At 34.7% G+C, this 108,265-nt stretch overlaps 17 protein-coding genes across 26 annotated transcripts in view; 9 read left to right on the forward strand and 8 right to left on the reverse strand.

Moving 5' to 3' along the window:
* Positions 1-2,511, reverse strand: part of PAB4 (poly(A) binding protein 4) — a 4,929-nt gene extending 2,418 nt beyond the window's left edge. Inside the window, exons 1-3 of the mRNA XM_022041805.2 lie at positions 1,946-2,511; positions 836-954; positions 80-736 (exon numbers count right to left, since the gene is read on the reverse strand). Coding sequence (XP_021897497.1) covers positions 80-736; positions 836-954; positions 1,946-2,201 — 1,032 coding nt within the window. The 5' untranslated portion in view covers positions 2,202-2,511. The remainder of the gene's footprint in view (positions 1-79; positions 737-835; positions 955-1,945) is intronic.
* A 1,881-nt stretch (positions 2,512-4,392) lies between these two features.
* On the forward strand, positions 4,393-10,824 carry LEJ2 (Cystathionine beta-synthase (CBS) family protein). Its single transcript, XM_022041864.2, has 8 exons — positions 4,393-4,755; positions 5,693-5,780; positions 5,867-5,931; positions 6,233-6,281; positions 7,666-7,718; positions 9,666-9,781; positions 9,944-10,001; positions 10,493-10,824. The coding sequence occupies exons 1-8, from the start codon at positions 4,534-4,536 to the stop codon at positions 10,565-10,567; spliced, it is 726 nt and encodes a 241-aa protein (XP_021897556.1). The 5' UTR covers positions 4,393-4,533; the 3' UTR covers positions 10,568-10,824.
* A 1,661-nt stretch (positions 10,825-12,485) lies between these two features.
* On the reverse strand, positions 12,486-13,774 carry LOC110814373 (ethylene-responsive transcription factor RAP2-10). The gene has a single exon (XM_022041804.2). It carries the CDS (start codon positions 13,330-13,332, stop codon positions 12,787-12,789), a length of 546 nt encoding a protein of 181 aa, XP_021897496.1. The 5' UTR covers positions 13,333-13,774; the 3' UTR covers positions 12,486-12,786.
* A 9,948-nt stretch (positions 13,775-23,722) lies between these two features.
* Positions 23,723-35,081, forward strand: LOC110814338 (kinesin-like protein KIN-4A). Of its 3 annotated transcripts, XM_088217090.1 has the most exons (27): positions 24,105-24,234; positions 25,147-25,448; positions 25,525-25,671; positions 25,759-25,908; positions 26,155-26,408; positions 27,087-27,274; positions 27,357-27,481; positions 27,915-27,951; positions 28,084-28,175; positions 28,320-28,430; positions 28,515-28,628; positions 28,843-28,936; positions 29,263-29,375; positions 29,971-30,069; positions 30,146-30,259; positions 30,348-30,464; positions 30,537-30,617; positions 31,067-31,138; positions 31,595-31,688; positions 31,760-31,791; positions 32,063-32,160; positions 32,256-32,354; positions 32,545-32,766; positions 33,357-33,519; positions 33,913-34,071; positions 34,141-34,455; positions 34,684-35,081. In XM_088217090.1, exons 2-26 carry the CDS (start codon positions 25,362-25,364, stop codon positions 34,360-34,362), a joined length of 3,084 nt encoding a protein of 1,027 aa, XP_088073216.1. In that variant the 5' UTR covers positions 24,105-24,234; positions 25,147-25,361; the 3' UTR covers positions 34,363-34,455; positions 34,684-35,081. The 3 variants fall into 3 exon arrangements, with proteins under 3 accessions (XP_088073214.1, XP_088073215.1, XP_088073216.1); XM_088217088.1 differs by lacking the exon at positions 25,147-25,448 and having other exon boundaries at positions 23,723-24,234; XM_088217089.1 differs by lacking the exon at positions 25,147-25,448 and having other exon boundaries at positions 23,724-24,234; positions 34,150-34,455.
* A 499-nt stretch (positions 35,082-35,580) lies between these two features.
* On the reverse strand, positions 35,581-38,865 carry LOC110814449 (Leucine-rich repeat protein kinase family protein). The gene is made up of 2 exons (XM_088217091.1): positions 37,290-38,865; positions 35,581-36,381 (listed from the first exon to the last, which is right to left on the reverse strand). The coding sequence occupies exons 1-2, from the start codon at positions 38,749-38,751 to the stop codon at positions 35,822-35,824; spliced, it is 2,022 nt and encodes a 673-aa protein (XP_088073217.1). The 5' UTR covers positions 38,752-38,865; the 3' UTR covers positions 35,581-35,821.
* Positions 38,866-41,857: 2,992 nt separating this feature from the next.
* On the forward strand, positions 41,858-43,291 carry IRX15-L (IRREGULAR XYLEM protein (DUF579)). The gene has a single exon (XM_022041909.2). The coding sequence runs from the start codon at positions 42,163-42,165 to the stop codon at positions 43,102-43,104; it is 942 nt and encodes a 313-aa protein (XP_021897601.1). The 5' UTR covers positions 41,858-42,162; the 3' UTR covers positions 43,105-43,291.
* A 347-nt stretch (positions 43,292-43,638) lies between these two features.
* Positions 43,639-47,642, forward strand: LOC110814364 (2-oxoglutarate (2OG) and Fe(II)-dependent oxygenase superfamily protein). Of its 3 annotated transcripts, none has more exons than XM_088217094.1 (12): positions 43,639-43,794; positions 44,089-44,204; positions 44,397-44,515; positions 44,612-44,675; positions 45,218-45,285; positions 45,812-45,870; positions 45,963-46,128; positions 46,239-46,267; positions 46,351-46,397; positions 47,004-47,084; positions 47,158-47,247; positions 47,341-47,642. In XM_088217094.1, exons 1-12 carry the CDS (start codon positions 43,761-43,763, stop codon positions 47,467-47,469), a joined length of 1,002 nt encoding a protein of 333 aa, XP_088073220.1. In that variant the 5' UTR covers positions 43,639-43,760; the 3' UTR covers positions 47,470-47,642. The 3 variants fall into 3 exon arrangements, with proteins under 3 accessions (XP_088073220.1, XP_021897487.2, XP_088073221.1); XM_022041795.2 differs by having other exon boundaries at positions 46,248-46,267; XM_088217095.1 differs by having other exon boundaries at positions 43,665-43,794; positions 44,111-44,204.
* A 228-nt stretch (positions 47,643-47,870) lies between these two features.
* On the reverse strand, positions 47,871-50,360 carry LOC110814363 (FMN-linked oxidoreductases superfamily protein). Of its 2 annotated transcripts, none has more exons than XM_088217093.1 (3): positions 49,833-50,360; positions 49,632-49,714; positions 47,871-48,997 (listed from the first exon to the last, which is right to left on the reverse strand). In XM_088217093.1, the coding sequence occupies exons 1-3, from the start codon at positions 50,271-50,273 to the stop codon at positions 48,259-48,261; spliced, it is 1,263 nt and encodes a 420-aa protein (XP_088073219.1). In that variant the 5' UTR covers positions 50,274-50,360; the 3' UTR covers positions 47,871-48,258. The 2 variants fall into 2 exon arrangements, with proteins under 2 accessions (XP_088073219.1, XP_088073218.1); XM_088217092.1 differs by having other exon boundaries at positions 49,632-49,738.
* On the forward strand, positions 50,356-52,376 carry LOC110814337 (HXXXD-type acyl-transferase family protein). Its single transcript, XM_022041759.2, has 2 exons — positions 50,356-51,009; positions 51,089-52,376. Exons 1-2 carry the CDS (start codon positions 50,578-50,580, stop codon positions 52,001-52,003), a joined length of 1,347 nt encoding a protein of 448 aa, XP_021897451.2. The 5' UTR covers positions 50,356-50,577; the 3' UTR covers positions 52,004-52,376.
* An 8,555-nt stretch (positions 52,377-60,931) lies between these two features.
* WRKY15 (WRKY DNA-binding protein 15) lies at positions 60,932-62,722 on the reverse strand. Of its 2 annotated transcripts, none has more exons than XM_022041926.2 (3): positions 61,829-62,722; positions 61,592-61,717; positions 60,932-61,391 (listed from the first exon to the last, which is right to left on the reverse strand). In XM_022041926.2, exons 1-3 carry the CDS (start codon positions 62,629-62,631, stop codon positions 61,232-61,234), a joined length of 1,089 nt encoding a protein of 362 aa, XP_021897618.2. In that variant the 5' UTR covers positions 62,632-62,722; the 3' UTR covers positions 60,932-61,231. The 2 variants fall into 2 exon arrangements, with proteins under 2 accessions (XP_021897618.2, XP_021897617.2); XM_022041925.2 differs by having other exon boundaries at positions 61,592-61,720; positions 61,829-62,718.
* A 3,370-nt stretch (positions 62,723-66,092) lies between these two features.
* LOC110814314 (beta-1,4-xylosyltransferase IRX14-like) lies at positions 66,093-73,364 on the forward strand. Its single transcript, XM_022041735.2, has 3 exons — positions 66,093-67,186; positions 67,377-67,928; positions 72,727-73,364. The coding sequence occupies exons 1-3, from the start codon at positions 66,450-66,452 to the stop codon at positions 72,968-72,970; spliced, it is 1,533 nt and encodes a 510-aa protein (XP_021897427.1). The 5' UTR covers positions 66,093-66,449; the 3' UTR covers positions 72,971-73,364.
* A 2,422-nt stretch (positions 73,365-75,786) lies between these two features.
* Positions 75,787-77,835, forward strand: LOC110814316 (cysteine proteinase1). Its single transcript, XM_022041736.2, has 4 exons — positions 75,787-76,346; positions 76,656-76,891; positions 76,977-77,117; positions 77,210-77,835. Exons 1-4 carry the CDS (start codon positions 75,851-75,853, stop codon positions 77,492-77,494), a joined length of 1,158 nt encoding a protein of 385 aa, XP_021897428.2. The 5' UTR covers positions 75,787-75,850; the 3' UTR covers positions 77,495-77,835.
* Positions 77,836-79,167: 1,332 nt separating this feature from the next.
* LOC110814313 (transmembrane protein, putative (DUF247)) lies at positions 79,168-81,090 on the forward strand. Its single transcript, XM_022041734.2, has one exon. The coding sequence runs from the start codon at positions 79,223-79,225 to the stop codon at positions 80,837-80,839; it is 1,617 nt and encodes a 538-aa protein (XP_021897426.2). The 5' UTR covers positions 79,168-79,222; the 3' UTR covers positions 80,840-81,090.
* A 587-nt stretch (positions 81,091-81,677) lies between these two features.
* LOC110814459 (protein RER1A-like) lies at positions 81,678-84,426 on the reverse strand. Its single transcript, XM_022041939.2, has 4 exons — positions 83,920-84,426; positions 82,392-82,572; positions 82,221-82,286; positions 81,678-82,121 (listed from the first exon to the last, which is right to left on the reverse strand). Exons 1-3 carry the CDS (start codon positions 84,294-84,296, stop codon positions 82,230-82,232), a joined length of 615 nt encoding a protein of 204 aa, XP_021897631.1. The 5' UTR covers positions 84,297-84,426; the 3' UTR covers positions 81,678-82,121; positions 82,221-82,229.
* Positions 84,427-84,888: 462 nt separating this feature from the next.
* PEN3 (PTEN 3) lies at positions 84,889-93,968 on the forward strand. 3 transcript variants are annotated; one of them, XM_088217096.1, is made up of 14 exons: positions 84,889-85,202; positions 85,706-86,336; positions 86,807-86,908; positions 86,996-87,052; positions 87,329-87,394; positions 90,840-91,016; positions 91,127-91,213; positions 91,302-91,366; positions 91,447-91,523; positions 92,148-92,194; positions 92,275-92,405; positions 92,629-92,698; positions 92,874-93,473; positions 93,616-93,968. In XM_088217096.1, the coding sequence occupies exons 2-13, from the start codon at positions 85,761-85,763 to the stop codon at positions 93,390-93,392; spliced, it is 1,974 nt and encodes a 657-aa protein (XP_088073222.1). In that variant the 5' UTR covers positions 84,889-85,202; positions 85,706-85,760; the 3' UTR covers positions 93,393-93,473; positions 93,616-93,968. The 3 variants fall into 3 exon arrangements, with proteins under 3 accessions (XP_088073222.1, XP_021897470.1, XP_088073223.1); XM_022041778.2 differs by having other exon boundaries at positions 84,889-85,131; XM_088217097.1 differs by lacking the exons at positions 84,889-85,202; positions 85,706-86,336; positions 86,807-86,908; positions 86,996-87,052; positions 87,329-87,394 and adding an exon at positions 87,418-87,440.
* Positions 93,969-94,051: 83 nt separating this feature from the next.
* On the reverse strand, positions 94,052-99,653 carry SDN3 (small RNA degrading nuclease 3). Of its 2 annotated transcripts, XM_022041779.2 has the most exons (12): positions 99,490-99,652; positions 99,019-99,201; positions 98,829-98,918; positions 98,022-98,090; positions 96,870-97,010; positions 96,455-96,571; positions 96,304-96,373; positions 96,111-96,211; positions 95,606-95,737; positions 95,417-95,524; positions 95,143-95,247; positions 94,052-94,922 (listed from the first exon to the last, which is right to left on the reverse strand). In XM_022041779.2, the coding sequence occupies exons 1-12, from the start codon at positions 99,538-99,540 to the stop codon at positions 94,479-94,481; spliced, it is 1,611 nt and encodes a 536-aa protein (XP_021897471.2). In that variant the 5' UTR covers positions 99,541-99,652; the 3' UTR covers positions 94,052-94,478. The 2 variants fall into 2 exon arrangements, with proteins under 2 accessions (XP_021897471.2, XP_088073224.1); XM_088217098.1 differs by lacking the exon at positions 98,022-98,090 and having other exon boundaries at positions 99,490-99,653.
* A 3,521-nt stretch (positions 99,654-103,174) lies between these two features.
* SKIP2 (SKP1/ASK1-interacting protein 2) lies at positions 103,175-105,238 on the reverse strand. Its single transcript, XM_022041884.2, has one exon. It carries the CDS (start codon positions 104,952-104,954, stop codon positions 103,416-103,418), a length of 1,539 nt encoding a protein of 512 aa, XP_021897576.2. The 5' UTR covers positions 104,955-105,238; the 3' UTR covers positions 103,175-103,415.
* Positions 105,239-108,265: the final 3,027 nt, after the last annotated feature.

Below are 108,265 nucleotides of genomic sequence, written 5' to 3' on the forward strand. Positions count from 1 at the left end.
AGCGCAAGATGAGCTACAACATATAACCAAAACTGCTGGCAGGAAATAAGGGTCCACTTGGAATAACCATGATACTGACCTTGCATGAAGTAATTGTACCGAATTCCGTGAACAATTCTCTTAACTTATCGTCAGTGATGCTATCATCTAGGTTTTTAACATATAAGTTCAATCCTTCAAATTTTTCCACAGCCTCCTTTGAAGTCTGCTCAAACCGCCCTTTCAGTTCAAGCTCCCTTTCTGATTTCTTCTGTGCTTTTCCAACATACCACTCTTTATCATCAATCTTCTTCCCATTGAGAGCCTCGACAGCTTGAGCAGCATCTTCGGGGTTCTCAAAGTTGACAAACCCAAAGCATTTGGACTTCCCATCTCCATCTCTCATAACTACAGCACTAGTAATAGTTCCATATTCTCCAAAAATTTTGTTCAAGTCTTCATCAGTGGTTGATTCTGACAGATTCTTCACATATACATTGTTAAATTTTACCTTATCACTAGCAGATTCTCTTTCCTGCTTACGAAGAAATGGTCCAACAAAAACCTGCTTCTCATTCAGTAACATTCCATTCAGCTTATCAATTGCATTTTTAGCAGACTCCTCATTATCAAATTGCACAAAGCCATAACCTTTAGACTGACCCGAAGGGTCAGTAGCTACTTTGCAAGACAAAATATTCCCAAATGTAGAAAATGTGTCATGTAGTGCCTTGTTATCAATTGCTTTGTCCAAGTTCTGCCGCAATAAACAGAGAGGAAAAGACAAACACTAGGATAAGTGGAAGGAAGATCAACCAAGTCCATGCAAATAATCAGTCACAAACTGTGCAAGTACCTTGATAAATATGTTTCCGGCCCCACTTTTACGAATAGTAGGGTCACGATAAGAATACATTATCCTGATTGGCTTCCCATGTAGAGGGGTAAAATTTAGAAGATCTAATGCCCGTGCCGCTGCCAGGTTGAAAAAACAATAAAAATAATAAAAAGAACATGTCAGCAAAGGTTGAGGTTTAAAATACTTGATTTCAAGTCAAATAATAGAAATTAGAACTATAATGCAACTGAAAGATAGAAATATGGATACCATACGTCATAAAGACATCCTGCATGATCATATGCCATCATATATGCTAACACAAAGAAAGACAACTACCCTTATTTCAGGTGCCAATCATATAATTTTTTTTCCAAAAGGACGGCATAAGCTTGCCAGGCTTAGTTTGATTTATGTCACTTCTTGGTTAACACAGTTCCAAATCCATATAAATCTCTTTCATTGGTTTCATTTTCTCCTTCTAGCAGGTACAGTGAAGTAAAGATACTATCAATTGTCTGACCATAAATGTTTCTATAAAAAAAAAATTTATGTGGGCGAAGCAACTCTCACATACTTTCTTTTCTTATAAGAAAAAACGAAAAAATTCAGATGATAACTGCACTAGCTAAGATCTGCCACCACCAGTGTATATCGTACTGCAAGGAGAGCAAGATGAAAAGCTGGAAACAGAGCACGCCAATGCAGCAACTATTCAACTAAGCCAGTGTTTGGATTCCATTGGATGGAGATAGCATCCGGTACCATCTAAGTTACCCACAAGTCCAGTTAATACCGAATAATCTTCACCAAATTAATCCAAATTTAATATATGGATCAGCACAAACAAGACAAATTTACTGTTGCCTACAGTGTAATTTCCTCAGTAAAGTACATAACAATAGTGAACAATAAGAACTATACACCATGCTATCAAACTAATTTTAGTCTCCATAAAACCAACTTTATGTTATATAATGCTTCCAGCATCCGATAAAAAATAACAAATATGTAAATACTACGCAATAGAAAAATGCCATAGAAACATAAGTCCGAAACCTAAAATCGCAAATAAGCAAGCACAAGAGATGTGAATACGTCTGTGTATTGAGGGAAAATGGAACTAACCATCATGGGTATTGCTATAATTGACATAACCGTAGCCAAGGGACCTCCGGGTAGTCAAATCCCGGCAGACCCGAACCGACACGACCTGTCCAACCTGATTGAAGAAATCGTAGAGCTGAGAATCGGTCACATTGACCTCAAGATCCCCAACGTACAGCGAAGTGGACATGAACTGGTTCATTCCATTGCTGGTGGGCACCCCATTTGCAGCAGCGACAACTGAAGGAGCCTGTGGCTGTACCTGTACCTGTGCCATCTTCAACGCGATAAGAAAACCCCCACGAAGGATAAAGACTCGCACCAACGACGATGACAAGAAAAAACAGACAGAGGAACAAACAAACACAAAACCCTAATTTCTCTTCGGAAAACCTATCAAGTGAAGAGAGAAGACGCCTATATGATAAATGATTGCTCTTTTGGTTTTGGGTTTTTTCAGTTTTTTTGTTTTTGAGAGATAAAGAGATAAGAGAGATAGATAGGGTGGCCGGAGATAAGAAACCGGTGATCGACGACGAGAACTAGTTTGGGCAGCACGGGCGGCACCGCAAAGAAGAAAGAAGAGGAAGATGGTTTATATAGTAGGGGGCTATGGTGGTGGAGACAACTGCCAAACCCTAGGTCTCCTCTTTTTGGTGATTGATGGATTTTTAACCGTTCGATCTGTTCCTCTAATCATTTGCTTCGATCGTACGCGTGAAAGCATACACTGTTAAGGATGTGAATAAAGATTAATTTTGAGATATTTATTAGTTTCTAATTGAAATTATGTTTCTCGTATTAAAATTTTACATAGCATATTATATGTATTTTACCTAAAATCCCCTTAAATTTTCAATTAACTTAGTAAATTTATATGAATTAAAAATATTTTAAATGTTTATATAAATGTTGAAAAAATAATTACGATGTATGTTCCTAATAAATAAAAAATACATAAATAATATTAAAAATTATTTTAAATAATTATTTTATTAAAAATTAAGAAGACATCTAGTAAGAACCAATTCCACCATTTTTCGGGTGTAGACTGATTTTATGACGTGCAATGTTTATGAATATAATAGCACATAAAAATATCAAAAATAAAATTATACAATATTTAATATCGTCACTCGTAGACCTTATATTATTAAATGTGTATAATTTATAAAATAAGATCACTTGTAGAGTAAGATAATTGATAGTTTATTTATGTGATTCACGTATTTATTATTATTTTTTTTAGTAATTATTTACATATATAGTATTATAATTGTATCTCGTACTCAAATAATTTGTATAATTCATTTAAAAGTAAAATAAATAGGAAGTTGATAAATTAATAAATTGTTTCGCCCATAACTATTAGTGATATAAAGGAAAAATTCGTATTTTTGCATAAGTGTTAATAGTAAATTGATAAAATCAATAATGATTATCATTTTATAAGAAAATATTTATCAGTTTAAATATTAATTTGCTTTAAATTTTCAAATATTAATCAATTTACATCTTAAAATTTAATTACGATTTACTTAGCATATATAGAAATTTAATTTATTTGTACATTTATTTTTAAAAAAATACAATAATATAAACTATTTATATTTATTACGAATACATATAAACTATTAGTCGTGTGCTCATAGAGAGCAACGTTGTCATTTAATATTTTTCAACCAAAATATTTTGAACACCAATATATTTTATCGTCGACTTGATGAATTAATTTAAAAATGTAAGACTTCCCTGTTAAAATAGATTGTTCACAAGGATATTTCGTCATTTTATAAAATAAATAATTTTTTTTTTACTATTCCAATTCAAATATTCGTAAGTTCACAATTATTTAATGACTTCATATAATGTAGAAAATACTAATTTTTTCGTTATCAGCTAATTATTCATAACTTTTTATAAAAAAACGACATTCGATAATGTCTATCTAATAAATTATTACTAATTCATATATTAATTCATGATGACACTTCCAGTGATATTCAAAATATTTTTTTTAAAAAAATTTTGTAATTTTAAACATATAAAATATATCCAACAAACATTTTATATTTGATGCATATAACATTATAAGTTAAATGCTCAAACTTTAGTAAAATATGATAATAAAATATTATTTAATAATTAATAATAAATTTAGTAAATTATAAAATTAACGTGTAAAAAATATATTAAAATTAAAAATATAAGAAATCAATTTATTTTTGTATAATTTATAAAAATATTAGATATTTTTTTATTATATTTTATACATTTATATTTAAAATAAAAAATATTAATACGTTTTTCATTTTTTTATTAGAAAATTAAATTTAAATGACTATCGAAATCCAAATTTTAAAAACTAAATTGATGGCGTAATTTATGAATTAAATTTAATAATTTTTCAAATTATAATATCTGCGACCGTGCAGTTTAAGAGGAAGATGATATCAGCAGCCGGGGCCTTTTAATCATTTCCAGAGCGAAATATCACAGTCGTATTCGTATTTCGCACGGCTTGCGAGGTTCTTCTCGCTGCACCGTACGCAAAAATCCTTCGCGTCTTCTCTGTCCCTCCTTCAACCGCCAAAAGAAAGCTGAAAACAATGGACTCTCTCCTCCACCGTTACCCGCTCTCCCTCACGCGCCAACGCTCCGTCACCTCTGCAACTGCCTCGCCGGCACTCCATCTACCGTGTCTTCTCATCCGCCGTCCCGGTCATCCTCGTTTCCTTGCCGTCTCCGCGGCCGCTGTCTCTCGAGTTTCCGCTTCCCGCAGGTCTTCCGCTATGGCTACTAGTGCTACCTTGACGGCAAATTCCGTTTCGGTTAGTTTCCTGTTATCTTATCGGCTTATCGTCTCCTCCTTTCATTTGTAGTCTTATTATTTTTGTTATTTTTTTTTTCCTGAACAAGTTTAGTGGCTTGTTCATAGATATGAAGTTTGTCCTGTTGCTAATTTAGGGTTTAACGTGCTCTGGGAAACAGAGAAAGTTCACCTTTAGTGGCATCCATTACAGATTCATGTCTATAATTTGATAAATTGTGACGAAGTGCTGACTGTAGGGGGTCTTATTTGATTGGATTGGAATTTTTAAATTTATTGATTTAGACACAAGTCAGTTGTATTATTAAAAATCACAAACGTCTATCGTGAATTTTTATCGAAAAATCCAGTGGCCAGTGTTTACGTGACGCTGAAGCTGTTCGTTTAACAGTTTTTAATCAAAATAATTTTCTCTATTTATGCTTTTATATATGGATGTGTATATTATAAGCAATTTTTTGGCGAGGCAAAGTCTCTTTCAGAGCAAAGGAAAGCAGTAGACCATCCGACTGGTCTAATAGGGAGATATTTTATTTTGAGAAAGTTGTGTGTCAAATGATGTTTTTCAGCATAGGTGTTGCCGAAAGACTGTTTTTATAATATGTCATGAGGAATTAGAAAGTACAGAAACCATAGCATTTGAAAAAGTGAAGAGAGTTCTGCTGAATTTCAACTTGGTCGGTCTGCATTTTCTTTCCCTGCATGCTTTTGCTTCTTAGGTCCGTCTATAGCGGCTTTAAGTGATAGGTACATTTCCTCTATTGCCGTGTTTCATTATTTGCATAATGAATTTCATTTCGAATACTCTGCCTTATGCATTTTGGAAAAATTATGCATTTATTATATCTACCAATTAGGCAAATGTCATATCAGCAATCGTAACTGATATTACTTAAAATGACTCAGACATGGGCTTATTACATTTGTTTCCTTTGCAGCCAAGAAGTGGAATATATACAGTTGGCGAGTTCATGACAAGAAAAGAAGACTTGCATGTGGTAAAGCCTACAACAACTGTAGATGAAGGTATTTATCATGCTCAATTTCTATCTCTGACTGTCTGGTTCCATTTGTTTTTTTCCTTTTCTGATGCTTAAACCGTGTATCAACAGCACTGGAAGCCCTTGTGGAACATAGGATCACCGGTTTTCCTGTAATTGATGATGACTGGAAAATAGTAAGTTTTTCCTACTCATCTTAGTGAATTAATATTTTTTTATTGCATTGCTTGATAGTTTGCAGGTCACATGACTGTTTAAGTGTGTTTTTCTGTAGTTCTCAGTATCTTTTGTACCCCCTTTTCTCGATGTTGTTATTTTGTGTGTGTATGTTTCTTTTGGTTGTGGTGATGATTGGGGGCGAGACTGTTTGTTGTTTCTTCTTGTTTAGTTAAGCAATTCTGCATTATTTATGTGATCTGCTATCAGGTTAACATTTATATAATGTGGAGATCTTAGAATTGATTTTGGCTATTGCAGGTTGGTCTTGTTTCAGATTATGATTTGTTAGCATTGGACTCCATATCTGGTAAATTAACATCATCAAGCACATCTACCTTTTAATTCTGGTAATTTTTATATTGGTTATTTAATTGTCTTATCTATGGCGACTAAAGACCTTAATTTTGGAGATAATATACAAATAGATCTGAATATTTCCAATATTTTCTCTTCATTTAAGAACTAGATCAGGTTTTGTATTTTCATCATGTACGTCCTATATGTACCTAGACTGTTCTTTTATCCTTGTCTCCAGTCTGGTATTTGCGATTATTCTTCTGTAGTTGACGGGCATTGAAAAAAATGTTGAAATTGGTGCTTTTAGCATGTTAATATGGGTCTTTAGAGAACCATAATCATATGCTATTGATGTGGGCTTGAAGTCCTGTATTTTGGAATAGCACATAAAAAATCCACCATGCTCCTTAACCTTCATGCGCAGATTGGCTGGTTTAAAACTAGATCTCTCAACTAGCTGCACATGAAAACTGCTGTTCCGGGGCCACGATCAAGCCCAGCCAATTATAGCCAGGAGATATGCCGATTGACTTGGGATACCAGTTATTTACTACTGGCTTTGGTGGCATTGTTTATGTCAAACAATTAGGTGCTGGAGTTGGTTGATAAATATAAAGGTTATCTTTTTCATTTCCTGTGGATTCGGAGACAGAAGATCTTCCACATATTGGGTGTTGATAGATGTAGAGGTATGGGACGTTAACGGGAGTTTGATGATTGGAACCATTAGAGGAGCTTACTGCCCAAGTTTATGAAAGGCTATTAGGAGAAGCTGGACTGACTTGTCAGGATTCATAAAAGCAGGCAATTGGAAAATGATTAGTTTCTGATATGATGTGTGGTATGGAGATCTAGCCCTGAAATTCAGGGCCCTCATTATCTTTTTCTGTAGCTCATAATAAGGAGGCAAAGTAGGGGAGTGTTTCATTCGGAATGGGAGCATTGTTGCTTGACACATTATTCTCACTCAGAATTTGAACAACAGAGAGATTGAGGAGTATGAAAATATGCTGGTTAGCCCTGAAACGTCCTCAGTGAATTATCTAGTCGAGGACACCTATTTTTGGAAGCTCAGTGAAAGTGGCAACTTTTCTGTGAAATCATGTTTCTTCACTATGTTTAATAATCAAATTCTCAAATGCTTCGCTTTGAAGCAAATATGGTGTTCCACAAATGGAAGATTAAGCAAAAGCTATAGAAAATCTGCAGTGTCTCTCCTTCAAGGGAGTCAGTGATGATAGCAGTCAAATTTTTGTTTATACCTAGTTTAGTTTCTGATTTCTCTTCTATGAAACTGGAAAAGTTGACATGTGTATGATGATATTCATTCTTATGTTAAAAAAAGATGACATTCATTTCTTATACAATGTGGGCTCTCTTCATTTTGCAAATAGGTGGTGGGCGAACAGATAACGGCATGTTTCCTGAAGTTGACAGCACTTGGAAAGTATGTGACAACTGTCCCCCCCATCATTTATTCTTGCTATCGTTGTCTTCTAACTGTTTTTCTAGTATGGGTATCATAGTAACTTGCGTTATAATGACACATGCCAAAAGAGGCAGGTAAGTTAGGATTGAGACAGTGGAATGTTATTTAATCAATAGAAGCCCATAAAAAGGACTGACACTGCTTGATGAGGCAATTGATATGAAAGTATTTACTGTCCAAGGTAATGTGTCCTAGAAAGGGAAGTGTTTTACCGAGGGAGAGATGATGTTGGCTGAGAAACTCAATCCCTCATCTGTTACAGGCCAACAGTTTCTGTCTCTTGATCGCTACTCGGTAGTGAGCTTAAGATCCCTGTTGATTTTGTTTAAAGATTGTGTTAATACGGAGTTTAGGATAGAGGGTTAGTATTGTGAGAAGTCTTGATTGGATTTCGATGAACTGGGATTTTCCAAGTATGCATTCTAGTCAACTAAACATGGGTTCAAACATCAATGATCTGCGCATGTGTTTGTGGTGGCCCTGAATTGAACTGATTCCTTGTTTGCTTTATTTCTGCATGATTCATCCATTTTAGGAATTCGTTTTTTTGTTTGGAAATTTGTTCCCCCAAAATTTTTCAGGGTTTTTGAATTGATAATATGTTTGGGTAAAAATTTGTAAAAGATTTGAGAGAAAAAGAAAGGAAAGAAAAATAATGATCCTAAAGGAATTGAAAGGAAGGAAAAAGAAAATTCTTCTTTTTGTTTAGATTTAAAATCTCTTTTGGCTATCTTTGTAAAGTAGAAGGAATTACTAGTTATGAGAAAATCTTCAGTAATATCTCTTGTCAATACAATGATAAGTTAGCTAGTAAAAAATTTTTTTAAAAAAATTCTTTAAAATTTTTGGAGTAATTTTCTTTTAATCATTTTCCTCAAATTTGGAGGGGAAAAATTAAAATTTTAAAGGAAGTGAGTGGATGCTCATCATCTCTCCATTTCCTTTACTAATTATTGCTTCAATCCAAAAGTAAAGACAGAGTGAGCATCCCCTTTTTTCATTTTTCTTTTTTCACTTTTCTCAGTCAAAGCATAGTAAAAAGTTGGTGAGTTACCCATTACGTAACCTAATTTGAACCAACCCAATCAGTTTGGCGATTGTTTTTTTTGGGAATGAAAATGGGGACAAGATAGCCTTGCCTGCTCGGCTTCTGTCTGTCTTGACGCATATTTACATAAGAACTCTTAGTTTCTTACTTTGTACTAAATTTCCTTTCATATGTGATTGCATGTGAATATATCCTAACATATTCGCTCTTAGTTGACTCGGGATGTTTGATAAATAAATGGAAAGTTTTTTAAAGTGTTGAAGCTGAAAAAAGTTGAACTGGCCCTACTTTTGGTAGTTGTTGGTGTGGCAAAGATTTGGGTGCTCATGGTACTGAGTTAGTTGAATGGCACAAAGTTTTTCTTCACACCTGTTTAAGGTTGAACCTTTTTCCTATGTGGCTATCAATTTAGCTTCCCCTGATTATTGATCTAGGGATTCTTAGCTCTTCAATAGTTTAAAATGGGATTCCTTCTCTTTAAGTCTGTTCAATAGGAATAATCACAATCCAGAAAGGAAATTGTTACTTCTCCTTGGGCATTGTTATTGCTGACTGCTACTATGCAAATCAATCAGGATTTATAAGTTAAACTAATCTGTTGAAAGGGAACTCTTATCCTGACTGGCATAACTGTCAGAGTATTTGGTAAAACCCTGATAGACTCTCGAATGCACTCCTTTCTGTCTTTTGATAAAGTGGATATAAAGAAGACACACAGCATCCTCAGGAAATTGTTTGCATGACATCCATGCTAATGACTAACCTAGATGGCGCTTAAGGAAAACAAAAAAGTAAATTGACCTACAAGCATCTACAGATTGTCCAAGTGCTTTCTTAATGTTGACTACTTGGTGCAGACTTTTAACGAAGTACAGAAGTTGCTAAGTAAAACAAACGGGAAAGTTGTTGGTGATTTAATGACACCAGCGCCAGTTGTTGTTCGGCAAACCACTAATCTTGAGGATGCTGCCAGGTTTGACATGATATTTTTGATGTTTGTGGTTTCTAAGCTTTTTTTTTTTTTTTTCCCTTTATTCACCCTACCCCAGTGCCCCACATTTCCCTTCCCCCATTGTTCTGCCTGCCTGGTGGGAAGCAAAAGCATTGAACTTCATTGCGCTTTTGTGAATAACAGATTATTGCTTGAGACAAAATACAGGCGGCTTCCTGTGGTAGATGCTGATGGTAAACTGGTAAGACATCCATTATTGTTATATTGACTTGTCTTTCCCCATGGCAACAAATAAAGACTAGTTTTTAGCTCCTATTCTTTGAATTGATTGCAATTTAATTCTGTAAATTTTTTTTTTTTTTTCCGTCAATTCCATATTATTTGAGTCAGTCATTTTTACGTAGAAATATTAGTTTTTTTTTTTTAATTAGCCTGTAATTTTGGTTTGTGATTTAGTTTTTATTTGTTTGGCTTCAAAATGTTCATTCGTATTTAGAAGCTTACAACTGTGCATTTTTAAGTAATTAATGGCTTTATGCAAAATGACAAAAGATTTCATAGTATCAAGTTTTTCAAAAAAAAAAAAAAAAAATCACCAATATAAAAAACTGTTATAAGACCAAACCACATAGGTCGGATCTATACTTTATAATTCATAAAACTAGTGCACATATGATAATTATATTGGGAGTGATTACTACTGAGCTGCTGGTGCCTGTACTTGATAATAAGGTGGGGATAATCACAAGAGGAAATGTTGTAAGAGCTGCACTCCAAATAAAACGAGATATCGAAAGGAAAGCGTAACAGGTAAACACTACATCGCGAGGAATTCAAGGCGGTCCAACATGCGGCAGGGAATCTGCTTGTTCTGCAAAGCTGTCGCCGGTCACATGAATGAAAAGAGCCAAGAAAAAGAGGAGCTGCTTTTAATGTACAATTTTGTCTTCGTGTTTGTACGGCAAACCATTACTGTCGTTTACAAATTCTAAGCCCATAACAAATACTTTTTTTACGGGGATGAAAAACAGTTAGGACGCAGTAATTATTGTCAGTTGCCGGTCTCCCTTTTTCTCCAAGCAGAGAAAAAAAAAAAAAAAAAAAAAGACTGGTCATTTCTAGTAGTTCTTGTTTTTCTCAAACGGGTGTACACTAGAAATTCATGGTTGTTTGAGATCCTTACTTTTCTCCTTTTATATTGATTCTGATGTATTTGAATAGTGTTTCACTCTTAAAACTTTTGTGTGTGTGTGTGTTTTTATTATTATTATTTTCTAAACATTACTTACTATTACAGTATTAAATAAAAGTGATATAATGTAAACCCTTTGAAACTGAGCTTGATGCTGGCCTATAAATGTGATAGCGTAATTGTGCAGTTTAAGATTGACAGTGAAGGAAAGCAACCATTTTTTTTGGGGGGGTTTGCTTCGAAACATTGCAAATGACGCAAAGCGGTTAGTTTGTCAATAGAAGAAATGAATCCACCATTTTTCATACTTGACCGTGAAGATTGTAAGAGTCGGAACAAGTAGAAATGGGTTTTTAGTGCTTTTCTAGTTTCCCCCATTTTTTTTTCCCCCCACTTCCTCTAAATATTCCCCCCTCCATTACACATTTGTTTCCCATCAAATGTCGATGTCTACCTACATTTAGATAGCCCGTCAAAGTTCATTTTATAAATGAATTATTTAAAATCTTATATATTTTGATTAAAAAGATTGAATTGTAAATTTAAGCATCCATCATCTTTGAACAAGACTTAATGAAACATATATATATATATATATATTTTCACCAAAAAATTACTTTTAATTTATTAAATCTCGATTAATACCTTATTACACCTTCCTAAATTGAAAATATTCATTACCCAACTCGTAAAATTCACATTAAATCATTAATGTTATTACCCTAATTATCCCCCGCCAATCAAGGAAGAACCAACGTCGTGTCATCGGTAATTTAACATGGTGGTGGTGATAAAAAGGTAAAGTCAACAACTTTTAACGTAGGAATTGTGATTAATAGCTTTTAAAAGTCAAACATATTAACCTTAAAAGCTCGCTTTGTTATAATCAAATATAAATTTATATACTATTTCTTCGAATCACATTATATATATATATATATATATATTTTTTTTTTATTTATTTATTTAGAGATTGTATTTCTACAAGAGCAATTTGATTTTCACCAAAATAAACAAACTGAATTTGTTCATAGTGAGGGAGGAACGGCGATTTGACAGTTGAACGAAAATTCCATATTTGAACAAAAACCAAAAAAAAAAAAAAAAGAGCATCAAAATCTCCTCCCCACCACCCCCACCAAGTTGGACCATTTCAATTGATCATAGGGTAGGCCTACGACCCTGACCTCACCTGCATTTCCTCTCTCTGTCCCCGATTTATATGTATATATGCATATGTATACGACCCTTTCTCAGGGCTCCTACCCCACAAAAAAAAAAAAAAAAAAAAAAAAAACCTAACTCCCATAATCTTATCTCTTGGTAGTTACCATTTCCTCCAACTGCTTCCGGTCTTAATCCCTTCAAAATACCCACTTTTTATAACCCATTTATTCATTTTTTATCACTCGTTTCCAAACTTGACAAAACCCTAATTCTTGACCCTTTTCTCTTAATCTCCAAAAGGTTTCTGAATTACCATGTTTAGTTTCTTTCCAGGCATAAAATCTTATTCCATCATACTCCTGACCATATCAATAACATCAGTGTCCCATTAATGATAGAATTAGAAGATAATAAGAACCAAATTAAGCTAATAATATACAATTTAACCCCTTTTTTTTTTTTTTTTTTTACAACCCCAAAATTTTTCCATCAAAGCCCAAAGTTATATATTAAAGAGGGAAAAGAAAACTACCAAAAAGGGCAAAGGAGAAGAAGAAGAAGAAGAAGAAGAAGAAGAGAAATAAAAGATTCCATGACACTAAAAGGTAAAAATCAAGAGACAATTCTTGCACTTTGTCTCTAATTCCATGCCTTCGCTAATTAATAATCACTCGCCATCCGAACTATCTGGGTCTGGTATCTTATTCAAGTCAACCCGCTCCAATAACCCGCGGCAAGTGCTCTTGCCATCCACTGACCTATTTTCACCTTCCCGGCTGTGATTATGATCTCGGCCATCGCCGGCGTAATCGTGGCTGTGATTAAGGTTACGGTGGTGATGGAGAGCAGTTTCCAGCGCGTCGACTTGCGCGCCGACCTCGGTGGCTTTTTTCCTTATGGAAGCGGCTGACATATCGCCGCCTAACGAGCCTGAGCCAGATCCCCCGCCGATGCCTCCTCCGCTGACTTTCTCCCCCGTGAGGAGCTCTGGGAAGTTGAGCCTGGCGGTGGGTCCCCTAAGGTAGAAGACGGCCGTGTCATACGCCCGAGCCGCCGCGACAGGGGTTGAATATGAGCCGAGCCAAATCCTTGATCGTTTATTCGGCTCCCGAATCTCAGCCACCCACTTTCCCCACTTTCTCATCCTTATCCCCTTGTACGGCCGCTCCATCGTCCTCTTCCTCGAACTCGCGACCTCCGCTCCACCCTCCATATTTTTCCTCTTCCCTAATTCTCTCTAGATTCCGTCACTTTCCCTTCAAAAAACCATAGTACCACACGCAAAAAAACCCTAGAAAGAAAAATTGGGTATAGAAAAAAAAAAAAACGCCTTGATCTGTGCAAATAGTAAAAAACAGAGAGAGAGAGAGAAAGAAAGAGCTGGGTCTGTCTGGTGTCTCTGAGTTTGTTTAGAGTTTTTTGGGGTTGTGGAAGAAGAAGATGATGAAGAAGAAGATGAAGAAGAAGAAGAACAAGGGGTGGGGGCTTAGTCTTACATGCTAGATGGGCAATGAGGTTGTCAACAGGGCGAGCTTACACGTATGTTGATAAGAGAGAAAGCAATTGAGCTCTGAAAAAATTTAAAAGACAAAATCCAAACTCACCGACACAAATCTTTCTGATTTTTTCCCTTATTTTTTTTTAAAAATTATCAATTCTATTCATTTATCTAATAAATATATATACATATATATATATATACACACACACACACACACACACGCACAGAGAATGAAGTGAACCGCCATGTTGCCCTATTGTTGGGGTCGCGAGGAGGTAGACGTACGTGTGTAACATACTCTTGTTGGCTTCCTCTAGGCATTTTCTTAGGCCGTGTTTGGCAGATTCGCAAAGCAACCACAAATAACCTCCTTTTTTTTTTTAATTTTCATTAATTCAATTTTTTATTCTTTATATAAGTGGTGTCGACCACGACGGATGTGCCTTCTTTAGGTAATTTCTTATAAAAATCTAGCCTTTTTTTTTAACACATTTTCTAATATTTATAGTAATTTAATAACATTAATTTAATTTACGAAAATTAATTTGTAAATTATGAAAAGCGGTAAATTAATTTAATTTAATTTACTTTTATTATGGTGATTTTTTTTTTTAAAAAAAAATTAATAATAATAATAATAATAATATGGAAGGAGGTAAAAAGTAGGTCGGTGGTCGGTGGATAGATACCGTTAGGAATTGACTTTCCCTCCACGCAATAACGATACAAGTGGATGTCCCTTTTTGTCCTTGTACAGTTCTGTTTGGGTCGTGAGATAAAAAGAAAAAAAAAAAAGGGTCAAGACGGGCACTTCCGTTTATCCTGGCCCACCCCAAATAAAAATTGATCGGGGCAACCCCCCTTTTTTTTTTTTAATTAGGGGCGGCCTTATTATTATTATTAATTAACTAACAATTAAATTAATAATTATAAATACAGATTGTATGTTTGTTTTCTTGTTTAAGAATATTCTAGACAGGCTCATGACATGGTATGTTGAATAAATATTTTATTTTTAATTCACCAACAATTATTATTATGAATTTTAATCTTATTATTTTATTATTGTCGTGCGTTGTTCGCCACCACCCCAGGAGTTTCTTCATTATAATTTTTGTTTCTTCGGTTCGGTCTGTTTGTCTACCGGTATATACATATTCCATCCTAATTTTTATCCAAACAAAATACTAAGATAATTAATTAATATTTAATTTAAGTTTATGGTGAATTATATCTTGACTTAATTATCTTTATTATTTTCTTAATTTTCAGTTTTGTTTTGAATGAATTTGTAGCACGTTAAAAAAAAAAATTATTTCTACCAACTATTTAACTAAATTATAATTAATTAATTACATCATTAACTTAATTAATATTTAAAACCAAGAAATTTATAGTGGAGATTAGCTGTAAACTAGTTGGCTCCCGAACATTATACCCAACAAATTAGGGTATGTAGAGTAAAATACAAAGCTCCTTAATCGAAAAGGGACCACAGTTTAATCTGTGCAAATTTGAGATTTACAATTTTATTATTAAATAATTATTTATTTTTAATCCTCGAATCAAACTTGTATTATACTAAATGTCATAGATTAAAAATTAATCAAATCCTAATTACATATCTTAACAATATTTGAAAGGTGATTACATAAAAAAAAAGAGAAAATTAGAAAAGTATGTAGCTTTTTTTTTTTTATGGGGAAATGGTGAAATTAATTATAAAAAATTATTAAATGTCTAAATATTATTATTATTATATTATATTAAATGTATTGATGTCAGAGTTTGGTTTGATCCATAATGAGATGAAGATAATTCACGTGCCCTTCTCAAGATCAGCTGATTGGAGGATTTTGTTCGTCTTAATTTGCATACGTACACACACATGTATATATCTATATGTACGTGTGTATATAAACACACACACACACACACCAGAATATATATATATATATATATATAATATGCAAAAGAAATAATATATATACATATATCATGATTTTGTCCTTAATAAGGTAGGTCTCTCGCGTGGAAGAATTTGATCACCTTTCTTCTTTACTTAAACTAATAAACTTTACAACTTTAATTTTTTTGGTAAAAAGAAACCCTAATAACATTAATTGATGCAAGCTGGATCTCTATGTGTAATATCTTAATATATATATATATATTTGCATATATAATAAGATCGTGGAGATATTATTCACAAGATTAAAGTTTTTTTTAATAAAAAAAAAACTGGGTTTTACCATAAAATCATGTCACAATAATTATCGAATACGATATACTTAATTAAAAAATGGGTAATTTAAATAGGAAAAAATAAAATTGAATCCGACATGAAATTAAATATCTCGTAATAATTATAATACGGTATTTTTTATTTTTATTTTTTTTACATATTTTATTTTTTTACCACACCCACCTACATGTTTTAATAAAAAAAAATACAAAGAAATTAATCCAAAACGTGACTTGAAATTCAAACCACCCTTTACCGTATTTGGAGTGTAGTGAATAACTTAATCGTGGAAAAGGTATTTTAATTACATTAATTTGCATGCAACGGTTGAAGCTGTGGGAGTAAAAAGACAAATTACGAAGAAAAAAATTGGGACCTTACAATAATTTGATAATAGTAATATAATAATATAATAATATAATAATGTAATAATATAATAATACGAATTTTAACCTAAAGTTTTAGAAACACGAACCAATTAATATGGGATGCTGTCTGTTAATGACCTCGGGATTTTTTTTTAGGGTCGAGTCCTAAAGGTTTGACTTTTAAGTCGATTTTGACTTTTTCAACGGTGATTTAATTGGGTTCGTGAGTCATCAGCAGCAATGCATGCACCTGATGATTAGTTCCTTCTACTGCGACCAGGAAGAATGGAAAATTTAAGTCAACAGAAAATGCTGAATAATGACGTCATATTTAAATATATTATTATTATTTTTCTTTTTTTTTAATAATTAAAAAAAAAAAAAAGAAGGAAGAAGCAGTGAAATTAAGTAAATCAATAATTTGGGGGAGGAAGTCAAAATTTTAGGTGAAGGAAACAGGAGTTTGTAGTTGTAGTTATGGACTTTCTTTTTCAAGGTTGACTCATCAACCATAAATTACAATGACATGCATGGTTTCAATTTCATAATAATAAATATATATATATATATATATTTACTTTCACTCTCTCTAATGCGGTGTGGTACAATTTGTCCTATACGCACTGCAATAAAATATTATTTTATAATATATATATATATATTTTTAAAAAAAAAGTAAAGAGATTTTTGGATTTAATAATTATTCTTATTTTTGTTTTATGTGATTTAATTTTATTCAATAATTATTAATATAATAAGACATGGGTATTGGGGCAGGTAACCTACTAACTCACTCTATTATAAATCTGAAATATATATATTTAGCAAATATGAATTTAATGATTTTATTTGTGTGACATTCTACTATACATATAATTAATAATTTTTAAAATTTATTTATAATTTCACTTAAATTTTGATTAATAAGCACTTAATGTTGTAGATTTATAATATTAATTATTATATTTAATTCGAAAAAATCGTTTCGGATTTGCCGGTTTGACTTTAGGACGGGTCAAAATCTTGTTAATGGGCCACTCGAGCCTTTTATTGTTCCATTTTGGTGGGTCAACTATAATGGGCCACAAGCCCATAAGATAAATTAGACCAAAAATGAAATTTTAATATCAATTTCAACTTTTTTTTTTTGTTATTTGCTACATAATTTCCTTTTTTTTTAATTTACAATAAATAAATATGATATTATGCCACATTTTAATACCGTTTTACCGTGTTAAATAATTTTTAAAATTATATTATATTTGATTTGAATAGAAAATCAAAATATAACACGCATATATATATATATATAGTTTTAATTATTGTTTAAATACAAAATATCCTACTTTAAATTTATTTAAAAGTATGACATGATATTAATGTGCCACTCAACATTATATTTAAAGTTGTTAGTTCGAATGTTGAATTAAACACTTAATAAAAATAATTTAAAATTTTAAACATTTAATTGCTTAAAATTAAAATTTGAAAACTCGATTCAATATATATATATAAAAGTTTGTATAATTGTTCGAAATCGAAATTTATACACTTAATTAAATAAAATATGTTAGATCCAAGCACTTATAGATATGTAGGCAATTCATTATTAGTTATCTATATGATGGTTGAGACCCATCAAACCAAAGATTAAGGTACTAATTTAAAGCTCCAATTAGTGGCTAAAAAACCCTCAATTTATTTTTGAACATTTACAAAATACTATATATTAAAAATAATATAATTATATATATATATAAAAGATTTACCTCATAGTTTTAGTGAATGTGATAATAATAATATATTTTATTTTTAAGATATTAAATATTAAAATTCACTTAATTGTGTCATTAATGTAATAGTTAGATGACCAAAAAAAAAAAAGCAATAATATGAAAATAATATATATATATATATATATATAATGATGTGATGTTCTTGTGAGAAGTACAAAAGGATTGGTGCCTCTTGAGCATTTAACTTGGAGAAATCTTTTATTTTTTTTGGGGTACAAAAAGGAAAAAATTCCATGTCCCCCCTCTTCCTCCTACCTTTTCCCAACATCACCACAAATGCTTATACCCTACCCTCTTTTCCAAAAGTGCCATTGATGATCTTAAGAAATTATGATATTAGTTTCTTTTATATCTCGAAGATTATTTTCATTATATAATAATAATACGTTAGATTTTTATCGACAAGTGAATTTAATATGAGTATTGGTGTACGTAACATACTATCAATTTATTGAGTTCGTTTAAAAGTAATCAATTACGATTAAATAATTGTGAACATTAGTGCATCGGATTCGTGATATATACAAATATCATACTTGTAATTTATCGTTTTATGTTAGATAAAAATCGACAACATAAAATACAGTAATAGTTTACAAATCACACACATGCATTTTATTTTATTTATTGTTATTTCGTCAGTAACTAAAATTAATTTTTATAGTTCCATATTAATTTAGAATATTTACATTATTATGAAAAAATATATTTCGTTATGGATATAGGTTCGCTTATGTATTCATTCTTTTTGATTAAATACAATTTACTTATAATATTCTATATCTGATTTGATTTTATTTATATCGTAATACTTTAAAGTATAAAAATATATATATATATATTGTTATTATTTTTCGTGTTATTAATTATCCATTACCATATTCAAGGAAGAATGCAACATTATAATATTTATGCATATTTTACGATTTTTTTTATATTTAGGGAAAAAGAAAATTAAGATATAAACAGAACATTTGTTTATAAATTTTTATGTAATTTAGTTTGAAAAAAGTAAAAATTATATTAAAAAATGACATTATTAATTCAGTATAGTTTTTTATATATATAAATTTTAGAATTTAATATGTAAATTACTTTTACCATTAACTGTTTTTCTTTTTTGCCTTTTATAAATAAAATATCAAAAGATACTATCTTTGTAGTTCTATATATATATATATATATAACTCTTTTGATAAAATATTAATTTAAACTATTTATTATTTACTATGATAAATAATTGAAATATTAACCATAATAATAAGAATATAATGTTTTATAAATTAATTTTTTTTTATTATTTTATTGTTATCAATTGAGTAGTAACATTCCATTTTATTTTTATATTATAAAAAAATTATTACAGTAAAATTTTGGACTTCCAAATTTTAAATGGACTTTAAGATATAAAATTAAAATATGAGTAGGATAATGGGCTCATGGGCCCTTAGGGAGCAATACTATAAATAAATAAAAATGATATATAAATTTAAGTTAAAATAATGTTAATGACATCAATTATATTTTTACTCAATTAAATAGAAAAAAAATATTTATTAGAACCTAAAATGTAAACGAAGTTGATTTAATTACATTCGAATATAAAAATTATGATTAAATTACATATAGCATAATTTAAAATATAATAGAAATAAAAAAAAATGAATTAAACACAATCGCTCTTGAAGTACATTATCGTCTAATCCACTTCACAACTATGTTCGGTCTTGAAGCCGACATTTGCCTACAATCTTTCACGATGAAATCATATTCAGAGTTATCTGGAGAGCGTCGTCCGTCTTATTCTTTGTTAAATTTTAAAAATTTATTTTTGGTCGAATATCATAAAATAGAACGCTACTTTATTTGAATTTGTGCATTGATCACGCAAATCCAAATCCGTGAGTGTTTTAATTCAATAATTAATTATATTCTTTTTTAAATTTCAATTATTATATATATATATTTTTTGTATATGATATTATGTTATTTTTCTTTAAACAAAAACCCTAATCAAGATATTGTATGGCGTGGTTTGTAGCATTGGATTTCCAAAAAAGTAAAAGAGGTAAAGTTTTGGTCACGACTAAAAATGTCACAGAAGGTCCACAATGAGATCAAAATAAAATTAATTAATACTACAGTCAATCATATACTATATTTATTTATTTAATATGTCGAGCTTATGTTTGAGAATAATCTAAAATTTATATGAAATTTTTATGTAAAATTAGTGTAACATATTTTTAATAATTGAAAATTAAAATTAAAATTAAAATAATGGGATTTGAAAGTTATTTTGTGCATTGAAGTTGTATACTTTTGTTAATTTTTTAACATTTAAATATAATATAATATAATATAACACGTTACTAAATTTTTATAATTAGCAAAAGTATTGCATGTGCATTGGATTCTTATTATATTATTATTTTTACAATTTTAATGAAAAAGAAACTATAATTAATTATTACTTTTAAATTTTCTAAAGACTATATTATGTCATGTATCCCAATGGCATGAACAAATTTTGTTGACCAAACATAATATTTTTTAATTGGCAGCAATAATTACACAGTAAATCCCACCAGTGTCAAATATTTTGTGAATTTTTCGGATAATAAATTGTATTTAGTATGAAAATTTAATATATAATCTTATATTTAATTCAAATTAAATAATTTTATCGATAAGCTTAATACAAATATATAATTATAAATTGTATATTTTTTAAAAAATAATTATCTCACTTGTAAGATTAAATTAAACCAAATTTAAAAATAATTGTAAATAAATTTCGTACTGAATAACAAAAAATAAATACAAAGCATACCTGAATCTATAATAGAAATAATTTTTGTATAGTACGTTAGATCTTCCAAATCGACACGCAGTCTTTCAACTTTTTTTTTTTCTGTTGATGGAATAATAAGAAAATAAAATCATGCGTGCGAGTTTGAGACTAAAATCGTTTTTTTATATTATCAAGTTTTGTTATTTTATATTTTATCTATCATAAAATAATAATTACAGATATTATATATGCATATATTAAGACTTATAACTGTTTAACTGTAATTGATTACTTATAAACAGGCCTAATAAATTGATAACTTGTTACGCACATCAAATTCTACATTAAGCTCATTTGCGTATAAAAAATCAAACATCATTTTTAAAAATACCGAATAAAAAATAAAACGTAATAATCAAGCTTCAAAGAGTAATAATAATAATAATTTGTCGTTTGTTAGTTCTAAAAAAAGTGATTAATCATTGATTATGAAATATTTTCTCGTAAACAAATTAAAGTGGGTTAGGTTCGTTGTATACCGAAAGCATGTTGATAACTTATATCATGGTTATCTACTTTAAATCATGATTAACAACTTAATTAAGTTTAACATCAAATCAATCCAAATTAATTAATTTTTATTATAAAAAATCAATTCAATTTAAATAATGGTCGACTAAGAGAATCCAACAACTTAGAGTTAGGAGCACAATCTTTATTTATGGTACTTTAGGTCCGCTATTTATCTTCTTCTCTAAGTTTTTATAGGTATTTATGTGGTGGGTTAAAGGCAAAAAAAATTAGTAGCATACATATATATATATGTATATATGATTAGCTTGTGATTTACTTTACTACAATTATCAAATTTGTTAAACTTCAATTTCCAATCTTTTATCATATGAGGTTCTATGTACATATATATATAATTATCAAATTTTAAAATATTTATTTCTTTATATTTTTTTACTAACTTTTGTTACCAAAATTAATTATGTTACACTAAGTTAAGTAGGAAATGTTTCACATTGGTATAAAATAAGGTTCGAGCTCAAATTATTATCTTATATTACGTTTTTAAAATAAGATATTTTTAATTAAAATTAAAAAAATAAATATTTTTCAGTTTACTCGAAAAAATAAAAAATAAAATAAATGCACGGGAGAATCGATTATTACCATAAATGAAAAAAAAGGGAAGAGTACTGGTAGTGGGGACCACGTATTCTGTAGATAGATCATGCGATGTGGGACCCGAAATCCAGCTTCTTACTTTTGCTCCGTTTTCACTGTGCCTATCGCTTTCGCTTCTTCAATTTTTACCACCTCCTTTTTTCCCCCACCCCTCCCAAAAGCACTTTTGCTCGCTTTGGCTTCTCTGCTTACGGCTTATTGTCTAAATAAATTAATTTAAGGAGATTAATTATAAAAGTCTGATAATAATTTGTTAATTAATCATGTCATAATTAGGTGCATTAACTTAATAATCCCTTCAAAAACAACATAAGTAGTCAAAGATCTAACAAATGAAGTAGCATTAATGAAGAGCTTTTGTTTTAATCATGATTTACTTTTATTATTGGACCATGAATATTAAAAAAAAAAATACGAGCAATTGAAAAAAAAAAATATTCATAATAAAATTAGCAATTAAAGAAAATATAGTGGTTCGATTTGAAAATAATTTGTTCGGAATTGTAAAAACTTTGATGAGAAAGACTAATTAAGATTGAAAATATTTTTATTAAGAAATTTCAACACTACTTTTAAAATCATCATCGATGTTAAAGTTTGAAATCACGCATAAATTAAAAGAAAAATAATGAATATTTTTTTTGATAAATAAAAAAAAAATTTAACCAATAATGAGTACGAGAAAAATGATAAATATTGAGAGTTTGAAAAATGAACAACTTATTTTTATTAATGAAAAATTTAGTATTTATAAACGAGATTTAATCTTGATTAACTATTATAAACTGATTAATTAAAAAACTAACATAAATAAATTCAACCATCTCATTACAACTATTTTAACAGTCGCTAACTATGCATGTTTGATATGAGTTTTAATTTACTATTAATTATTTTAAATTTTAAGATATATTTTACACGATGTTTAAATTTAAGATTATAAATTCAAACACATTTATTATTTACCCATTTGCATGAAAAAATAATTTTAAATACTAAAAAAAATTGAGTAGTTCGTCGTAAATTTAAAATTTTTAAGGTGAAATTATAAGTTTAGTTAAATTATTATAAGTTTAGTTAAATTTTATCTCATTTAAATTTCACAATTTTATTTTTTAGCTACACAAAATTGGAAAGTGATTTTTTATTCTTTGGGGAATGTTTATTAGAGATGTTGACACTCCTTAATTGCTTTTTTTTTTTTTATTAAATTAAGTCGAGATGTGGACACTTTATTAATATAATATTATAAGATACTAGTTATTATAATTAAAAAAAATGTAAATGTAGAGATTAACAAATAATTACATGTAACGAATATTATAAAGTATTTATAAGTTGAAGTTATATTATGTTATTGTGTATATTTCACTTGTAACACTAATTTAATAAATATATTTTTAATTAATTATTATGATGATATATGTTACCTAATTTATTTAGTAATTATAGTTTAAATTGAACTTAATTATGAACAATAATTAACATTTACGCGAGGCAAATAATTAATTTTTGTTGGTTGGATTTTAATAGTAAATTGTCTTAGTCATTAAATTGTTAGTAAAAATGTAAATATTATTCCAATATAAAAAGATGCACATTTAAAAAATTGACAGAAAATATTTAATTTAAATATTTTTAAACATGAAAAAAAAGAGCGAGGTTGGCGGAAGAAGTGTAAGACAGATACCTAGTTATATCAAAACGCCACCGTTGTGGTCATTTTTTGGGCAATGCCCTTCTCCCTCTCTCTCCATCTGTCTCTCTCTGCAAACAGTAGCTGCCGTATGACCTGTGAGCAGTGAAAAAGAAGGAAAGTGATGGCGGTGGTTGTCGCTGCAGTTACATTCTATTCCCTTCTGGTACTCTTCTTTTCAAACTAACTAATCTAATCATCCGAACACACCGTTATACATTACCGAACACCAAACTCTCTCTCTCTCTCTCTCTCCACCTAGCTTCCGTTGCTGCGTCATTTTCTTCATCATCATAATCCTCCTCAACTGATCCGATAATGAGGCGCTGATCTTCTTCTCTCCACGACTTACTATCACTCTCTTTCTTCTCTTTTTCTCTCCGTTTGCTATTTGCTTCATGGAGTCGTTTTCCTCGGAGAATTGTTGTGTGAAAGTTGCACTTCACATACGGCCATTAATCGCCGACGAGCGTGCTCAAGGGTGTAAAGAATGCGTAACGGTTACACCTGGGAAACCTCAGGTAAGCTCCTCTACGTTTCTTACAATTCAGTCCTTGATGACATGCTAAAACGGTTAGTGTGTTTCTTATTCTGATTTTTCTGGTCGGTTCGTATCTAGGATTTTGTTCACCGAGCTGAAAGTATGTGTTTATTTCTGTTTTTGGTTCATATAGAACTGATTGAATAGATTTGTCGGGGATTAATTACTACTGGTACTTTGTTTGGCAGTCTCTTCATTTTTTTAGTGTCTCGTAAAAACTGTAGAACTGTTTGCCTCAACGTGTATTTTATTTTATTTGCTTTGGTTTTTACGAAATTGAACTTCCATGAGAGAACAATATTATGTACTTTCGATTTGATAGGCTGTGTTTTATTTTGATTCGACTTCATATTATATACTTGCTTACCATTTTTCAATACCCAGTTAATTCTTTTCCCTACATATTCTGATCAATTCATGAAAAAGTTTCTGTATCTGTCAGAAATGGAGCGTTCTTTATTGCGATTCGATTTTTTGACTTGGTTTTTGATCTTTCTGTCACTGAGCTGGATTGGTGAAAAACTACTGATGAGGGAGCTGGATTCTAGACTTTCATTGGGTGCAAAGAATTTTTGTGTTTTGCAAATACCTCTAGTCTATAAGAAGACTGTCTCTTATTTAAAATATGACCAGAGATGTGAAGACTAATGTTTGCTTCCTCCTTAAAAGGGATATATATCTACTGATATGTAACTGATGTACAATTCTATGGTTATATGTACACAATCTTTTGTATTGTTCTACACATCCACTATACACGAGAGAATTTATTCATGAATTGTACATGGTATAGAACTTAAACTTTATACAACTAAGCTCCTTACAATATTTTGAACGTCTGCTACTATGGCTTTGTTCTTGTGTCACTGTCACCCCTTCTTTGCCATGAAAGCATGGTGGACGAGAACTGTCAGAGTGTGTAGCAACATTTGCTACAATGCGTTTGTCCTTGTGTCACACCTTTCTTCACTTGTAACGAAAGCATGGTGGATGAAAAATGGGGGATCTGATTCTGGCGTGTGTGAGTAACTGGCTACAAGATTAAAGGGGAAAAAATATTTTCCTCAAGACAGATGCAAGATATAGAATCTAAATTCATGTATACACATGCCCCCCACCCCTTCACGTACATCACCAACACCCCCGCCCCTCTTCCCTCGGCCCCCCAGCCAACCCCCTTCCGCACACACATTGGTGAGAACTAAGATGTTTTCTTTTTGAACTTTTGGCTTCCATAAGATCTTTTCAAAACCTTATTTACTATGTGCAGGTACAAATTGGTACACATTCCTTCACATTTGATTATGTGTATGGAAATGATGGTTCCCGGTCATCTGGAATGTTTGAAGAATGTGTCCTTCCCCTTGTCGATGGTTTGGTCCAAGGTTACAATGCTACTGTACTCGCTTATGGTCAGGTAATGTTTATATTGTGCAAAATCTACACTAACCAGTTTCATTTAGTCATCATTTCAATTAGCAATTGATATATTCAAGTGCTGCAGACAGGATCTGGGAAGACATATACTATGGGGACTGGATTGAGAGATGGTTGCCAAACAGGACTGATTCCTCAAGTTATGAGTGCACTATTCAACAAAATTGAAACATTGAAGAATCAAACAGAATTTCAGTTACATGTTTCTTTTATAGAGGTATTCTACTGCTATCTGACAGATTTGGTTCAAACTCAGAATTCTGTACTTGTATCCAATGAACCCAAAAGGTGGGAGGAATGCTGGACAGCTTACATGATACACTGAAGGGATCATTTGAATCAGGCCAATCTTAAGAATATTATCAGGAATTGGCAACATAACAAGATGTTCTCATAATTTGTTATTTCTAAAGATTTCTCTTTCTTCATTTCATATATTTAATTAAGAGTTTTTGGTTTCAAGATTTTTAAAGAAGAAGTGAGGGACTTGCTTGATTCTGTATCTGTAAACAAATCCTCAACTGCTAATGGACATGCTGGAAAAGTTTCTGTTCCTGGAAGGCCACCGATTCAAATTCGTGAATCATCAAATGGAGTAATAACATTAGCAGGGACAACTGACGTTGCTGTTGCTACACTGCAAGAAATGGTGGCTTGCTTGGAGCAAGGATCCTTAAGTAGGGCAACTGGGAGTACAAATATGAACAACCAGTCAAGGTAAACCTTGAAATTACCACCTTTAATCTCTGCCTAAATGCAACTAGGAGAGTTAGAATTTGGATGATGTAGCAGTTCTATCCCAGAGGTTTTTCACTGTCTAACTTATAATTTTGAGATTTTTGGGCTAGAAAACTTTGTAAGGCTGGTCTGAATTCTAGTACTGTAATAATTGGCTAAGTTTCAGAGATCATTTCTAAACATCTTATGTTATTTTTTACGCTTTCTGAAGTTTTAAAGCAGCTCCATTATGTTTCTTTTTAACAGAAACCTATGGTATAATAGAAAATGTGAGAATAATCTTCGGTGAAAAAATGTGAAAAACCTTTTACCCCGTGAAAGGAAGCATAACTAACTTTAGGAGATCGATGTACATGTAGTGGTTCTACTTCTAATTGTTGAATTTTGTACAGTACATAGATTTTCTGTTTTTGCATTAGCTTAACTTCCTTTTTCTTCTGGTACATGTAATTTCAAGCATGAATAGCTGTATATTTGGGCATACTGAGCTTAATAGTGGGATTATATGCTAAGGCTGTGATGTGCTTGGTCACTAATTTGCTTGACATTTAAATTGAAGTGATAAATTATATGCTAAGAGCTTATTTCATGTTTGTAACTTACTGCTAAATCTTCCTAACCTAGTGGCATGTGATTCCTTCTGCATGATTGCAAAAGTCGCTCCCATGCCATCTTCACGATCACATTGGAACAGATGCGCAAGATCCATTCAGCTTCCTCAGTTGATGACACTCCAGATGAGGACATGGGGGAGGAATACTTTTGTGCTAAGCTCCATTTAGTAGATCTTGCTGGATCAGAACGAGCTAAAAGAACTGGGTCAGATGGTCTTCGTCTGAAAGAAGGTTGGTAAATGCTTCTCACTTAATATATACCTGAGTCAATGATACCAATGGTTACAAATATCCTGCTTATCATGATGAACAGGAATTCACATTAATAGGGGGCTTCTTGCACTTGGTAATGTTATAAGTGCACTTGGGGATGAGAAAAAGCGGAAAGAAGGTGCACATGTTCCATACCGCGACAGCAAACTGACTCGACTCCTGCAGGTTAGAGGCTTGATAGTGCACCATGAAGTTGTGCATCTAAGTTTCTTCCTGATTTCTTCCTGAAATTTGCATTGGCTATTGATATGGTGACCTTACGACATTTTTTTTTTCTTTTTATTCTGTGGCTTTGTCAATCATAAGTATTTTTTGCCATCTATTTTTTAGATTTTTTTTTCAAAATATTTCACTAAGGAAAGAACAACAGTTTCTAGCTTATTTAGAGATTTACCATTTACTGATGTGTTGGTGAATAGCTGTTATTTGCTAGAAAGGATGATCATATACAATTGTTGGTTGATAATGGTCTTAAAATTCCTTTTGTGGGGCTTGACGAGATTTAAGAGTGATTTGTTACATCTATCAGTCTCTCCAATAAGGAAGCTATCGTATCTGGTTATTTTTTTAAACAAAATCTGTTTTTGCATTTTGGCAGGATTCCCTTGGTGGGAACAGCAGAACTGTAATGATAGGTAAACTTTTAAGTGATATTGTTTTCACCCTTGAAACACACACGACAATCATTCCTTGGATGGTTAGTTTGAGTAAAACTCTAGGGTTTTTCTGTTTCCTGATATGGACAGCAAATTTCATTTTTCTTCCAGCTTGTATCAGCCCTGCTGACATCAATGCTGAGGAAAGTCTCAACACTCTCAAGTATGCAAATCGTGCTCGCAATATTGAGAATAAGCCTGTTGTAAGTACTTATATGACTTTCCTATGGCCATATTAGGAGTTGTAACTAGTGCCTTTAGCCAAATGTTGATTGGATCTTCGTAGTCTTTGTGTTTTACATCCTAGCAGGCAGGAGCAAATACAAATCATATATTTTTCTGCACAGGTTAATAGAGATGTTATATCTAATGAGATGCAAAGAATGCGTCAGCAGCTAAGCTTCTTACAGGCAGAGCTTTGTGCTCGTGGAGGAGAAGCCCAATCGGATCAGATACTGGTACCTGACTTCTGTCAAACTCAATGGAGAACTTGTGAGTTGGTTGATAGCAGTTCAGAATATATAAAGTTGTTGGTTTTACAGGTTCTCAAGGAAAAGGTTGCTTGGCTGGAGGCTTCCAATGAGGATCTTTGTCGAAAACTTCATGAATATCGCAGTAGATGTGCCGTCATAGAGCAATGTGAAATTGATGCCCAAGTATTTCTCTATAAACAATTCTCCTTCATCGTTTTCCTCATTTCTTCGTTTTTCCCTTGATAAATATTTTTCTTCTGACTTGTGGATTGGGATGTCAATAATTTTCTTCAATACTAGCAAACCAGAGTTGTTCCTTTGTAACAATAATGTGCTCATGTACAGCTGCTTGATATGACTGTTAGTTAATTTATACTCTTTTCTATTTGTCTCACAGGAAGAAAAAGTCTATTTTTCAAAAAGTGATGGACTTAAGAGGGGTTTTCAGAGCATAGATTCATCTGATTATCAAATGAGTGGAACCACATCGGGTAAAATGCTTAGTCAACTTGTATGAACCATCATTAAATAATGCTTGAAGTAGACTTGATTAAGATCCAGGAGGTGCATAGAAAAGATGCTCATTGCTTATGACTATCCTGGCTTTTTGCATTTTATTTACTCCTTTTTCCTGACGTTTTGGATGTGAGGAAAAGTGGGTGTTGAGCGCATGGATCTGTGGAATACTACCTTCTTTTGGCTGTAGCTCTATTTATTAGAAATAGACTGCATCACTTGCATTTTTCCTGTTCCCCTTTCGCAGTCTCCTTTCTTCTTCCTTAGTATTATTAATTTTCAGGCGTGATTGCTTCTGCAGGTGAAAATTCTAAGGAAGTTGATGAAGTGGCAAAAGAATGGGAGCATGCACTCCGGCGGAATACCATGGACAAAGAATTGCATGAGCTAAACAAACGTTTAGAGGAGAAAGAGGTCTGCTCTGTGCACTTGCTTATATGCAGCCAGAATTTTACTTGGTCAATTAATCAATCCTCAAAAAGAATAATTATCAGTTCCAAAGAACGTGTCTATATTTTGTGAGACAAAAGTAATTGTTTTCTGTATAGGATTTCCTAGGACATTATTCATGCAAAACCTTCAGGTGTGACAAAAACTGCGGAAATCCTAATTAGTGATGTAGTACTTCGGACATTCCTTTTCTTCAAGAAAATTCCATACTGCCCTTTTCTTGATGTTTATAAGGCACTTACGAAAGTATTCTAGTTGATTTTTAGCCAGTCTTGAGGAGTGGGATTTATAACCACTAGATGACAGTTGATATATGAGCTGTAGATCTTGGAAAATAATGTTCTTGGATCGTGAATTCCGTTGTCATCAAGTTGGTGAGGATAAGCATAGTGTTCAGAAAGGCTGATTGCCACAAGGCCTTATTTAATTTCAGTATCTTCTAACAAAGAGTAGTATTTAGTAAAGTTCTATACATCTCATAGAAAATGCATCTATTCAGGGAGAATTTATGACTTTGCCTCATTCCATGGCTAAGGCAGGCTTTTAACTCTTTCTGCAGGCTGAGATGAGACTTTTTGGAGTTGATGACACTGAAGCTCTCAAGTTACACTTCAAGAAGAAAATTATGGAACTCGAAGCGGAGAAGAGAATTGTACAGGTCAATTTGAATCACTGAATTTTTTAATTTTACAATACCTACAAGTGATGACTGATGTTGTATGGTGCGACTGCAGCAAGAGAGAGACCATTTATTGGCTGAAGTTGAAAACCTTGCAGCTAATTCTGATGGGCACACCCACAAAGCACAGGAGATTCATGTACAAAAACTGAAAGCACTTGAGGCACAGGTGATACTGTAAATTCTCTTATTGTCATTCTGTTGTCATGACCTACTATTCTTGCTTGATTCTCTAAAACTTGCATCATCAAAGCCAGATTTTGGATCTTAAGAAGAAACAAGAAAGCCAGGTTGAATTGTTGAAGCAAAAGCAAAGAAGTGATGAGGCAGCAAAGCGTTTGCAAGCTGAAATACAGTGTACTAAGGCTCAAAAGGTTGATTAAGTTAAGATTTTATTATTACTCAAATTTGGGTTAGCTTAAGTTTTCTTTGGTCTCCATTTACAGGTTCAGTTACAGCATAAGATAAAACAAGAAGCAGAACAATTTCGACAATGGAAGGCCTCTCGTGAGAAGGAATTGCTGCAGGTGCTTCACGTTCTTTTGACACTACAATCTGTATCTACAGAAGAAATCGTTCTTCATAAACCTATTTGTGTGTGTTTTCTGATACTGTCTTAAAACAGAGATCTTTAGTGGCACAATTTTCATGGAAGTTTGCATGATTCTTCATACATTCTTGGGCTCCATGCCATGTCATAAATTGCATTGGGTGCATTCAGTCTTAAAAAATGCCTATCTGACATCCGAGCTCTCTCTATTTTCTATGCATTTCAAGAAACCTTCACTGATGCATTTCTCTAGCTAGCCAAGTCTCCTTACTGATTATTAGAATCATGGTGTTTTCATCTTTCTATTTAGTTCTTCTTTGTGATAATATTGGTATTCCCACTTAACTCTGCTATGTATTTGATTAACTATGTCATTGCAATGCATCTTAATGTTTTTGTTACTTGTTTTTAATTGCTGTTGAACAGCTCAAGAAGGAAGGCAGGAGAAATGAATATGAAAGACACAAACTTGAAGCCCTTAATCAACGTCAGAGAATGGTAAAGATAATAAATAGAAACATTCAATAAATAGATACTTCTATTATTTTTATTTCAAAAAAATTATAAATAGAAACATTCAATAGAGCTGTTTAAAATGTCAGTTCTAATAACATGGATGTGGAGTGTGCTCTGTTCAGCACCTGTAAGTTTTAAGTAATGATGCCGGCGTGTATTGTGGTGGTTGTTAATATTCTTCATTTTCCTATTGTCATCCTGTTGTTGGAAAAAAAAGAAATTGGATAACATTTGGGAAGATGTGAACCAAAGTCATTGAATCAGACGGACTTCAACTTTCGTATCCAGTTGTCAATGGGAAACATGAAAGGGGGAAATAATTGTGATGCATTCATGTTTGTGGTGTCTTATGTTTTCTAAACTTGCATTCGCACATCTTTTACAATATTCAAAGTGTTCCTATAAAATGATGAAGAAAATATACAACTCTTTTCTCAGGTTCTGCAAAGGAAGACAGAGGAGGCAGCAATGGCGACCAAAAGGCTAAAGGAGTTGTTGGAAGCCCGCAAATCTTCTGGACGTGACAACTCAGGTAACTGCTTGAAGTTATTGTTTTTAAAGAAATTCTTTTTTTTTTTCTAATTATTCCTCTGTCTCTTTCAGTTAATTCCAATGGGCATACACCAAATGGACAGGTATATTTGTGTTTCCATCTCGGTGCTGTATGTTATTTGGGAGTCAGCAATAATAGTACGAATTTAACTGCTGTACGAACTCTGCGTTTAACCACCTTGAGAGATCTACAACATACCACCCTATACTTATTGTCAATGTATTTGTGCTTTGGAATTTTTTTCTCTTCCTTTCTGAGCTTGTTCCTTATCCAACAGAGGTCTCATTTCTTACTATGACTGTTTATGTGGGAAAGGTGTTCTGACACATTTTAACTTTGATTTGCATTTATAGAGCAATGAAAAATATCTACAAAAGTGGCTTGATCATGAGCTAGAAGTCTTGGTAAATGTACATGAAGTTCGTTTTGAGTTTGAGAAGCAAAGCCAAGTGTATGTGTATAATACTTTGTAATCTTTTGTTCTTAGTACCCTACAAAACTTTCTATGATGTATTACAATTGCTTTATCACTCAACTTGCTTGTAGGCAAGCTACCTTGGCTGAGGAGTTAGCCCTTTTGAAGCAAGCAGATGAGGTTTCTTCAAATGAATGTAGTCCCCAGCGAGCACAGAACAAACATTCAAGGCATGCACAATGGCCTTATATATTGAATTCATTTGCTTTTAGCCATTTATGAAAATCAGTATGAGTGAAATGCTGGGGTATTTTGTTAACTGAAAATATAAAAGTGATAATGGAGGGCACAACTATTTTGGCCTCTTTGATTGAGTATTTACTCTTGTTCTCACAAGTTTTATGTTTCATAATTGATTAGATTGTTGTCCATGTCACCTACTGTAAGAATGGCAAGAATAGCTTCTTTAGAGAACATGCTGAACATGTCCTTGAATGCCCTCAATGCAATGGCTTCACAACTTTCTGAGGCAGAAGAAAGAGAGCGTGCTGTACATGGACGTGGACGTTGGAATCACATTCGCTCAATTGGAGATGCTAAGAACTTGCTTCAGCATATGTTTAATGCTACCGCAGAAGCAAGGTACTTGTAAAACCTAGTGGAAAACCTTTTTCTTGGGTTGTCTCATTTTTGTGCTTCACTTTCAAAAATTATATGCATAAAATTTTTGCTCTTCTTTTTGTTTTTAATTTTTTCAAAAATAGTTAATTAAAAAAAATAATTTATGTAATCGGTCAGTTTTACAGAGAAAGCGAAAGTGCTTTCAAGGAAAATATCAAACTACGATTGCTTTGAAAGGCATGTTGCTTCCTTCCACCTTTATGAGGTTCACTATGCTGACCCCGCTAATTCATTCAATTATCAATGTTAATTTTTTTTTATTTTCTGGTGACACAATATTATTTCAAATATTTCTTTTCTTCTTGGTCTTCTTGAGTCTTTTTGAGGTTGAAAATCTAACCCTCCTTTAAGCTTCAATTCATAAGGTGAACATGCTTCAAGAATCAATTATAACACAGATGTCAAATAGGACGGTTTTTTAGTTTGAAACCCAATGCAGAGTTGGCATGATGTGCAATATCATAGGAGGATATTTCTTCTTCCTGAACATAGATTACTTCACATGTTTGCTGTGTAAGATTTATTAGTCTGGTACCTTTTTGTGTCAACAGGTACCAAGTTTGGGAAAAAGGCAGGGAAATTAAAGACATGAAAGAGCAATTGAATGAGCTTACAACTTTACTGCGGCAAAGTGAAGCCCAGAGAAAAGAGCTCATCAAGGAGCAAAAGATGAGCGAACAAGCAGCAGCCGTAACCTTGTCTGCATCAGCTTTGGTGAGATAACCTACCCAATCAATCAGTGTTTCATTTTTCCCTATGCAGTACAGCAATCGTCTGTTTTCTCTGCTAAAACTCATAGAACACACTGGTACTTTTCTTTGAACCGCACATAGAGATTTAAAATGCCAAGGACTGGGTAGTAGTGTTACATTCTAATATGGCTGAATTATTCTAATGGAGTTTGGAACAGTATTTGGCTAAGTAATATTCGTTAACTTCTTGTATCCAGTATTCATCTGCAGCCATATCATAAAGTTTCTTGAACATCTAAAAAATGGATTTCTTTTGAACCATATGATAGAAGTGCCATAAGCAAGATATTTAAACTTGAGAATTCATCTCTCATTCCTATATGTGATTCATTTGCTTAATTTTGACTGGAATCAGCAAACACACTCACGCACATCATCGAAACACTATGCGGATGAAATGAGTAGACCCCTATCTCCTATGTCACTTCCCGCACCTAAGCAACTCAAGTTTACACCTGGGATAGTAAATGGATCAATCAGTGAGTCAGCATCATTCCTAGACCATACACGAAAGGTGGTTTTCCTACTTGCTGCTATATTTTTTATGTGGCTTTTCTGCTTGTTTAATAAGTTGAAGTGTCAGTGGATACAGATGGTACCTGTTGGACAGTTGTCAATAAAAAAACTAGCAGCCGTAGGTCAAAGTGGGAAACTTTGGCGGTGGAAAAGGAGTCATCATCAGTGGCTACTTCAGTTCAAGTGGAAGTGGCAGAAGCCCTGGAAACTCTCAGAATGGATTAAGCACAGCGATGAGACAATCATGAGATCAAGGCCTCGCCGACATGCTCTGGTTGATATTATATGACAACATCTATGCACTAGCTTTCTTTATCCTGTACATATATGACAGCCATGTATGGTCTGACACAAAGCAGGGCAAGGTCACGAGTTATTGCAGGTAATCATTTGACTGGAATCTTGTTGACTCAATATCAGAAAACAGAGTTCATTTCTGCAGCAAAGCCTAAGTTCATTGAATTACAGTAACAAGTCCTAACTTACATTCAATTGACAAATTTTATCGGCCATGCTAAAATTTCTCTACCAAGCCAATTTGTCTTGCAGCATATCTTCTTCTTTCACGAATGAAGTTTCGTTTCTAAATATTCAGTTTCTTTCTTGCCAGAGGTGCAGGCTTGTTTGTAAATAGGCAAGAGAAGCTTGGTGTTGTTTTTGTCCTTAAGGCTAACACTTCGGCGAGATGGATAAATTTTCTGCATTGAAGCAACTTGTCGGACTGGATCACCAAAGTTCTACAATGCAGTAGAAGTTTGATTAAGCATGAAAGCATAAGGTGAAAGTAAATTTGCTCTCTGATGCTGCTGTATTCTGTGGTATTCAGTTTCTCTTTTTTTTTCTTTTTGCTCCATTGATTTTGGATATGATGAAAGAGGAAAGTTCATCTCTTGTGTATGAAGTTTTTGTCCTTTATATATGCATATTTTATCTTTTCTGTAAATATTATCAATTTGTGAAGATTGGTCTTACCATATAATTCATAATTTTGTGCCTGTCTTTTGCTTATGTTATGAACTTGAATATACTCAAATTCTTATTTGCGGGCACTGTTATGGTGCCTTGCAAGCATCACACCTTGCTCAAACATTTTATCGTATTAATTAAATAATTGTGCAATGATCCCTCGAATTTTATAATAACCAGAACACAATATTGTGTAATTACTACACAATTTCACTGACTTACTATTGAATGGTAGTAGACAATTACTTCGGAGCATGATACATAGAAAATTTTTCAATGTGACTGTACAATGTTCGGAGTGAAAGAAAATCAAGAATGGAGATAAACTCAATTTGGGTAGCTTTTAAGAATAGACCCCTATCTCTTATTCTATAGCTTCTCATATAATAGCCTTCACTCAGAACGCAGTTGTTCCCACCACATTCCTGCAAACTACCTTTCTGAAATGGACTAGATTGTGTGAACGTGCGGTTCTGGAGTCAAAAATACCAGTCTGTGCCTAGGCAGCATTTTCTTGAATAAGCACTTTACTGCTTAAAAATTACTTCAGCCTGAAAACTCTAAGTAATTTTGTTAGATTGTTTTTCCTCTGTACAATTATGTTGAAAGATACGAATACAACTTTATCCGTGTAAGAATTTGAACAAAAAAACATTCAGCTTAAGTTTGCAAAAGCTCACAATTTTCGCCTTCCATAATTTCTCATTCCCTCCCAATAATTTGCAATGTCGATTTTCTTCTATGCACTATTAAGTTAGAAAGTGGGATAAAAAAAAAAACCCCTAAGAGTATCCAAATGACCCACCATCCTCTGCTGTTACCGTCTCCTTTATCTTCTGTACCATCTTCAAAACTTGCCACATTGCTGGCCTCTGTTCCGGCGACGTGACACTACAAATGCTAGCAACCTCTGTCAGCATCCCAAGGCGATCACTTTCTGCACCGTCGTCTTCTCTCGCTGCTCTCACCCAATCGAGCAGATCATCGGGCGCAAGGAAAGGATGCTGCGATGGATGTTTACCAGTCAGGAGTTCCAGCAATAGAATTCCAAAGGAGTAGACATCAGACTTCGGGGTGATCCGAAAGGAGGCCTTTCGGGTCTCGGGTGCTTTGTAGGCTAAACAGTCAGGGTCTTCAATGATGGAAGAGTCTGCTATGATGGAGAGGCAGCAGTCTGTAATGCAGGCCTCGAAGTCGGCACCAAGGAGGACATTCGAGGATTTGAGGTTGCCGTGGATAAGCCTTGAAGCTTGGTGAATGTAAGCAAGACCCTGTGCTACATCTTCTGCTATCTTCAAGCATGATGTCCAATGTAGTGGTTTTGCCCTTGAAGATCTTGATCCTGCTCGATATCATTTGCATAATTTGCTTATGTTTTGTTATAGTAATTAAACAATATAAACACACTAAATACCACAGTGATATATCAAAAATGCTAATCACACCAGTATACTTATAATCTCATGAAAACCGCTGAATGCACGAAATTTCTTGTTGTGTTATATAATATCATGAAAATCACGTTCCCATGTGGGCATATATTAAAATTATACTTTATGCATTAATAACTCTCTCTATCAATTCGAAGTCACATGAAATTTTTCTGGGGAAAAAAATCAAACACCATACCCCAAAAAGAAGAAGCAACAGATATACAACCCTGCAACTCCCAACTCGACAAATCTGCAAGGACAACTGAACTGTCACGTGCAATTTACATACTCTCGAGTTTTCTTGCCTGTCTGATCGAAAAATTTCCTTTTATTATTAATGTTATTATCATTATCTTTTCTTGTGTGGTGTAAGAAAAATGTCGGTAATGCGAAAAGAAGCCCTGCTCCTCAAAAGCTGCGGCGCTCTTTTCAGCATAACTCTCGGCGCCATAACTTATCGCGTTTGCAGCCAATCATATATCTCCACGTCACTGTCGCATATTATCCGTTCTGGGTCCCACTTGGCTATGTGAGAATACAACAGTCAACCGTCTCTCTTGGTCAACACAAATGGCCACGTCGGATTCTCATTTCACGCGCGTGCCTTCCGGTTGCCAATCAGCAACAACGAAGCCAATTTACTTTTTCAAAATAAATAAAAATAAAATACTCTGGTAGAAAGGGTAACTCGGGGTCGACTCACTGAGTGATTAAATTAAAAACCGAGAGAAGAAAACAGGAGACTTGAACGGCGGGGAAGCAAAATTATCAGAGCTTAAACTAAAATCAAACTCAAGCAGATGAATGAATAGAATACCGTGAATTAGATTGAAGAGACTGCCGTTGGGTTGAAAATCGTAGATGATAAGCCTTTCTCCTTTAGCCTGGAAGTAGGCACGAAGTGGCACCAGATTCGGGTGTCTTAGCTCGCCGACTGCTTCCATGTGTTGCTCAAACGCTTCGCTGCTCGTAATGGCCGTCTTGTTGGCATCCAGCCTCTTCACTGTCACGATCAGCTGGTTATCTAGCACCGCCTTGTACGTCGTACCCACAGTACCTCTTCCCAGCAACTCCGCCGACGCCCTCATTAGTTGCTCCATTGTGTACCCCTCCGCTTCTCCAGCGCAGAACACCAGATTCCCGCTTCTAGGCACCCCTTTTGCCGGTTCATGAACTTGAATCTTGATCGCTTTCTCCTGTTGTGTTTCCTTGCTCTGTCCTATGACTCCCGTTTCGTTCATCGAGGTTTCGGGATACAAGCCTCCATGATCAGGATCTTGCACTGTGCTTACCTCCTTCGGGTTTGCTTCTTTCATGTTAGCTTTACGTTGTTTCTTCACGACGAATGCGAAGATGCAGAGAAGGATTACGATTACCACAGCTAATCCAACGGCGAAACCAAGAACGAGACCGTTTCTTTTATGCTTCTTCGGCGACGGCGGAGGCAAAATGACTAATCCGCTGCTCCTCGATTGTTCGCTCTGCCCGAGTGGCGGTCCCTGCGACGATGAGGCGGTATTTGGCGATTCAAAGAAAGGCGAGCGGGAATTGCATGCTCGGTTGATGATCTCTCCGCAGAGGCCAGGGTTCAATGAGAACGCCGTCATATCGAACCGCAAGAGCGTAGGCGTCACCGGTATTGGCCCGGTGAGGTTGTTACCGGACACATTGAAGGCAACAAGAAACGACTGATTCAGCGGCGGAACCGTCCCGTTAAAGCGGTTGAACTCGAGCTTGAGCGAATTGAGCCGGGACAAACCCGTAATCTCGAGCGGAATCGAACCGGTGAGGTTATTGTAGGAGAGATCAAGAGTGGTTAATCGATGGAGGGCGAGAATGGGAAAAGGGAAGAAGCCAGAGAAGTTGTTATGACTTAAAAAGAGTGACTTAAGGTTGAAGAGAGAGGAGAGGTCCGGAATCGGACCGCACAGCGAGTTGTTCTTTAAACTGAGGATACGGAGCTGGTCGAGCCGAGCCACAGTGTCCGTGGGAAAGATCCCACGTAGGCCGAAGCTCTGGAGGACGAAGCGTACCACACGGCCCTGAGCGCACTTCACACCTTGCCACTGGCAGTAGTCGAAATGCTCGTTCAGCGTGTAGAGCAGCTTGTTGTCTAGGTCAGCTTTGTGCTTGAAGGAGAGCAGCGAAACGGCGTCGCTTGGGACGAAATAGCTGGCCGTCAAAGCCGCTGGCGGCGGGGGAGCATGTTTCGCGCGACCAGTCCCAACGACGGCGGATGAGAGGAGGAGAGAGAGGAGAAGAAAAGCGGGCAGCGGCATTTTGGGATTGAAAAGTGTTCACTGCATCTTCGATTTTGGGGTGTTTGGTTTTGTGTGAGGTTTTGTTGCGGAGCAGCTGGACATCTCCTGCTGCGGGCGCTACAGAGCATCACGTGAAAGTAGGGCATGGGGCAGCCATTTTGACAGTGAAGCGCGTGACATTCATATTTAATTAATTTATTTATTTTTTAAATAATTATTTATGAAATTCGTTATTAATTTACATTGTGATTATATTAATATTTTTTTTAATTGTAATTAAATACAACATTAAAGTTTGGCAGTCGGGTATAAACTGTATAATTACTTATTTCTATTCAGTTTTAGAAAATTAAGTGTATATATTAATCAAACATTATCAAATTTATGTACTTTATCAATTATTAAATTATATAATATGCTATTTTAATAATTAAATTTACTATTAATCCGTGACAAAATAATTACTCAAGGACAATTAGAGTACTATATTGTTTCTCGTGGGGCTAGAGGGCAGGATTCAATACAAAATAAAATTAAGGTTTTTAAAATAAAATTAAACTTAAAAGTTTATTTTAAAAAATATTAAATATGCGAATAAAATTAATATCCACTCTGCGTCTGTAAACACGCGCGGTGTAAAGATTTTCAAACACATGGCAACAGAGAATTCATATTTCAAGTCTCGACGGCGTCAAAGTCAATGCCCTTCGCTCAGTTCGCCCAGTTGCCGCCGAGCGAGCCGATTTTTGGCCGAGTCGAACCTGGTTAACCCGCGAGCTCCCCGAGCCCGTCGCCGAACATCTCCTTGCACGGTAAAAAGTAAGAACAATTATATTTACCTTCGTTTCATAATTTTAGTTTAATTATTTATATATAAATTGAAAAATTAATTGCATAATATGTTATATAATTGATTATTGGAATTCAAAATTACCACTAAAAGAAGTTTAAAATGATTAAAATTTTATTATTTAATTAACGGTTAATTTTAATCGAATTAATTAATTTTATCGTATTTATATACATATTTATTTATATTTATTAAATTAAATTGACCCACGTATTAGTTCAAAAATTAGAGCATTATCTCAATTTTTAGATTATCACATCTGGGATTTAACTATGAATTTTCAAGTATTTTATTGTAAAAAAAAAATTAATTAATTCTTATTGTTAGATCCGATATTTATTTTATTGTGACTATTTTAATTGATAAAATATAATTATTAATAGATATTATTTTTATTTAAATATATTATAATTTAAAAAAATTAAATTAATTTCATTAATATATTAATAAATTTAATATTTAATTTTATTAAATCAAATATTACAATTCACTTTACATGCGTGGTTGGTGATGATAACTTATTTGTCACCTTTTCAAAAATCCACCATCATAACCCAAAGCTAATAATTAAGTGGTAACTTTCTTTGTGTTTATTATTATTCATATTAATTATTTTAAAATATAAAACTAAATAACATTGAAACCAACATAAAGTTGACATTTAAACCAATATTTAAAATAATTTTAAAATATTCAAATTAAAAAATATTTGGTTTAAATTATATATATATATATATTTTGCTTATTTAATAAATTTGTTACTAATTTTACTATTAATGCAAATTGTTTAATACAAAATTTTATGAAATTTTGATTCTTATAAGATAATGTTAATTCTTATCTTAAATTATCACAAATTTTTTACGGACTCTAAAAGAAAAAGGAAAAAAGAAAAAGAAGGCATAACGCAATAGAGTCACAAAAAGGAGCTAATTTTGTAGTTCAAAGTCGAAAGTAGACAAAATAAAAAGGTTCTAGCTTCTTTTTCATTAAATCTTTAGCTATTAGGACACAAAATGACCATATATATATATATATATACACACACATAAAGAAAGAAAGAAAGAAAGAAGACAAGCAGCCCATCAATGAACATATATATATATATATGCATAAACGCATACAATATGCAAAATAGTTTTATTATTTAAAAACTAAAAAAATTTTAAAAATAAATTTCAGTGATGTTTAATTAATATATAATAACGACAGTAATTAAATAATAATAATATAAAATTATAGTATATTAATGTATGTTAATGACATATTTTTGTATGTGTGATAGTATGATATTATTGTATTTTTAACTAAATTACTAGTTTACTCCTATATATTATATGTAATAGTAAACGGTATAAAAAAAGTATGTAAGAAAAAATAAATTATTTATCAATATAATTATATTTGTATTTAAATAAATAATTATTATACATAATCAAATTAAAATTTTATATTTAATAAAATAAATAATAATTATTTATATTATCATGTTAATTTAATGAATTTTTAATTGTCAGGACATATGTAAAATTAATTAAATTAGATAGAAAACAAATAAAATGTCCACCAAATACCATTAATTTGATAGTTTAAAAATTTACCGATCAGATAATATTTATTACAATTGGAAGTTGAAATAAACACGATTTTTTCATACCCGTAAAATAACATATATTAAAATTCTACCATTTATCATGATTCAAACATAAAGTAAATGTACTTATACTTTTGGATACTATTAAAATTTTAAATAATTTTTGCACCTCAAAACTCAAATCTGTTTATACCCACTATTTACCCGAAGCCATGGGTGTTGACAGAAATGGGACGCATGCTGTGCGTGTGTATCGGCATGAACCCTATTAGGGTTTTTCAGGAAGTCGTCTTCTGCTTACCGAATCTATTTTGATCTCTCCCATGTTTTCTTGCTCTTTTGGCTTGTTATTTCAGTAACATGAATTTTTTTAGGTCTTAAACCAGGCATGTTCTGCTTCGTGCAGTTGACAATGGCACGAACGAGCATTTAGTTATGAATGTCGGAAATACGTATGGGTGTACGTATGGGTATAAGTATGTGTGTAAGTCCATCAATGGTACTGGTAATTGAACAATTTGAACAGAAGTAAATCACATAAAATGATGATTTTGCAATTAATAAATCTGCATTTGCTTGAGAAACAAAGAAAGCAAAAGCGACTTCTGGCTTGCCATTTAGTTATGGGGTCGCCCACAGACTGATGCCAAGTGCCACCAACCTTTCTTTCCAGCTTCTTCCACCAATTCCATCTTCTCAAACTCAAATCCAACCAGTACCAAATACTAAAAACATGACTCGAATTTAGGTTAGTCACTTGTTATCGTATGTTATTGATTGTAATGTCAGCTTCATATTTGTGGTAATCCAAGCTTAAACACCAAAGAACCTGCACCAACACATCTTTTCTCTACAACTCAAACCACTATTTTCTTTTCTTTCCCATTTAGTTTCTCTCAACAAACACACTTCCTTTTATACTCCCTTTCCGCCATTGATAACACCCGAGCAAGATCACCACCCCTGACTCCCTACGCTTTCAGAAATGAAGAACAGCAACAGCAACACCAAGCTCATTCTCCTTCACCCTTATATCCAAAAACAAGGAAACTCAAATCGCCTATGGCTTCTCGCTTTTTTCTCCTTCTTCACCGTAGCTTTCCTCCTCACCCTCATCTATACCAGACAATCCATACCCATAAAAACGACAGCCGCCGCCGCAGCTGTAGTACCCAACGCTGCTCCCGCTACGTCTGCAAATCCGGCGCTACCCACAACAGTCATCAACACTCTTCTCCACTACGCTTCCAGATCCAACGACAGTTTCCACATGTCTTACGCCGAGCTCAAACCCATTTCCGACGTCCTCCGCAAATGCTCGTCACCCTGTAATCTCCTCATCTTCGGATTAACCCACGAGACCCTTCTCTGGAAAGCTCTGAATCACAACGGCCGGACTGTTTTCATCGACGAGAACCGCTACTACGCCGCCTACTTCGAAGAGCTGCATCCGGAAATCGACGTCTTCGACGTGCAGTACACAACTAAGATGAGCGAAAAGCGAGAGCTGATAACGTCGGCGAAGGAGCAGATACGCAACGAGTGCCGGCCGGTGCAGAACCTGCTCTTCTCGGAATGCAAGCTCGGGCTCAACGATCTGCCCAACCATGTTTACGAAGTTGACTGGGACGTGATTCTGGTTGACGGGCCGAGAGGAGATGGACAAGAGGGACCCGGCAGGATGTCGGCGATCTTCACCGCCGGCGTTCTGGCGAGGAGCAAAAAGGGTGGTAACCCGAAAACCCACGTCTTCGTCCATGATTATTACAGAGATGTAGAGAAGATCTACGGCGACGAGTTCTTGTGCAGAGAAAATCTTGTGGAAGCTAACGACATGCTTGCACATTTTGTGCTCGAGAAGATGGACGAAAATTGTTTCCAGTATTGTCATAACCGTACAAAGTCATCTGGTTCATCGTCATCTTAGTTGCTGTAATACCATGTAACCATTCTCGTATTCTTCTTCACATTTATTGGCGGAAATTCTCTGGTTATTTATGATAATCTGAGAGAAAATTCATCTACGTTTAGAGGTTTTTTACTGGATATTTTGAGATGATGAACGTGTAATATAATTTCATTTTAATAAAATTAAACTTTCCGTTGCGGCTTCACCCATGATGGGCCTGATGAATTACGTCAAGAACATTTTCAAACTAGCTGCTAAGTCCTACCGGTGATGGCCGACCTCATGGGCTGGGCTTTTGCCAATATGTGGGTAATTTTTAATTATTTTTTAAAAAAATTTATTTGTATTTTTTTGAATGGGATATTTTAGTAATATTCCGATCATTTATTAGTTATTATTATTATTATTTTTAATTAAAATTACTATTAATTTTTTTGAAATCAATAAAAATAGCCTCCTTGACAGTTTGTATGGTGCCACCTTCCTTGTCATACGGCACCGTTTTGAGCCCATCTGGCAATGGTCCCGCCATCCACTTCCGTGTAGCAATCCAAACAAAGGTTATTTATTTAGAAAAACTCAAGTTTGTTTGGATTCTTCTGAATCTTTGCTCGATCCCTGAGCTACTCGGAGGTTTCTACAGAGAGAAACGTAGAGAAATCATCATCAACGCCATGGCCACCGACTTCAAATCCCTTCCAATTGTGGGTAAGGAAAATCCTAAAATTCAATCACTTCTCTGACGTTAATCTGATTATTCAACAACACATTGAATCTTTGATTTGAGGCAGACTTCAGCCACTGAACCCGTGCTGTTGTTCCTCTCGGTAAAATGAAAATTGCAAATTCGTTTTTGCTTTGAAAATTAAGGACGGAAAGAAAACTACATTTTTCCTCAAAAAGTTTTGTTGAATTGAATAAGCGCTTGGATGTTATGGGCAGTATATGGCCGTTGTTGTGGCTCAGTTTTTTTTGTTTGTTTGTCTGTCTGTAATAATGCAGATGTTAGCCCTCTGTTGGCCAGGTGGGATGACCCAAACATGGCCGAGGACCCAGGTGTGTCTCAGGTCATTAGGCAATTAGATCAGGCGTGCAGGGAGGCTGGATTCTTCTATGTGGTATCTTCATCTTCGTCTGCTTTTTCACCTAAATTCGCCCGTTGTATTTTCTAGTTTCCCATTAGTTGTTAATTAAACTATTTAGCAAATATGCTTTAGTAGCTTTCTCTGGTGATATTACACATTAACCACCATTTTCTTTAAACATAATAATAATTATAAAGCTACACTGCGTGCCCCTTAATTGACCAGACTGGCCATGGTATTCCTGAGTCACTCCTCAAAGAGGTTAGAAATATATCACGCCAGTTTTATGATCTTCCATACGAGGAAAAAATCAAGATTAAGATGACAGCAGCAACTGGATACAGGTTTTATTCACTTCGCGCTTGCTAGTGAAGTTTGTCATCAGAATCTTTTCTTCTTTTTTTTTTTTTTAATGTTTAGATTTAACATTTTGAATGCAGGGGATATCAGAGACTAGGGGAAAATATAACAAAAGGGGTACCTGATATGCATGAAGCTATTGATGTAAGTTCTGTTTTTTATTCATGCGGTACCTATTAATTTAATGATAGTCAATAGATGTGGGGAAGTGATTCTCTGTTTAAACTGTTTATGTAAGAAATGAATTATTTAAAAACTATGAAATTTGTTCACAAATCCACATTTTTTTGGTAGAATTCGTCTCTTCCAAACTTAGTTTGCATGGTGTCTATTTTGCCATAATTGCGGCATATGGTGAATGATGTGTCCACAGGAATAGAAAGATAAATTACATCGAGTATCACCGAGCAAATTCTCTGCTCTTGATATGGAAGCTAAAAATTAAATGAAGAAACATTTTTTATATTTTCCATTTTGGCAAGATATGTGTCTATGTTAAGCATTGCAAATGACCTCTTTAGTTTATTATTATAGCACATCCATGAAGAGCTTCAACAGACAAGTAGCTCTGATGCCATTTTCATGTTATACAGTAGCCATCGACGTTATTATAATTATCACTGTTATTGTTGTATCTGCTTCCTTTTTGTATTTATGTAAGTCAATTCTCTCTTTTCTGTTGGTAGTGCTATAAAGAAATAAAACCAGGGATGTATGGAGCTCTTGGCAAACCTATGGAAGGGTGTAACAAGTGGTGCGCAAGAACTAGCTTCTTTTTGAATATTGCTCTTTTAACTACAGCTATTCTCCTACGTTCTTCTTGTCGCTAATATATCCCCAGTATCTGGTTGTTATTGCTATAATTTATTTTGGGTAAAGCCACAAATTTTCGAACAATCATAAATTATAATCATTGATTGAAGAACAGATTGATCCTCCACTCAAAACAAGAATAGGCTTATGAACTGTTCTGGACGAGCTGGTTCCTCTTTTGCAAAGATAGCTAAAGTGACAAGATCTTGAACTATTATATTCTTCAGAAATTATGATTGTTACAGCACCCTTGATTATTTCTTGTTCTTTAGTTCTTTTACAATAGTTATTCCACCATGTAAGTTTGTCACCTCTACGCCGTAGGAACTGTGGTACTCAAATCTTCAAGCATCTGGTTTCTGAATTGAAATTCTAGTCTTTGGGCCTTGACATTGGCTATTGTGTAATCACTATCATCTACCTATTAAATGTTCCTTACAAATAACTTCGCTCACCCTTTTCTGCAGGCCCCAAAAGCCTCCTAACTTCAAAGAACTAATGGAAGAATATATCAACCTTTGCACAGGCATGGTCTCCATGTGCAGAATACTATATTTTTTTTCTTATATTCATTCTGTAGAAAATCGTTTTGCAACTCTTCTTTTCCTGGTATATCAGGCCTTTCAAGAAAAATAATGCGAGGAATCGCTTTGGCATTGGGTGGATCACCATATGAATTTGAAGGTGAAAAAGGTGGAGATCCATTTTGGGTGATGCGAATTATCGGTTACCCAGGTGTCTCACATGCATATGGTCTAGACATGCCAGAAAATGACATTGGATGGTAATTGAATAATACTTATGTTGATCCATTATCCTTTCCCCTTACTTCTCAGTTTGTGTGACTTTTCCCTTTTTTTCATTCTTTCTTCTCTTCTGTGTTCTTCAATGGAGCAACTTCAGTGGAGCTCACACCGATTATGGTAATGTCCTTAAAATTTAGATGATGAGTGGAATAAAAGAATTTTCATACTAATCTCAGTCATTCTGTTGTGTTCCATTACAGGTTTACTGACACTGGTTAATCAAGATGATGATATAACCGCACTTCAGGTACAATCCTATTTTTCACTATATTGTTACTTATGAGATCTCTTATCATACCATTTTTACAATATTGAATTGGTGGAACTGAATGCACAGCATACCCATGCTCAAAAGTTGCATTTGCATCCATCAGAAAATTTCCCACATTTTGTCGTGTTGCAACTCAGCTTTAAGTATTCAATTATCTCTCTCTGAGAAAAATTTAGGATCATTTGTTTTTTTTTTTTCCAGTTGTACACCCCTTGACTTTGTCAACCCTCACCAGGTAGTAAGTGCCATCCAAGAAAAGTTATGTAGTTAGTATGTGTACATAGAGGCTAAGGTGTCACCCTAATCAATGTGACACTATTTTAATGATCCAGTATAGCTGTTAAACCTTAATTGGATGACTTGGGGAATGGCAAATTTTTTTTCAAATTTATGTCTCTGTTACCCAGCTTTACCATCATCATCATATGGAAGTTAAGTATTTTTCCAGTTAGAAAGGTTTCCATGTTGGATTCGAAGGTTCCATTTTATGTGCTCCCTCATAATTGTTATGATTAAGTATGCACTTGCTACAAATCTGATGTTTTAAGTTCAAATATTTTTATTGTGGACGGGGTTCTGAAGGTGAGAAATCTGTCTGGTGAATGGATATCGGCGGTCCCAATCCCAGGGACTTTTGTATGCAACATTGGAGACATGCTGAAGGTTGGTGTTTTTATTCCTTTTTTAGTTTGTGTTACACCGAGCAAAACCAATTGTGCAAGCTTTGGAATTTCAGATATGGTCAAATGGTTTATATGAGTCAACTGTACATCGAGTTACCAACAGTTCCCCAAAATACCGGGTTTGTGTAGCTTTCTTCTATGAGGTTAGGAAACTTCTTTGGTCCTACATTTACTTCTCTTCATTCTCATGAATTCTCATTGTTCATATTTGGTGCACTTTCCTGTTGTACAAACAGCCAAACTTCGATGCTGTAGTGGAGCCTTTGGATATTTGTCAACAGAGAACCGGTGAAACTCGAATTTTCGAAAGTGCAGTCTATGGGGAGCATCTTGTAAGCAAAGTCCAAACAAATTTCGTGGTATAGGAGCTAAGTTTTCAGCCTTTTAGTCTTTGTGCCTGGTACGAACCCTTATCATTTTATCCGTTTGTACCAAAAGAAATTATGGAGATATGAGCCCTTATAATTTTTTCATTTGTATCAATGAAGTCAATTATGATGTGAATATGAGATGGCAAGCTGAGAATAAGCATCTCCAATCCATTGGTGTCATTTGATCTCTTAGATCTGTTCTGTCATTTAGGGACTTTGATCTACACGTCAACATTCTTTTTTTCTTCTTGCTTACTGATTAAACTAGACTGGTCTATTAAGAAGTTGCCACTTCACTTCATTTATTCTATCTAGTATCGAAAACTCAGCGATATTTTTTTTAAGAAAAAAAGAAAAGAGCATCATAGTCCTGAAAATGCAAACCACTTATGATATGTCCTCGAAGAAATTTTTTATCTCGGGCTAATATAACAAATCAATATTCAATGGAATACATGTCTTTCTCCACAAAAAAATACAGGTCTTTTTTGCAGAAAATATGAATACCTTCCGAGCTATTACATCTCTGAGTTTGACCAAACTTGTCCCAGTATAATTTAAAATTTGATACAATAACTAGCATATTACAGACTATTAAGATCCCCCTGAAAAAATCAGTACAACAAACCAGTGTTACTTTCTCTGAGTCATAGTTTTTTCTGATCATTCGTTTCACAATATTGTGTATCACATTTCTCGAATCATGCTAAACACGAACTAGAATTTTGGAGAAATAAACCAAATCATATGCAATCCACCTACCCAAAAAAGAATCTTCCACATTCAAGCACCTAAACCATTTGATGAAATTCTTGCTGCAAGAGCATCCTTCTTAAAAAGAGGTATTCTTAGACCAAGCTCCCTAAGGCGATCAACCAGACCATAAAGGAACTCAAACGTCAGTCTAGACTGAGCATTTAGATCCTCTCTTACCTCTGGATGAATCCTAAACCAGTCTCCCAACATTTTGTGCACATGAGCACGAATCATTCTCCATGGCACAGGGTATTTTTCACAAAGCTTCAAATATTCAACAAGTAGATCTGCCTGATCTAGTTTACCATCTTGGCTATTTTCTTCACAGTCTGATACCCATTCTGGGGTTCGGAATCCTGCAAACAGAGCAGGATTCTCAAGGAGAGACTCAGCTGAAAGCACCCCATCAGCACCAGTCTCCTCCAAACAGTTTTGAACATCATCTATGTGTCGTATGTTCCCATTTGCAAGGACTGGGATCCTGACTGCATTTTTCACAGCCCTGATTGCACTCCAATCAGCTCTAAATTTCTTTCCATCTTTCTCATCTCTAGTTCGGCCGTGTACAGCTAGTAGCGAGCAACCAGCATCCTCTAGCATCCTAGCATAATTGATTGTATCTTGCAAATCAGGAAAGATTCGGATTTTGCATGAGACAGGGACATTAAGTTTCAGAGCTAAATTTTGTACAAGAGATTTTACTAGTGGAAGTTTATCCATTAGGAATGCTCCATAGTTTCCCCTCCTCGCAATACGCTGAGGACACCTGCACACAATCCATATTCCAATCTAAGACTTCCAACTAAATGATCTCCATAAACTCAGGTTCAAACAGGACGGTGATCTCATGGTCCAAATTATCTGTCTATACTTATGAGGAAGGGGATCCTTCACATGCACAAAATAATTTCTAAATCAAACATAATTGTGATAAATTTTCCTAAAACAATTCTTCATGTAAGGTACTCCATTTTATCAGGAAAGAAAGCTCAGAGAATCAATAGCACCAGTAATCTTTGTACACAGTAGAGCATTAATCACAAATGTCATAAAGTGACAAATAGCTAACTGTTTTTATGAGTGGCTTTAATTGTGTTCTGTTTATTTCCTGTTCAGTAATAAGCTTTAGCAAAGGTAACAATAAGAATATGCCATACCAAACATACACATAAAATAGTATTGAAAATGAACAAGGAAATCTTATATTGGAAAAGCTATAAGACTACATTCAGAACCAACTACATATATTGGAAAAGTTCACACATGGATTAGTTAGTATGAGGTAAAAATACCATCTTTCCACAAAAATTCTTGATTTTCTCCAAAAGTAGCCTAATATTATCAAGTAGAAACATGAACTAATTCTTATCAGTCAAAATTCTAGACAAAAAGAACGTTACCCCAAGTTTATATCAACGTAGTCACAAAAAGGCTCCACTCTTCGTGCAGCATCCAACAATACTTCTGGATCATTGGCACAAAACTGGACAAACAATGGCCGATCTTCCTTCAATTATACAATAAATAAAAAGTCCAATAAGCAAAATCGCACTAACTAAATCAATAAAACTAAAATTAGCAATGGTAATGAAGGAATTTACCCTACAAGTAGTAAATTCTTGGCCCCGGTACTTTTCGTTTTCAGAGAAAATACGAGAGTGTAACATAGGGGTGTACGCCGCCTGGGCTCCATACTTCCTGCAAAGCATTCTAAACGGTAGCTCCGAATTATCCACCATCGGAGCAACTATCAACTTGGGTCTACCAAGTTTCTCCCAGTGAGCCCACGCTCTCTCGACCCGGGACTCCCCACTGAGGACTCGACCCGGATTTCCCAAACAAGTCGCCATCGTATCAGTTCCAGAGGGATGTCCCTCTTGTCGTTCTGGCTCCGGTTGTCCGTCGGAGCATAGTAGGTTATCGAGATCCTGTGGTGGGTCTGTGTCGAGGATTTGATTGTGGGTTAGAGTTCGGGTTTGCGCCATGATGGATTTAGGTGCCGAGAGCAGAGTTTTGAGAGAAGTGAGGCGTTTGAGTTTCATGAGCAGACGATGGGAAATGAGAGGGAACCCATCGCCGCCATACCCTCCAAAAGAAGCTCTCTTACTATTTTTGAGGTTTCATTTCGTAGGCAGTTGATTTTTCGGTTTTAACAGGCTTCAGGCTTGTTTTAATAAAAACTTGAAATGGGCCGAAGTTGGGCCGGATCTTGGGCTATCCGGAGTTTAGAAAAGCTGTGTATCTTTTATTATTATTTTGAATGATCACAAAAATGTCATTTCTCCCTAAATCCGCCAAGTTGGTTTTGTTTAAATTTATAAGTACCATTGGCAATGGCATATCCAAATGAACTGCACATCAATGGCGGAAGTAAGTTACAAGTGCAAACGAACAGTGATTAGCTCAAAACCTGTTGAGGCAGGTAAGTACTGTTCTCTGTCGGTTCTCGATCGGGCTATGGAGCAAAACCACGTGAGAATAGTATACTACTATCGTTGCTCGGGAGATAAGAAAGTTAGGGAATTAACCAAGATACTCAGAGAAACATTATCGCAGGTGCTCACGTGTTTTCCTATCATGACGGGACGGTTAATTAAAGACGGAGAAGGGCGGTGGAGGGTAAAGTGTAACGATGCCGGATTGAGAGTAGTGGAGGCCAGAGCAAAAGGGTGTGTGGAGGATTGGTTAAGGAGTGTTGACAGAGACAAAGAGCTCATGCTTGTTCACTGGGAAGACATGGATCACAAACCTTACTTTTGGTCAACATTTTATGTCCAGGTAAATCTTTTTTAATTTACTAAAAAGCATTTATAAGAATCAAATGCAACCTATTGATGTTTTTTGTTTATGACTTTAGCTAACTGAATTTGAAGATGGTGGATTAGCAATAGGGTTGAGCTGCATTCACCTCTTAGCTGATCCCATTTGCGCAACTATGTTCATCAAGGCCTGGGCAGACATGACCTTAGCCAAAACAATTTACATTCCACCTTTATTTCATGAATTGCCACCACCAAGACCTAACAATCAAAACCCTAATCACACACCTTGCCTTCACTTAATCAACCACTACAAGTCATTCAACATTGAAAAATCACATTCCTTAACTACGATTAAGCCAGTGACCCTCACTTTCCTATTCACTGACCACATGGTCCGAGCCTGCATGGACATGGCCGCTGGACCCACTGGCTCACCATCACCCTTCGAGGCACTAGCCGGACTCTTTTGGATTTGTTTGAACAAAATCAAGGGAATTACAAAAGGAGGAGTTTTGAGTATGTCCATATGCTTAGATATGAGAAAAGTGTTGTGCTTAGACAAAGGGTATTTTGGAAACTGTATGGTGTATAACAAGGTTCGTGTGGAGGTGTATAATAAACCATCCGACGTTGTTGAACCTATAAAACGAGCTGTTGCAGAAATGGATTATGATGGGATCGTGGATTTGATCCACCGGCTCAAATGTAATGATACTTTTTCTCTCGCTAACATAGGTGACCGCGAACTAACATGTTGTAACTTGGAAGGATTGGTGGAGCACAATTGGGCTAGGTTTGAAGAAGGGTGTCCGCCGATTAGAGTTTCATGCTACGTGGAGCCGGTGCTCGGATCGATAGGCCAGGTTATAATCCTTCCGCCACCGCCGGCTGAGGGTTCAATGAGCAGGGTGGTTATGGTTACTCTTCGGGAGAGGGAGATGATGGTTAACCTCTGTCGCGATCATCTCATTCAATATTTTTCTCCAACTATTTTAATGGGAATTGCTTAATCAAAATTCGTCTGCAAATTGTAAGAACCTCCTTTCTGTTGAGTTTGTTATTTGATTTAGTCAAGTTTGTTAATAAGTCCTATTCTATAGGAAGTAGTTTCGTATTTTGTTCTAATCTATTAGCTATCTTATTGGGTTGTTAGTAAGTTAACTTTAAAAGTTCATTTCTGTGTAACAAGGCTATATAAAGGCCTGTAGTTTCCTTTAATAAAACAACTTTTACAAATCATATGAGTGTTTCTTTACATTTGGTATCAGAGCCATATAACAGGGCCTGATTGTGAGTGTTTGTGTGAATAGAAAAACTGCAGATTTTTCTATTGAGTAAATAGAGTCAAATAATATGGCAGAAGGCAGTAGCAGTGGATTTGTACAACCGACCATTCCCAAATTTGATGGCCATTATGATCATTGGGCGATGATGATGGAGAATTTTCTTCGTTCAAAAGAATATTGGGATCTCATTGAGAATGGGATATCAGGGGAATCAAATCAGCAGACTGAAAAGTTGAAAGATTTAAAGGCAAAGAATTACCTTTTTCAAGCCATTGATCGAACTATTCTGGAAACTATTCTCAACAAGGACACCTCAAAGAGCATCTGGGACTCAATGAAACAAAAATACAAAGGCTCCAACAAGGTGAAGAGGGCACAATTGCAAGCACTTCGGAAAGACTTTGAAACACTCCGCATGAAGGAAGGCGAAACTGTTGACAACTTGTTTGCTCGTACTCTCACTATAGCTAATAAAATGAAAGCTCATGGTGAGACAATGAGTCAAACAATTATCATTGAGAAAATCTTGAGGTCCATGACCTCAAAATTTGATTATGTGGTATGCTCTATCGAAGAATCCAATGATTTGGATACAATGACGATTGATGAATTGCAAAGCAGCTTGTTAGTTCATGAACAAAGAATGAATGGCCATCGTGAAGAGGAGCAGGCTCTTAAGGTCAGTCATGAGTACAGTTACAGAGGTAGAGGTCGAGATCGTGGCTCATTCAGAGGAAGATGTCGAGGAAGAGGTCGTGGTGCCCAACAATTCAACAAAGCTACTGTTGAGTGTTTTAATTGTCATAATTTAGGACATTTCCAATATGAATGTCCTCAAAGGGATATTGGGGCCAACTATGCCGAACTAAATGAAGAAGAAGAGCTGTTATTGATGTCGTATGTTGAGCTTAACCAAGCACAAAGAGAAGAGATTTGGTTCCTTGACTCCGGTTGTAGCAATCACATGAGTGGGAATAAAGAATGGTTCTCCGATTTGGATGTCCACTTCAGGCAAACCGTGAAGCTAGGGGATAATTCAAGGATGTCAGTTATGGGGAAGGGAAATATTCGGATGCAAGTCAAAGGAATCACTCAGGTAATATCTGAAGTTTATTACATACCTGAGCTGAAAAATAACTTGTTGAGTATGGGGCAGCTGCAAGAAAAAGGTGTGTCAATTTTAATTCAGCATGGAAAATGCAAAGTCTTTCATCCTAGTAAGGGCCTGATTATTGAGTCTGAAATGAGTGCAAATAGAATGTTTGTTTTGCTTGCAAACATGAAACCTGAAGTTACTACTTGTTTTCAAGCAGTAACAGAAGATGAGAATTATTTGTGGCACCGCAGGTTTGGGCATTTAAGCTTCAAAGGCTTGAAAACTCTTCAAAACAAAAGGATGGTGAATGGTTTGCCTTCACTCACAGAACCTCAAAAGCTGTGCATTACCTGTTTAGCCGGAAAACAACACAAGGAAGCTATTCCAAAAAGAAGTCTGTGGAGGGCAACACAAAAACTTCAGTTGGTGCACGCTGATATATGTGGTCCTATCAAACCTACATCAAATAGTAATAAGAGGTATTTCCTAAGTTTTATTGATGATTTCAGCCGTAAAACTTGGATTTATTTCTTACATGAAAAATCGGAGGCTCTTACTGTTTTTAAAAGATTCAAGGCTCATGTTGAAAAGGAAGCAGATGTTTTCCTTAAATGTTTAAGGACTGATAGAGGTGGTGAGTTCACCTCGATTGATTTTGAGGCATTTTGCAAGGAAAATGGCATATCCAGGCAATTGACAGCAGCTTATACTCCTCAGCAAAACGGAGTTGCAGAAAGGAAGAATAGGACTGTGATGAACATGGTGCGATGTATACTAACAGAGAAGCAAGTTCCAAAGATCTTTTGGCCAGAAGCAGCTAAGTGGTGTGTGCACGTCCTCAACAGGTGTCCTACCTTAGCCGTGAAAGATCGAACTCCGGAGGAAGCATGGAGTGGTGTGAAGCCTACTGTACAACATTTCAGAGTTTTTGGTTGCTTGGCCCATGTGCATGTACCTGACCAGAAGAGAATCAAGTTAGATGATAAAAGCTTCAAATGTGTTTTGTTGGGAGTAAGTGATGAGTCGAAGGCTTATCGGTTGTATGATCCCATTTCTAAAAAGATAGTTGTTAGCAAGGATGTCATTTTTGAGGAGAATGAAAAATGGAATTGGAATATGAGCAAAGAGGAAAAGGCCTTGGATTTGCTGGATTGGGGAGATATTGAGGAAGGAGATGCAGTAGAAAATGGAACACCTGGGGTAGAGGAGAACAGAATAACACAAGCTGATTCAAGTGGCACAAGCTTATCATCTCTTAATCAAGCAACTGGTTCATGTAGCAGTACACCGTCATCTAACGACACAGATGATGGGAACTCTCAGAGTCAAGTTCAAGGGAGGGAAAGACGAGCTCCACACTGGATGCAAAATTACGAAAGTGGAGAAGGTTTATCGGAAGAAGAAGAAGATTTGAGCGCTATGACAGTATTGATAGAAGGTGATCCTATTACCTTTGAGGAAGCAGTAAAAAGTAAGAAATGGAGAGATGCCATGAATTCAGAAATTGCAGCTATTGAACGGAACAAAACGTGGAACTTGACTGACTTGCCTGAAGGAGTGAAACCGATTGGAGTTAAATGGGTTTTTAAAACAAAACTCAATGAAAATGGTGCTATCAACAAGTACAAAGCTAGACTTGTAGCAAAAGGATATGCACAGCAATATGGTTTTGATTATACAGAAGTTTATGCTCCAGTGGCAAGATTAGATACCATAAGGTTGATAATCGCCATAGCAGCTCGAGAAGGTTGGAACATATTTCAGCTTGATGTGAAAAGTGCATTCCTACATGGGGAGCTTAATGAGGAAGTGTATGTCCTGCAGCCTCAAGGATATGAGAAGAAAGGCGAGGAAGACAAGGTTTATAAGCTGAATAAAGCCTTGTACGGTCTTAAGCAAGCTCCACGAGCTTGGTACAACAAAATTGAAGCTCATTTTGTCAAGGAGGGTTTTGATAAGTGTCATCACGAGCACACCTTATTCACAAAGACAACGGGAGGAGGTAAACTCTTAATCGTCAGTCTTTATGTTGATGATTTAATATTTACTGGTAATGACAGCAACTTGTGCGAAGAATTTAAGAAGTCAATGATGATAGAATTTGATATGACTGATTTGGGTAAAATGAGATACTTTTTGGGGATTGAAGTGCTGCAACATTCTGATGGGATTTATATTTGTCAAAGAAAATATGCTCATGAAGTGCTAGAAAGATTTGGCATGGACAGAAGCAACTTTGTGAAGAACCCAATAGTTCCTGGCTGCAAGTTGTCAAAAGATGAGAAGGGAACTGAAGTTGATTCAAGTTTGTTCAAACAAGTGGTTGGCAGTCTCATGTATTTAACAGCCACCAGACCAGATTTAATGTACGGAGTAAGTCTTATCAGTAGATTCATGTCATGTCCTACCGAGCAACATTGGTTGGCTGCAAAGCGAATGCTGAGGTATTTAAAAGGCACAACTGATCTTGGAATTCTTTATAAGAAAGGAAGAAACAAGCAGCTCACAGGTTACTCGGACAGTGATTTTGCTGGAGATTTGAATGATCGAAAAAGTACGACAGGATATGTATTCATGCTTAGTTCTGGAGCTGTGTCATGGTCATCAAAGAAACAACCTGTGGTTAGTTTATCTTCCACCGAAGCTGAATATATTGCAGCTGCTTCATGTGCCTGTCAATGTATTTGGTTAAGAAGAATTTTGGCAAAACTTGGGTTCATACAGGAACAATCTACTATAATTTTATGTGATAACAGTTCAACTATAAAACTGTCAAAGAATCCTGTTCTTCATGGAAGAAGCAAACATATTGACATCAGGTTCCATTTTCTTCGTGAATTAGTTCGAGATGGGGTGGTGGATCTAAGGCATTGTAATACCCAAGACCAAGCTGCTGATATTCTAACAAAACCACTCAAATTGGAAGTATTTTTAAAGCTTCGTAAGTTGCTGGGCATCTGTGAAGTTCCTACTTTAAACTGAATGTACATACAGTTTAAGGGAGGGAATGTTGAGTTTGTTATTTGATTTAGTCAAGTTTGTTAATAAGTCCTATTCTATAGGAAGTAGTTTCGTATTTTGTTCTAATCTATTAGCTATCTTATTGGGTTGTTAGTAAGTTAACTTTAAAAGTTCATTTCTGTGTAACAAGGCTATATAAAGGCCTGTAGTTTCCTTTAATAAAACAACTTTTACAAATCATATGAGTGTTTCTTTACACTTTCTCCGATACATAAATTTATGCCTAATTTTATTTTTTCTTTACATATAGCAATTTTGTAATCAAATGGGTAGTAGAAAATTGTACTAAAAATTAGAATCTGTTAAAATATCTACTGTTTTCATAACTAAAATTTATATTCAGTCAAAAAATACGATTGGAAATATTTATATATCCATAGGCAGAAGCCCATTTTCCCCAAAGAACAAACTACTTGCGCTCAATTTACAATAGCTCGGCCCATCTTGCATCTCCAAACCGCACCGTTTTGGGCCTTTGTTTTTTGTTATAATTTTTTTTTTTTAAGAAAAAGACGAAAATAATACTCAAATTCGAGATATTAATTATCTTATAAATTTTTAACAATGATACTATAAATTTTTTTTTTTTTGTTAATTCTAAAAATTGGAGCTAATTATAATTAAACGTGTAAAATTACTCTTCATAATTTTATAAGTCTTTTCGTGAATTATAAAAACTAATTATTACCATCTTCAAATTCAAAATAAAAAATTTGTTAAGACATACTCTAAAATTTTATAATAATCTTTTAAAATTCTAAATAATCATAAGTTATTCGTGACAATGTAAGTAGGTTGTTCGCGTTGTCTGCACATCTTACTATATATATATATACATATATATTATAGGTATGTATGTATTTAAAAAAAAAATTAACTACGATGTTTTTCCACGTAATTAATAAAATAAATAATTAAAATTATTCAATACAATATATATATATATATATATATTATATACATGGAGAAGGTGGGTCATGCAAGCACCTGTGTCTGTCTGGTCCGACACTGCTTCCCCATTTCCACAAACCTCTTTTTCTTTTTTCACAACTTTTAGTCTCTGCCATAGCTTTCCCACATGCAATTTCCATTTTCTCGTCATCCAAACAGAAAACCTCTGTCAATTTCCTTAAATTCAGCTCGATTTGATTTGATTTGATTTCATAACTTAATAAATTTAAAAAGTCAAGCTTGTTTGAAACGCGTTGCTTGCCTCCATAAGTTATAGTATTGAGTCAAGCTTTGTTAATATATTTCTCCACCAAGTTCTTTTTATTCATACATGTATACATATCTATCTAATCATATGGGTTTTTACACACACACACACACACACATATATATATATATACACTAATTATATTACGTACAAAAAAAACTACATGGTCTTAAAATTTGTAGGAAGCCCCAAAGAGTATGGTGATATTTTATGGTTGTAATTATTGTGATTTCAACATTTCAAAGCTTCAAATCCATGGCAAGACCAGACACGCTCTTTCACCAACCACGTTTTGCTCGAATTGACGAGCGACGATGGGGTCAAGGTAGGCCTTGAAGAATGAACAAAATTCTAGACAAACAAACAAAACTTTCACTAAAACCAAATAGTGTTATGTTAGAATTCCTTAAAAGATTTTTATAATTTCTTTAATTTATTCCTCTTGATTTTGATAATTTTACAATATTATAATTAAAAAATAAGAAAAAATAATATTTTTAAAAATTTTACGTATTTATTAAAAATTTTACGTGATATTTAAACTATTATATTACAAATTAATTAATTTTAAATATAAAATCAACAATTCGTGTTGTTAATTAACAACCTATCTTAAATAAAATTACAAACGATGTAAAACGTGCATTTATTTTTAGTATTTTGCTAAAAATTATATATTTAATATTTATTTCATACGATACTTTTTATAAAATACGTATAGTTATAATCTTTAAATCTCTCAAAAAAATCTATAAATACTTAGTTATATAATAAAAAATTAAATCTTAAAAAGTATTAAATTTACTGATACCTAACAACAAAATGTATTATGATTTTTGAGTCAGACGATATTTTTTTATTATTTAATAAGTTAAAAATTTAAAAATTTAATTATTATTTAAAGTAAGAGATTTAAATATCATATGATATTCAAAAAATATATCTATCAAATATTATTACGAGAAAAAATAAAAAAAAAATTAGTTTAAAATTAAAATTTGAGGGAAATATGGTTTGGAAGTAATTAAATTTTTTAACTCGGTAGAAAAGTGTTATTTTAGTGGACTAGTGGGGGTTAAAATAAGATTAAAGGGAAAAGCAAGGAGCAAAATGTAAATAATAAAAAATAAAGAGCGGGTCCAAGATTGCACAGTAAGGTTGACGATAAGCGAAAGGCAAAGCAAACTATCAAACAAACTTGTGAACAGCCGTGGGCCCCACCTGGACCTGTACTTCAATCAATCATCTCCCACCCACCCATTTTGACTTCCAACTTCTGCCTTCGTTACTTTTTTCTTTGGGTATTTTAATTCAAATAATTAAATTATTTATTATCAAATTAATAATATTTTTATTTTAAAAAAGTTAATTTTCACATTTTATAATATATATATATTTATTTACAATAATACCCTTTATTCGTATATTTTCGTGAAGTTGGCTCCTCTAATTGACTTCCAACAATTTTATTTTGATTTTTATTACTTTCCATTGAACATAAAAAAATTATATAGTTAATACTTATAAATTCTTATATGAATTCTAATGCGATTCAAATTTAAATTATCAATCTTATAATTCAAAAAAAATAACGTTAATTAAATAGTTATGTCGATGCTTAAGAATTCGAATATATATAAAAAATTATCGATGACTTCATTTTTATTAATATTTTATATTTTTAATAATATCTTTGTAGATTTGTTGTGTTTCGATCAATTAACGATTCGATTTAACGGGTATCGTATGAATTTCAATTTGGCACTCTAATTTTTTTAAGTTAATAATGAATACGTATGCTACATTTTCTTTATCTTATATGTATAGGTTGCATTTAATTGACTTTTTTAATGTCTGATAAATCTTTTTTGTTGTCAATTTTCATTTTTTCACTCGCACACCTTTGAACAAGAAGTGGGTTTTGAATAAGAAGAAGATATTAGATCACCCTTATAGCTTTATAAAATAAGTATAAGTATGATATGCTGGTTTAATAAAATTAGCAAATTACCATAAGTTAATTATTTTAATTAAAATATTGAAGACTAATTTGATACCATATGTATAATAACAATCAAAACTTTATATATTTACGTATAATTATATTCAAATCTTAGGTTTCATGAATAACATGAATAAGTGACGATTTGGGTTTGAATTTATATAAGTTATTATTAAAAAAAAGTTAAATTATTTATAATATTTACTTATATATATATATATGTGAGAAGTTCATATTGGCCAAGTATTAATAAAACTACATATGGTTGAAGATGGTGACAACTCGAAATGGCAAACCAAAGTTGTTGAAGATTTTAATTCATTTTGGTTTATAAAAATTATAAGTTAAATTAGTAAAATTAATAAATAGAATTTAAATTTTAATAATATTATTATTCACTTAAAAACATATTTGAAAACCTCTACATATGTACTAATAGAATAATAATTTTTTATAATTCAATCTCTAATATTACCTCAATAAAAAACTATATATATATATATATATATGTATACATATAGGAGACCCACGTACATGCATAATAACAAGATTCAATGCAACCATCTTTATCTCAAAGAGTATTTGTCAAAAAAACCGAAAGTCCAAACCCAAAAAAAAAAAAAAATTATTAAGCGTCGATAATTTAATTATTATTAAAGTAAAATCATTTTAAACAAAGTTTAATTAAACTTTATAGAACCGAGAGTTCATTAATTTTGACGTTACATTTCATTATTTATATTAAGTGTGAATTTAAATTTGTTTGAAAATAAAAACTTTAGTATATAATAATAATAAATGATAATAGCAACCTTCTCTGTCTAATCTTTATCTGTATACCAAACACCAACCTGTAGTAAATTATGAGCTCCAACTGGCAACTCCCATCAACATATATATACATATATATATATATATATTTTGAAAGTCAACCGTTCCTAATATGACATGTTGGTCCACAAATTGCTATTTCTTTGACCCACTTCTTTTCTTTGTTTTTGGGTTTCAAATCTACCACCAAATCCACCTTCTGAAATACCAAAATGAGATGATGGAGTGAAGTATTTTTTTAGGGTTTTCAGAGTTCTAACTCAATTCAACTTTTGTTTTGATGAACAAGCAATAAACTTTTTGAAATTTACACGAAATTATGTGTTTGTCTGGTGATGATCTTAAATGGGTAGCTTCTTTATTTAACCAAATTCATTGAAATTTTTGTGTATGTCATATTTTTTTTTTCCAAGAAACAAAAGGAACGAACACGTTTAACGATGATTTTGACACTAGGGTGTTTCTTGGGATAATATAAAAATATTTAGCAGAGAGGAGAAAGCTGGGAATTAATCCCACATCGCCAATGTATAAATATATTTAATATTGTACAAGGGAAAAAAAAAAAAGAAAGAACAAATTAAACCCCCCAATTTCTCCTTCGAGATAAAATTAAGCTTGAGCTTTTTTTTTTTTTTTTTTGGGTTATGGATTTTCAGCTCAAGTACAACTACCAACTATAACTAATACTAAGATCCAGCTCGGTGCCGGCCGTTTCAATCTTTTTGTTTTTTTCTGCAGAATTGAAATGAAACGCAAACCCGTTTTCCAGAACTGGTGATTCTAAGATGATTCTAAGATGAGATTACTAGCCTCTGCAACTGAGAGACTGTGATTATGTTCTCCTTCGTAGGTCACAATTAGCATCGACGGATCGTCCAGAGCTCTCTCTACGTGTTTTCTCGCCGGACATCCCCTCACGCTGCTGCACTTGTAGTATCCCCTGTTCAGGATTAAACAGCCGCCAAAACCCATTATTATAGTTAAGTCATTTCACTAATTGAGTCAGGATCGTTAGGATTATCGTTTATGAAAGGACCCATTATTATAGGATTAATTTGGTGGGTGGATTTGAAATTGGAGTGAGAAAAACAAAAAGGGGTATACGTTAATGGAGAAGAACAGAGAATAAATGGAATATACCTTGGATGAGGAGATCCTTTGATGGGTTTCTGTCCGTATTTTCTCCAAGAGTAATCGTCTGGTGGAATATCCGCCATCTTCAAGCTTATCGCCGGAACCCTAACCACCCTCTTCAATCTCAGCTTCCTGCTGTTTAAGTAGAGCAAGAAAAAACGGAGAAGAAGAAGAAGACATTAATTAAAGATCAAAATGATTACGATCTAAGCATTATTAAGCAGAGATCGGAGATTGAAGTACCTCTTTTTGGAACAATGGCAGCGAGTGGAGGTGCTGCCGCACTTGCCGGAGCCCAAGTTGTCGGAGCTGCACTTTCTCTTCAGAGAAGAAGAAGAAGAGAGCGGCGGCTTACCGGCTGAGGAGACCTGAGAGAGATTCGTAATCTGGAACGGCGCCGACAAGGAGGAAGGGGGCGGTGGTGGTGGTTGGTGCTTGCTCTCAGTGTTTTCTCCCGTCAAAGACGATAGGAAAGAGGAATTCCCAGGCGAGGAATACGAGAAATTAATCGTCGCAGACGATGAATCTTTTCTCTCGACTACTCCACTCTTGGGCACCAAGACAGAGAAATCGCGTGGCTGATGCGGAGAAAAAGGCGGAATCTGCTGGATCGGCGTAGCGTGATACACCTTAGTTTCCGGAGCTTGATTCTGCTGGCCATGGCTACTGGTAGTGGAGTCAGTGTTCTTGGACATGACGGGGGACCGTCTGAAACGCGCGTGACCCGTTCGGGTTCGACCGAGAAGGGAGATGACTTTCTTAAACTTTGAAACGGCGACGTCTGCGGCGACCTTGCAGTCCATTTCCAAGTCAACAGCACAGGATCTGGAGGTTGAAGACGATTGTTGGTGTTGGTGTTGGTGTTGGTGTTGGTGTTGTTGATGGTGATGGTGATGAAGATGGATATTGGTTTCTTGCTGCGAGAGCAATCTGATGAGCTTCTGAACGCTCTCGAGTCCAGATGCCGCGGCTTCTTGAACAGCGTTGTCTTCCATTTTGGCTGTAAAACTATCGCCTCTGTAACCCATCATGAGCTCCACAGCCATGTCTCTGTAACAACACGAACATCAAAGAGAGAGAGGGGGAAGAAAGGAAGAAGAAAGAAAAAGAAAAATTGAAAAGCAAAAGAGGAGAGTGGTGGCGTTGATAAAGGGCCTCCACTGAGTCAAAACTGGGACCGGGGTGTAGAAATTATTACGTGAAACTATTTATTTTGACGTATTATTTACTGTAATTTTTTTTTCTTTTTAAATTCAAATTAATATATATTTTTTTATTCTTACAAAATTTATAACGTCAAAATTTGAAGTTTCAATATACTAATTAAATTAAATATAATATCTATTGAAGTAAATCTATTTCTATTCTAAGCTACTAACTGCAAAATTAATTTTATTTTATATTACAATAAATATAAGAATAATATGTATAATTTTTCAAAAGGTGAAGTGAGATGTCAGGGAATTGACCTCATCAGAGAAGTGGGGCCCGTTGGGAACGAAGGAGGTAGATCAGGTCAAAGTTGTGTCCTCGACCGTCTGATCTCGGGCAGAGATTTTAAATAGAGTAATAGAGTTTTGGTTGGTGCCAGCATGATATAGTTGACTTTTCAGTTAACGTTGGGTCCTGGGGCAGAGATTTGCTAATCACACCCACTGTCTTCTCGTATTTAATGTTGATGCCTAAATTTAGGCATTATTTGCAACTAAATATTATTTGTGCACAATTATAATGCAATGTTTAGCAATTATAAATTTTTATATTTATTTAAATATTATAAATTTAATTATATATATATATTTTTTGTTATTTTATAATATATTATATATCACGATCAAATTGAATTTAATTTTATAAAGTTAATTATCTTTTTATATTGAATAGAAAGTTTGAAATATATAGCTTTTATTAATTAGAATAAACATAATGAATTAAAATATAATTTAATTAAAAAATATAGTTGTTAATTTATTTTGTTTCACTTTATATTATTTTTTTAAAAAATATAACTACTAATGATTGTCATTACTGAAACATTTCATACAAAAAATTTATGAACTTATCTCATTAAAATAAGCTTGCTTGCGGACCCACATGACCTTTATATTTAATCTAACCCGTAGTAAAACTTTATAATATTCCAATATGATACTTAATTTCAATAAATCGAAAATGTAATTGTTTATAGTGTTTTGCAGTGGCTTGAGCATCAGTGAATATAATTTTTTACTCGTGATAATGATCCGTTGCCCGTACAATTAATTTATTGACTGCAGCTGTTTTTACGATCTTAAAGTGATACAAACTGTCACGGTAGTCCGAAATAATTTGAATAAAATTTATTTCTCCATCTTTAAATATAGTCATAAAATTATATATGTACAATTATTTTTATATTATTATTTTAAGAAAAAATTAAATTTTGAATATCATATGGTATAAATTAACGTATATTATATTGTACTTAACACACACGAATAATAAATTTTAAAAATATGTAAATGAGTATAAATAAATGGTATTATTATTATTGCTGGAATAATAAATAAAAAAAAAAAATTGCACGGTTAAGACAAAGAAATTGCGTGATTGGAGGTCGTAGTCCGTCGGCACGTGTGGCGTGATTTAAAGAAGCCTGACTACGTGTCGACAGAAAGTCAAAGACGGAAAGTGGAAAGAATTAAATCATGAGGAGAAAACGTGATGGAGTTAGCTGCCTAAATGTTGACTTCCTCGGTCAATAATTTAATGCTTTTTTTATTTCATTAAATCCTATTTTAATATAATAAATTATTTTACCTAAATTTTTTAACTTTAATATATACACACACACACACACACACACACACACACATAATATGTATAAAGAATTAATGGGTTTGCTTTTAAACGAGTACCCAAGTTCATTGGGAATGATATATTTAAAATATATTAAAAAATTTATTTACGAAAGTAATATTTAGGTAAGAAAAAAATATAAATCATATTATAAAATAGTAAAAATTAATATTATAATAAATATATTTTAAAAAATTAAATAAATTAATAAGAAAAAATGGACCAATATTTTGGTGTTAAGTAAATATTTAATTTTTTTTATAAGCAATTATTGGCATATTGTAGGATTAGATTGAGTCCACTCCACCAGACAAAATCCAGCACGGTTGTTGTACGCATACAATCTCGTATAATGCATGCATAATACATATATATATATATATATATATTATGTCTATGTGAGTGTGTGTGTGTGTGTATATATATATGCTTATATAATAATTTTTTTTGTGGGGAAGTTTTATTATTTATAATTTATAATGAAACTATAATTATAAAAAATTAAAATTTTATTTAGAAAAGCTCTTATAGGAATTTATATTTCCAAGCCCACATTGAAATTATACGAACCCTAAGTTTAATTTGACCCAAATCTCTTAGGACTTCATAACAAGTTCAAAAAATGGGCCAAGTCTGTAAATTAGAGCCCAATTTCAAGATTTAATTTTTAAGCAGTGGGTCAACTTTCACTGTAATATAATTATAATTATAATTAATTAACAAGATTATTAATATTTAATAAAATTTTTGTAAATTATTGAATAAAAAATAATCAAAATTGAATGGTAAGACTCGTGAGCTTCAGATTTCTGACTTACTGGTTAGTCTTTGCTTTGAAGCAAACATTCTTTTGGGGTTTTAATTTTATATTATTATATTACGAAAATTAATTAAGTATAAAACAAGGATTAATACTTATAGAATAATGAAAACATCTCAATCGGAATTAGTTGTGGGTTTCTTTAATTAGATTGTTTAATTTATTATTATTATTATTATTGTTTTAATGAATATTTAATTTTACTCAATGAGATATAATAATTAAATTAGTCATATATATTAAGTGTGTGAGTATATATGTATATATATATATGTAACACGAATATAGTATTTTATGTTGCAACTTTGTAATAATTAAACATGGTAACAATCAAATATATATATATATATAGTATTGGGTTGATTAAAATGTTTGTGACATTATGACGAGGGGGAATAGGGAAAAAGATACAATTATAGCTTTCCCGTGCCCTTCCGCACAGGATCCCAGCACTACCTTCCTTCGTCCTTACGTTTTTTCGCCCTTCGATCGGACGGCCAACCTTCGCGATTGACCGTTGACCTAATCACCAATCACGATTGGCGATCGCTAGTGATGCTGTGGTTTACCAAATCCCGAAGTCTTAATCAAGTGGTTAGTCCTTAATTCTCACTGTAAGAAATCTTTATCCTACCGTCTGTTACAGATTGTATTAAAGAAGGCCCTATCACATTAGGCCACGTATCCAACTCAAGGTATAAAGATAAAAATCCTCTGGCTGCAAATTTCTAAAATGACCTTGGACTTCCCGTTTTCATCCAGGCGAACCGAGGGTTTGACCTTGACGGTCTGCTACCCATTGAACAGTGTCTGAATAAATGTACGGTAAATTTTCTCCTAATACGAAAAATGGAGCTTTAATGTCCGAAACTCTTAAGTTGTAAGCGAGCCACCTAGATCATGGGCCTGGTGTCTATTTCTCCTTCCTTTTTTTTTTTTTTTTTCCGTCGTCTCTCTTTTCACTGTGTTGTTGTGTTCTACCAGAAGCAGATAGCGGCAACAAAGAGACAGTGACCAAATCGATTCAATCGTAAACCCAAAGAAACCCTTTTGATTAATCAACTTCGTTCACCAACCTCATGTTCCCACCGTAATCAAAATTTGGTAAAAGCTTCAAAAAGCAAATTTCCATCGATAGTCTCAGTACTCTCCCGCAATTCTCTCTCTGGGAACACTCACCTCGAGAGAGAAGAGATTAGGTAGAATATGAAGCTTTCTGTGTTGCAGCAGAGTTACGGAAACCGGAGGAGCAACAGCTTCAGATCGTCGGCGCCGTTGGATGCGTCATCAGACGCCGCGATTAAATCACCGGCCGCCGTATTCTGGTTGGTCCTACACGGTCTCTGTTGCTTGATCAGCTTGGTGCTTGGCTACCGTTTCTCGCGGTTAGTCTTCTTTTTCCTTTTTTCAACCTCCGCCACCAACCTTTACACGGCGCCCTTTCGCCCATCTACTACCTCCGGCGACCTTCCGGTCCAAACCCTAGATGTCCATCCGACCGTCAGGACTCTTGAACCGCCGGTACTGAACAGGACGACAACGAGTTCACGAGTGGTGGTAGGCCGGCACGGGATCCGGATCCGTCCCTGGCCGCACCCGAACCCGGTCGAAGTCATGAAAGCGCACCAGATCATTGAGAGAGTGCAGCGGGAGCAGAGGCTGCAGTTCGGTGTGAAGAACCCCAGGTCCATTATCGTGGTGACCCCGACTTATGTGCGGACTTTCCAGGCGCTCCATTTGACCGGCGTGATGCACTCATTGATGTTGGTGCCTTATGATCTGACATGGATTGTCGTGGAGGCAGGTGGAAAGACCGATGAAACCGCTTCAATTATTGCTAAATCCGGGTTGAGGACGATTCATCTCGAGTTCAAAGAGCGGATGCCTCTTTCTTGGGAGGATCGCCACAAACTGGAGGGAAAAATGCGGCTTCGCGCTTTGAGGTAATTCTTGTTCAGTTCGTTACTTGAATTTCTTCATTTCTTCTGTTTATGTTAATCTTTTTATGACTTCGATATGAGCTTCAACTCAAACATATGAATCTTAAGAGTGAATATGGTGGAGTTAATGAAATTTAGGTAATCCTTAGAATCTGAACTTGACACAGTACGTTTATTTGTGTAATTGGAGCAGAGTTGTCAGGGAAGAGAAGCTTGATGGGATTGTGATGTTTGCGGATGATAGCAATATGCATAGCATGGAGCTCTTTGATGAGATCCAGAATGTAAAATGGTTTGGTGCTTTGTCTGTAGGGATACTTGCTCATTCTGGTAATGCAGACGAGCCATCATTGTTGATAGATAAGGAGGCGGAGGAGAACCTGCCAATGCCTGTTCAAGGTCCAGCATGTAACTCCTCTGATAAGTTGGTTGGTTGGCATACTTTTAATTCATTGCCCTACGGTGGGAAGAATGCAGTTTACATTGATGACAGGGCAACTGTGTTGCCCAGGAAGCTGGAATGGTCTGGGTTTGTGTTGAACTCCAGGTTGCTTTGGAAGGAAACTGAAGGAAAACCAGAGTGGGTTAATGATCTTGACACACTTGATCCCACTGAGGATATAGAGAGTCCATTATCTCTGTTGAAGGACACTTCTATGGTAGAGCCACTTGGAAGCTGTGGGCGCCAAGTCCTGCTTTGGTGGCTCCGTGTTGAAGCTCGGGCCGATAGCAAGTTCCCTCCTGGGTTAGTCTTTCATCCAACAATTTTTCTGTTTCTATTGTTTGTTTGATATCTAATCTTTTTAACTCCTATTAGATATTTACTGTTGACGTGGTTATTTTGATGCGTCTTATAGATGATGGTAATTATTCTTTATATGATTAATTTCCATTATATGTTGTCCTTGAATTCTAATGATCAATTAGTACTCAACATGGGCGATAGGAAATGATCAATTGGTTTGAGTTTTGCAAGGTAGTTGATCTGAGTCTTGCATGTTAAAGTTACAAAACTGGTTGTAAATTTATGTAGAAAGTGAATCCACCTGACACTGCCGATCTAAGGACTATGTCTCAAATTTCTTTTCCTTTTCTAAGTATCCTGGTAATTCTACTGACATGTCAGCCTTGGTAGGAATGAGTTTGTATAACATGTATATTCTTACGTGGTTTCTCCTTATGCTATTATTTTATACTCGTCAATAATTTCATATTTTACTGATTACTACAGGTGTTCAATAATAATAGAAAGAGTAACCAGGTCAACATAAACCCGTTAGACAAAATAATTTCTTGTTTGACTTGTATTTCTGGACCTTGACCCAGGAGTGAAACGTAAAGTGCCTGTTCGGGTCATTTTCTTATTTGCTTGCATTTGTCATTCGCTGCTTAACTGTGGGAGTTGAAATTTATGACGATCTTGCTTGGTTTTACTCTAGACAATTGTAACTCATGCTTTACCCTCTAGTTCATGAAAACTGTATGTGGCCTTCACGGAAAACTGTTGTTTTGCTATTTAAGGAAAGAACATCACAAAAAAAGTTGTCTTTTCTCTTGATTTTGTCAACATATATTTTTGCATTCTTCATATCATATAATGTTCTTCAAGCCCAAGGGTGGCTTAAATAAAATGTAGCATTCCTCAAGTGTTGGTAATTTTATCAAGGTTTGCTCACTCAGAAGTGGGTAAATATAATAGTCCCTTCTGAAAGGTTAGCAATTTGGTTTAGGCGTAATCTCCTAACAAGTTTGTTCCAATGGGTAGCTGAAGTAGTGATTTGGACTTTTTCAAATGCAGTTATTTTATCATCCTTGTAGTTTTGCTAATATGCTGTGGACACGACAATGAGGAGATTAGAAGAGATCTTGTTACTATTATTTTTTTTTTATTTTTTTTATTTGAGACAAACAAGATCTTGTTACTGTTATTATTTGAAGTCTTAGGATTTATTTTAACATGGATAAGATTTTATTGCTATTACTTATAATTCTTGTGCTACTTTAATTATATAGAGATTTTATAATAAGGTTCTTCCTTAGGAAAAAATAATTAATGCGATAAAGCTCGTAGAGTAATGAGAGTTTGTTTTGATTTAGATACACTAGAAATATTTAAATCCTGTGTGTTTTAAACCACAAAATCTTCTTTACTTTTTCATAGAAAAAGCTACCAACATTGTTTTTTGGGATTCCAAGATCTCCTAGTGGATTCTAGGATATAAGTTGAACATAGAGACAATATTAAGCAACTTTTCATAAGTTTAAATGAGATTAAGTATTAATAATGCTTCTTTGCTTCATTATTTCAAAAAAAAAAAAAAAAGAATTGTCATTGACAGTTATGCTAAGTATTGTTGCATTGTACTTTGACAATACTAAGCAACCTTTGGTCAGGAGTGTCCTCACAATTGTATTAAGAGGATTTTCCATTAAAAGAAAAAAACATTGCGATGAGAGGAAAAAGTGCTTCCTCTCTTACCTAGCTGGTCTTGTAGTCTGGCAATTTGTATAATGAAAGAATTATCTTGTACTGGGTGGTACTAAATGCCTTAAATATTAAAATTACATAAATAAGTATATGCTCATATAGAGGTTGGAAATGCTTAACCTTGTAAAATAAATTGTTTTACAACTTGTCACTTTATTGCCACCGGGGAGCTGAGGGTGGGATGTCCTTTATTGAAAAGAGTCTCATTCTTTGGGAACCAGAAGAAGCTATATTAGCTGATGAAAAATTATCAGCAGGTAATAACCAAGGGACTTTTGTGTACTGCTGGTAGGAAACCAATTTTGGCGGCTCTTATGTGGCCTTGCTGCATGCACCTTCCTGCTGTTGGAGCACCCTCTCTTTCCCTGTCAAATTAGTATACTGAGCTATCTAATATTTGATCAAATCCAGACTACCTAGCTCGGGAAAGTTTGTGACCAAGTGTCTAAAAACATTAAGCAGTATGCTAGAGAAGATGATCAGTTCATGAACTTATGTTGTGCTTTTTTGTTTTATGTATATATTATGGCTTGAGTGGACAGAAGTGTAATGCCCAAGACCAAGCATTACTAGCCTAATAACCTTTTGGACCAAAGCAGTAGTTTTCAAAAGTTTAAATTAAGATTATTGGTAGTCTATGACTTGAGCTCTTATATGGAGTTTAATATCACGTTATCTTTTTAATGTTGAATTGGAGTATCGCAATCTTCCCCATCCAAATTATTGATGTATTCATTAAGACCGCACATCATATTATTAAAAAAGAAATGAAAAGAAGACCACACATCCTACACTTTCAAATCACAATTGACAAAAAAGATATCACTTAGTAGCATAAGATAGAGTGAAACCACCATTGGAGAGGGGTGGTTTCAGTTTGCAATATTTGACAGTGTTAAATAGAACCCTGAAGGGAAATGGCTGCGGAGGTTTGTGATGGATCAAGGAGGTTCTTGGAGGAAAATTATTTTGGTGAAGCATGGGTTGGATGGTTATGGCTGCTATTTTAAAATTCTTGAAGATCCAAATGAGTTGGGCCTGTGGAAGAGAATCTGCATGGAGAGAGGAGTGTTCCACAAGTGCATGAGTTGGAGAGCAGGTTTGGGGCTAGAGTGAGTTTTTGGAGAGATGAATAGATGGAGAGGGGTGCTCTATGCCATCAATTCCTGAATATTTTTGCTGTTGCCCTAGATAGAGATATCACTGTAAAAGATTATATGCCAGGGTAAGGAGATCATGAGGGTTGGTAGATAGGCCTAAAGAGAAATTTAAATGACTGGGTGGTTTCAGAGTATATGAATTTATTGGAGATGTTTTCATTATTTAGAAAGGATTAGTTTGAGATAGGCTGCATCGAAATTAAATCCATCTGGTGTTTTCTTGGTGACATCTTATTATGATTATATTAATAGGGAGGAGTTGGAGGAGGTAAATTTTTCTACTAGGCTGATTTGGAAATCGAAAGCTACTCCGAGAATTGATCTCTTCGCATTGGAGATTGTCCGGGAGTGCATTCTAACTCTGGATAATCTAATTGAAAGGGAGAAGGTTTTTGTAAATGGATGTTATTATGCAAGAGCGGAGTAAAGTCTAGTAATTGTATTCTCTTATGGTGTCCATTTGCTCAAAGATTGTGGAGTTTGGCTATGGTCTTTCGATATTGGACCTGGTTCTGCAAAAGAGGAGTTTTTCTTTTCCTTTTTTGAAATACGTTATGCGAAAAAGGAGTTATGTGCTTAGAGTGGTATTCTTGGGATGGGAGAGTGATGCTACTTCCGCCAAGCTGCTTTCTAGGTGAGTTGGAAAGAGAGGAATGAAGGGGGTTCAAGGGCATTGAATCCAACTTTGTTCTATACTCTGATTTTTTGTTAAGGGGTTATCCACTGTATGCTAGCAAGGATTTTGGGGATTTTATAGATATTTTGATTGATTTGTAAATAATGCATATGATCTCTTTGGTATTAGTAACTATATACTTTTTATTTTTTTAAAAAAATCTAAAGTCCCACAAAGTCCAAAATCATACCAGTTGGAGTCATTGAAGTGCCACGTACTCTCGTACCGTTTGTAATACCTTGGTTCAAGTAATACTAGGTCAACAACTTTTTGGACTTAAACTATTGTCCTTCAAAGGTTTAAGCTCAAATTATTGGCAACGTATGAGCTAATCTCTTATATAGAACTTAAATAATCGCATATTTTTTTTTATGTTAGAGTGAGTTATAACAATCTTTACTACTCAAATCATTAATGTCCTCATTAAAACCATACATCATTACCATACTGGTATCTGTTATGATACCATTTATAATGACCTAGGACCAAGCATTATTAACCCAATAATTTTCGAACCTAAAATATTTATCTTAAAAAATTTAAATTCAAATTATTGGTAACGCAGGACTTGAGCTCTTATATGTATCTTAATAATCATCTCTCTTTCCAATATTGGATTGAGTTATCACAATAGAAGTATTTAATAAGTCTACACTTCCAAATACATCTCTTGGATTCTATAGTGTGATGCGATATAAGTATAAATTCTCCGCCGAGGGTCTAAAATATGGAAGAACGAGAATGTTTTGAATCTTAGATGGCTTTACAACTTCTCGATTTTAATATCTAGAAGATATTTTTGTCATTCAATTGATTATCAATCCCTTCATAGGATAGGTATTGTAAATTAGATTGTTGTCTGCTTACTATTTCCAATACTTTGTTTTTTTTTTTTGTTTGAAATAAGCTATTTCCAACGGTTAGTGTATTGGAGTGTTGTAGTTTTAATTTTTTCCCTTAAGATCGATAAGAACTGCTCTAGGAGGAATCAGGAAGTGGATAGAAACAGACTAAATTTGTCAGCTTGCAGTGCATTTTTTCTGTTAAATTTTTCTGTGTTTCTTCAGGTAACCAATTTTTTGTTACCTGTTATTAGTATAGAATTCTGTATTCACTGAATTGCTGTCTGCAATGAAAGGATATCTTTTGAAAAATTATTGACAAGTTTGTCATCTTGTCTTCCCCTTGTATGCAGTCTGACTGTTAGTGTTTTATGCAGATGGATAATTGACCCACCTTTGGAGATCACAGTCCCGGCAAAGCGCACCCCGTGGCCTGATACGCCTCCTGAACTGCCATCTAACATAAAAGCATCGAGTGGCATCCAAGAACACACCCAAGAGCGTAATGTTAAGCATCCTACCAAGACTCGAACATCCAGATCAAAACGCCGGAGTAAGAGAAAGCACGAAGCAAGAACAGCAGACGCCCAGGTTTCTGTGAAGCGTTCCGAAGAAAACTGAGATGTACATGCGGCAGCATCATCCAAGAAATACACATCAGTGAATCTGAAACCACCGATATTCAGCAACAAGAGGATTCAAATAGGAAAGGTGAAATGCAGAGATACCAGGTAGCTTTCGAACGGTGGGTACATATTTCGTAGGGCACCTCACAGAGTGGACAAAAATTGATACGCACCCTCAGTTCGAGTTCCTCTTAATTTCACATTTTCCATTTTCTCCCCTCGCCATATTTTTTTTTTCTTTCTTTGTTGTGGTTATTGATATTCTGTGGTTGTGGAGAAGGCATGTCAATTAGGTCTGGGCTGCATCCTGTTGCACTCGTTGCTTTGCAGGGAGTTGTATCTGACATGCTTCAAAATTTATACATGAAATATCTTCTAATAGGGAATTATATAGCTGTGTTGACTCAGGATCATTCGGCAGAAATACATAAGCAGGGCAATAAAACTTTCATTCCTTTTAGAACAATGGTTGTTCTTGACAGTACTACACGATCACCATGAAAGTAGCAGGGAACATACATGGTGAGTGTATATATATATATATATATATATATATATATATATGTATGTATGTATTGTAAATAAAAGCTAGTGTAGGAGTTCCTACAAGTTTGCATTCTATCCCTAGAAATGATATACTAAATTTTGAGAAATTTAAATCGATATATATATATATAATTTAAAATCATTATTTAAAGAAGAATTCATTTTCCCCCCCTGTGCAAGCAAACGTCATGCCACGACACAAAATGCATATTTTATTAATTAAAAAGGTTATAAAAATATCTCTAAAGTAATTAAAAATAATATTATTATATATCGAAATCTACGTTAATTAAAAAAAGCGGAAGGCTGGCAAATGCAAATTGGACGGAGCGTGCTAACGCCATCCACGTGAAGAGTGTAAGAACCTCGGTAAAGCACCAGTCGGAAATCAACGTCCTGACGACGGCATCAATCAATGCGTGCATAAAATTCTGGTCCAACCATTTCCCTTATTTTTACAATAAGATCATATAATAACATGTAATCAAATAATTCGTTATTAACTGGTGATATGTTTGTTTTTTAAATTTATAATAATTAACATTAACTTATTTTATAACGTATTAATAATTATAATTATGAATAATAAATTTATATCTTCATATATATATATATATATATAGGGTTTGCATGCGCTTTCAAGTTAGCACACGTAAAGCCGATGACAATACCATGTGTATACAGTTTTTTTGGGTGATGTATGAATTCACGAACATGAACAACTACCATCTTATACATTATTATACAAAACATACGTTACATATATTACGAAGAAAAATATTACCATAAGTTTAAACATATATGTAATTAAAAAAACATTTAAAATACCAATTCACTTATACGTGTGTGTATATATATATATATATATATATTGTGTTTTATAATTTAAATTAAGGGTTTTTGCCGAATGGGGAAATCAGCAACGTGGTGGTGGCGGCGGCGGTCGCTTTTAAAGAATTCTGTAGTCGGCTGCACATGGCAGACTGTATGATGCCATTGCACGCACTTCAAGTCTCAGTTTCCAGCAGCAGCCACTAATTAATTACCTTCGAAAGTTCTAGGTGATTTCTCTCTTTTATTTATTTTTTAGTTAATTATTTAATTTTTTTTACACAACTAAACTCATTTTTTTATTTAATATATTTTATAATAAATTATTAAATATATTTTATGCCGTTGTTTGATTAATTTTTTTATAAATAATTTATATACGATAAAATTTAGTGATTACACTTGATAATAATTATAAAGTTATATTGTATTTAAAAATATTATATGTTAATGTATGATAATAATATATATTTAATTTAAATTGATAAGATGATATGATTGTATATTTAATTAAATTATTAATTTATATATATATATTATTGTATGTAATATTAAATTAAAAAATATAAAAAAAAAATTATTTAATTTATAAAATTATTTAAACTGTAATTTTTAATAAATTTTTTTATTTAATATTAAAAAATAAATTTATTATGATTTAATATAAAAAATAAAATTTAAATTTAAAGATAAAATAAAAATTAATAAAGATAAAATAAGAATAAAAATATTTAATAATTAAAAATTACTGAATCGGTAGTTTGAGCAATCGAATACAATATTATGATGTCCAAAAGTTCTTACGAAGACCGGAACTCCCACGATTTTTGTGGGTTTAAGTAGAGAGATAGGATGATATTGTTGTATGTATATTTAATAATTAAATAGATTTTCTAAATCCATATTTTCGGAAAAAAAACAACATATGAAATACATACATTTGATCTTCTTGGGTGTGTGTGTGTATATATATATATATATATATGTATGTATGTGTAGAGAGAGGATAATATATTGCATCTGGTCAAGATTGAGGGATGAATTCAACTTTAGAATAAAAAATCGATGGAATAATATTTCATTCAATTTTAATTTAATTATGATAAATTTTATGGTGGAGGTACTAATGTATTATCATATAGTATAATTTTAATATTATACTATATGATAAATTTTAATATTAATATATAGATTTATATCGTAGAAAAATCTATATATTAATATTATTTGTAGCACATTTATATATATTTAACGATAATATAGTTTACCATGAAAATTAAATAATGTATGTAACGGAAAAAAAAATTAAATAATAATATTTAATATTACATATTTTTAAATAAATTTTTTTTTTTTTTTCTGCAAAATATTTTAAATTATTTTTAATGATTTGCTTTTCGCGTTTTGCCTATATAAACCCGCTAACCTTCCCCCTTTCTCTCCACCAAACTGCCAGTCCACAGCTCCCTTCTTCTCAAAGAAACCTCGCTAAGCGGCCATGGCAGTCTCCATCGTGATCACCTTATTCCTCTCCCTCTTTTTCACCTCATCTCTAGCCACAGACATGTCCATCCTCACTTACAACCACCAACACCACGATCATCATCATCATGATCAACACTCATCCAACTGGAGAGCCGACGATGAGGTGATGAGCATCTACTTATCCTGGGCCGCGAAGCAAGGAAAAGCACAAAACGACTTAGGGGAGCAAGAGAAGAGGTTTGGGATCTTCAAAGACAATTTAAAGTTTATCGACGAGCACAACTCTCGAAACGCTACGTACAAGCTCGGCCTGACGAAGTTCGCCGATTTGACCAACGAAGAGTACCGGGCCCGGTTTCTAGGCACCGTATCGGACGCCAAGCGCAGAGTCATGAAGGCGAAATCGGCTAGCCGGAGGTACGCTTTCAGTGTCGGCGACGAGTTGCCGGAGAGCGTGGACTGGAGAGAGAAAGGTGCTGTTGCGCCGATCAAAGATCAAGGCAACTGCGGTATGTTTATATCTCTCTTCTTTTTCAACAAATTTATCGGTTAGTAAAGAAGTTCAGTATTTTGATTTGTTAATTTTGAAGGAAGCTTGGTAGGATCATCGAGAAATAATTTGATTTACACTTTAGCGGGTCTTTTTTCAAAATTTTGTTAATGGGGTATTTGTATATATATTAGCAGAGTACGACTCAGTTGCGCCTTCCCAGTTTATGGGCTCTTCTAGCCCAATCTACTTTGGGCCCTTTGGTAGATTTTTAGGACTTTCCTTAGTGATTACTCACAATTAATGTATTGGTTTAAACGATGAACAGGAAGTTGCTGGGCGTTTTCAACAATAGCGGCAGTGGAAGGCATAAACCAGATAGTGACCGGAGAACTTATCTCTTTATCCGAACAGGAACTTGTAGACTGTGACAGACAATACAATTCGGGATGTAATGGCGGTTTGATGGATTATGCCTTCAAGTTCATAACCGAAAATGGCGGCATAGACACCGAACGACACTACCCTTACCATGCTGTTAATGGCAACTGTGATCCTGCTCGGGTTAGTTTTTCCTTCTTCCCAAATATATATTTAAAAATTTCTAATTGATTTTTAATTTAGGTTTCTTGATTTTGGGTTATTTCAGAAGAATTCTAAGGTTGTGAGCATTGATGGGTATGAAGATGTGGTGGCTTCGGATGAGATGGCATTGAAGAAGGCAGTCGCTCATCAGCCTGTTAGTGTCGCCATTGAAGCTGGTGGCAGATATTTACAGCACTACCAATCCGTAAGTTTGCTCCTAATATTTCAATTCGTGCTGTATAATAAACTCGAAGTGAACTAAAACTGAGAATAGATGTATGAACGGACATGTTGCAGGGTGTTTTTACTGGGGAATGTGGTACGGATCTAGATCACGGTGTAATAATTGTTGGGTACGGCACCGAAAATGGGGTGGACTATTGGCTGGTGAGGAACTCATGGGGCACCAACTGGGGAGACACTGGGTATATCAAGATTGAGCGTAATTTTGCCAGGAACAAAAATGGCAAGTGCGGGATTGCAATGGAAGCCTCTTATCCGTTAAAGACCAGCCTAAACCCTATACAAACAACCCAGAAAAATGAGAACGACATTGAAGGGGGTAAAATTACCAGTGCATGATCGAGTATTTGTTCATTTTCCCAAGGGAAAAGTAGACGAAGAAGAAGAAGAAGAAGAAGAAGAAGCAATAGTCATGAAATCATTGCGAGAATGGGTTGATGTATTTTGTGTTCATCGTCCATCATTCATCTATATTTTATTATAAGGGCAGCCACTCATTTATCCTTTTTCTAATTCAGTCCGACAATCATGGTTGTATGTATATAAGTATTCCAAATTCAGTACCTGCAAAATCCGGCTGTATTCCTAATTCATCCTGGTTTTAGTTTCCCATTTGGTTCGTGTTACTGTTCTTTATGTTAAACTAATCCTTATCAACTTAATAATTTTCGCTTTCTAAAGTTTCTCTTTTTAATAATTATTTCCTGGAGAGATTCAATGTGTTTCTTCTCCCGCTTTAACACACACAGTTATACATACATACATACATACATACATACATATATATATATATATGAATTTGAGAATATTCTTGAGAAGGGGAATGAATTATATCCCTAAATAATTCAGACATTATTTAATCACTCAAAATAAAAAATTAAGCAAGCAAATTAGTGCTGAATAATTGATTATTTAATATAAAGTTATTTATTATAACTAATTAAAAGTATTTAAAAGTCAAATATATAATTGGCTTCCTTATGAATTAAAGGAGTGTACAATAATATTATAATTATTTAACCTAAATATATGAATCTTAGCTTGTGATAAAATTATTAATTAATATAACTACGGCCAAAATTAAAGTTTGAAGGCTTAATTTTTGGCTATTATTTCACAATAAATAATATAATGTTGACTAATTATTATAAAAAATTAAAAATTTTAAACTAACTAAAAAAGCTGTCCGTTATTTGTATTATTAATTTATATATTTAGAAATAATTAATTATTGATTGTATATTATTTTTTCAATCATATCAAATCTATTAATACATTTAATCTGCAATCTCACCTGATTAATTACATCTTTTAGAAAAATACAGTTGGAATTTGATATGATTGCCTGACAAATTAACGAATTAGGTAATTAATTTAGTACTCATTATAATTTAGTTTATAATTTAATACCCAAAATTTTATTTTCTTTAGATTTAAATATAATTTTCAATTTCTTATCCTACAAATTAAAAGAAAATTAAATACATATATTATTTAATTTAATTATTTAAAGAATTGTTTTAATATATATAAAGTAACTAATTAAATTCCTTTAATAACTTTATTTTAATGAGCACATGGTGCAATCAATTTGTGCTGTATAAATGCAGTAAAAAAATTCATATATATATATATGTGTGTGTGTGTGTATTTATGAAAACAATATATAATAATTGAAAATAGAATAAAGTCATAATTCTACTATAATTTCGAGATATTAATTTTATTTTCGCATTTCAGTATAAATAAATAAATATGATTTAAAATTTTAATATGCAAAACACGGTTAAATGGACTTTATAATTCCTCTGTTCAGTCCTTTCTGAATTACTATCATTAGGAGCGTAGCATTTTTACAGGCAGCGTCTAGAAATTCAGAATTTCTCTGGGTAAATTAATATATATATATAATGTTAAAAATGAAAAATTGATTTTATTTATTTAAAAAAAGTATTATTTCTTTCGCATATATTCTAATTCCTGAGAACAAGTCCCAGATTGGTGGCATTAATTGGTAGAGGTCAACTAAAGCACCAGTGTGTCGCAAACCAAAACCCAGAAACAGAAATGGTTGCTGTCTTCAACAAAGAGCTCTTGAGCTGGTACCTAATAACCCTCAAGCTCCGTGAAACCGTAGAATCTGGAATCGTAAATTCACCTTCAACCGATCGATCCGTTCAATTCCCAGAAGAGCAGACTCATGGCCACCTCCAGAATCATCAACAACGGGCGGCTCCTCCATCAGATGCGTTGCGGGTCGTAATAAACGAAGATAGCCATGAAAATTGCTCGGAGGAGGTCCCCAAGTCGCCGGAATCCGAATGGGTGATCTCCATCAAAGAAAAACTCAACCAAGCTCGCCAAGACGACGCAGCTGGTTCGTGGGCAAGACTCAGCATTTACAGAATACCCCACTATCTCCGCGAAGGAGACGACAAGGCTTACGTTCCTCAGATTGTCTCGTTGGGACCTTATCACCATGGGAAGAAGCGGCTGCGACAAATGGATCGCCATAAATGGCGTTCGCTTCACCAAATTCTGAAACGGACCGATCAGGATGTGAAGATCTACCTCGACGAAATGAAAGAGCTTGAAGAAAAAGCTCGCGAGTGTTACGAAGGACCAATACTTATGAGCAGCAGTGAGTTCGTGGAGATGCTGGTTCTGGACGGCTGCTTCGTGCTCGAGCTATTTCAAGGGGTTGCCGGGGGATTCAAGCAACTGGGTTACCCGCGAAACGACCCTGTTTTTGCAATGCGTGGCTCAATGCATTCGATTCAGAGAGACATGGTCATGCTGGAGAATCAGCTTCCGCTGTTTGTTCTTGATAGGCTGCTGGAGCTTCAGCTGGGTAAATCTCACCACAGAGGACTGGTAGCCAAGTTGGCATTGACTTTTTTTGATCCATTGATGCCGACGGACGAGCCATTGCCGACAAGTAACAGGGACCAATTGGAAGAGTCTCTTGGTGATCATGCGACAGTTTTCGATCCCTTGTCCGAAAAGGGTTGTCTTCACTGCCTCGATGTCTTCAGGCGAAGTCTATTGCGCACCGGCCCTCAACCCACGCCGAGGGTTTGGATGAAGAGATGGTCACACGGCAATCGTGTGGCTGACAAGCGGAGACAGCAGCTGATTCACTGTGTATCAGAGCTCAGAGAAGCCGGCATAAAATTCAAGCGGAGGAAGACTGATAGATTTTGGGATATAAAATTCGAGAATGGGATTCTCAGGATTCCCCGGCTCTTAATCCATGACGGTACAAGATCACTTTTTCTGAACCTCATTGCGTTTGAACAATGCCATTTGGATTGCACCAATGATATAACATCATATGTTGTGTTCATGGACAACTTGATTAACTCGCCGGAGGATGTGGGTCACCTCCATTATTTCGGCATAATTGAGCATTGGCTTGGCAGCGATGCAGAAGTGGCGGACCTCTTCAACCGGCTGTGTCAAGAAGTAGTTTTCGACATGAACGACAGTTATCTTTCTCGACTATCAGAGGATATAAACCGGTACTATAACCATCGGTGGAATGCGTGGAGGGCGAGCTTGAAACACAACTATTTCAACAATCCTTGGGCGATTATCTCAGTCGTGGCTGCTGTGGTTTTGCTGCTGCTTACCTTTGCACAGACGTTTTATGCAGTCTACGGGTACTACTGGCCTCGTTCTTGATTCTTGGGTTTTGAGTTTGAAAGAAGTGTTTTTCAAGTCTTCAAATTGTTGGTAAGCCTAAATAAAATTACAGGGAAATATTCTTTTTAACTAATTGGGTAATGCTAGGAATATATATTAGACTATTAAGAGACAAGTTGACTGGGGAATTGTGGTGTGTAAGTTTATACAGAACTTGATTGTTTGCTTGTGGACTTGACAATTGAATGCTGTTCGTTTTGTGGTAATAAATCGCTCGAAAGCTTTCCAAATTTGGAACCTTGATGATGTTTTCTTATTATTCTTTCTAACATTACTTGCAAGTTAACATTTTTAATTAAATATTTAAAGATAATACATGAAAAGAAAACATAATTCTTAATTAAAATATTTTGAAAAAGGACATAAGAAGCAAAATAAACTTTATATACAGTTGCGTGACTTACAATACACTCTCTTTTGTCAAGATCTTGTTCATATCTGTATGTGTATATATATATATATGCACAGTCGTATTATCAATATCCTAACCAAACACATTTTTTGATCATCTTTCAATAGCTTATAAGCTTCTTTTTAAGTTTATAAGCCTTATCAACTAAAAACTTAAAACTTCAAAGAGAAAAAAGGGTCTTAGGCTACTCGTATTCAAGACATAAAGAGGAGTACCAAAGCACTATATACCTCAGTAGTGTCGGAGTCATCTCGTGATCCAAAACAATCAAATGAAGTTAAATAGTTAAAATTTGATTCCAAAAATCTAACATTGATAAGTGGTGAAGAAATGAAGCCTAGAAAACATCATAATTCAATCATCCCCAACATCATGAACAAAATTTATGGGTCAAACAAGCTGAGGTACTTCAAAAGAGCCTTTTGACCATTTCCATTGAAAGTAAGGTAAACAACAAGCTTTCCTTTCTAAAAGAAATAGAAAATGAGAAATTCCCCACCTGCAATAACTACCATTGCGGTATTTATTCTCTAGTAAAACCATCCCCAACGGCCAAAAAGTGGGACTGTAACATAAATCCTACTTGTTGCTTAATTTGCATTCCCTTCTAAAAAGAACTAATCACTTAATTGATGTCCAAGTAATAGGAAATGTAGCATGCCCCTTTTATACACAAGGATTTTTTTAAAATTTGAATGGCAGTCATTTTGATTCCCTAAGTTGAATCTTTCACTAAAACATACCAAGGCTGAACCAGTAAACCTCTGGTAGGAAACAGCAGATTGATCCAATGTGCTTATATTTTACTCCTTCTGAAAACTTTCCCATCTTCTGCATCCCAGGTGGAGGCTGCAAATAGAAACCACATGGCAAAGAGATCAAAGGGAATAAATAAAATAAAAAGACCTTTTGCGAATGGGTTGACTGGAAAAGTATGATTCGCAATACCTGAGAATCTCAATCCCTAGGAAGGTTTGGGCTGTCAGATGGAGGTACTTTCTTTCCAACATATCGCTATTGAAAAGAATGAAAAATAAGTTCAATCAAATACAAAATAAATAGACAATGAGCATATCAAAATACAAACTACACATCGGAAAATAGACGGGCTTATGATACCTGTTTCCCAAATGAGAATGGGACATATTTATATTTGATCATGTGCTGAATTTGTCTCCTCATTGTGAGAATAAATAGCATGAACCAGTAGAAAAGGAGTATTGGCCAAAAGACAGGTACATCAAAGGCACTGAAGAACGTCATCACAAAGGCAATGCAGAATGCTCTGGTAATAGCATACCTAACACAAAAAAACACAAGAATCTCAATACATTTTCTTTTGAAGTAAATATATGATATATCATTAATTAAAAGTACCAAAAGGATATCAACCAATATAAAAAGTTACTTACATGTCAATCAAGATATCGATAAGGTCCCTGAAATCCTCTATAAAATATAGAGGATAACCATAACCAAAAAACTTAAAAGTCTGGAACCTCTTATCTCTAACCTTATCTAGATCCTCTTCCACCCACTCAAAAGCCCTTCTGTTTCTTTTTTTTTTACACTATGCAAAATATAGCAGAGGAAAAGAATCTCAATACATTTTTAAGCACCCAATGAACTGCACAAAAAATTTATTCTTTTCAGGGTTCAGAAATGGAAAAAAAATAATAATCACACCAAAGAAATGCCTTTCTGTGATTGAAGCATTATTGCCCCTTTTTTTAAAATAAAAATTGAAGCATTATTGCCCTCAATGATTATCCAAATCCAAATCCTAAATTTTGCTTTTGACAGCACATTGTGATGGCTTGCTAGCTACAATACAGCACTGTTGTTGAAATGAGTGCCTTCAACAAATAGTATATATGATAAAATACGAGTTCTTTTTGTGCTCCGCAAACGTGACTGAAGCTTCCGACAGGCTTTCTCCTCAAGCCTCACTACCTTATTGTGAATTTGGGATTCAAGTCAGGACTGACATCGGAATCGTCCCTTCTATTAAACCAGGTAAAATAATTGGAATTTCTAGACAGACATGTTAGTATTAAAGTTCCTTTCGTGGTTCCAAGATTTTGAAGGTTTGTTAACTGCCAACTTAAAATATACCAGGCTCAAATTTCAGATCAACCTATCACAAATTGCAGCATCAAACAATAAAAAATATAAGGAATTCTAGCATTTGCCCTCTTTGATTACCGGCATCCTGAAACAATGGATTTTATCCTCAAACAACCAACCAGAAGTTAAGAGCTTTCCACTCAATTTGAAATTCTCTAACGCCAATACTTAACCCAGAAATAGGAACAATCCTGCTACAGTTTCTCCATAAACATTTTAAAAAGTCAAACTTCAAGAAAATCATGGTTCGCAGAATCACTCCAACTATATGATCTAAATCCCTATATGCGCGAAAACAATTATACAAGCCTAAGATATTGTAATCGAGATACTTGATTTAGATCTCCTATAATTCCTGATTTTGAGACAGTTGCGGAAAAAGAAAACTAACATGAACCTCGATCGACAAATTAATCCCCAATCTAACAAGCATTTAGATACACATACACCGCAGAGAAGAGGAAGAAAGCATAAATTCCTTTGATTGGTAAAAGTGATAAGGTCACTGCAATGGACGAACCAGAACTTGAACTCAGGGAGACGGCGTACGAAGGGGCGGAACTCGTCGGATCCGCGGGTAGGGAGAGTGGGCCCATCTAGCGTCTCGGGATCGACCTGAGGAGATAGAAAGCCCATAAGCAAGTTGAGCATGTAGATGCCGAGGCCATAGGTGATGATGTAGAATCCCTGCACCAGATACACGCGCAGAGCGTAGATGAAAATGACGGCCAGGCAGCCGATCCAACGGTAGAGAATGTGCGGGACCGACTTGTCCAGGAGATGCTGGTACCGCCGCGAAATAGCAAAGGTCCACCGGGAAATGGCTGCAGCGGGGGATGAAGCCGAGGAGGAGAGATCGTCTCCGGCAAGGACACCCCCTGCCGCTCCGGTATCCATTCGGCCACACAAAATTTCCCTTTCTCGCCGCGTTCGTCTCTCCCCTCTTTCTCGGTATCGATCACTTTGTTTCTTTTCTCTGCAAAATTTCCCTTGTGATGGTATCTGCAAAACTAGAGCGCCCTGATTTGATTTTTAGTAAATGCTCGGTAATTGAGTACTGCAAAACGTCATCGACCGGTTTTATTAAACCCGGTTCGTATTACCCATTTGGTCCGGTCTAAAATTATTCATCTTTATAATAATAAAAATTTAAAAATAGTATTTATTTTAATGAGGCCCCCTCATTAAAAAAAATTAGGCCCGGTCCACCAGTCTCATCAATCTAAATTGTGAACCAGATATTTAGTGATTTAAAAAAATATCAAATTGACAAAATAAAATTAAAATTAGTCCAAGCAAGTTGATTAAATTAAAATTATTTTTTTAAATAATTAAAATTTTTATTTTTTAAAATAAAAAACTTTAAACATTTAACATGTTACTTATATAATTTTCATTTTTATATTAATTATTATTTTTTAAAAAAAGATCGTGTGTGCTGATCAGGCCCAGACCAGCCCACTAATAATCTTGTGATTGTAATTACGTTTTTGACCGACGATGAGAGCGGGTGTCTCCATCTTACATCCGAAGCGCCAGTTAAAAGTTCGTTCGCCGCAGCACCGGCCATTAACACCGCCTCGCATACCTTAATTTGAAATGCTGCTAACGAGCTAATCCATATTCGAAACCTGTAACTATCTTCTAAACCAAACAAATCACAGCTTGATCTCATTCTACATCTCTATATTTACTGCGAAACTCGGAGACCAAGCTCGCGATCTAAATCCTGGTTAGTATACGGTTTCGTGAATTAGCTTGCTTTTCCTTTACGGCATTATTCAGCGGCATTGACAGATCCTGGTGCGTTAATGAAAATATCCGGTTTGCGATTCAAATGTCTTCTTTATGCCTTTTGTTTTTACGCGTAGTTTTGGTTATTTACGTGTTTTGGATTTAAAGCAGGTTATACTACGGTGTCACTAATGTAAGCGTGTATAACCTGCATTTCTTGTATTTTTTTTTTAAACTTGACCTCTGGTTCTTGCATGGAGTAGTCTGTAACTTCACGGCGCCTGTCACAACTTCCGTTGGTATTGTGATAGTGTTTTTTGGTTAAGCGGAACGTTCATTGTGACTTGCGGTTGTTGATTGGAATATTGTGATTGGATTTTCCATTTTCAGTTTGTTGAGGAGATTTATTTTTTCTTTTTTAGTCTCGGAAAGTGTATGCATATGGCTAATAGATTGATTTCGTTTTCACCTCAAAGAACTCCGTGAAATTCATTACCACAGCAAAGCAGCAACTCAGCTAAACAGTCCCTTAGAATTCTAGTTTCTTAATTGCTTTGATGATTAATTTACAGGCTTTACAGTCAGAGGCGTAACCTTATAGTAGCGTTTAAACTTATATTTAGCGGAATGGACTCAGAATCTGCTGACTCATCATATCGGCCTCCTACTAAAGCTTCTGATAGTGAAAATCCAGCTGCTGTTGCTTCTCTTCAACCTATTGATAAAGCTGCTGAAGTTGAACCCACCGGTAGAGGTACTCATGCTGAACCTCCTCCTAAAGCTGCTACTGCGGAATCTCCTGCAACAATTTCGAATGTTGAAACTCTGGCTAAAGCTACTGATTCAATTGTCCCTCACGCACCAAGTGGTGGCGGTCATGATACTTCACATGGAGAATCACCACCGTCTATGTTTTCTGCTTCAGGCCTGTCTTCCTGGGCCAAAAATTTGAAGTTCCCCCAACAGGATTCACCATCTGCAAGTTCTGGAATGTCACCACTTGAACGTTTCACTAGTGGGCTTGGACTGCATCTGCCAACAAAGATTCCTGGGGCAGATGAGACCACAGAAGCCACAACAACAACCACACAAGGTGCTTTTGAATCCTTTACAAAGGGTTTGGTTGACTCATCTCGTAGTGCAGTGAAGGCAATGCAGGTCAAGGCGCGCCACATTGTCTCTCAAAATAAAAGAAGATACCAGGTAGAGTAGTCGTATAATTATTGCTAAGATAGTATTTCTGTTCTGTAATGCCACAATTCTCAGAAATGCTTTATATATTATTTATCATTTGAATTTCGTTGAACTGGCATTTCAGCAGTATACTTCCACTAGAGAACCAGCATTTTCTAAGTCATACTCTGCTCTCGTTTTTTCTTCCCATCTATGTTACATTTCAATTAAAGAGAATCCATGTGGCATGAACTAGTACAGTTATTTTTTATTACCAGCTGTTATTGCATAACACTGGTTTTAGTAGCATAACCTTATAAATGCTTCGTCACCAAAAGCACCAGAAGCTAAAAAGCCAAAAACTGTTAGTTTCATTTATGATGATAATACTTACCGCTGCTATAAATATCTATCAACCAACTTGATTTAAACATCTAAGAATATAATTGTAAATTATCACCGGTTACCATTAAGTATATAGTACCATGTGTCATTTGCAGGAGGGAGAATTTGACTTGGATATGACATATATTACTGAGAATATAATTGCTATGGGGTTTCCAGCTGGCGATTTGAGTTCTGGGTTATTTGGATTTTTCGAGGTCAGAATACCTGTTTGCAGTTTAAGTTTCATTGTCAAAATTCTTTTCCCCTTCAAACAATGTTATTGATGAACAAGTGCGATCCAGGGTCTTTATCGCAATCACATGGAAGAAGTGATAAAGTTTTTTGAAACACACCACAAGGTAATACTTATGTAAAGTACAAAGGAATAAATTTTTATTGCGAATGATTTCTAGGCATGGTGCTTCTTTTTGCCACTTCCTGGTATTGGCCTGTTCTAGTCTTTTAGTTATTTGTACTCTTTAAGTTTTCAGTTTTTGGTTATACCTCTTGAGTTTGCCAATTAAGCAGTCTTATCTGACATCTGTAATTGTCATCTGAGGCAATCTAGTTCAAATTTTGGCAAGCTGACCTATTATCCTCTTTATTTACTGGCCTTTTAAATCAATAACATTCAGGGGAAATACAAAGTATACAATCTTTGCTCGGAGAGGCTCTATGATGCATCAAGATTTGAGGGAAAGGTGCTGCTTTCAGTTCTTGACTCTTAGAATTTCTGATTATACATTTGTATGTCCTCTATTTCTATAAAAGTAGCATTTTCCATTTATACACACACACACACGTGTAGTCATATTAGCTGTAGTTATGTACTTCTGTAAAATTATTGAGAATAATTGAGTGTATATTTTATTGAATACCAATATACGAGTTTTCTATAATAGAAAGAAAACAAATAATTGATATGGCATATTTTAGCCAAATGTCCTTTATTTTAATTATCTTTTAATTATATTTAACACATTCTTCAACACTCTCCCTCAAGTTTTAGATATTGTTCATCCTCAGCTTGCCAATAATAGTACGAAATGTTGGATTACTCAAGTCTTTGTTCAACACGTATGCAAGTTGTGAGCTAATAGGTATATATGGAGTAAATGTTAAACTACTATTTAACTTCTCTTTGATGAAATATTTGTCAATCTCAATATGTTTGCTCCTATATTGTTGTACCGGATTATATGTGATGCTTATGGTTGATTTCTCGTCACAGTATACGCGTATAGGGTCATCCCCTCGATTCTTATGTTTTCTAAAATTCTTTTCAGCCATAGCAACTCACTCTGAAGAAGTCGCTGAAAGTGTACCAAAGGAAGAAGGGAAAAATGGAAATAATTGTAGGGGAAAGAGGGTTGCTGGTATTTCAACAACAGAATGTAGTTCTTATTTCCATTTTGTGTTTTCTTTCTGTTGTAACAAAGGACACGTCTTCTGTCCCTCTCTGGAGCTATATAAACAGCTTCTCCAAGAGTAAGATATACAAAAAATATTCAAATTTACATTCCTATTCAAATTTCCCTCTTCCTTTCAACTCTTCTCTCTCTCCCTTTTTTTCTTTCCTTTTAAGCCATTGAGTCACAAATTGTGAGTAAGGTTCCTAACACTCACATGTCCCTTAAGCCATTTGCTTGGAATTCTAACTCAGCACTTGATCTTGTAACTACATTCTATTTTTTACATCTCCAAATAACTAAGTTGCCTTGAAAAATAACACAGTAATCTATGGTAGATCTTCTGCCCCAATCAACATAGGTAGTTAGGGATAACAAGATTCATATTGTATTTATATTAGCAACTGGTGCAAATATCTCTTGATAGTTTATTCCTTCAATTTGAGTATAGCTTTTTGTCACCAATATTGTTTTATGCTTCTTGATTATTCCATCTGTCTTATATTGTATTGTGAACACCCATTTACACCCTATAGGTTTCTTTCCTTTGGGCATGTTCACCACCTTCCATGTCCGGTTATTCTCTATTGCCTGTATTCCAACATCATCGCATTTTTTCACTTTTCACAGGATAAAACCTTAGACAATGTATTAAGAATAGATATTGCATTTAGACTCATAAGAAATTTTTGTGAGATAAAGAGCATCTTCAGATGATACAAAGTTTGAAACTGGGAGCAGTGTGTTTTTTAGTATATTCCCTAATCTCCTTTCTGATAGCAGTAGGTAAATCTATATCAGAAAGCAAAAAGTTTTCAGGAGTTACCTCGTTTTCAGGACTCGGTTTAGATTCTTGAATTTGCTTTGGTTCAGGATCCCAATTTTCCTCCTTGAGTACGATTGAGTGAATCGTGGGTCCTATATGGCTGCTACGCTAGACTTATTATCTGGATTTTAGTTGTATCTGGGATTTGCTTTATAAGTTTTGGTGCAACTAAGACTGAGAGAGTATATTATTTGGTGATGAGGAAGGTAGTGGTATATCAAGAATGAAGAAATCCTTTAGTTAAAGCAAACTTTCGTTAAAGAAGATAACTTTAGTTAAAGAAGGATCCAGTTTCAACATATATGACATCTGAGAATACATAAATTTTATCCCCTTTGAGTGGATGAGTTTGCACAAACACATTTTCCCCTTTGATAGTAACGTGGTGAACATAAATAACACACCTAAAGACTTTAAGGATCAGGTGATCAGTGAATCTTATCTCAGGGGAAAAGGTAGAGAGAACTTCTGTGGAGCTTCAGGACTCCAATACCCTAAATGCTAACCTGTTAATAAGATATGTAACAATTGAAACTGCTTCCCCCCAATATTGTTTAGGTACCTGGTGTTGAAACAAGAAGGCAAGGGTAGTATCAAGTGAGTGACTATTTTTCCTTTCTACCAGTCCAATTTGTTGTGGAGTGTGAACATAGGAAAACTTATGAATAATCCCCCCACTATCAAAAAAAAGGACAGCAGTGTTTGATTGAAATAATTTTTAGTGTTGCAAGTCTAGAAGCATTTAATTTTTACCTCTAACTGTTTTAATATTTTATGAAATTGAGAAATAAAAAGACTCACTTCAGATTTGTATTTTAGTAGGAAGACCCAGGTTATCGGTGTACAGTTATGTATGGATAAAATAAACCATTTAACCTCAAAATGTCAGAAATGTTTGACAGACCCTAAATATTACTATGGATTAAAGTAAAAAGAAACATACTTTTTTTTATCACATGGAGAAAAATTTTACGTGTTTGTATTTGCCAATTCACATATATCACAACATAAAATTTTCATTATTGGAATACTTAAACAAGGAGAAAAATATAACCTTAAGTGTAAAAGAAAAGGGTGTCCTAATACCATATTGAGAATAATTGATTATGTATTTTATTGAATAGTAAGGCGCTATATATACAAATTTTCTATAATAGACAACAAAACAAATTATTAACTACATAGGGCATATTTTATCTAAACACCCTTTATCCTAATTCTCTCTTAATTACATGATATAATTCTTCAACAAATATCCATGCTTAAAGACTGCACTTCATGTCTACCCTTTAAACTACCAGACCTTAATTCTTTCTCTTTCCTTTCTAATGGCCCATCAGACCGTCATTATGCTAAGTTGCACCTCGTGCTGATTATGTTGGCCTGCAACTATTTGCACACAATTCCTATGTGACCTGATAGTTGAATGTTATACTCATTTTATTTTACATGCCAAAATGAGGAATCTTGTTTTCTAAAGATTAGGAAAGATGAAGGTTTTAGTAATAAGACTTTTCTGACACTTGTACCCAAGGAGACATGAGGAATCTTGTTTTCTTAATCTTATTTTACACGTCATCATCATTTCATGAAGCAAGTGGTCAAGGGTTTCCTGTAAAGAGGATAAGAAACTTCTAATATCATTTTTGGGCTTCTTAGATCCTTTTGGTTCTAAGTGCTTAGCTGACATGTTGATTCAGTTATGGACAGGGGGCAAATCAAAGCATGATGTTTGTTTTATGGAACAGATGATCATGCACTCCTCTTCAACATTAAAATTAGTCCTGTATATATTGTTCTTATTACGTTTCTGAGATCATTATCTATCCAAGGATCTGTCTAGCATTGCTATTTGAATTTGACCGATATTAGTTTCCATTTTAAAAGGTAGTTTGATTAATTGTTTTTCAGGTTGCCTGTTTTCCATTTGATGACCATAATTGTCCTCCTATTCAGTTAATACCATCATTTTGTCAAAGTTCATACTCCTGGTTGAAAGAGGATATTCAGAATGTGGTAGTTGTTCATTGTAAGGCTGGTATGGCGAGAACAGGATTAATGATTTGTAGTCTTCTTTTATTCCTCAAGGTGAATCAAAAATAGAATTCATTATGATATTCTGGTTGCACTTGTTTCTTTTTCTAGTCAGTAATTGTCTTACGAGCGTATTATAACTTTCTTTGCTGTCCGTGTTTCAGTTTTTCCCAACAGCTGAGGAAGCCATGGATTACTATAACCAGAAAAGATGTGTTGATGGCAAAGCTCTAGTTCTCCCTAGTCAAATTGTCTGTCATTACTTTATAAACAGCTCTCATCTGCAACTGTTTCTATCATTTTCACATCCTTCTGATTCCTATTTTTCCTTTCCTTCAGAGGTATGTCAAGTATTTTGAGCGTATTTTAACATACTTCAACGGACAAATTCCACCTGGACGCAGGTACTTTAATCTTCTGATCTCTCTACCAATGCATTACTTTGATTGTCGCTTGAAGAAATTAAAAAGTGATGATTGTTCAGGTGCATGCTTAGGGGATTTCGTCTTCACAAGTGTCCTTACTGGATTAGGCCCTCTATTACAATCTCCAATCATGGCGGTATGCTGCAATGGTTTTACCATCATATATGGATTTCCTTTTAGTTAGTGTACTTGTCATTTTGAGAGCACTTTTTCCTCGTATTTGTTTACATCCTCCGCGTATGTTTCCTCTAAAGGAAATGGAGTTGACCTAGCAACATAAAGTTAGGTTGGGGTCCTGGGAAATTTATATTATTATTTGGAGCATAAAGGAATCATGCTCTGCTATAATTCCTTGAGCCAAAATGTGTCAGAGGCTTAAGAGAGAAAAGATATATACTATTATTTGCTTTTCAAAAGCTGTGATCTTTATTCAATTAATACAAAGGTGAAGAATTGTGGAGACAAGTTACCTCCAAGGCATAATAGCATCTCCTTGGGTCTTCCCTTCAGTTCTTGGCAATTGCCAAAAAAAGAGAACTCTATACCGATGTTTAGGCCAAAGGACCTGATAATTCTTTGAAGAAGAAAGAGTTCTGTTGTTCTCTCTTTTTTAGGTGGTGCAAGATTTAATAGAAAGCCTCAATCTAATTGTCTTTTTATCTAGGAATCCATCCACTCTTGCACTTTGCTTGGTATCATCTTTTACTGTTTTACATGTGATATATAACTGTACCTAAACGAGCTGAACTTTTGTTCAAAGGAATTTTGTTCTCAACAAGAAAGCATCCAAAAACCAAGGATCTCATGGTAAATATTTTCTTCCTCGTATTTTTCTGCTGAGGGTTTTTATTAAGTTTTACTGCTAATACTCCCTTATAAATTTTTAGCCAGAAGATTTCTGGATAAAGGCTCAAAAGAAAGGGATTGTTGTCTTTGCTTTACCTGGGGAGCCTGGTCTGACAGAATTGATGGGGGACTTCAAAATCCATTTTCATGACCGTCAGGGAGACTTTTACTGGTATGTAAAATTCCTTTTTTGCTCTATTTCCCTTATCGTGTAATGTCATATCAATGCTTTTTCTTTTCTGAGGATCAAAGATGCAATTTTTATGCCATTCCTGAATTATCATCGATGTATTCCATTGCACCTTGGCTTCTTCTCGTGATATGGAATATTTCATTATTTGTGTTATAGGAATCCTATTCACATAAGTGAAAATAAGAATTTCTTTTTCCTACAGCTGGTTAAACACAACAATGACGGAAAACAGAAAAATGCTAAGTGCAACTGATCTTGATGGTTTTGATAAGGTAAATGACCGCCAATGTACATTAGTATGTACACATATACGTGTATATATATATATACTGGCACTAAGTGCAACCTATATCCTTAAGTGAATGTTATCTCATTTCCACACCCACCTGCTTTCTGCTTTCTATTTTTTTCAAGTCCATCTTATAGCTTCTTGGGTGTGGCTTGCAGCGGAAACTGCCTTCTCCAGGATTCCAGGTTGAAATTGTAATGGTGGACTACGATGGTACCCTACCAACAAAATCTAAAGCTGATTGTGCTAGCAGGGGTCCTGAAGGTGGCTCAGCTTATGTTCAGAGTGGAGTTGCTGCAAGTTCCGGTCAAAGCAAAGTTTCTGCAAATGAAGACAACGATGATGTATTCTCAGACAGCGATGAAGACGAGTCAAGGACATCCAAGAACACACAAGCTCAAGTTGCTTCTGGACATGTATCTGCTGGTCATGTTTCTAACATTGCATTGGAGAATATGGGGAGTTTAACACGTGGAGTTGATAATATGTCCCTGAGAAATGAGGAAGCAAAAGCAGATAATGCTACCAATAAGTCAAATGTTGCTGAGGCTGCTAAACCTTCCTCAGTTAGTGAAATGCCACATTTTGAATCAGTAGGAGCAAGCAATATCAAAGCCATTGCCGCTGATGCTTCAGTTTTCTCTTTCGGCGACGAAGATGATTATGAAAGTGATTGAAGCATTTGCCAATTGTACGAGAAAGATGCTATGGGAGTTGACTCCAATTACTATCAGATAAAAGAGAGCTCATGGAATCAGGTATTAGCTTTGAATTTGTTGCCTTAATTCATTTTAGCTTTTATTCATTACAATATATATTTTATCATTGCGCCGCGCCCTTGTTGAAATTGTCTCATCAGTTTCATTTTCTTTGCACTGTCGATAATGCCGCATAATGTAGGTGGATGCAAAGAAAACTCCACATCCACTAAAAACAGAGCATCAACTGACTGAAGGAGTTTGAATCAAACTAGGCTGCCAGCAATATTCATTAGGCAACTTTGTTCTTCATGGTTTCTCCTTTTAGCAAGTTTCCAGGTGCTAAAACCCGCCCGGCCTTGACCCACAAGAAATTGCTTGCTTGGGATCTACAGAATCAAGTTGAAGCGTTTCTAGGCCATCTCCTCCAATGTTATAAGCGCATCCAAGAGTTAAAACTTTGTCCAAGTCACTTTTTCATATTATTTCTTGTGATTTAATCCTATTTAAATTCAAAACATAATTTTTTATGACAATCCAATTACCATACCTTTACGTGCTTGAGTTTCTAAAGGTATACAAGTTCAAAATTCAATGAAAAATAGTAGGGAAAAAGAAACTACAAACAAGAGCTTACATAATAGAAGAATTAATTTTCATATTGATGTGTAAATTATTGAATTTAGTTTTTCTTTTATACAATGCAGATGAACAAACCAAAAGTGAAAAAAGAAAACCCTAATTTAATGTAAAGATTAATTGCAAAACACAACAATGTAGACAGGTTAGTGAAGAACATAACACCGCAAGGGGTATGCCCAAACACTTCTCACCCCGGTGTCCCTTATCTTTAACATCACCGTTTCGATCCATTAACAAAAAAACGTGACAAAAAAATTGGTGGTAAGAAATGAAAAGACTAAAGAAATCCTGGAATCCTTTTTTCTTCTTCCTTCCCAAATAACCATCTTCATCCTAAGACAATAATTTAAAGCTAAGCAAAGAGATTTGTTCTTACCATGAAGGGACGCCTTGGCAGCAAAAATTAACACGAGGGATCATATTTTACCTTGCCTTTTTCTTTAAGTCCTTCAGTTTCTCAACTTTCTTTTTGAGATCAGATATAATCTTATCCTGCATAGAGAGTTGAAAATCCTTCTCTCTCAGCTCCTTCTTCAGTCTTTCAATCTCTTTCAAGTGATCTTCGCATTGATTTATGCTTTCCTCTAATTTTTCTTCACTTTTATGATCAACCTTTTGTCTCTTCAATGCATTTGTGTTGTTATCCTCATCATTCTGGCTTGTGTTAGCCCTAGTCTTCCCTTCACTTTCTCTGTCTGTCTCTAGTCCTTCAGAATCATCAGAGTGCTCCTTGTCTCGTAAAGCTCTTTTCTTCCCTAGAACTTGGCCAATATCATTATCACGGACCATTTTACGAACGTAGAGGCAAGCATCTAGTCCAGAACTGAGTTTAAATGTCACTAGTTTCTGGGGAAGACCAGATGAATCCTAATAAGACAACAACAAGATCGAAATTAGAATCATCAAGATAGAAATTGGCCTCCCTACACTTCTGGAATGCAAATGAAACTAGATTGTAAAAGAATGTAATTATCAGAGAGGTTAAATCAACTCTAACACCATCAAGAAAATACATCCTCAAAATAAAAAACCCATTAGGAGTGGGAAAGACAGATTAAAAGTAGCACCAGAGAAAAAGAAAAGTTACCTTCTCAAGGATGCCTTTCAGATTTTCAAATACACAACACGCCTCCTGTGGATTTGGAAAGGTGACAAGAGCAGAATAATTTCCTCCTTGAGCTTTCTTAGATGGCTGTCATCAAATATTCAATTAGGCACATCAACAAAGCATTTTAAGAATTAATCACTTATTGCAACCCCATCTCATCATTAGTTACAAAGAAAAAGACCCAAGTTTTAAGAATTAACCTTCTCCCCCTCTCGCACCAAAGAGAAAAGGAGAAAGATGTTTGACTCTCTACCTTTACTTCGACTGTAAAATCCCCAGGAAGGATTCTGTGTAATTCTTCGCAAGGCACATTTTTTGGTATTCTATGGAGAAGGAGCTTTGCCATCTTAAGTGCTGCCACCTACAGTTCCCTTGAGATATAAATAAGCAAACACAAATACACTGGATGAAAATAGATGTGACCCATTCCACATTAACTTACATCTTCACTCGAGGGAATAATGGTATCTACTCCCTGCTTGACTGCAGCAAGAACAAGCTTCATTGCAGCAGTTGCATCTTGTACACAGTCATGGGGAGCACCCTTCTTTCGGAGCTCATAACCCAGAACAGACTGTCAAAACAGGATATGGAAAAGTTAGCTATATAAAATTGAACACCCCATAATCATTTGCCTTCAGTCACATGAATATAAATAAAGGGCCCCAAGATTAACCATATAGTATTGTCACATGAATATGCACTTTTTTTAGACAGTGCAGTTTTAGAAATTAGAATCCCTTGGCCCTAAACACCTGGGCTGGGATAGTGGTGAAACAAATATTTTCTTGCCAAAAAGTAGAGGAAGAAAAAGACAAAAGAACTCATATTTTAAAAAATATATAGACCTTGCACAAGAGTATTTTATAGTGAGAAGTTCATGGAGAACCTCATGTTCAAGAACTAAAAAATAAGTTCTGAAAAACACTAGCAATTCAGTAACTTGCCTTGCACAAATTATCCAGAGAAGGCCTTTTATACATAGGTGCACCCTCGTACTTAAATATAAAAGAAGTATCAATTACTCTTGGATGGTCTATCTTCAGTGCTGAAACCAACAAAAGGAACAAGTATTAGTACTGTTTAATTGCCACCTGAAAAAGCAAACTCAAATGATAAGTCAGAATCCCCCCCACTTACCTTGCAGGTCATTATTTAAACTGTGACCTACTAAAATAGTTCCATGTGAGAGTAGCTTATTTATAGATTTCTACAAAGGCACAGCATAGCATCAGATAATAACCCATAGAAGATTATTAAAAAAAATTCTGAAAAAACTAGCTAAAAATACCTGTATGTCAGCTAATGAACAAGTAACTTTTTCAATATCTTTGGCAGTAACCCCAGTGATCTCAGTTCTATAATCTGCAACTGCTTTTTTAGGGTTTACATACTCGTCAAGTTTGACCTGAAAGGTAAATCTCGAATGAAGTTGCTTTCTTTGAAGTAAAATATCCTATGATGCCAAAGACAAATATCCTATGATGGCAAAGTTGAAAATTAACTGTGTTTGTCATGAACCAAGCTCCATCTAAAATTAAAATTCGCTTAATTAGGCCCTCTGCTAGGTTTATGAACATCTAGACAATTCCGAAGGCCCATAGAAAGCTTGATCTTTTTTTTTTGAGGTACAACAGTTAGCCATATATCCTTTCCTCATTTTCAAATGGTGGATAAGCAAATGAAGTTTGAGATTTAATTTATACCTCCAATTTGCGATTCACCACACAAACCCTCACTATAGCTTCAGTGCCATCTTCACAAAGAACCATCTCACAATCAACAGCTATCATTTCACTTGATGTCATACCCTTGGACTTTTTACCAAGCTTTGTTACCACCCATTCCTGCTTCACCATTGGCACAAGGATCATATAATAGATTTTTTTAATAAAAAGAAATGTGATTGACATGCTTTCAATGCACATTATAGTGAATAAGAGATAACAAACCCAAGATTTATTGCAAAGAGGTCATCAATAATGGGCAAGAAAAGGAATGCATTCCAGAGAACTTTATTACTCATAATATCTGAAGAGCATGGAAGAGTATGTCTAGTAGTCACATAAATTCCACTGAGTCCACATTCTTAAAATTAGAGCAAAGCATTAAAAATGTATCAGAAACAAATTTAGCAACTGGTAATTCACATGGTGACTCCTACCACAAGTTATATGCTTTTACATCAAGAAATTGGAGAAAGAATACCCCAAACCATGAAGCTGATTCAACTTCTTCAGAACCAAAGCCTAGTCAAAATGAACTTAAACTAAGAGTACAGACTCAGCAATCAAAATAAAATATCAGCTTTAGTAACTATCTAACTGAATCAATTAGCATTTGCTTTGCCAGCAGAACTAGAAATGTAAGAAAAAACGACATTCAAACTGCACACACCCATCAAACAATGCAATCAAATAGCGACTAAACATCAATTAAGCTGATCCAATTCTGAATTGGTTGACATCATGAACTAGACTGAGAGAACATGCTTAAAATAATCTAATCGTGCATATGATAACAATAAAACAGTGTACCAAAAAGGGAAAGAATTTAAGGTCTCCCAAGGCTGTACAGGAAAACCCAAAACATGAATTCGGGGTTTTGAAAACTAAATATACACACAACAGTTTCTCTGGACAGCCAAAAATAAAGTCATGATTTCAAGAGTGAAACATAGAAAAATAACATTTCTCTACTTGGCCCCTAACTAGTTAGAGTAATTGTTCAAAGAAGCATATTTAGCCAGTTCATTCTCAGAAGAACCTAGGAAAAACCACACCATATGAATCAATACATACAAGTAACAACAAATAAATTCATAAAAATGAACAAATAGCAGATATTGCGAGACAAACCTCACTATGCGATGGGAAAGTATAGTCTAACGGGTACTGCGGGTGTTCAAAGGTTAAAAGGACCAGCCTCTGCACTGCCACCATGACAATCAACAAGAATTATGATGATGTTTTAAATGCAACAATTTTAAGCTTAATCTTATAGGTGATACTCTCAGATAGCTAATATCCTTGTAAATTGCCAAAATCTTGGCACCTTGCTATTTTTGGTAAAATAAACAAGTTGCATGTAGCAACTCTTACCTTATCCTTCTGCTAAAGAGGAAAGAAGTAACCATGGCAGTTTTCTTTTTAGTCCAGTCCCAAATACATGGTAAAACTTTTAAAGACAAAAGGGAGTTACATGTTATCACAAGATTGATATTATCATATAGATGTGCTTGCTAACAGATTAAGATTTCAGGTTTGATGCCATCATAATAAATAACCAAACAGAAGGAATAGAAAATAAGGTAAGAGTACATATGTGTTGCTATCTAGATCAGTCGCCTGCTTACCAACAGTTTGCTTTACAGGGGGAGAGACAAGAAGGAGAACAAAGGCAACCAGTAAGACAAATTCACAGGGGGAGACTAAACCATTTCAAAGTTGACATAAGGAAATAAAGCTTTAGCAGAACATAACCCTAGAAACCTGAAGTAGATCCCTGGTTGAACATAGTTAATCATTTAGGTGCTATTTACCATTATGAACAATCAAAAGAAAAAAAAAAAGATGTAACTTGCCAATAATATTAGCAGAATGCAAATGTGCAATTATTGATACCAAAAGATTTAAGTACAAATTACATAAACTAAAAAATATTACCTGCTCAGGGAACTCTTTGTCCGGAGATTCCTTTCTGAATTTTTCCACTATATCACGGTTTGAGTGACATTGCAATATTTTAGCGAAAAACTGAGATGAAGGGAAAAAGGAGTTACACTCTTTATCATTTGAAAGAGGATATACGAGAACGTCTGGCATATAACAAGCACCATTTTACATTATTCGTTACCTTCAAGTCTTGCTGCTCAGTAAAAGTTTTTAGAAAAGATGCCAACACATCGGTGGACCTCTTTGCTGGATCACTTAAGCTAGCCCCAAACTTTCTATCACGACTGTGTAAAAACTCCTTCCACCCCCCGCTCGAACCTTTCATTCCCCGCTTTTGGGACAATTTCACAAGATCAACCAAAACCTGGTGAAATTTCAGAATTCAAATAATACGAACAAAAACGTTTACTATCTCAATTTAGCTACACTTGAGAATGCATGTATACTGGTAATAATAAATTCGAACAGCATCTCATCAAGGAAGAAGAAGAAGAAGAAAACTGGGAGCTAAAGTCCCTACAGTAAGTCCAACTAGCAGCGCGACGAAGCTTCAGCGACTGAGTTTACAACTCGACTGACTAGATAGCAGAATCGCCATCCTCAAACATTAAAATATATATCTGACTCATATATGTTTGAGAGAGAAGCTTACCTTTTTCTCCGCAGTATCGAGTTTATGCTCCATGGCAGTGACTCCGGGCATGGAGGGAGACGTTGGAGAACGACTGAACACAAACCAGCTGCTTAAACAGGAGGTAGGGTTTTAGGGAGTTTACCTTCGGGTTTTTCTGCAACAAGACATATTTAATTGGGCTATTCTAGATATGTTCTAATATAGATGGACCATGGAGAAAAAGCTTCGCCATTTTGATTTAACTGGGCTTCGTGATTCGCTTTGTAACAATGGACTGGCCCATTTTCTGGTAATTGGGCTTTTAATTGGGCTTTCTGCTTCGATTTGTAACAATAGCCCGGCCCATTGTTTGATTAATTGGGCCATCTGCATACGAAGCTGGCCCATTTTGATTTAACTGGGCCTTGTAATAATGGACCGGCCCATCATCTGCTTGATTGGGCTATGTACATAAGAGGCTAGCCCAGTTTTGATTTAATTGGGCTTTCTGATTCCCTTTGCAACAATAGACCGGCCCATCATATGCTTAAATGGGCTATGAACATAACAAGCTAGCCCAATTTGATTTAATTGGGCTTTCTGATTCCCTTTGCAACAATAGCCCGGCCCATCATATGTTAATTGGGCTATGAACATAAGAAGCTAGCCCATTTTGATTTAATTGGGCTTTCTGATTCCCTTTGTCACAATAGCCCGGCCCATCATCTGCTTAAATGGGCTATGAACAGAAGAAGCTAGCCCAGTTTTGATTTAATTGGGCTATGAACATAAGAAGCTAGCCCAATTTGATTTAACTGGGCTTTGTAATTCCCTTTGTAACAATAGACCCGCCCATCATCCGCCTAATTGGGCTATCTACATCATAAGCTAGCCCATTTTGATTTAACTGGGCTTTGTAATTCCTTTCATAACAACAGCCCGGCCCATCGTCTGCTTAATTGGGCAATCTACATACGGACCTAGCCCATTTTTTATTTAACCGGGCTTTCTGATTCCCTTTGTAACAATAGCCCGGCCCATCATCTGCTTGATTGGGCTATCTACGTACGAACCTAGCCCGTTTTGATTTAACCGGGCTTTGTAATTCCCTTCTGGCCCATCAGGTGCTTAATTGGGCTATCTACATCATAAGCTAGCCCATTTTAGTTTAACTGGGCTTTGTAATTCCTTTCATAACAGTAGCCCGGCCCATCGTCTGCTTAATTGGGCTATCTGCATACGAACCTAGCCCGTTTTGATTTAACTGGGCTTTGTAATTCCCTTCTGGCCCATCAGGTGCTTAATTGGGCTATCCACATAAGAAGCTATCTCATTTTGGTTTAACTGGGCTTTGGTATTCCTTTTGCAACAAAAGCCTGGCCCATCAGCTACTTTATTGGGCCGTCTACCTAATAAGCTAGCCCATTTTAATTTAACTGGCCCAACCTCGGATCGTTCGTGAGGAGCATTATGAAACCGCGCAAAGAGTTAAGCAAACTTTACAACGTTATAAAGAACTTCAGGACATTATAGCTATTCTTGGGTCGGACGAATTATCCAAAGAGGATCGCTTAACCGTAGCAAGAGCGCGGAAATATTTTACTTGAGATTAAAAAAACAAAAAGAACCTCTCAGGGAGAACCCCACACTTATTCTTAATCAGTTCATTAAGAATATAATTTTATAATTACTGAAGAAGAAATATTGGACCGACTACCCATTAAGAATATAATTTAGATCAAAGACCAGACTATATATTAATTTCAGTTGATGATGATATTAGTATTTTTAATCTTATAAACTATGTTTTTTTTTTTTTGTTCTTTCGTATTTGGACTGGTAGTTGGATCAATTATATTGTAAAAATTCACTGTTAATCGGTCAATTCTTTTAATACATATATATATATATATGTACGTACGTACGTATGTATGTGAGTATGTATATACATGTACAAAAGAAAAGACTAAAGAAATTATCTTAGTCGTCGATCTCCATCTCTTCCACAGACAGAAAAGTCATCAGTTCCATCGAAGACATATCTTATTCAGTGCAGACAATTCCTAACCACCACCTTATAAAAAGACGATTACAGAGGAGGACTGATGCAATCAAAGCCTCTAGATGTTCTTTCCCAAGTCAAAACTACACTGCGAAAACAAACAGGACGATGATATAATATATTTTCTGATTCTGTATTACGTTTTTAATTATCATTTACAACAAACCCGAACATAGAAGACCTGGACAAGAACAGTAACACACTTGTTTTCCAGAAGTTGGTCATCATCATGGAAATGACTTCTGGTACAACAACCGAGTTGAGTAATAACAACTTCTGTGCAACTAAACCTAATATCCTGCCACTAAACTCATGCATCAATATTGAGTATTAAGTCTATCCAGTGTCCTGACTGTCTAAATGCAATCAGTATGGATAATACTCTCAAAATTTAGTACCCTCGGTCAAATTGTGGAAACCTGCAGAACCCCATAAGAGATCTGTGCCCGTGTGTGTGTTTTGTACACGGAACATGTATGTATATATGCAGGGTATCATGTAGAGATAAGAGGGAAAAATGTGTGTCAAGATATGTTGTATGCGTGCATGTTTTCTCCATATATGTACTTCTTTTTTCTCTATCATTAATAACACGAAGAAAGAAGAGGAAAATCCTGATTAAGGTTTTCCTTAAACCGCTACTTCCCTGTAACCTTTCCTCTTTCATCTTTAGCAGATCTGTGTAGATCTCTACCATCCATCATACAATCTTTTTCTTCATCAAAAGTAATTCCCTCTCTGCTCTAAAGTCTTGAATCCTGCAACATTCATGACGATGTAACTAAAAAGAAAAATATATCAAGCACGAGCTAACAATGAATCTCCTTCCAACTTCCAACTGCCAATCCATTCAAAAAAAAGAAAAGTCATCTATATAAGCCTAATATTGTTGCAAGGGGAAAATGGATTGTCCCGTCAACAATGAAAGCTGAAAACGGAATCCACTCGATCATCCTCATGGAAATCAATCTCTCCACAAATGAAAAGCAATTCTACAACCGATGGCAATTGTTTCCTAAAAAAAACAACTATCAAAGACAAATCTTCACTTTTGACCATCTAATCTTTCATCGTGCAGATAAAGCCAAACAACAGAAAAAATTCAATATATCATGTACTTACAGAACTCTCAAACAGCAATGTCATACAAAATACAGAACTTAGGTCACCGTAAATACTTTTTAAATAGAAACTGTATAGAATGCATAAACTAATTTTATTCAACAACAACAGTATATGTCATTACAAATCGTCCCATCATGCTGGACGTAAACATGCAGACACAGATCTAAGAGGGAAGCACAGATGAACCCACTTATCAACAAGAACAGAAATAACAACTGTATATAAGCCATTACATTCTACGTTATAGGGAGAGGCTATATAAGCCATTATAGATCCGGTCAATGTGTGTTAACCTCCCTTAATAGACAAAAAATAATAAACTGCACTTCAGCTAAGATAAAATGTTTACAGTGAACCTGCATGTTTGTAGCATATTTACCCAGTTTGACCATCCATAGACTACTGTCTAATGATCCACAACAGGCTGCAAACTAAGTTTTCAAAGCATCACAAATATGATTCAATTCCAAGATAATACTAAATTCAGAGAGAGGAGGAAAGTAAGATAGAGAGTTCTGGCAAGGGGGAAAAAAAAAGTTAAGCAAGATAAGTCATATGTATTTCAGTATGGATGCCCCTTACGTCCTCCATTCAGAAGTCAAACTTCATTAAAATTAAAAAATAAAAAATGGAGATGTAAAGCAGGCATGAATCAATAGTGGTTCATCCCATTAAAATACAAGACGACAAGAACTACGAGATGAAAGCCAGAAATTTTTAACCAATTCACGAGAAACATCACTTATAGGTTGACATTGTAACCATCATCAATGTTGGATCACCTTCTGAGAGTGCATGCCAATGAACTCCTACCAGCTAAAAACCCAAACTTCGTCCTAAACATTGCTACTCTGCCATTCCCACTTGTGGAAGCTTGGCTAATCACTGATGAAAGATACTCCATCCCGCCTTCCTGTACTCCCCCATCGCTACCACTAGCATCCCGGCCATCAAGCTCACCACCATCCATGTTGATAACCAAGGACCCCCTTCGATCCCTCAACCACTCTACAACTTCACCACTCACTGCCCTGCATTTTCTGACTTTAACTTTGACCAAATTGGGACAACCCCAAGCAAGAGCCTCAATCCCAATATCCGAAATAGGACATCCCTTGATACAAAGTTTCTTCAGTGCCACGGATTTCGCGGCAATACAGGCAAGCTCTGCGTCGCCTATCGTTCCACTCCCGCACAGCGCCAATCTTTCCAATTTCGAACAACCAGAAGCAATTGCCGCCAGGCTCAAATGCGTGGCATTGAGACCAATCAAAACGAGTTCCTGCAAATTAAGGCAGTGTTTGGCAACAGCCATCAAACCCTCGTCATTAATTGTATTAGTCCTCCATCCATCAATGTGAAGCTTCCTTAAAAGCTTACAACGCTCGGCCACCGAAATAAGCCCCGAGTTTGAGCATTCTGGGGTTTTCACGATATGCAAATTCTCAATATTTGGACATTTGGATATCGCGGAAAGTCCCTTATCGCTAACTTGAAGTCTTTCTAGGTGAATTTCGGTTAGCGAAGTGTTTCCATCTCCATTTCCAATCATATCAAGTACCTTATCCCAATAACCCAAACAGCGAATTATTTTCAAAGTTTTGAGTTTCTTCGATCCGATTACTAGTGGCTCAAAAGACTGACCATTAACAAGCTCCTTCAAGCAAATTGATTTTAAAGACGAAGTGGCAGCACCCGGACCGATTGGCTCTGCTCCATCACGGATTCCTCTGAGCCGATTTACAGACAACTCCTCGAGAATCGTGCAGTGATCGAGCACAGCGTTCAAGGCTTTGGCGCCGAACATACACGAGACACAAGAGAGCTTCTTCAAAGTTTTGCAGTTCTGAGCAAAGGTTGCCATTCCGAGATCAGTGACTTCCCTGCAGCCACGAAGCTTGAGGCGCGTTAGGTTTTGGCAACGGATGGAAATCAGAATCAATGCGTCGTCGTTTAAGCTGATGGACTTTCGCTCGCATCGGAGAGAGAGTTTAGTGACAGAATCAAAGCGCGTAAAAAGAGAAGGCAGCGAGGCTAGAATCTCGCTCTTAGCGTCGAGCGACAGCCTTTGGCGGCTCTGGCCGTCAACTCGGAGCCACCGCTTGCAAACGATCGAGCATCTTTTCCGATCGCCGGAACCTAAGAACTGGAAAATGTAAGCCAAACACTCATCGGGAATACCGTCAGTGTAATCCCCCTCCTCAACGATTTTCTCCGCAAACTCCACCGACTCACCACCAGCAATTGCCGTATACCAAATCCCCAAAGCACCGCCCCCGTGACACGTATCTACAGCACTAGACGACGTCTGTCCCATCTTCTTTCGGCTACCTCCACGCGCCACCAAGGAAAAAAAAAAAAAAAGAAAGCACAAACGGAAGCTTTTGTAAAAGTAAAACCACTTACACCGTCCTTGCCATATGCTTCCCACTAGGGTTACAGCTTAAAGGTGCTTCTTCCTTGTTCCTGAACTGAAACAGAAGCGATTATAACTAGGTGAGGAGAAGGCGAGGGGAGTCCACATATGAAGTTTAGACCCCGTCAAATAGGGGATGCGTGTCCTCGTCGCTATCGGCACGGCCGACTACAGATCAGATCAGATACACCTGGCCGTCATGAACGCGGTTCTTAAATTGAAACAACATATGACCTTGCGTGTCGTTTGATGCCCGATAGAACTGATCCCAGCCGTCGAATTTGATGACCTGGAACCCCACACTTTAATATTTTTACCTTGGAAGGAGTTAAGAATACTTAATTCTGGTGTGAATACTAGTACGTCACCAATTACGGCGTTCAACTCCCAACTCCCAAACACGGAACAGTGATTAATCATTTCCTTTTGGGCCCACTGGCTTTGAGATTTGGTCCCTGAGTCATTACACGTTTATGGCCGGGCCGGGCCGGTCCGGGTCGGGCACCGCCCCGGTTTTTACAAAAGAAAGCTGGATCTCATAATTATTGTGGCCGAATTATAATTTTTGAGTAATTATTCCTAACGACGACAAGTAACTTCTCAAAATATCTTTTCATAATTTAATGTTTAAATTTATAAAAAAATATTTTAATTCTTTTATTATTTTATATAGAGTTTTGAAGTTTTAATTAAATATGTAATTTAAAAAAAAAAAATTAAACTCAGTAATGGTATGTAAAATTTTAAGTTCTACATTCTTCCATATTATTTTAAAATATATGTACGTAAAATTGACAAATTCAGATAACAGAATAATTGAATTTGGAATTTTACCAAACAAATTTGCAGTCTTACTTAATATTCAAATTTCAATCCCCAATAAAATGGTCAAATACGTTTTGACAGACATTTGTATGTAAATCCCGAACATAATATATTTTAATATTGTAATAAACAATAATTCAATATTTAATCTTTAATTTAAATTAGGTAAAATTTGTAATAATATAAAAATATATCGCGTATAAAATAATAATGATAATAATATAAATAAATAAATTATTTAAGTTGAAATCGAACCACACCAACTAATTTAGTCATTTGATTATTTAATTAGACGTGAAATTCGGGCCAAATTTAAATTATTTGACTTTAAAAAATTTAAAACAAAAATTACCAAAAAACCCCAAAAATTATATTTTTTTTAATTAATCTCTCGGAGAATAACCAATCTAATTAGAATCAAACCCAATTGATAACGATCTTCTATAATATCAACAGTTCAAAAACAGTATTTATTATTAATTACGTTCTGATCGCACGATCACGATTCATGTATTATATTTAAGATTTTGTCCGCTTAAAATACAAAAACACAGGACTACGGACTTATAGAACAGACTCGACTATAAGCATATTATATTAAATTCTTATAATTGAATCGTCAAATTTTTTATTATTATTATTTTTTTTTTGGTAATTAGCAAATTCATTAAATCTAGAAATTCGGGCAAGGCCCGGCCCGGAAATGGAGCTAATTAGCTTCTTATATTGGGCCACAGACTCGACTGAAGGGGAGTTATGGGAAATAGTACATATTTCCCCAACCAAAATACAAAAAATTACTGTGATTTGGTTAACCCGAACCGACCCGTAACCGTTGATTATTTAATATATATATATATTTGTATCGACGTGTATAAGTTCATATATTGTTAAGAAAATTAGTAAGTTTATAAGTAAAGTATATTATTTATATTTTAATTATTTTATAAGTACTTAACCATAATATATTTTCATTTAAAATATTTTTATACACCCAAAAAAAGCATGTTTTTTTTTTATATTATATTTATATGTATAATTTTCTATAGTTTCTCATAGTTCCAAAATTAAAGGCATTGAATAAGACGTATAAAAAGTCACCGCTGTAAAAGAAAGAGGGAGGTGCAGTAAATAATTAAGCCTCTTTCTGTTATTTTTCCTTTTTCACTTTTCTTGAGTTGGTGAAAGTTGTGTTTGGCTGGACAACACTCCTCTTTTCACTTTGACACCACCTCCATCAACTCCCTCTCATCTCTCTCTTTCTCTGCCTCGCAGTTCGAGCCATTAAAAGAAAAGCAGACTGTATAAATATATAGGTGTGTATTATTATATAAAAAATTTACTAGAAACAAACCACTTTAACACGAACGATTCATCTCTTTACACACAGGAAAATACAGGGAGTTCTCTCTCTCTCTCTCTCTCTCTTGTTCTTGCTTTTTTCTCTGCTGCCAAACATGCACGCAGACTGAGTAGCTCTTTATCGTGAAAAGAAAGCAAAAGAGTTGCTACGACAAGAGCTCAGACTACCTTTTATTAATGGAGACTGGAGAGTGTGAAAACTGACCATCTGCTGCCTTATTAAGCTATTGTTTTTCAAGAAAAAAAGACATCGGAAACGACGGAAACAGAATCTACCTATCGGATATGATCTCTCTTTAACCTAAAAAAAAGATATAGTCGTCCGCTTACATACATATATATATATATATATATATCTCAGGCGTGTATATACATATTTATGCGACAGATATATATATATATATATGTGCGACGGATACATATTTCTGCTTTTCATGCCATCGGAAATCTGGCGAGACACAGTTATAAAGTTCACATTTATTTTTACCTTTTGATTTCAAAATTTTGGAGGACAAGTCAAATGGAAAAAGGAAAGTAGTACAGTAACAAGTTTCCAACTTCGGGAGTAAATATTACTGTTTAAACATTATTATATTATATTATTTTAAATATATATATTGTTTTTCTATAAAATACAATATTTTTTTATTAAAAAAAAATTATCCAATTTTTTGAATATGCAAAAATTAATATTTTATAAAATATAATTAAAATAAAATTACTTGTTAAAGCATGTGTGTCATAATTGGTGCCGTCTTGTCTGGCAGATTACAAACGCCGTACGTTGCCTTTCGCGTCTCTCCGTCCTCCTCCGTTCCTTTCTTTTAATACTCCGTTGCTATTTCTGTGTATTATACGCTTTTGCAGCCACCAACTCATACTTTCCTCTTTTACCATCACTCTTATTTTCTACATCAACATATATAAATATAATACACACCCATATTTTTATATATATATATATACTTATACATTTAATTCATAGTATTTGTTTTATATTTTTTTAGTTTCGGGTTTATTAATAA

This window comes from Carica papaya, chromosome 4, assembly GCF_054855325.1.
Source record: "Carica papaya isolate Zhongbai chromosome 4, ASM5485532v1, whole genome shotgun sequence".
NCBI lineage: Eukaryota > Viridiplantae > Streptophyta > Magnoliopsida > Brassicales > Caricaceae > Carica > Carica papaya.

What these genes read in the sequence shown, in the direction of transcription:
- LEJ2 (XM_022041864.2), top strand. Translation starts at nt 4,534, where the DNA reads ATGGACTCTCTCCTCCACCGTTACCCGCTCTCCCTCACGCGCCAACGC. An exon ending in TGACGGCAAATTCCGTTTCG is followed by an intron (nt 4,756 to 5,692) that starts GTTAGTTTCCTG and finishes TTTCCTTTGCAG; the next exon opens with CCAAGAAGTGGAATATATAC. An exon ending in AAGTTGACAGCACTTGGAAA is followed by an intron (nt 7,719 to 9,665) that starts GTATGTGACAAC and finishes TACTTGGTGCAG; the next exon opens with ACTTTTAACGAAGTACAGAA.
- LOC110814373 (XM_022041804.2), bottom strand. Translation starts at nt 13,332, where the DNA reads ATGGAGGGTGGAGCGGAGGTCGCGAGTTCGAGGAAGAGGACGATGGAG.
- LOC110814338 (XM_088217088.1), top strand. Translation starts at nt 24,112, where the DNA reads ATGGAGTCGTTTTCCTCGGAGAATTGTTGTGTGAAAGTTGCACTTCAC. An exon ending in AATGTGAAATTGATGCCCAA is followed by an intron (nt 28,629 to 28,842) that starts GTATTTCTCTAT and finishes TTTGTCTCACAG; the next exon opens with GAAGAAAAAGTCTATTTTTC. An exon ending in AACGTTTAGAGGAGAAAGAG is followed by an intron (nt 29,376 to 29,970) that starts GTCTGCTCTGTG and finishes CTCTTTCTGCAG; the next exon opens with GCTGAGATGAGACTTTTTGG.
- LOC110814449 (XM_088217091.1), bottom strand. Translation starts at nt 38,751, where the DNA reads ATGCCGCTGCCCGCTTTTCTTCTCCTCTCTCTCCTCCTCTCATCCGCC. An exon ending in TCTCTTCAATCTAATTCACG is followed by an intron (nt 36,382 to 37,289) that starts GTATTCTATTCA and finishes GATATCGAGCAG; the next exon opens with GATCAAGATCTTCAAGGGCA.
- IRX15-L (XM_022041909.2), top strand. Translation starts at nt 42,163, where the DNA reads ATGAAGAACAGCAACAGCAACACCAAGCTCATTCTCCTTCACCCTTAT.
- LOC110814364 (XM_088217094.1), top strand. Translation starts at nt 43,761, where the DNA reads ATGGCCACCGACTTCAAATCCCTTCCAATTGTGG. An exon ending in CAAATCCCTTCCAATTGTGG is followed by an intron (nt 43,795 to 44,088) that starts GTAAGGAAAATC and finishes GTAATAATGCAG; the next exon opens with ATGTTAGCCCTCTGTTGGCC. An exon ending in TGGAGCTCACACCGATTATG is followed by an intron (nt 46,268 to 46,350) that starts GTAATGTCCTTA and finishes GTTCCATTACAG; the next exon opens with GTTTACTGACACTGGTTAAT.
- LOC110814363 (XM_088217092.1), bottom strand. Translation starts at nt 50,273, where the DNA reads ATGAAACTCAAACGCCTCACTTCTCTCAAAACTCTGCTCTCGGCACCT. An exon ending in AAGAATTTACTACTTGTAGG is followed by an intron (nt 49,739 to 49,832) that starts GTAAATTCCTTC and finishes GTATAATTGAAG; the next exon opens with GAAGATCGGCCATTGTTTGT. An exon ending in TACGTTGATATAAACTTGGG is followed by an intron (nt 48,998 to 49,631) that starts GTAACGTTCTTT and finishes GATTGTGTGCAG; the next exon opens with GTGTCCTCAGCGTATTGCGA.
- LOC110814337 (XM_022041759.2), top strand. Translation starts at nt 50,578, where the DNA reads ATGAACTGCACATCAATGGCGGAAGTAAGTTACAAGTGCAAACGAACA. An exon ending in GGTCAACATTTTATGTCCAG is followed by an intron (nt 51,010 to 51,088) that starts GTAAATCTTTTT and finishes TTATGACTTTAG; the next exon opens with CTAACTGAATTTGAAGATGG.
- WRKY15 (XM_022041925.2), bottom strand. Translation starts at nt 62,631, where the DNA reads ATGGCTGTGGAGCTCATGATGGGTTACAGAGGCGATAGTTTTACAGCC. An exon ending in TGCCATTGTTCCAAAAAGAG is followed by an intron (nt 61,721 to 61,828) that starts GTACTTCAATCT and finishes CTACTTAAACAG; the next exon opens with CAGGAAGCTGAGATTGAAGA. An exon ending in AAAGGATCTCCTCATCCAAG is followed by an intron (nt 61,392 to 61,591) that starts GTATATTCCATT and finishes AATCCTGAACAG; the next exon opens with GGGATACTACAAGTGCAGCA.
- LOC110814314 (XM_022041735.2), top strand. Translation starts at nt 66,450, where the DNA reads ATGAAGCTTTCTGTGTTGCAGCAGAGTTACGGAAACCGGAGGAGCAAC. An exon ending in ATGCGGCTTCGCGCTTTGAG is followed by an intron (nt 67,187 to 67,376) that starts GTAATTCTTGTT and finishes TAATTGGAGCAG; the next exon opens with AGTTGTCAGGGAAGAGAAGC. An exon ending in GATAGCAAGTTCCCTCCTGG is followed by an intron (nt 67,929 to 72,726) that starts GTTAGTCTTTCA and finishes TGTTTTATGCAG; the next exon opens with ATGGATAATTGACCCACCTT.
- LOC110814316 (XM_022041736.2), top strand. Translation starts at nt 75,851, where the DNA reads ATGGCAGTCTCCATCGTGATCACCTTATTCCTCTCCCTCTTTTTCACC. An exon ending in CAAAGATCAAGGCAACTGCG is followed by an intron (nt 76,347 to 76,655) that starts GTATGTTTATAT and finishes AACGATGAACAG; the next exon opens with GAAGTTGCTGGGCGTTTTCA. An exon ending in GCAACTGTGATCCTGCTCGG is followed by an intron (nt 76,892 to 76,976) that starts GTTAGTTTTTCC and finishes GGGTTATTTCAG; the next exon opens with AAGAATTCTAAGGTTGTGAG.
- LOC110814313 (XM_022041734.2), top strand. Translation starts at nt 79,223, where the DNA reads ATGGTTGCTGTCTTCAACAAAGAGCTCTTGAGCTGGTACCTAATAACC.
- LOC110814459 (XM_022041939.2), bottom strand. Translation starts at nt 84,296, where the DNA reads ATGGATACCGGAGCGGCAGGGGGTGTCCTTGCCGGAGACGATCTCTCC. An exon ending in CTCCCTGAGTTCAAGTTCTG is followed by an intron (nt 82,573 to 83,919) that starts GTTCGTCCATTG and finishes TTTTTGTGTTAG; the next exon opens with GTATGCTATTACCAGAGCAT. An exon ending in CATTCTCATTTGGGAAACAG is followed by an intron (nt 82,287 to 82,391) that starts GTATCATAAGCC and finishes TCTTTTCAATAG; the next exon opens with CGATATGTTGGAAAGAAAGT.
- PEN3 (XM_088217096.1), top strand. Translation starts at nt 85,761, where the DNA reads ATGGACTCAGAATCTGCTGACTCATCATATCGGCCTCCTACTAAAGCT. An exon ending in TAGTTCTCCCTAGTCAAATT is followed by an intron (nt 91,214 to 91,301) that starts GTCTGTCATTAC and finishes CCTTTCCTTCAG; the next exon opens with AGGTATGTCAAGTATTTTGA. An exon ending in ATCTTGATGGTTTTGATAAG is followed by an intron (nt 92,699 to 92,873) that starts GTAAATGACCGC and finishes TGTGGCTTGCAG; the next exon opens with CGGAAACTGCCTTCTCCAGG.
- SDN3 (XM_022041779.2), bottom strand. Translation starts at nt 99,540, where the DNA reads ATGCCCGGAGTCACTGCCATGGAGCATAAACTCGATACTGCGGAGAAA. An exon ending in ACAAAGAGTTCCCTGAGCAG is followed by an intron (nt 98,091 to 98,828) that starts GTAATATTTTTT and finishes GTGGCAGTGCAG; the next exon opens with AGGCTGGTCCTTTTAACCTT. An exon ending in TTATTCCCTCGAGTGAAGAT is followed by an intron (nt 95,525 to 95,605) that starts GTAAGTTAATGT and finishes AGGGAACTGTAG; the next exon opens with GTGGCAGCACTTAAGATGGC.
- SKIP2 (XM_022041884.2), bottom strand. Translation starts at nt 104,954, where the DNA reads ATGGGACAGACGTCGTCTAGTGCTGTAGATACGTGTCACGGGGGCGGT.